Raw genomic sequence first — 144179 nt, 5'->3', positions numbered from 1 at the left:
TGGGATCTTCCCAGACCAGGGATTGAACCCCTGCATTGGCAGGTGGATTCTTAACCCCTGCGTTGGCAGGTGGATTCTTAACCACTGAGCCACCAGGGAAGTCCCTATTTTTATTATTGAGTTGTAAGAACTCTTCATATATTTTGGATACAAGTTCCTTATCAGATATGGGATTTTTGAATTTTTCTCCCATTTGGTGGGTTACCTTTTCACAATTATCTAGTTTTTTAAAAAAAAAATTTGTATTGGAGTATAGTTGATTTACAATGTTGTGTTAGTTTCAGATGTACAGCAGAGTGAATCAGTTATACATATACATGTATCCACTCTTTTTTAGATTCTTTTCCCTTAAAGGCCATGGCACGTTTTCAGTTGCCTCTCACACACTCAGCATCTCTACACTCTAATGCCAGCCCACCTCTTTCTTTTTCTGAGGGTATTTCCAGAACCCAATACCCAGCTGAACATTCTGAGATACATCAATGACCTCAAATCCTATAGGGGTCCAACAGAGATGATTATCTCTCATGCCCCAATACTGCTCTTCCTTCTTCTTCTTTAATGATTCTAAAAACCACTCCTTCGTCCCAAAGACCCAGAAACCACCCTATCTTCTTCCCTACGCTATACTTCCCCCAACATAACATCCATTGCTGTTTATTTCAGCCACTTGTTGGAGCCCCATGTCCCCCCTTATACCTTCAACCTTGTAAAACAAAAGAGAGACTGAGTTGTTTATTTTTTAATCTTTGTATCCCAGTGCCTACCAAAGTACCAAACTTAAATGTGTTTAACTAGGCATTCAATCCATCCAAAAGCCTTTATTGAGCACCTGCTCTTTTTCAGGCATTATGCGCCAGGAAATGATAAGGCAGAAAACACAACTTTTCTTCTGGAGAAGTTTGCAGTCCAGGGAGCCCTCAGATGTCAGGGTCAAGGTACAATGCTTAGTGCTCCCACCTCCTACATCTAAACCCTATTCAAGCAACTTTCCCCAGGGTCACACAGGTGGTGAGTGGCACAGCTGGGATTCAAACCTGAGAAGTTTGGTCCCCGAGCTATGCCCTGAGTCCTGAAGTTTTATGTCTTGGTTCTTTTCTTGGCAGGTGGGATCATTGTGTGGAAATAAAAGTCACCCATGTTTCTTAAGAGAAGTTAATTTTTTAAGTCTTTAAAGATAAATTTATTTTTAATTTGTATTTTAAAATTTAATACATTAATAAAAACACATAGTATTATATTACACATTTATTTTTCAGAACTATTTTGACAACCATGTCTCAGTGTAATTGGTTTCTCTTGTAATTATGTGTATTTTATTTTTTGCATTAAAAAACATTATTCTGAAAGGGATCCCTAGCTTGACCAGATTGTCTCTAGATTGCCAACAGAGTCCATGACACACACAAAAGGTTAAGAACACTGGCTTTGGAGCTTCATGTCAAAGTAGAAACTTCCAGAAGGCATAATAGGCATAAGTTCATTTATTCACTGCACAGAATTGTAAGGTCTTAAATATGGCTGGAAAGGATTTTGAATAGAACACTTACTGTACAGGAGAAGATTTTTCTAATGCGCATGGAATAACCCTGGAGAAGATGGAAGGGATCTGGTCTGCTGGTGATGGGTGGAGGCTGAATGAGTAGGAGTGACAGCCTGGCAAGGGGTAGAGAATTTCCTTCTAGGTGCTGGGGCAGGCTGTGGTCACACAAGTGAATAGATTAAAAGATACAGGAATTCATACTGCAAAGAGGTGAAATCTGCCCACACTGGAACCCATGGACCTGAGTTCTCTCACATCAAGGCTCTGGAACCCAAGGGTGTGGGGCTTGGTCAAGTCTACCTCTCTGAGCCTTGGCTTCAGCCTTGGAGGAGATACAGGGAGAAATGGAGGACCACATTAAGAAGAGACAGTCTCGGGGCTTCCCTGGTGGTGCAGTGGTTGAGAATCTGCCTGCTAATGCAGAGGACACAGGTTCGAGCCCTGGTCCAGGAAGATCCCACATGCCGCGGAGCAACTGGGCCCGTGAGCCACAACTACTGAGCCTGCGCATCTGGAGCCTGTGCTCCACAACAAGAGAGGACGCGATAGTGAGAGGCCCACGCACCGCAATGAAGAGTGGCCCCGCTCGCCGCAACTAGAGAAGAAACGAAGACCCAACACAGCCAAAAATAAATTAATTAATTAATTAATTTAAAAAAAAAAAAGAAGAGACAGTCTTTTTTTTTTTTACATCTTTATTGGAGTATAATTGCTTTACAATGGTGTGTTAATTTCTGAATCAGTTATACATATACATATGTTCCCATATCTCTTCCCTCTTGAGTCTCCCTCCCTCCCACCCTCCCTATCCCATCCGTCTAGGTGGTCACAAACCACCGAGCTGATCTCCCTGTGCTATGCAGCTGCTTCCCACTAGCTATTTATTTTACGTTTGGTAGTGTATATATGTCCATGCCACTTCTCACTTTGTCACAGCTTACCCTTCCCCCTCCCCATATCCTCAAGTCCATTCTCTAGTAGGTCTGTGTCTTTATTCCTGTCTTACCCCTAGGTTCTTCATGACATTTTTTTTTTAAGAGACAGTCTTAGTTAGCGCACAGTACCTAACATTTCGGTGCTATTATGAGGACCAATGCTCAAAGTGGATTTTGTTCTTGAACAGTGTCCCTGTAGATTTGACGACATTTATTGGCTTGGGGTTTGATGTTTTTTCTTTCCCTAATAGATTTAAGATTTCTATTTAGTGTTGAAAAACTGCACAAATTTGTATGGAACAAAGCCTAGGAAAATGAAAAATATAGATTGAATAGTAATCTAAATTAGCCCTAGAATATATGATAGAGGAGGGAATATTTTGGTGCCATAATTTCTCTCTTCATGGTGTTGGACTTAAATCAGTTGGAATGTATTTTTGTACCACAATTTAAGCATCAATAAAGGTGTGCTTAATTCATTGTCTAGTGACATTCAAAAAAGGAAAGAAGACACAGTCTTGGGGCTGATCAGAAGACCCCAGGAGGCCCTGCAGAAGTGCATGAAGGGGCTGGGCCATCTTTGCTACAGTGGCTGCACCAGCACTTTCAAGCACCTCCGACATGCTAGGTCCTTCCTTCTGAGGCTCACAGAGGTTCAATAACTTGCCCAAGGTCACAGAGCTGTAATCAGGATTCGAACCTGTGACCCTCACAGTCTAGACCAAATGCTGTTCTCCATTTTCCAAGGTTGTGCAAATGTTGACTCCAGTCTTACATCCCATCCCTACTGCCTGGCTCTCTCCACTTAAGCCACACCGACCATTTATCAGATTCTCCTGCAGTGACCTGCCTCCCACCATCTACTCTCTTTGTGTGGAGCATTCTTCCTGCCTGTGTATCTTTCAGATTCAGCCCGTGGATGATGCGACTCAGGTAGCCCCTTCCTTATCCACCCGTTGGAAACGATTCCTTAGTACTGATTCTGTCTCTTCTGTAGGTCTCAGTGCAATGCCTAACCACACACAAAGTTTGTGATGGTCTGATTATGACTTCCACCACCAGAATACAAGCTCCATGACGGCCAAACTGGGTCTGACTTATCTGACTTACTTACCCAAGCCCAACATTCCACACAGTACTTGGGCACAAAGTAGGTGCTCAATAAATATTAATTGCATATATTTGTTATGCAGTAGACACTTATGTAGCACTCACCAGGGATTAACTAAGTGCTTTAAAGATACTAACTCATTTAATACTGAAACCAATTCCATAAAGCAATTCCACAAATTCCATACTAGATCAATATGACAGCCCATAGCCCCAAGTGACCACTTGAAATGTGGCCAGTGTGACAAAAAAACAACTTTTAATTTTGCTTAATTTTAATTCATTTAGATTTAAAAACTGATCCTCAATTCAGTTATTAGAAAACTTTTAAGTTTGTTTGGGACAACTTGGGGATGGGAATCTACACTTTCAGCTATGAGATCAAGTATTTCCAACAAAAATGTGGCTAGTCCAAACTGAGATGTGTTGTAAGTATAAAATATGCACCTGATTTTCAAGACTTGGTGCCGAAAAAAGAAAACTGTAAACTGCCTCATTAATATTTTTTTAAATCTTTTTAAAATCTTTATTTATTTATTTAAGCTGCGCCAGGTCTTTAGTCTTTAGCTGAGGCATGTGGGATCTTTTAGTTGTGGCATGCATGCAGGATCTAGTTCCCTGACCAGGGATCGAACCCTGGCCCCCTGCATTGGGAGTGCAGAGTCTTACCCACTGGACCACCAGGGAAGTCCCCCTCAGGAATATTTTTTTATTACAGATTGAAATGATAATATTTTGGATAAATTTGGTTGAATAAAATATATTAAAATTAATTCTACATGAGTGTTAGTCTATTCTGGTTGCTATAAGACTGGGTGGCTTATAGACAACAGAAAATTTTTCCCCATATTTCTAGGGGTTGTAAGTCTGAGATCACAGTGCCAGCATGGCCAGGTGAGGGCCGTCTTCCAGTTCATAGATTTCTTCTTTTTTTTTTCTTTTTAAAAAATAATTTAAAAAAAATTGTTTTTGGCTGCACCTGCAGCATGTGGGATCTTAGTTCCCAGTCAGGGATCAAACCCATGCCCCCTGCATTGGAAGTGCAGAATCTTACCCACTGGACTGCCAGGGAAGTCTCGTTTTTTTCCTTTTTTTAAAAAAAAATTGAAGTATAGTTGGTTTACAATGTTAGTTTCAGGTGTACTGCAAAGTGATTCTGTTTTATTTCAGATTATTTTCCCTATTAGATTATTAGAAGATATTGACTATAGTTCCCTGTGCTATACAATGGGTCTTTGCTGGTTATCTATTTTATACTTAGTAGTGTGTATATGTTAATCCGAAACTCCTAATTTATCCCTCCCTCCCACTTTCCCCTTTTGTAGCCATAAATTTGTTTTCTCTGTCTGTGAGTCTATTTCTGTTTCCAGTTCACAGATTTCTTATATCCTCAAATGGCACAAGAGGCCAGGAAGGTCTCTGGGGTCTCTTTTATAAGAGCGTTAATCTCATTCATGAGGGCTTGGCCCTCATGATCTAATCACCTGCCAAAGGCCCCCACCTCCTAGTATGATCACGTTGGACGTTAGGATTTAGGATTTCAACATATGAATTTAAGCCTGGGTGGGTGGGGGTAGGGGGAACACAGCCATTCAGGCCATAGAACTTCTTTATTTTTACTTTAAAAAAATACGGCTATTCGAAAAATTTAAATTACACACGTGGCTCACATTATATTTCTGTTGGGCAGTGCTGTATTATAATTACCCTCATTTCTCAGAGGAGCAAATCGAGGCACAGAGAGGTTAAGTAACATGCCCAGCGTCCTCCAGCTGGTGAGTAGCAGAGTTGAGATCTGAATCAAGAACAGGTGTCTCCACTACCATATGATTCAGCAATCCCACTCCTGGGCATATATCCAGAGAAAACCGTAATTTGAAACGATGCATGCACCCCAATGCAGCACAATTTACAGTAGCCAAGACATGGAAGCAACCTAAATGTCCATCAACATGGACATGGAATGGATAAAGAAGATGTGGTACATATGTACAATGGAATACTACTCAGCCATAAAAAAGAACGAAATAATGCCATTTGCAGCCACATAGATGGACCTAGAGATTGTCATACTGAGTGAGGTAAGCCAGACAGAGAAAGGCAAATATCATGATATAGCTTATATGTGGAATCTAAAAAAAAATGGTACAAATGAACTTATTTACGAAACAGAAATAGAGTCACAGATGTAGAAAACAAATTTATGGTTACCAGTGGGGGAAGCAGCCGGGGTAAGGGGGAGGGATAAATTGGGAGATTGAGATTGACATATACACACTACTGTATATACAATAGATAACTAATAAGGACCTACTGTATAGTACAGGGAACTCTAGTCAATACTCTGTAATGACCTATATGGGAAAAGAATCTAAAAAAGTGTGGATATATGTATATGTATAACTGATTCACTTTGCTGTACAGCAGGAACTTACACAACATTGTAAATCAACTATACTCCAAAAAAAATTAAAGAAAAAAAAAAAAAGAACAGGTGGCTCCAAAGCCAGTGTACTTAGCCACTGTCATGGCCCCCAAATTCCTCATACATCAGTAGGGGAAGTCTAGGGAAGGATATCTGAGGATCAGAGACCCCAGCCCCCCACACCAGGAGGGAGCCCTTGCACCAAGGTTGTCTGCACTGGACAGAGAAAGCCAAGAGCTGAACAACACGTTTGGACTTGTCTGTCTCTCCCCGACAGATTCACATCCAGGGCGAATCTTCAGCTTCTTCCTGTGGAGCCCAGTCCCATAGCAAGAGGGAAATATCTGCCAACATCAAGTGGAAGAAAAAGTGACGTGTGGAACAAAACACAATTGTGTTTCTGGATGATTGGGTTTAAAGTAAACAAAACTCTCTCTCTCTCTCTCTCTCTCTCTCTCTCTGAATGTGGTTGGCCCTAGAGACAGAGCTAAGGGTACCACCCAGCTTCCAGGGACACCTGTTATCAGCAGAAAGGTCATCAGCTGGTCAGAGTGAATACCTTTCCTGGGACTTCAGGGGCCAGCCTCTCAGGAAAAAGATAAAGAGGAATGTTACCTCTTTGCCTTGCCTGTGGAGTCCTCCTATTTAAGGCCACACTCACCTATCACTAAAGCCAAACTGATCTGTGATCAGAGATGTTCACACCCAGACTCACTCGTCCCAAACCTGCACTACACACCTAGCTGCTCACAGGTCCTCACCCCCCACAGGTATGCTCCCTCAGGGACACGTAGACTCAGAAACATACCTCCACAGGAATTTCACACAAACCCATCCCCTTGGAAACATACTACACTGTTATTTCTCTCTACAACTGCACATTTCAAAGACGTACACAACCAGAAACAGACGGTAGGAGTCCTCTGTAATTATTAAATCTACCCTGCCAGATCACAAGTTACCCCATGTCTGTTACAGAAAACTCTAATTCAAAAAGATACATGCACCCCAATGTTCACTGCAGCACTATCTACAATAGCCAAGACATGCAAACAACCTAAATGTCCATTGACAGATGAATGGATAAAGAAGATGTGGTACATATATACAATGGAATATTACTCATTCATAAAAAAGAATGAAATAATGCCATTGGCAGCAACATGGATGGACCTAGAGATTATCATACCAAGTGAAGTAAGTTGGAAAGAGAAATACAAATACCCTATGATATCATTTTTATGTGGAATCTGAAACATGACACAAATGAACCTATCTACAAAACAGAAACAGACTCACAGACATAGAGAACAGACTTGTGGTTGCCCAGGGGAAAGGGGTGGTGGGGAAGGGGTGCATTGGCAGTTTGGGATTAGTAGCTGCAAAGTATTATATATAGAATGGATAACAACAAGGTCCTACTGTATAGCACAGGGAACTATATTCAATATGCTGTGATTAAACCCTAATGTAAAGAATATGAAAAGAATATATATATGTAAAACTGAATCACTTTGCTGTACTGTAGAAATGAACACAACACTGTAAATCAACTATTCTTCAGTAAAATAAATTTTAAAAAAGAGTCAAGAAAAAAACAACAACCAAATATGTGGACGCTGTGTTCTTGTATTCAAAGAAACCAATTGTAAAAGCAGTATCAGAGATAACAGGAGCATTCCAACATGGACTGGGTGTTTGATGATGTTTAGGAAGCATCATTAATTTTTTGATGTGTGACGATGGCAAGAGCTGCAGTGGGCGCAAGATGGCCCCAAATTCTTCCTCCCATCGAGAGGTGGGCTCAGCTGCGTGACTTGTTTTAGCCAACTCAGAACGTGGCAGAAGTGGCACCGTGAGACTTCTGAAGCTGAGCCTTAGGACATCTGTAGCTTCCATTTATGCGGGCTTGGAACGCTCCCTCTAGGAATCCATCAACCATGCTGTGAGAAGCCCAAGCCAAGTGGAGGAGAGTCAAGATGCTCTGGTCAATAGCTCCACTGACAACCAGCACCAAGCTCCCACCCACGGGAGGGAACCATCTGGAAGGTCCAGTCTAGTCAATGCTTCACATGACTGTAGCTTCAGCTAACACTTTGTGGCCAGAAGAATTTCCCGCATCAGCCCAGACAAACCATGGGACCATGAAATGTTGGATGGTGGTTGTTTCAAGCTGCCACATTTTGGAGTTTTTTGTTTGCTTGCTTGTTTTTTACATAGCAATTGACAGCAGTAATAATGTTAACAAGCAAAAATAAACAAGTTCTCCTTGGGTACTGTTGGTAGGAAGGTAAATTGGTGCAGCCACTATGGAAAACAGTATGGCGGTTTCTCAAAAAGTTAAAAATAGCACTACCATATGATCCAGCAATTCCGCTTCTGGGCATTTATCTGAAGGAAATGAAAACACTAAATCAAAAAGATATCTGCGGGACTTCCCTGGTGGTGCAGTGGTTAAGAATCCGCCTGCCAATGCAGGGGACATGGGTTCGACCCCTGGTCGGGGAGATCCCACATGCCGTGGAGCAACTAAGCCCATGCGCCACAACTACTGAGCCTGTGCTCTAGAGCCCGCAGGCCACAACTACTGAGCCCATGTGCCACAACGACTGAAGCCCACGTACCTAGAGCCCTGCTCCACAACAAAGAGAAGCCACCGCAACGAGATGCCCGTGCACTGCAACGAAGAGTAGCCCCCACTCTCCGCAACTAGAGAAAGCCCGCACAGCAACAAAGACCCACCACAGCCACACACACACACAAAATAAAATTAAATAAGTAAATAAAGTGCAAATTTTGTTTAAAAAAAAAGATATCTGCACACCCATGTTCCCTGTAGCATTATTTACAATAGCCAAGATATGGAAGCAACCTAAGTGTCCAACAATGGATGAATGGATAAAGAAAATGTGATATATATGTGTGTGTGTGTGTGTGTGTGTGTGTGTGTACGTGTACATATATATACATATATATACACATATATATATAATGGAATATTATTCAGCTGTAAAAAGAAGGAAATCTTGCCATTTGCAACAACATAGATCGATCTTGAGGGCATTATGCTAAGTGAAATAAGTCTGACAGAGAAAGACAAATATCATATGATCTCACTTGTATGTGGAATCTAAAAACAAAACAATAACTCAGAGATACAGAGAACAAATTGATAATTGCCAGAGGCAGGGGGTAAGAGATGGGCAAAATGTGTGAAGGGGATCAAAAGATACAAACTTCCAGTTTTTAAATAAACAAGTCCTGGGAATGTAAAGTGCAGCATGGTAACTATAGTTTATAATAATGGATTGTATATTTGAAAGTTGCTAAGAGACTAGATCCTAAAAGTTCTCTTCGCAAGAAAAAAAAATTGTAATTATGTGGGGTTATGGGTGTTAGCTAGGCTTACTGTGGTGATCCTTTGCAATATATACAAATATTGAACCTTTATGTTGTACACCTGAAACTAATATAACATGTTAATTATGTTGCAATTAAAACTTAAAAAAAATAAATTCTTACTCTCAAATATATTCACGGACATTCAGTCTCCTCAACCAAAACACACTTTTCTAACAGATACTCTACACAGGAACCCCCAGCTCCCTGAATGTACACCCACAAATAAGCAACACAAGGAACTGACCCCCAGATACTGAATGACCCCCAGGCAAACAGTAGCATCACTCACCCACTGATCAGCACATAGATTTAACCACAAAGAGGACAGAAGTTTGTATATTGACATATACCAATTCATGGACATGCCCACACTCCCTTAACTACCCATACATATGTACACCAAGATCTTAGTGAGGAGACAAATATACATGAGACCAAGGGCGTTGACAGACAAGCAGGGAGTGTTCTGATCCCTCTCAAACTCTAGCCAGGGACACTTCACTCATTCATTTATTTATTCTTTCAACAAATACATATTGAGTGCCTACTGTGTGCCAGGAACTGTTTTAAACATTTAGGAAACATCAACAAGCAAAACAAAGATTCCTGTCTTGGAGGGTATCAAAAGTAAAAAGTCCTGGGATATCTTGTGCCAGAAAGTAAGGAAGTGCTCATATATTAATGGGGACATGTTGATAGGACAAAGGAGGCATCCTGGAAGAGCTCCTATTGGCTAAAGCTGAGATCATTTGAGCATCAGCATAAATAATGATAGCAACCAATGATACTCCATTGAATGCACTAAGAATCAAGAGTTTATACTAACATAAATTAATAATGAATAATATTTACCTAAATGAAGGAAAAGAGAAAGCTTTCCTCACAGTAGAATGCCAGCCAATAAATGCAGAAGAAATGGTAGAGCTAGAAAACCAACATTTTGCAACCATCTGTTGAATAACAGATTCAACAAGAATCATCAATGTCTTCTGTGATGGTTAAGCATATGTGTCAGTTTGACTTAACCACAAATGCCCACATGTTTGGTCAACATGATTCTGGATATTTCTGTTAGGGTGTTTTTGGATGAGATTAACACTTGAAATGGTAGACCAAGTAAAGCAGATTGCCCTCCCTAAAGTGGGTGGGCCTCATCCAATCAGTTGAAAGACTAAAGAGATCAAAAGCCTGACCTTCCCCCAACTAAGACAGAATTCCTCCTGCCTAACTAGCTTTGGAGCGAGACATGAGCTTTTTCCAGCCTTTGCACCCAAACTGAAACATTGGTTGTTCCTGCGTCTCAAGGCTTTCTTACGGGAACCACGTCATTGGCTCTCCTGGTGCTCAGGCCTTCAGACTCAGACTGGAACTTATACCATCTGTTCTCCTGGGTCTCCAGCTTCCTGACTCACCCTACAGATTTTGGGACTTGTCAGCTTCAATAACTGTGTGAGTCAATTACTTAAAATCTCTTTCATTCTCTCTCTCTCCACTGAGCTCTATTCTCCTGTACCAGACTGCTTGACATCTCTTTGTGGATGCCTATGAGGCATCTCCAGCCCTGGATGTGTAGAACAAAGCTTCAGTTGAATGTTTGCTTCCACCTGAAATTCATATATTGAAGCTCTAACCCCCAGTGTGGTGGTATTTGGAGATGAGACCTTTGGGATCCAATTAGGATTAGATTAGGTCATGAGGGTGGGGTCCTCATGATGGGATTAATGGTCTTATAGGAAAAGATTCTCTCTTCTCCACGAAGGCACAGAGGAAAGGCCATATGACAACACAGTGAGAAGCTAAGAAGATAGCCACCTGTAACCCAAGGAGCGAGCTCTCACCAGACACCAACGCTGCTGGCACCTTGATCTTGGACTTCCAACCTCCAGAACCATTAGAAAATAAATTTTGATTGTTTAAGCTACTCAGTCCATTTTGTTCTGGCAGTCTGAGAAGACTAAGACATTCAGATTCTCCACTGCTGCTGAAAATTGTCTCTCCTCTCAGCCAAATTCATCACTATGTCCTTAGCATCTGAAGCTGTCCTGGAACACCGTGAAGCCATTCCTCCAAGGAGTGGTAATCCCAGGGCTCAGCATAAAGCGTGGCATATAGAAGGTCTTTTAGTGCTCTGAGACTCAAATTCCAATATGGTGAGGGTATGTGGGGGTTTCCTCCCACACCTACAAGCAGTTCTCAGACACCAGCAGATTTCAACTCAATTCAACTCAATTCTGACACTATCTCCCCAGGGGTAGCATCAGGTTAAGCGTTCAGTTCTACAAGACTGCCCGCCTCCCCGCCCCCACCCCCTTCAGAAGCATAGTCGTTACCTGTGCTTCCAGCCAACTGGCTATAAATCAGAGGTTCCCATGACCCCTTTTTGGGGTTTGAGTAATTTGATAGAAATGATGGCACACAAAACTCAAAGAAATAGTTTACTTACTAGATCACCAGTTTATTATAAAAAGATAAAACTTAGGAACAGCCAGATGGAAGAGATGCACAGGCCAATGTATTGCGAAAGGATGCAACTTCTACTCTCTCTCCAGGCTTGCCATTTTCCCCAAATCTCCTCTGACCCAGAAACTCTCCAAACCCTGTCCTTTTGGGTGTTTATGGACACTTCATTACATAGGCCTGACTGACTAAATCATTGGCCATTGGAGACTGAGTCAACCTCCAGCCCCTTACCTCTCCCCCTCTAATCAACAGTTAGGTGTCCTTGGCAACCAGCCCCCATCCTTAGGTGAGGACCAAAAGTCACCTCATTAACGTAACAAAAGACAACTTGATCACTTTCAACACTTCCAAGGGTTTTAGGAGCTCTGTGCCAGAAACTGGATGAAGACCTAATATATACTTCTTATTATAAATTACGATATCACAGAAGGCTAGCTGGGAGGTTGGCTGGTGACAAAGATTCTTTGCTTGACCACACTTTAATCAGACTTCAGAAACTTCTCATAGCCGCATGTGTGCACTTCCTTGGAAAATTATATTTTAGCAAGAACCTCTCCGCCCTGATCACTTTCAATATCTAATGCCTAATATAGTAATATAATATAATAATATCTATTATCTAGCTGGTTTTGCCAAAATCCTCCTTGCCCCTGATGTTTCCTCTTAGTAATTTTTTATCCATTGACCCTGCCCCACCCCCATCCTGCTCTTTAGCTATAACTTTCCACTGGCCCATGTTGTTTATGGAGTTAAGCCCAATCTCACTCCCCGAGTGGAAAATTCATTCACAGTGGGCCCTATACCTGATAGTCTTCCCCTTGTGTAAAGTCTTTTTTACCACGTTTTAAAAATGTCATTAAGTATTTTTTTTCTTTAACACTGGCAGAATATATGAAGGAAGGAAGGAAGGAATGAGCAACCTTTCAAAAATAGGTGTGCCAGCCATTACCTTTACCTAGGGATGCTAAGCAGACTGGAGAGATAGATTGATGAATGGAAAGAAGAAACTAAAGTTCATAGTCAGCAATGAAAGTAGGTCTGGGAAAATCTGCCCCAGGGTAGGAGGGGAGGATACTGCAGTGCTCTGCCTTAGAAATATGAGCCCCAAATGCCATATAGATAATTTAAAATTTTCTACTGTTAAAAGAAAAAATATTCCAACACTTGTTAAAATGGTGAGGACTACTTTATTTAATAGAAGAATTCCAGTAGGGGAGAGAGAACAGGGTTAACTCAGAATACAATAGGACAAGTGGGGATTTATAGCCAAGGAGTAGGGTCAGGGGGGTCCATGCACGGAAAAATCACTGAGGAGACTTCAAGGGGAGGGGGATTCCTCCTTAACTGGCCTACCAGGATTCTTGCTAAAGGTAGGTCAAAGATTTGTACAGCAAAGGTGAGGGATGAGGAAACTGATCAGATGTCAGGGATGATCAGATATCAAGGATGGGGGGATTCTTGATAAACTGCTTTAGCCAGATTCTTGCTAAGACTGGGCTAGGCAGCCTTGACAAGGATAGAATGGAAACAGAAAACCAAGGTCAAGGTCAACTCAAGAAGAGGACTCCGAAGAGCCTGACTAAAGTTTGATCAAGAAGAGGGTTTTTGTCACGATTATGATATTAGTTCAAATGATGTGTTTTATTGAACCTGACATTTCCAAAGTAGCATCGTTTTGACTTAATATCAATGTCAAAAAAAGTGTCAATGAGAAATTTTGCATTCCTTTACTCTGTTTAATTTTTTTAACTAAGCCTTTGTCTCACGCTCGGTTTGGACCAGCCACATATCAAGGGCTCAGTAGCCAGGGGAAGCTAGTGGCTATCTTAGTGGACTGCACAGCTCTGGCAAATGGACTCAGACTGCAGATGCAGCCTAGAAAGAACACAAGAGCCATCAGAGGGAAGCCAGGGGGAGCCAGGCAAACTGGAAAGAGAGGGAGCTGCCCCCACCAAGCTGAGAACGCTGGGCCAGGGATGGAAAGAAAGGATATTTCAACTCTAGAGACCTCAACGAAGGTACCAGGTGGAGAACAGCCCTCACCCTGAGGACCAGATCTGTTATTACCTCCCTCCAGGAGCTTGAACCCACCAACAGAAGACTTTTAGGCAGGAGATGTCAGAAATCCAATGACTCTGTGATTCTACTTCCAACACACCCGCCTCAGGTAAATTCCTGGCTGGTTTCATTCCACTTTCCTTCTGTCCCTCACTATCCCTTTAGTTCCACCTGTTGTTATATATTTGCATCTTTGTTTAATGTCCGTCCCTGCTTCCAGAATTTCAGCTCCAGGAACATGGAAGACTGTGTCTGTTTTGTTGAACCAGAAAGAGGCTATTAATTTGGGTATATTTCCTATGTGCTCTGACTCAGTTTTACTGATCTGGAAAATGGGGATGAGCATGGCTGCCACACTGGAGGGCTGTAGAGGTCATTAAATGAATTAATATCTTCTTTAAATCCCTCTGTGCAAGCCCCAACCATAATGAGCGCTGAGTAAAACGGATCTGTAGTTATCTTTCTTACTTGCCCCTTCCCCAACCTCACACATCTCAACAGATCCAGGATCTCCCAATTCTTCACCTTCCATACCTACCTGGCCCCAGAGCTTCCTCTCACAGGCCTCTTGGACCATCTGACAAGGATGGAGGACATTTCCCATCACTCAAGAGCAAAGCCACACTTTCCCTGCTTCCATGAACGTGATAAAAAGCGTATGCTTGTTCCTTTTATCTACTGAGGGTTTTCACCCCACAGACCCTTCTGAAAATACTAATTTGGGGCACTGCTTAATTTCTCTTCTCAACCACCTGAATTCCCTGCATGCACGTACCCCATTTCCAGTGACCTGTCCATCAGCAAATCCTTCAAGGTCTTTAAAATCTATTCACAAGTCGACCGCTTCTCACTACCTCCCAAGCCCAGTCATCATCCTCTTTCTCCTGGATGATCACAGTAGCCTCCTAACGGCCTCTCTGCCTTCTACCCTTGCCCCCACCAATCTATTCTCCAGGCAGCAGCCAGAAGGACATTGTTTAAAAATAAGAATCAGAGCACCATGGGCCAAGCTTTATGGCCCTGCATTTCGGTCAGTGTAAAAGCCACATCCCTTACAATGACCTATGAGGACCTATTAATTTATCTCCCCACCCCAACCCCCAGCCTGTGTCCCTCCCCTAATTCCTTCTCTCCCACTCATTCACTGTGCCTTACTCTGATCTCGTTACTGTTTCTTAAACTCAGTCCTGCCTCAGGGCCCTTGCACCTGCTGTTCCCACTGCCTGAAACATCCTTTTGCCAAATACCTACATGAGTCCATTCTCACCCCGGTCAGTCCTCAGCTCAGATGTCACCTCTTCAAGAACCATCCCTACACCCCTGTCACCCACTGTCTCTCTTCTCTTTTTCCCAAAGCATTAGTACCACCAGACATGATATATTTCCTCACTCGTTTGTCGACCCCTTCTTCTCTGGAACATCAACTCCAGGACAGCAAAGGCAATGTCCATTTTGCTCACCACTACATTCCCAGTGCAGTGCCTAGCACACAGTATGCTCGATGAATGTTTGTGGAATGAATAAATGATGGAAAAGGGCTTCTACTCAAATTCTTCTCTCCTGTCCTCTTTCTCCCCTTCACCCCAGATCTTTCTCCTCCTCTTAGCCACCCCCAAATGTCCTCCCTTACCTTTCCTCTCCTGCTGAAGACAGATGTGGACCTGGACCGACCCCACGGACCTAGACCTTCAAACTCCACCTCTGTCACCTACTGGTTATGTCTCTTGGCAAGTTGTTTAATCCTTCTGAGCCTTGGTTTCTCTGACTACCAAACATACACAAGTGAGCAGTTGCAATAATATTTCTTACCTAAATATGACTAATAATTATAAAGATATACATAATCATTAATCATAATAGTTATACCACCTCTTATATTGACCTCTGAATCTGTACTTAGCATCTTATAGATAATCAATAAACATTTATTGAATGAATGAATGAAGGAATGGTTATTGAACTTTTGTGGGGGGAGATTGTGGACCCCAGTGAGAACTAACAGATACACACATAACATTACACACAATTCAAAAGACTTCAGTTTCCTTTCATAATTCCACCCAAAACCCTTTGCCAAAGGTTTTTCCCACCATGGGGAATTGTTTCTATTTTCTCAAGCATCACAAAGATTTCTTAGGCATCAGGGTCCATTCCTCCCTCAAAAGCTGTATGTCACAGCCTCTCCGTAACTTAAGACAACGTTTACCACTCTCTCCTCATCTAATCTCCTGAAATTGGGGTTGGTCTTGTTATCTCTGTGTGGACAATGGTAATAATCCAACAGTATTATTATCATCAACAACAGATTTTATTGAGCACTTGCGATGTGATAGTCCCTGTTCTAATCATAGCAATGCATTTATACCTCGAACAAGCCCCTAAGGATTTCTCTAAGTGGATGTTCAGGAGGAGAAGGGAGGCAGAGGGAGAGAGGAGGAGCCAGTCCACTCAGGGGAGAGGGACCAGTTCACATAGGGCCATGGTCTGACTTTGGTGATGTCACACACCTTTGGAAGCTCTCAGAGGCCAAAGGCATCCTAACATCCTTGTTATACAGATTCTTCTGCAGAAAATGCATTGTTAGCACCAGAAATTGGCACCCATAGTAAGACCTTCCTTGAAGTAAGAGTTTAAGCAAGTCCCTGGCCCAACAGTGCTGCAACGAGGTCAGAAAGAAGGCACTGAGGTGCAATCCTGATTCCACCCTTGGCCAGGTGCGTGGGCTTCTCTGAGCCTCAGTTTTCTCATCTGTAAAGTGGGAATGACAATAATAAAACCTTCCTCCAAAGGTTCTCGTAAGGGCTTTGTGAGAAGGACCATGGGCATTGGTCCCAGCAAATGGTTTTTGCTCAATAGTTGTGGGCTGCTCTTTTGACTGGCATAAACCAAAGGGCAAAGGGCTTTTTAAAAAGCCAAAGGGCTTTTTAAAGAACTATATTGCTCTCTAAATGAAGCCTTCAAATCCTCAGTCTGTTGCTCAATTTGTGGCTGGTTCCAATCACTCCTTATAGCTAAACTTTTACCCCTCCCTTCGGTGCCACCCCCCCTTCACATACCCTGCATTCCAGCAAAATTGGCCAGTGCACCACAGGCCAGACACACCTGGTGATGTCTACCCCAGGACATTTGCTTAGCCTTTCACCTGAAGAGACCTCATGGTAGAGTGAATAGGCAACAGCATCAGAATTTAACAATCTTGGACTTTATCCCAGTTACACCTTGCAGATGCTGTTGATCTTTAGCAAGTGACAAAACCTCTCTGATCTTCAGTTTCTTCATATGTAAGTATAGAGTGGATAATTTACACTCTGTATGAATCTAAATTTGTAAACTTTACAGATTACGAATGAGAGTTAAAAGGGGATGGGAAACTCATCTGGACCAGGGATGTCTATTACTAATCATTATTATTAGTGTAAAATAAATAATAATATTAGATGCTAATTAGTGTTATTACATATAAGTATATAATAGATTATTATAATTATTATAGCATATAATTATACATAATATATAATAGTAAATAATTATCATAGTAAAATAAATAAAATGTTAATGTTAATAACTAGATGTTAATTAATGTTATATTGTGTTATAATATAATTATAATAGTTTATTATAATTATATATAATAATACATAATAATTATATAATTACATAACATTTATAATATATAATAATATAATATATTACATTTATTATATATACTAGGTATTTATTGTATATATTTAATTATATATTATATAATTATATAATATAAATATTACATAATATAATTACATAATTATTAAATTATATAATATATTATTATATAAATATATAATAGTATTAATAATAGATATTAATAATTATTTGTATTAATAACTTATAGATATTAAATGCTTTTACAATGTTAATAAGCATTTACCATGTGCCAGGCACTGTTCCAAAAGCTCTACATGTGTTGTCATGGAATTCTCACAACAACCCTTTGATGTCAGTACTATTGTTAAACAAAGCCATTTTACAGATGAGGAAACTAAGGCAAGGAGAGGTAGAGTACCTAGCCCAAGGTCACACAACTAGGAAGTAGCAAAGCAGGGTTTTAAACCCTGGAAGTCTCACTCCAGAGCATTGCTCTCCAATAGACCACTGGACATTTCAGCAGCAATAGACATGTTTTGTACCATCGATAAAGTAACCACCAGTCCCACACAGCTACTGAGCTCTTGAGAAGTGTCTACTATGGCTGAGGAACGTAATTTTTATTTTTATCTAATTTTTATTAATTTAAATAAAAACAGCCACATGTGACTAGAGGCTATCGTATTGAGAAGCAGACTTTTGGACCATTTCTCTGAACCACACACTTCACCTCCTGACATATAGTGTCTGTGATTGAACAAGCTGTAAGAAAAGCAAACTTTGTATAAGAAATGTGGAGGAATAAACTTGACTTCTATAAAGAAATACTTCTTGTCTTCCTGGGAATATGAAGCTCCCATTTCCCACTTGACTTGGAAATGCTAACTCTAGACAAATATTTCACCTTCTCCTAAACTTTATTCCAAAGAAGAACCAGCAGTGCAACTGTGAAGAGGAGGGAAATTGGGTCCTCCAACTCAGCATCCAGGGGGCAACAGGGAGTGGTGGGAACAGAGGCAACTTGAAAACCTCCTTCTGCTCCATCTAAAGGAACAGGTGCTGCTCTGCTTCTGCTGGGAGGTACACCTATGATGGCTGGAACTTCAAACTTTTTTTAAAAACTTGGAAACCTGGAAAGTTTATGGACTACCAGAGTTTGAAATATTGAGGAATACAAATATTTTTAAGACACTGTGCAGCGAAGCAAACACATCATCTTTAGGCCTGAATCAAGGCCTAGGCCATCATTTCAAAACTTTTGATTTTAATTCCCTGGCGGTCCCATGGTTAGGACTCCGCGCTCTCACTGCCAAGGGCCTGGGTTCAATCCCTGGTTGGGTAACTAAAATTCCACAAGCTGCGTGGCATGGCTTTTGATATTAATCAGTGGTTCTCCATCCTGGCTGTGCATTAAAATCTCCTGCGAAAGCTTTTTTAAAAGAAAAATACCAGTCTGGGGTGGAGTGCTGATGTAGAACTGTTTTCAACGCTTCCAGGCATTCAGATATGCTTGAGAGACCCTGATTTAAATGCCTCGACTCTTCATCCAATAAACATTTGTTGCATGTCCCTGTGCTGTATTTTGTGACAGGGACAAAATAGGCGCTTGATAAATGGGATAGAAATGTAGAAAATCAGGCACCTCACTTTATCTCTCTCTCCCTTCCATCTCTCTCTCTCTCTCTCCCTTTCTTTCTCCATCTCTCTCTTTTTTTTTTTTTGGCGCTACGCGGGCCTCTGACTGTTGTGGCCTCTCCCGTTGCGGAGCGCAGGCTCCAGACGCGCAGGCTCAGCGGCCATGGCTCACGGGCCCAGCCGCTTCGCGGCACGTGGGATCTTCGCGGACCGGGGCACGAACCCGTGTCCTCTGCATCGGCAGGCGGACTCTCAACCACTGCGCCACCAGGGAAGCCCCCTCTCTTCTTTTAAATTTTCCACTCCTCACGTCTGTCACCCCCAGTGGAAAGTGGGAGGAGGAAGACAAAGAGGACAAGCTCTCGTTTACTCCCATCCTTTTCTCTCTGCATTTTCACTGACATTTGAGGCCTGAAACCGCCCGGAGGCCTGGAGTATATGAATGACTTCCTGGCACGCCTTGGGAAGACTTGAGTAGTTCTGACATTCTTTAATCCTCATCAAACAGGATTGGTCAAGAGGCTTACAACACCGTAGAAAGCCTCCAGATAACTTCCTGCTGTGAGACCACAAAAGCAGCCCTGGGGACAAAACAATAAAGCAGTACGGACTGGGGTGTGGGGAGGTTCCCCCTCCTTTGCATGCAGGGAGCATTCATTTTTCTTTCAAAGACTGCAGAGGAGCAAAAAAAAAAAAAAAAAAACAAAAGAAACAACCAACCAAACAAAAAAATTGTGAGCTGAAACAAATAGAAACTTGAAGATAGAAATTTTCTGGCTTTGAGCCAAGGGCTGTGTTCCCCTCGGGCTGCTTAGAGCTGAGTCAGCTGGGGCTCCTTTGAAATGAAACTTGGTTTTAAAGATCCCAACTCTTCAAAGGCAGACATGACCACATTTACTTAGATAATTTCTCTCCCATTGGTTTTATCTGATATTTGAGCTCTGAAGTGGGAGCTTGAAGGCTGGGGGTATAAGCTAAGAAGCCCCTGGCCACCCCCAGCCAGGCTTTCTGTTTTGTTATAAGCCATGTCCAGAGCTCAGAAAGGTCTCAGTACTGCCCTTCTCTGCTCAAAAATCTGTTACCCATCTGCGTATCCATCCAATAAATATGTACTGAGTGTCTCACATAGGCTAAATTCTATGCTAGAACCTAAGGATTATATCATTATTACTATCATAACAGCAAAAACAGCAGACGCTTAAACGTATAGTCCCTATTCTGTGTCCCCTACATGTTCTAAGAGTTGTTTATTTAATCCTTATTGAAACTCTTCTATGTTCCTCTTCTTATGGAGGAAGAAACAGAGGTTCAGAGAGGCCCCGTGTCACACATCTGAGCTGGGATTCCAGTCTAGGCTGTGGGGCCTCAGATGGGTGCCACTGTCATGGAACATATAGTCTAGTGAGGGAAGCATAATCATTAAACAAACAAGGTAATTTTAAGTATTTTGGTGCTCTGAGGATTCTAAAACAGAGTATTCCTGATTTATTTTTGTAAAAGAAGCCGGTCACACCTTGGATGATGAGAAGGAGCCGGCCCTGGGGGGAGAGAGAGAACACTCAGGCAGAGCAAAACGGCAAGTGCAAAGGCCCTGGTGCCTGGCTCCAAGTTGCAAAATTACCTCCTGGCCCAGTGGTCCAAACTTCTCCAGAAACAGCAAAGGCCAGTGTAGCTGGAGGAGGGGGCTAAGAGGCGGGAGAGGGCTTCCCTGGTGGCGCAGTGGTTGAGAATCTGCCTGCCAATGCAGGGGACACGGGTTCGAGCCCTGGTCTGGGAAGATCCCACATGCCACGGAGCGACTGGGCCCGTGAGCCACAACTACTGAGCCTGCGCATCTGGAGCCTGTGCTCCGCAACGAGAGGCCACGACAGTGAGAGGCCCGCGCACGGCGATGAAGAGCGGCCCCCTCTCGCCGCCACTAGAGAAAGCCCTCGCACAGAAACGAAGACCCAACACAGCCAAAAATATAAATAAATAAATGAATGAATTTTTTTTAATTTGCTATCTTAATCATTTTTAAGTACACAGTTCAGTGGCATTAAGTACATTCACACTGTCGTGCACCCATCACCACCGTCCATCCCCAAAACGTTTTTCATCTTCCCGAACTGAAACTCTGTCCCCATTAAACACTAATTCCCCATCCCCCTCCCCCAGCCCCTGGCAACCCACCAGCCTACTTTTTGTCTCTGTGAATTCGACTCCTCTAGGCACCTCCTATAAGTGGAATTGTACAATATTTGTCCTTTTGTGTCTGGCTTATTTCACTTAGCATACTGTCCTCATGTTGAAGCAGGTGTCAGAAATTCCCTCCTTTTTCAGGACTAATATTCCATTCTGTATTTATACATTTTATATACATCCAGTCATCTCATCTGTTAACAGACATTTGGGTTGCTTTCACATTTTGCCTATTACGAATAATGCTGCTATGAACATGGGTGTACAAATATCTGTTCATGACCCTGCTTTCAATTCTTTTGGCTATATATCCAGAAGCAGAATTGCAGGATCTTACGGTAATTCTATTTTTAAATTTTTGAGGAACTGCCATACCATTTTCTGTATTTTACAACCCCACCAACAGTGCACAAAGATTCCAATTTCTCTACATCCTCATGCATACTTGTTTGGGTTTTTTTTTTTTTTTTGTATTTTATTTATGTATTTATTTTTATAGTAGGCATCTTAATGGGTATGAAGTGGGGGGGTAATTCTTTTCATATCATGTCATTTTGAATAAAGGTGCCCTGGATTCTACTGTTTGAGTCCTGTACTTGATCTTCCTTCCAACACAGACTGCTTTTTGCTCTTAGCCAATTTAGTCCAACAGTTCCCCAGAGCTGCATCTTTAAGCCTGCTTGACCTTTAGAATCCCCGGACGATGCTTCCATTATGAAACTCACAGAGTACCAGGCATTGTTCTGCCAGCCTTTCAGAGCCTTAGCTCAGTGCTTTTCTAAGTGGTCTCCGGACCATCAGCATCACTAGAGATGCTGTTAGAAATGTCAGTTCTCCAACCCCACCCCAGACCGACTGAATTAGAAACGTTGGTGGTGGGGCTCAGCCCTCTGTACTGTAAACCCCTGCCCCACAGGTGACGCAACCTACCATTTGAAATCTACTCTGTTAGTTCATCAAATCCCCCAGACAAACTCATTTTAAGGGTGAGAAAACAGAGACTTGCATGGATGGTAAAAGAACTTGCCCAAGGTTCCTTCCCTGGAAATGTTTTTTAACTGACAGATTTACTTTTTTATTTTTTTATTGAAGGGTAGTTGATGCACAACGTTGTGTTAGTTTTAGGTATGCAGCAAAGTGATTCAGTTATATGTACATATATAATATATGTATTGTTTTTCAGATTCTTTTCCCTTGTAGGTTATTACAAAATATTGAGTATAGTTCCCTGTGTTATATAGTAGGTCCTTGTTGGTTATCTGTTTTATATGTAGTTGTGTGTTTATGTTAATCCCAAACTCCTAATTTATCCCTCTCTTCTCCCTGGAAATTTGAGTTCAGCAAGTGGGAACCAAAAATCTGGATTTCAACACCTCCTTTTCCTATTCTCCACCCCCTTGTACACAGGGGTGATTCTTATGTGGGCAAGACTGGGGCCCCATGTCTCAGAGGAAAGCCTCTATGAGCTTTCTGGCTGGCACAGATTCATACAGGTATTGGTGTTCGTTTTCTCTGTGTGTGTGTGTGTGTGTGTGTGTGTGTGTGTGTGTGTGTGTGTGTGTGTGTGTGTTACGCGGGCCTCTCACTGCTGTGGCCTCTCCCGTTGTGGAGCACAGGCTCCGCACGCGCAGGCTCAGCGGCCATGGCTCACCGGCCCAGCGGCTCCGCGGCATGTGGGATCCTCCCGGACCAGGGCATGAACCCGTGTCCCCTGCATCGGCAGGCGGACTCCCAACCACTGCGCCACCAGGGAAGCCCTCATTTTCTGTTTTGTTTGCAGAGTTAAGACTGCCTCTGTTTATAAAGCAGACATGGACCCAGGCTGCAAAACAGTGATTCTTGAAGTGTGGTACCCTGGATGGGCCTGACCAGCCATATCAGCATCACCTGATAACTTGTTAGAAATGCAAATTCCTGGGCCCCATTCCAGACTTGCTCCCAGAAGCTGTGTTTTAATAAGCGCTGTAGGTGGTACTGATGTGCCCTCCATCTGAGAACCACTGGAGTGAAAGTTCCCTCTTTCTCTCACCTCACATTCCTCTGCAACGTGGGTCTTTGGGACCATGAGTGGGCAGACCCCAACCTCCCTCAGTTGTTCTTTGACTTAAACCTCACCACCTGGGGCTGGGATTCCCACCCTTTGTCTCAAGCCAAGCTAGTGCAAGACCCTCTCTGACAACAGGGCTCAACTGTAACCCCACCTTCTTGGAGAAGTTTCCCTCCCACCCCACACCCCTAGCTCAGCTACCTTTACTTTCCCAATGCCTCTGTTATGAGTTTAATTGTCTCCCCTTTGACATATGTCAATTTCATACATTGATGTCCTAACCCTTAGGACCTCTCACAACGTGACCTTGTTTGGAAATATGGTTGGTGCTGATGTAATTAGTTAAGTCACAAGGAAGTCATACTGGGGTAGGGTGGGTGTAACCGAGTAGGACCCTATGAAGCCTTCCCAGCATAGACCCCCACCCATGTCCTCCGCCTTCCTTTTTTTTTTTTAAACACTTCTTTTTTTTCAAATTTATTTTTATTTATTTATTTTTGGCTGTGTTGGGTCTTCCTTGCAGTGCGCGGGCTTCTCATTGTCGTAGCTTCTCTTGTTGCGGAGCACGGGCTCTAGGCGCACAGGCTTCAGTAGTTGTGGCTCATGGGCTCAGTAGTTGTGGCTCACGGGCTCTAGAGCTCAGGCTCAGTAGTTGTGGCGCAGGGGCTTAGTTGCTCCATGGCATGTGGAATCTTCCCGGGCCAGGGCTCGAACCCATGTCCCTTTCATTGGCAGGCGGATTCTTAACCACTGCGTCACCAGGGAAGACCCCGCCTTCCTTTTGTCTGTAGAAAATCTTTAGTCAAAGAGTAAATTAAAAAAAAGAAAAAGTAAATTTAATCAGAGAAGAGAGAAAACGCAAAAAGAAAGGAAAACTGTCAAGCAAGACAAAATAACAATATTTTAGCCATCAAACAAAGTCAAGGACCTTTATTTCCTCCTTCAGGGCTATAGATAATATTCTGTCCATATCCTTTGAGCTGTTTTGCAGATACTGAAACTCCCACCAGGTGGAAGAGGTTTACTGTATGTTGCCCACAGCACGTAGACTGGTTGCAACCAGAAGGTTGATGATGCTGACTCCCAATTACCTCACCACCAACCAATCAGAAGAATGTCCATGAGCTGACCACGCCCTGCTCCCTGAACACTATTAGACTCCTCACTACCCCCTCCAGGGTGGGACACACAGTCTTGAGGGCATTAGCCCAATGTGGCCCCCTTTGCTTGGCAAAGCAATAAAGCAATTTCTTTCTACTTCACCCAAAACCCTGTCTCCAAGATTTAATCCGGCACCGGTGTACAGAGGCCAAATTTTGGCACCGTGGGTCTCTAATCCAGCATGACTGGTGTCCTTATAGAAAAGAGAAATTTGGACACAGACAGGGACACATAGAAAACCATGTGAAGATGAAGACAGAGATGGAGTGAGGCTACCAGAAGCCAGTGAATGCCAAAGGTTGCCAGCAAATCACCAGAAGCTAAGAGAGAGGCATGGAACATTCTTCTTCAAAGCACTCAGAAGAAACCAACCTTGCAGACACCTTGCTCTCAGACTTCTGGCCTCCAGAGCTGTGAGACTACATTTCTGTCATTTAGGCCTCCAGTCAGTGGTACTTTGTTATGGCAGCCCCAGGAAAAGAATACAAACCTCTCATCTCTCTGTACTGTGCTTCTACTTTCCCTGTGCCATGGACCTGCTGTGTCCTCAAAGCCTGCAGGGGTACATGGCAGGGACTCAACAAATAAATGCCCAGTGAGTGACTGAATGACCCTCCCAGGGGAGGCAGAAAGAAGGTAGGACTGTGTTAAGGAAGAGGAATCTTGGACCTGGACCCACCTCCTCTGCTGTGTGGCTCTGGGAAAAGCCTGATCCCCTCTGAACCTCAGTTTTCTCCTCAATAAAATGGGGCCTACATGGGCTGCCTCGTGCAGCTCAATATCAAAAAAATAAATAATGACCCAATTGAAAGAAGGGCTGAAGATCTAAACAAACAGTTCTCCAAAGAAGACATACAGATGGCCGAAAACACATGAGAATGTGCTCAACATCCCTAATTACTAGAGAAATGCAAATCAGAACTACAATGAGGTATCACCTCACATCGGTCAGAATGGCCATCATCAAAAAATCTACAACAACAAAAAAAAATCATACTAAAACAAATATAGACTAGTAAAGAAGCGGGTCTTGCAAAGTAGTTTTGTTACTTGCAACAAACTCTATGCTGCTTTGCAAAAACAAACAAACAAAAAAGAAAAAATCAAAAAAAAAATTCATACTAAAACAAATATAGACTAGTAAAGAAGCGGGTCTTGCAAAGTAGTTTTGTTACTTGCAACAAACTCTATGCTGCTTTGCAAAAACAAACAAACAAAAAAGAAAAAATCAAAAAAAAAATTCATACTAAAACAAATATAGACTAGTAAAGAAGCGGGTCTTGCAAAGTAGTTTTGTTACTTGCAACAAACTCTATGCTGCTTTGCAAAAACAAACAAACAAAAAAGAAAAAATCAAAAAAAAAAAATTCATACTAAAAAATCTACAAAAACAGAGGCTTCCCTGGTGGCGCAGTGGTTGAGAATCCGCCTGTCGATGCAGGGGACACGGGTTCGTGCCCCGGTCCGGGAAGATCCCACATGCCGTGGAGCGGCTGGGCCCGTGAGCCATGGCCGCTGGGCCTGCGCGTCCGGAGCCTGTGCTCTGCAATGGGAGAGGCCACAACAGTGAGAGGCCTGCATACCGCAAAAAAAAAAAAAAAAATCTACAAAAATAAATGCTGGAGGGGGTGTGGAGAAAAGGGAACCCTCCTACACTGTTGGTGGGAATGTAAGATGGTACAGCCGCTATGGAAAACAGTATGGAGGTTCCTTAAACAACTAAAAATAGAACTACCACATGACCCAGCCATCCCACTCCTGGGCATATACCCTGAGAAAACCATAATTCAAAAAAACACATGCACCCTAATGTTCATTCCAGCATTATTCACAATAGCCAGGACATGGAAACAACCTAAGTGTCCATTGACAGAGGAATGGAAGAAGAAGATGTGGTACATATATACAATGGAATATTACTCAGCCATAAAAAAGAACGAAATAATGCCATTTGCAGCAACATGGATGGACCTAGAGATTGTCATACTGAGTGAAGTAAGTCAGACACAGAAAGACAAATATCATATGATATCAGTTATATGTGGAATCTAAAAAAAAGGGTACAAATGAACTTATTTACAAAACAGAAGTGGAGTCACGGATGTAGAAAACAAAGTTATGGTTTCCAGGGGATAAGCAGGGGAGGGATAATTTGGGAGATTGGGATTGACATATACACACTACTATATATAAAATACATAGCTAATAAGGACCTACTGTATAGCACAGGGAACTCTACTCAATACTCTGTAATGACCTATATGGGAAAAGAATCTAAAAAAGAGTGGATATATGTATATGTATAACTGATTTACTTTGCTGTATACCTGAAACTAACACAATATTGTACATCAACTATACTCCGATAAAAATTTTAAAAAAAAAAGGGTCCATCAGATAAGCTGGTATCTCTAAGCTCCCTGTGTTATCATAAATCCTACTTGCTGCCTCCCCTGAAGCCCACATGGAAAATGTGGTTTCTTCTGGGTCCCATGCAGAGATGGTCCTATCCATAACCCTCACCCCACTTGTGTGTGGCCTTTCCACTTCATAACAGTAACAGTCACTGCTCACTGACCTTTCAGCATGCCAGTCATCATCTCCATGACCCCATCAAATCCTCCCAACCTGCCCTGCAAGCCAAGTGCTGCTGTCATCATCATGTCCATTTTGCAGATTGGGAAAACCGAGCCTCAGAAGACCAAGTCAAGTGGCTTCAGGAGTCACAGTGAGTGACTGGTGAAGGTGGGATTCAACCTCCAAACTCAGGTCTTTGGTTGCTGTGTTTTCCACCCCCAGGCAGACTAGACCTAGGTTACAAGATGAATATTTATGGAGGGCCAACGGTGTGCCAAGCACTGTGACAGGCGCTGAGGACAAATCAGTGAACAGTTCAAAACAGTTCACTGTCCTCATGGGGCTCATAAGCTAGAGGGGGATATAGACAAATAAGTGAATCAATAACAGTGGAATGTAAAGTCAGGTGGAGAGAAGGAAAGTAAAGGGGAGAAGGGGAGGGAGAGTGGTCTTTGTTGGTGAGATGTTTGGAAACATGGAAGAAGGGATAGTTGGGTGGAGACCAAGCTGGAAAGGGAAATCCAGTGCATTGACACTCAAGGCCATCCCAGAATGAGCCTAGGCCTTTGGGCACCTATATCACCTCCCCCACCAGAGGACCAGCACCAAAGGCCCTTACCTATGGGCAGCAGGTATCTCAGCGCCAGCAGCACCAGGAGCCACTGCCAGCTTCCAGGGGTGCCCTGCCATGGCGCGGCCATTCAAGGCATCAGGAAGATGGGGGGGCCACTCTTGGCCCTTGGTACAGCCCCCCGGCTGAGCCCACAGACTTGTCCGGCACCTCCTCTCCAGGGCCAGGAGGCCAGGTGGCTGAGATCCGGCAGGTATCAAATGTACCCAATCATTTTAATCCCTGTGAGGCCAGGCAGGGCTGGGAAAGGCCCCCTCGCCTGTTCCCAGGCCCCGATTGTCTCCCTGGGCCCTTGGTTCAGCCTACCTGGGTTCTCAGGAAGACAGGGACTCATGCGCTTGGGGGTTGCCTGCCAGGCTTGACCATGGGTGTCAGGGAAAGACCCCCTGGCATGTAGGCGGTACTTCCTCGGCCTGTTCCCCAAACCCAGGGCCACCTCACAATTTTCATGAGCCCCAGGCACTTTTGCTGCCTTATTGAGCCCCCTCATCCATTAAAAAAAAAAATATATATATATATATATATATATATATTTACAATAGCTTTGGTATAAAGGTAAGCATAATTCACAGTGGAGTTTATTCATTTTTATCCCCTTCTGATTTTAGAAGAAATGAAACATTTTTGTGAGCCCCTGAAAGGATCATGGGCCCCAGGCACTGCATTTTCTGTCCCTAAAGGATGAGTCAGCTCTGCCCAGACCATCAGTCCTGAGAAATGCTTCCTCAGAGGAAAGAAAGGGGTTGGATGCCTTTGAGAAATCCCATGGCCTCTTCTTAGAGGCTCAGAACATACATTAACAGCTCATAAAGGAGTGGACTCCTTAAATCCAGCACTTGCCAAAACTGTTTGACCAAAGACCAGTTTTAAGAACAGAGAGGTTGAGTAAGTTGCTAAGGTCACACAGCCAGTTTGAACATAGGTCCGCTGGGTGCCGCAGAACATGTACTTCATCACTGTCCTGTGCCACTACTTTCTGGCTGGAACAGAGCAGAAGAGTGTAGGCATCCTGTGTGATCTCAGGGCCCCAGGTTTGGAAGGAGAGATCCTGGAGGCAAAAGGGGCCAATAGGGGCAGCGGGCTGCTAGAATGAGTCAGGGAAGCGCAATTTGAGTCATAGTGGTGGGGCAGAGGGACGGGAACAGCCACTTGGTGGGTGGAGCAGAGTGGGCTTGGGGAGTGAGGGATGAGTAGGAGACAGGGGTGGAGCAGGGCTCCGGGATGGGAGTTCTGTTGGGCCGATGGCTGGTGGTAGCCCCCTGCTTCTCCTGCATCCATCCCCACACAACCTTGGATCTGGTCACTTAGTCCAAGTTAAAAACTTTCAGTGATTTCTCATGACCCCAGGACAGAGTTTGATTCTTTAATTGGCAAAAAAGACCATGCAGGCATGGTTTAATGCTCTGCTGTCACTGTCTTGTAATTCTTCATCATTTTTGAATAAGGGGTCCCTGTTTTCATTTTGCACTGGGCCCTGTGTATTATGTAGCTGGTGTCTGCAAGAGGTGGTCTCTGCTACCTTGGCAGCCCAAAGTCCCCCTCCAAGCACTATTTCTCTCTCTCTCTTTTCACACACAGCTTATGTTCCTACGGTTCTGAACCTCTTGTCTTCCCCAAAGCTCAACATACTAATCCTTTCTATTCCTTCTGCCTCACATGCTGTTCCCTCCACCCACTAAGTAACTGGCTGCTTGTCCTACAAGATCCTATGATACTCCCTTGACCCTCTAAGGAAGTTGCTCAGACTGTCTCTTGTGTCAGCACCTCGCTGCTACTTCCCTCTCTGACCACCTGAGCTCATTTTTGCCACTGATGTGTTCTTAAGACTGCTCTGTTTCAAGCCTATGAGTTCCATCTACCCGTCCATCCATCCGTCCATCCATGTAACATGTAAGTATTGAGCGCCTACTGTGTGGGGGGCATTGTTCCAGGTACAAAAGACACAGCAACCAATGGACAAAACAGACAGACATCCCTGCCTCGTGGGCAAATAAATTTAAGTAAGGTCATTTCAGATATCAGTAACTCTTAGGAAGGGGGGAAAAAGGGAGAGAAGACAGTGATTAATCAAAGCAGCAGGTTGCAGAGGGGATACTTCCAGCAGGATACTTCAAAGCAGGAGGTTGCAGAGGGGATACTGAGGATGTGATGTGTACATATGACAAAGATCCAAAATGCCTGGGGAAGAGCATTGTTTGCAGCAGTAAGTGCAAAGGCCCTGCAGTGGGAATGTTCCTGAGGCCAGTGTGGGTATAGAACAGGGAGTAAGGGGGAGAGACACAGAGAAATGGATGGGGGGAGTGAGATCTAAAGGTCAAGGCTCAGTCCTATTGCTTATGTCCAGCACCTATTTATTTATTCATTTGTTTGTTTGTTTGTTTTATTGAAGTATACTTGGTTTACAGCGTTGTGTTAATTACTGCTGTACAGCAAAGTGACTCAGTTTTACATGTATATACATTTTTTTTCATATTCTTTTCCATTATGGTTTATCACGAGATATCGAATATAGTTCCCTGTGCTACACAGTAGGATCTTGTTGTTTATCCATCCTATATATGCCAGTTTGCATCTGCCAATCCCAAACTCCCAACCCGTCTCTCCCCCAACCCCCTCCCCCTTGACAACCACCAGTCTGTTCTCTATATCTGTGAGTCTGTTTCTGTTTCATAGATAGCTTGATTTATGTCATATTTTAGATTCCACATATAAGTGGTATCATATGGTATTTGTCTTTCTCTTTCTGACTTACTTCACTTAGTATGATAATCTCTAGTTGCATGCATCCATGTTGCTGCACATGGCATTATTTCATTCTTTTTTATGGCTGAGTAATATTCCATTGTATATTTGTACCACATCTTCTTTATCCATTCATCTGTTGATGGACATTTAGGTTGTTTCCGTGTCTTGGCTATTGCAGGACCTCACCTAGTAGTTTAGAATATGCTTGCTGAATGAATAAATACACGAATGAATTAATGGATAGATGGGTGAATGAATGGATGAATGAATGAAAATATTTGCTAAAAATGGAGTTGACATGAATGGCGGGAAATCAGAGAAGGCCACCCTGAGGAGGCACTTGATTCCTTTTGGCTGCAAATTGTCCCAGAGGCTCCTCTTTTCAAACACAGTACTTGGGGCAGGGGTGACTGGTGTTCCTTAACATGGATGACTTTTTTTAGCTAAAGCAGACCCAGAGCCCAGGAGGTCTGAGCAGAGGTTATGGCTCCTGGGTCCTCCAACTCCCTTGAGCCCACCAGGAAGCTGTACCTCCTTCTCCCCGCCTTGGAAATGCAGAAACCTTGCCCAGAAGTGGAATTAGTAACTGAGCTGTCCCATTGTCCTTGAAAGGCAGCTCCATTTTCTCCTCCCAGGTGACTAAGGAAAATGCCCAGGAGGATGGGGGAGGGGGCCTGACACTGCTCAGCTCCTCAAGATATAAATGCAGGATCTGGGTTTAGGTCCAAGAGAAACCAGCACCCCAAGGTCAGGCTAAGAAAGAATGGATTCCCTGGGTTTGGGTCTGTCTCCCCAAATTATGGTTTATTTGCCACACACATCAACCCCCAAATAAGCAAGTGGTTACGTGTACGGGCTCTGGAGCCTGATGCCGAAGTTCGAATTTTGACCTGTCTCCCTGCTAGCTGTGCGACTTTGTGCAAGTCACTCAACTTCTCTGAGCCTCCAGTCTCTTCACTTGTCAATGGATATAAAGAAACCACGTCCTAGGGGAGCTGTGTAAAGAGGTTAGGACTGCCTGATGCACAGTAGGCCCGCTCTGTGAGTGAGTTTTAATAAATAAAATCAGTAAATGAGAAACTTGAACCTGCCCTTCCTGTCCTTATTCCGGGGAATACAGTTTGATGCTCATCACACGCAAAGGAATTCAGGGTCTAGTGCAACCTCATTTTGCACATAAGGAAACGAATGCTCGGAGGTCATGGGCACATGGCCAGTGAATGCTGGTGCCTCACGGGGCCAGGCCGGGAGCCCAGAGGAGAACTGGGTGTATGACACTCACCCTGGTGAGTTGCTCTAGCCAAAGCACAGTGGTGTGCAGCGCCCAGGGCAACCCTCCTTTGTGACCTTGGGTAAGTCACTTAACCCCTCTGAACCCGTTTCCTGTCTGCAAGGTGGAGATAATTCCTACCCCAGAAGTCAAGACTTCAGTGAGATAAGGCACTCAGCTTAGCCTTGCGTAATGGTTCTCAATGGGGTGTATGTGACTCTTGGCAATGTCAGGAGACATTTGGCAATGTCTAGAGGGGATATTTTGCAATGTCTGTTGACATTTCTGGTTGTCACAGCTGGAGGAGAGAGTGTCACTGGCATGGGACACTGTTCAACATCCTATAGTGCACAGGATGGCCCCACAACCAAGGATGATCTGGCCTCAAATGTCAAGAGTGTTGAGGCAGAGTAATTAACGACTCAGTGCATACTCTTATTACTATTATTAATAAATAAAAATCTTTTTCCTGATGTGTAGTACATTTTATATGTTCATGACAAATTGACCCCTGTATTTCCAGAACAACAAACCTTCTTCACCAAACAGATCTGGAACGTCTGACCCAGTGTTGTCCAATAGAAATATTAATTTTTTTTTTTTTTTGACCACACAGCTTGCAGGATCTTAGTTCCCTGACCAGGGATTGAACCTGTGCCCTCGGCAGTGAAAGCATGGAGTCCTAACCACTGGACTGCCAGGGAATTCCCTTCCAGTAGAAATATAATGTGAACCATATATGTAATTTAAAACTTTCTAGTAACTACAGTTTGAAAAGTAAAAAGAAACAGGTAAAATTAATTTGGATCATGAATTTTATGGAACTCAACCTATCTAAAAATACGGTTGTGTCAACACATAATCAACAAATTATTAATGAGATATTTTACTTTTTTTTCATGCTAAGTTCTTCAAACTTCAGTGTGTATTTTACATGTTCAACACATCTTAATTAAGATGCTAGATTCTCATCAGAGTGTGAATGAAAAATATTGTCTGCCATATCAGTAATCAAAGGATGTTGTAACCATCAAGCCATCACATTACAGCTGCCCAGATGGTGAGCCCTGAGGGGACTCAGGATGGAGACAAATGCGCTGCCCACTGCCAAGCCCTCGGCCATTGCTGTCCCCCTAACTGTGTACCCTGAGGGGATTCAGGATAGAGAGAAGCAGGATACTGGCCCCAGATAGCTGAGGTGCATTTCAAAGGAATGATTTCAGTGAGCCCATACTCTTGCATGTTCCCATACATAGAAAAATGCTAAATTCCTTAACTTGAGATATCTAGTTTTCTTTAATTAGCAGTAATATTCTAATGCTCTGAATACCTGGTCTGTGTTGCAAAAAATCCTATATTTCCTGGCACTCCCTTGCCTCTTCAGAGCAGTCCCTCAGAGTTATCTGAGATGCTATGTCCCGGGCTTGAAGTCCTCAGAATGCCTGCTGAGTAAAATATAATTCTCAACTTTTAGGTTGTGCTTTTTTTTTTTTTTCAGTTGACAAGAGTCACTCGATTTGTATTTAAATTTCATAAAATTTACAGTTTAAAAATGTAGATTCCTGGGCTTCCCTGGTGGCGCAATGGTTGGGAGTCTGCCTGCCGATGCAGGGGACGCGGGTTCGTGCCCCGGTCTGGGAAGATCCCACGTGCCGCAGAGCGGCTGGGTCCGTGAGCCGTGGCCGCTGGGCCTGCGCGTCCGGAGCAACGGGAGAGGCCACAACAGTGAGAGGCCCGCGTACCGCAAAAAAAAAAAAAAAAGTAGATTCCTATACCCACGTTGTTTCCAAATGTACTTACGAGTCTTCCAATCACTGAATGGAGACTCCGTTTTCAAATTTAAGTTTAAATTAAACAAAACTATAAATTTAGTTATGCAGGCCTAGTATCCACATTTCAAGGGCCCAGTGGCCACATGTAGCTACTGGCTGCTGTCCTGGACAACAGAACTCTGATCCATTCAGGGAAGATTTTGGAAGGAGCCAATTAGAAGACAGGATAGCTCTTGATGGGCCAAGAGAACTAATTTCCAGAGTGCATTGTTGAATAAATAAGTAAAAATTTTAAATAAAAATTTAAAAATAGAATAAAAAATAAAAATAGAATTAGAAAGGGAGAGGAGATCAACATGTTTGATAAGATTCCTTTGAAACAAAAGAAAAACATCTTCCTCTGACCTTTATTTATATGTGTGTGTACAGAAAATATTCAGAAAGACACACAGAAAAGTGTGGTTACCCCAGTATATGAGGAAATAAAAGGAGGGCTTTCACATCTTCCTAAAAATACTTCAATATTGTCTGGATGCTTTCAGCAAGCATGTGCTGTTTGATAAATTAATTCATCCATTCAACAGATATTCATTGAATGTCTGCTATGAGCAAGGTCACTGCTGTGCTGCAGACGGCTCATCCCATCTCACAAGAGCCAGTTATCAAATTGTCAGGAGTTCTGTGAGCAAGTTTTTAAACATAGGCATCATTAAAAATTAAATTATATAAACTTAGGGTTAAATATATTATATTACAAACAAAGGGAATAAATAAATATGCAAAACTCATCGCTTCCCAATTATGTGCTGCATTTTACCATTATAGGGTCTTGATGTTAAGTCTATTGTATGTTCATGATGAGAATTCTGGGCTACTGCCAATCCCTTCCCAACTTCAAGCTCAACGATGTCACACTGATTCTTGAAATCAGCCAATGAGGGAAATGTTTACACCACAGGAATTGGCAAACACTACAAATCAGGATCTCCGCTGCCACCCCAAGAGCTGCTTGTTAAACATTTACCAACACACCTGGACTCGGTCCTTCTGTAGATGTTGGTGTCACAGTAGAAAACAAGACACACGAGATCCTGCCCTTGTGAAATTTGGGGAGAGTTTAAAACACACCAATAATTATATTCTTTATAAGTTTTAAGCTAAACACTTTATTTTTCTAAGAAAACTTTAAGTCATCTGCCTTGTAGACCCTGTTGGTGCTTTTAACCAACTTCCCAGACAATACAATTGTAATTTCTGGCCTCCATATGCACTTCTACCTGGAACGCTCTTTTTGCTTACCCACCCCCCACTTTACCTGGCTAACTCAGCTCAGGGGATAATCTTCCAGAAAACCTTCTCTGTTTCCCCCACCCCCACATCTGGGCTGGGTCGAGAGGCCCTACTGTGCAGGACCTGCCCTGAGCACAACTCCAATCAAGGCCTTATTCATCTTTGGCACTTTCTCTGGAACCTCAAAGATGCTCCGTAAAAGAATGAATGAGGCTTATGACAGGGAAGGCAGTTACCAGAATATACACCATACTCTCCGTTTGCTCTGGCCCAGGCAGACATCACCAATCAATCTTGCTGATTTTATTCCCACAGGAGGAGAAAATTTATTAACCACATGGTATTTGCTGGGGACTTCAGGCCTCCAAAGCCCTTTGACCCAGGGGTCCCCAGAACTGCTTCCCCCACCAGTGAGTTGTTCAGAGGTCTCCTCCTTCCCCAATAACCCCCTGCCCTGGTCCCCAAAGCCCACAGATTACCTTTCCTGCTGCCACCAAGGCTCAGACACCTGGTGTCCTTAACTTCCTGCTTTGAGACATTTAAAGCAGCACCTTTTGGATCTACCTCTGGTCTCTGTAGGAATCAGCCTTGAGACTGAAGGATGGAAAAAACATAGATTCTTAGGATTGCCTTCCCCTCCTACTTACCATCCAGCCCTGGCTGCTGAGAAATGGAATATTTCCTGCCACATCAGGAAACAAAGGATGTTGCAGTTGTCAACGAATGCAGCTACCGCAGATGGTGAGCTGGTGAGCCCTGAGGGAACTCAGGAAGGAAAGAATACCTGCCATCTACCAGCCATCAGACTGCAACCACTCCGTACAGTGAGCCCTGAGGAAACTCAGGATGTGAAAACACAGGATACTGGCCCCAGATAGCTGAGGTGCTTATCAAAGGAATGATTTCTCTAATGATTAATGTTGTTGAGCATTCTTTCATGTGTTTGTTGGCAACCTGTATATCTGCTTTGGAGAAATGTCTATTTAGGTCTTCTGCCCATTTTTGGATTGGGTTGTTTGTTTTTTCGTTATTGAGCTGCATGAGCTGCTTGTAAATTTTGGAGATTAATCCTTTGTCAGTTACTTCATTTGTAAATATTTTCTCCCATTCTGAGGGTTGTCTTTTGGTCTTGTTTATGGTTTCCTTTGCTGTGCAAAAGCTTTAAAGTTTCATTAGGTCCCATTTGTTTATTTTTGTTTTTATTTCCATTTCTCTAGGAGGTGGGTCAAAAAGGATCTTGCTGTGATTTATGTCATAGAGTGTTCTGCCTATGTTTCCCTCTAGGAGTTTGATAGTTTCTGGCCTTACATTTAGGTCTTTAATCCATTTTGAGCTTATTTTTGTGTATGGTGTTAGGGAGTGTTCTAATCTCATACTTTTGCATGTAGCTGTCCAGTTTTCCCAGCACCACTTATTGAAGAGGCTGTCTTTTCTCCACTGTATATTCTTGCCTCCTTTATCAAAGATAAGGTGACCACATGTGTGTGGGTTTATCTCTGGGCTTTCTATCCTGTTCCATTGATCTATATTTCTGTTTTTGTGCCAATACCATACTGTCTTGATTACTGTAGATTTGTAGTATAGTCTGAAGTCAGGGAGCCTGATTCATCCAGCTCCATTTTTCATTCTCAAACTACAATGAGATATCATGTCACGCCGGTCAGAATGGCCATCATCAAAAAATCTAAAAGCAATAAATGCTGGAGAGGGTGTGGAGAAAAGGGAACACTCTTGCACTGTTGGTGGGAATGTAAATTGATACAGCCACTATGGAGAACAGTATGGAGGTTCCTTAAAAAACTAAATATAGAGCTACCATACGACCCAGCATTCCCACTACTGGGCATATACCCTGAGCAAACCATTATTCAAAAAGAGTCATGGGCTTCCCTGGTGGCGCAGTTGTTGAGAGTCTGCCTGCCAATGCAGGGGACACGGGTTTGTGCCCTGGTCCGGGAAGATCCCACATGCCACGGAGCGGCTGGGCCCATGAACAATGGCCACTGAGCCTGCGTGTCCGGAGCCTGTGCTCCGCAACGGGAGAGACCACAACAGTGAGAGGTCCGCGTACCGCAAAAAAAAAAAGTCATGTACCAAAATGTTCATTGCAGCTCTATTTACAATAGCCAGGACACGGAAGCAACCTAAGTGTCCATCAACAGATGAATGGATAAAGAAGATGTGGCACATATATACAATGGACTATTACTCAGTCATAAAAAGAAACGAAATTGAGTTATTTGTAGTGAGGTGGATTGACCTAGAGTCTGTCATACAGAGTGAAGTAAGTCAGAAAGAGAAAAACAAATACTGTATGCTAACACATATATATGGAATCTAAGAAAAAAAAAAAGGTCACGAAGAACCTAGGGGTAAGACGGGAATAAAGACACAGACCTACTAGAGAATGGACTTGAGGATATGGGGTGGGGGAAGGGTAAGCCGTGACAAAGTGAGAGAGTGGCATGGACATATATACACTACCAAACATAAAATAGATAGCTAGTGGGAAGCAGCCGCATAGCACAGGGAGATCAGCTTGGTGGTTTGTGACCACCTAGAGGGGTGGGATAGGGAGGGTGGGAGAGAGGGAGACGCAAGAGGGAAGAGATATGGGAACATATGTATATGTATAACTGATTCACTTTGTTATAAAGTAGAAACTAACACACCATTGTAAAGCAATTATACTCCAATAAAGATGTTAAAAAAGAAATGACAAAGGAAAAAAAAAAAGGAATGATTTCAATGAGCCCAGACTCTTGCATCTTCCTATACACAGAAAAGTGCTAAATTCCTTAACTTGAGATATCTGGTTTTCTTTAATTGACGATAGTCGTTTGATGTTCCCAACCACCTGCTCTTTGTTACAAAACGCCTATATAACCTGGCTTACCACGCTTGCCTCCTTGGAGCAGTTCTCTCAGGATTACTTGAGATGCTGCCTCCTGGGCTTGAAGTCCTAAAAATTCCCACCAAATAAAACATAACTCTCAACTTTTAGGTTGTGAATAATTTTTTAGGTCCACACTGCAAACTTGTGCATCTTCCTCGCGACCCTAAAACAGGATATAAACAGCTCTATGTGCCCCTAGGAAACCAACAATGGGGTTCATCAGTAATAATAATAGTTATTATTTGCCGCATGTGGTCTGAAACTCTCCACCACCTTATCGTGTTTAATCATCCAATAACCTAACCAAGTGGGTATGATTATTATTTTTTTTAAAGATGTTTTTGATGTGGACCATTTTATTTTAAAGTCTTCGTTGAATTTGTAACAATACTGCTTCTGTTTTATATTTTGGTTTTTTGGCCACGAGGCATGTGGGATCTTAGCTCCCTGACCAGGGATTGAACCTGCACTCTCTGCATTGGAAGGTGACGTTTATTATTACAATTGCCCCCATTTTACAGAGAAAAAACTGAGGTATAGAGGAAATTAGGGCTTTACCTAAGCTGACCCAGCTGGCTAGCGGTAGATCCAGGATTTCAGACCAGGCAGCCTAACCCCAGAGTCTGTGCTCTGAATCACTAAAACCACTGCAATTATGGGAGTGACCACGAATGTGCATTTCTCCAGGGAGGAGGCTCCCAGCTCCTGTCTGATTCTCAGTAGGGTCTGGGACCCCCCCCCCCAAGAGGGTATGGGCACCTGCTTTAAGATGTCTTATTTCTCAAGAGGACATACCATGTCCTTCTCTCTCAAAGACTGGGGAAGGGGCTACACGTCTTACTGCTAGTCAGCTCAGCTGGCACCCTCTGCACTATGTCCTAGGGACCCCCCTTGTTAATGCAAGTTCGTGTACCCAAGGCACAGCGAGGCCAAACAAACCAAAAAGTCAGAGTTTGGAGCAGAGAAAGTTTTACTGCAGGAGCCGGCTGGCTCATGCCCCAGAAAACCCCAAGCTCCCTGAAGGGTTTCAGCAAAGCATTTTTTTAAAAAATGCTTATTTATTTGGTTGCACTGGGTCTTAGTTGTGGCAGGTGGGCTCTTCAGTTGAGAGATGCATGCAGGATCTAGTTCCCTGACCAGGGATCGAACCTGGGCCCCCTGCATTAGGAGCACAGAGTCCCAACCACTGCGCCACTAGAGAAGTCCCCAGCAAAGAATTTTTAAAAGCCAGGTGAGGACGGGGGTTCGTAGGGTCTGTGATCAGCTTGTGCACAATTCTCTGATTGGCTGATGGTGAGGTCACAGGGCGGTGTCACAGGGGTTAACATTATCGATCCTTAGGCTCCAGGAGGCCTTGGGGACTATGTGCTCTTGGTCATCAAGTAGTTAACATCTTCCACTTGGTGGGGGATTTTTACATCTGCAAAACAACTCAGGAAATGTACCTCAGATACTGTTATCCGGGTGGTTCAGAGAGGAGCTAAAGCAGAGGATATAGGGGAAGGGCCTGTCCCAGGAAGGCCCCATAGGGTCCTGCTCGGTTACACCCTCTCTATCCTAAAGGGAAATGCTTCTTCTCTTTCCCCTCACTTTTTTTTGGGTACTCCCTGGAGGAGAGTCCTTAGATCTGCTGAAACCTGATAGTTCAGACTTATTCCTGGACTCTTTGGACTCTCCCAGTTCCTTCCCTGCCCCACGGTGCTGAGAGAGAAAGCCTGTCCATGGTGAACCCTGACTGTTCTCTAGATTTTGTGGGCACTGGGAACAAAGAAATGAGCAGGACAGACTGTGGGGTTCATGTCTCAAGGATATTGGGTCTAGCAGGGAAATCTGACATCTTTCAGCAAATCCTCAGGTGGTTTGTTAATGACACCTGAGACCTGCCTTCTGCCCAGATGGGGATAGGGCATTGTCAGGGATGCAGGACTTTTCAGCTCAGGTCTGAGTTGCTACAGACTTTGAGGAGGAGGGTGGGTGGGATTCCAACTCACCAGGGGGAGTTCCAGGCCTTTGCAGCACTGGTGTCAGTTTCTAAAGCCCAGGTCTGCCCCTTTCATGGGCTCTGACCCCAGGGTAACACCTCCACCTGGCCATTTACCCTCCGATTGCTGAAGACTCACACTTCCTTCACCTCCGCCCCCTTTCATTTTTCTCCATCCCTCTGCTCTCCACACCCTCTCCTGCACTTTTTCTTCATCATCTCTGGGAACTGCTCCAATTGTCTTACAGTAACAAAAACAAAAACAACTGTTCGTGGAATAGAGACACGGACGTAGGGAATGGCCGTACGGATACAGGAGTGGGTGGGACGAATTGGGAGACTGGGATTGACATATATACACTACTATGTATAAAATAGATAACTAATGAGAACCTACTGTATAGCACAGGGAACTCTACTCGATGCTCTGTGGTGACCTAAATTGGAAGGAAATACAAAAAAGAGGGGATATATCTATACGTATAGCTGATTCACTTTGAAACTGAAACTAACACAGCATTGTAAAGCAACTATACTCCAATAAAAATTAATTTAAAAAAAAGACCAAGGAGGGCTTCCCTGGTGGCGCAGTGGTTGAGAGTCCTCCTGCCGATGCAGGGGACACGGGTTCGTGCCCCGGTCCGGGAAGATCCCACATGCCGCGGAGCGGCTGTGCCTGTGAGCCATGGCCGCTGAGCCTGCGCGTGCGGAGCCTGTGCTCCGCAACAGGAGAGGCCAAGGCAGTGAGAGGCCCGCGTACCGCAAAAAAAAAGACCAAAGACCCCTGCTCATTATTTAGCTCTATTAATATGACCCAATCTTATTCTCAGAGTGATTCCTTGTACATGCCAGTGTGCTCACTCTCACCTCAGGGCCTTTGCACTGGTTGTTCTCTGTGTCCTCTGTATCCTCCTTCACCTTTTTTAAAAAAATTAAATTAAAAAAATTTTTAAACATCTTTATTGGAGTATAATTTCTTTACAATGGTATGTTAGTTTCTGCTTTATAACAAAGTGAATCAGCTATACATATACACATATCGCCATATCTCCTCCCTCCCTCTTGCATCTCCCTCCCACCCTCCCTATCCCACCCCTCTAGGTGGTTACAAAGCACCGAGCTGATCTCCCTGTGCTAAGTGGCTGCTTCCCACTAGCTACCTATTTCACATCTGGTAGTATTATTAGTCCATGCCACTCTCTCACTTTGTCCCAACTTACACTTCTACCTCCCCATGTCCTCAAGTCCATTCTCTACATCTACATCTTTATTCCTGTCCTGCCCCTAGCTTCTTCATAACCTGATTTAATTAAAAAAATTTATTGGAGTATAGTTGAATTACAATGCTGTGTTAGTTTCTGCTGTACAGCAAAGTGAGTCAGTTATACATATACGTATATCCACTCTTTTTTAGATTCTTTTCCCATATAGGTCATTACAGAGTACTGAGTAGAGTTCCCTGTACTATATGGTAGGTCCTTACTAGTGCGGCGGGCCGTTTCCGACCAGCAGAATAACGAGCCGCCACACGCAAGATTCTTCTCGTATCACACTTTATTGGAGCACAGCTTGGTTAAAGAAAAGATGGAAGGAAGACCCCGCAATCCTATAGCAGTCTGCTTATATAGGGATTAAGAACATGTGTCGCTCTGTGATTGGCTTTCGCCGATGGTGCGATTTGTGAGCCAGCATCGGATAGGTTGCTACTTTAAAACCTCATTAGTATACTTAGCGCAAGCGCAGTGGCCACAGGAAGGATGACTCAGCTTATTTCAGCTTCCTGCCGCGTAGCAGTTAGCTGACCGCGCCCTACATACTAGTTATCTATTTTATATAGGAATGGATAAAGAAGATGTAGTACATATACACAATGGAATATTACTCAGCCATAAAAAAGAAAAGAACAAAATAATGCCATTTGCAGCAACACGGATGGACCTAGATAGAGCTTGTCATAATGAGTGAAGTGAGACACAGAAAGGCAAATATGATATTGCTTATATGTGGAATCTAAAAAAATGGTACAAATGAACTTATTTACAAAACAGAGAGTCACAGATGTAAAAAACAACCTTATGTTTACCAGGGGGGAAAGGGAGGGGGAGGGATAAATTGTGAGACTGGGATTAACATATACACCTCCTTCACTTTTTAAGGTCCTTAAACCAAATGTCCCCTTCTCAGAGAGATCTTCCCTAACTACTTAATTTAAAACTGCCGTCCTATATACAGCACAGTGACTATAGTTAATCATACGGTATTGCATATTTGAAAGTTGCTTACAAGTTCTCATCACAAGAAAAAAAATTTTGTAACTATGTATGGTGACAGATGTGAACTAGACTTACTATGATCCTTTTGCAGTATATTCAAACATTGAATCATTATGTTGTATCCTTGAAACTAATATAATGTTATAATATAGTCAATTATACCTCAATAAAGATAATAATATAAATCGAAAACCTTGTTTGTACAAAAACTTGTATGTAAATGTTCATAGCAGCATTATTCATGACATCCAGAAAGTGGAAACAATCCACATGTCCATCAACTGATGAATGGATAAACAAAACGTGGTATCTCGACACATATATCCAAAATATAATGGAGTATTATTTGGTTATATAAAGGAATGAAGTATAAACCTTGAAAACATTATGCTAGGTGAAAAAGGCCAGTCACAAAGACCATATATTGTGTATTCCACTTATGAAGAATGCCCAGAATCAGCAAATCTATAGAGACAGAAAATAGATTAGTGGTTGCCCAGGGCAGGGGGTTGTGGAGTTTGGGTGAAATCGGGTCTAAGGACTGTCATTGAGTATGGGGTTTCTTTTTGGGGTAATGGAAATGCTTTAAATTTGATTGTGGTGATGGTTGCACAGCTCTGTGAATAGATTAAAAACCATTGAATTGTATACTTTAAATGAGTGAATGTTATATGAATTATATCTCAATAAAGCTGTTAAAAAGAAAACTAGAATATATCCCTCCACCTTCATCCCTACTTTGTTCCTCAAAAGTGGGATCTTATATCTTTCTTAATTTGCTTATTGAGGGAATTCCTGATGGTCTAGTGGTTAGTACTCCGAGCTCTCACTGCTGAGGGCACTGTCGGGGAACTAAGATCCCGCGTGCCCCGCAGCGCAGCCAAAAAAGAAAAAAAAAATTTTTGCTTACTGATTATATTCATGGACTCTGACACTAGAATGTTAGCTCCTGGAGGACAGATTTTTTTGGGTTGTTTCACCCATGAGTCCATTGTATTCCCAGGCATAAGACTTAGGAACATCGTAGGCGCCCAGTGAATATCTGCTGTGGGAATGCTGAGTGTCCCAAAAGTCTAATTACTCGTCAGTCTTGTCCCTCCACCTTCACCCTGGCCTCCTTCTCCAAACCCTGCCTTGATCCCCACCGCTCAGATGAAGTGGACACGACAACCAATCTTGTTCCAAGTTGGCCTCTGGGCTCCATACACGTTTGTTGTTGTATTTTTGATCAGGATCGCAGTATCTTCCTCTCTCTCTCTCTCTGTCTCTGTCTCTGTCTCTGTCTCTCTCTGTGTGTCTCTCTCTCTGTCTCTCTGTCTCTCTCTCTACCTCAGAAAGAACAAGAACCCTCTGTGCCTTCCCTGTTTGGACCCCAGACAGTGCTGGTCCTGGGTGCGGTGGGGAAGAGGGGGCAGAGATTTGGTAAATCCTGAGGATGGGATGGCTGGGAAACTCAGAACACTTAAGGCCACTTTCCTAATGTGCCCCAATTTGGGAAGCCTTTGGGAAGCCAAGTCTGTGGCTCCCCTGTGGTGAACGGGCTGAGGTGGAGGGTGCGGTAAGGAACCAAGATCAGCAAGTCTGTGCCTGGTACCACTGAGACCCTTCCTGGAAACTTCGGTTCCAAGGACTTGAGGGGCATGAGACATCCTAGCTATGTGTTTCTGCTGTCCCCGTGTGTCTCAACTTGGAACTGCATGAATTCAGAGTGTCAATACCAGCACCTAAGCCCAGCTTTGAGAATGCCGCCCTCAATCTCCCATGACACTGAGGGTCAATCCGCCTGAAAAGATGCCTCTAGGAGGATGTCGGTGCATCAGACAGCCTCTAAGGTGGCTAAGATCCCAAAGATCGCTGCCCGCTGGTATTTACTCCGTGTGTAATGGCATCTCCTTGAATATGGGCGGGACATGTGACTTGCTTCCAACAAATGGAATACGGCAAAAATGATAAAAACTCCTTCTGATATTGGATTGTAAAGATTGTGATTTCATCCTGTTGTACCCTCCTCCTTCTCATCTTCGCTCATCCCTTCCTCCCTCCCCCTCCTCCCTTTTCCCCTCCCTCCCTACCTCTCTCTCTCTGTCTCAGTCTCTTTCCCTGTCTTTCTGCCCTATAAAAAGGTCCATATGTCCAGGAACTGTCACCAATCAGCAGAGAACTGAGATCTGAGGTTAGAAACGGATCTCCTATCGTTGGTCAAGATATTAGATGACCACAGTCTCTGCTAGCATCTTTTTTTTAAAACTTTTTATTTTATATTGGAGTATAGCCGATTAACAATGTTGTGATATTTTCAGGTGCACAGCAAAGCAACTCAGCCATACATATACATGTACCCATTCTCCCCCAAACTCCCTTCCCATCTAGGCTGTCACATAACATTGAGCAGAGTTCCCTGTGCTATACAGTAGGTCCTTGTTGGTTATCCATTTTAAATATAGCAGTGTGTACATGTCATTCCCAAACTCCCTAACTATCCCTTCCCCCCAGCCTTTCTCCCTGGTAACTATTATAAGTTTGTTCTCTAAGTCTGTGAGTCTGTTTCTGTTTGTAAATAAGTTCCTTTGTATCATTTCTTTTTAGATTCTGCATATAAGTGATATCATAGGATATTTCTCTTTCTCTGTCTGACTTACTTCACTCAATATGACAATTTTTAGGTCCATCCATGTTGCTGCAAATGGAATTATTTCATTCTTTTTAATGGCTGAGTAATAATCCATTGTATATATGCACCACATCTTTATCCATTTCTCTGTTGATGGGCATTTAGGTTGCTTCCATGTCTTGGCTATTGCAAACAGTGCTACAATGAACATTGGGGTGCATGTATCCTTTTGGACCATGTTTTTCTCTGGATATATGCCCAGGAGCGGGATTGCTGGGTCATATGGTAGCTCTATTTTTAGTTTTTTAGGGAACCTCCATACTGTTCTCCACAGTGGCTGTACCAGTTTACATTCCCACCAACAGTGTAAGAGAGTTTCCTTCTCTCCACACTGTCTCCAGCATTTGTTGTTTGTGGATTTTTTTTTTTTTTTTTTTTTTTTTTGCAGTATGCAGGCCTCTCACTGTTGTGGCCTCTCCCGTTGTGGAGCACAGGCTCCGGACGCGCAGGCTCAGAGGCCATGGCTCACGGGCCTAGCAGCTCCGTGGCATGTGGGATCTTCCCGGACCAGGGCACGAACCCGCGTCCCCTGCATCGGCAGGCGGACTCTCAACCACTGCGCCACCAGGAAAGCCCCACTATAACCACTTTTATTCAACATAGTTTTGGAAGTCCTAGCTATGGCAATCAGAGAAGAAAAAGAAATAAAGGGAATCCAAATTGTAAAAGGAGTTAAACTGTCACTGTTTGCAGATGACATGATACTATACATAGAAAATCCTAAAGATGCTACCAGAAAACTACTAGAGATCATCAATGAATTTGGTAAAGTGAGCCATGGCCTCTGAGCCTGCGCGTCCGGAGCCTGTGCTCCGCAACGGGAGAGGCCACACGGTGAGAGGCCCGCGTACCGCAAAAAAAAAAGAAAAAAAAATTTTGAAAAGAGGAACATCTATTAATTGCAGAGACCTAAATACAGGAGTGATAAGACATGACATTTAATCCTATTACCAGTTTTACAGTGCAAATATGACCAAATAATGACAAATTCATAGGAGTTAAACGAATAGAAGAACATCAAAGAAAAGGATCTGTAAAAAAAATTCAGGATTCTGTTTGTCCCTGGAGGGGAGGGGGTGATGCAAGTGGGAGAACAGTTGCATTCTATAATGTCGGCATTGCTTTAACTTCAGGATAGGTATGTGCATGTTTATTATGTTACTATTCCTGCAGAACTACACATAGGTTTTAAGCTCTCCTTTGTATATGATATTTTAACAAGTAAAATTGAGGAAAGGCCCTTCCATATTCTTAATTCTAAATATATTTCCCATGTTCTTCTAATATGGGTCATGCAGCTTAGAATTTAGAGGTCATCAGAATCTCCAAAAGTATTCATTAAGAGTTCTATAATCCCTTACATGTCTCCCCAGAGGTTCAAAGTCAGTGGTTCTTGCTGGAGGTCAGGGAAACCTCAGTATGAACGAAGGTCTCAGGTGATTCATCTCTGCAGCTGTTCTGTGGACATCAATGGAGGAAGCTCTGCACTAGAGTGAACAGGAATGCCAGGCAGGGAGCTGTTTCCCATGTTGGTGCTGAAAATAAAACCACCCCTCAACCACCAGTGAACAGAAAGTTCTTCACCCACTCTTGACTCTCCCTTGACAGCTCCACTGTTTTCACCTCACCCACAGAGATGATTCTGACTGGTGGCCTCTTGTTTCTGTGCTTCTGGGGGAAGTGATCCTGCTTATTTTGCCAGCTTCCCTTTCTCCTCTTCCTAAGGAACGGCACCAAGAAACGGGGGAGAACTTAAACAAGCTTTATTTGGGAGCGCTCCCGGGCGAGGTTCACTGGTCCGAGAGAAAGGGGCCGGAGAAGTCGCGCCCGGGCGAGGGTTTGGGCAGAATTTATAGGGGAAGAAGGGAAAGGGGTGTGGTGAATCCGGGAGGGCGCAGGGTATTCCTTATTTGGTGGTCTTTTCGGGTATCGTGGCAATATCTGGTGCCGGTCGCATCAGTCTTGGGACCGTTAGTCCCGCCCCTCGAAAGGCGGGAAGGCTGGGCCGGGTGGAAAATCCTCAGGTCAGTTCCTGGAACTGGGTGGTCCGGAAAGTCTCCAGGTCAGTTTCTGGAACTGGGTGGTCCGGAGAGTTTCGGTCTGATGCAACCTGTGAGTCTGATTGCGTTCCCCTGCCTCGGGCCAGTTGGCCTTACACTCTTGTCTTATTCTCAACATCTCCTTGTCAAAGGAAAGTAGTTCTCCATAGAATAAGACACATTTAATAATTTTCCATGAAGGCCCTAAGTCTGCACCCAATCTGCTAAGACATCAATGATACAATTAATTTTATTCAAGGATGTTTCTCTATGTGGACTCCACTAGAGATGTGTAAGAAACAAAGCAATAGGGACTTCCCTGGTGGTGCAGTGGTTAAGAATCTGCCTGCCAGTGCAGGCGACGCGGGTTCGAGCCCTGATCCGGGAAGATCGCACATGCCGTGGAGCAACTAAGCCCGTGGGCCACAACTACTGAACCTGCGCTCTAGAGCCCAGAAGCCACAACTACTGAGCCCACATGTCACAACTACTGAAGCCCACGTGCCTAGAGCCCATGCTCCACAATAAGGCAAGCCCCCGCGCTCCACAACTAGGGAAAGCCCGCACAGCAACAAAGACCCAATGCAGCCAAAAAATAAATTAATTTTTTAAAATGCTTAACTTAAATTAAAAAAAAAAGAAACAAAGCAATATAAGATGACTGAGGAGGGACTTCCCTGGTGGTGCAGTGGATAAGACTACATGCTCCCAATGCAGGGGGCCTGGGTTTGATCAGAGAACTAGATCCCATATGTGTGCCACCACTAAGGAGCCCACGTGTTGCAACTAAGACCCAGTGCAACTAAATAAATATAAAAAAAAGTTGAGGAAAAAAATATGACTAAGGAGAGAAGTAAAAGCTCAGATACAGTCTTACAAATAAGCCAATGAAGCCCATCAACAGACAAATGGATAAAGAGGATGTGGCACATATATACAATGGAATATTACTCAGCCATAAAAAGGAACGAAATTGGGTCATTTGTAGAGACTTGGATGGACCTAGAGGCTGTCATACAGAGTGAAGTAAGCCAGAAAGAGAAAAACAAATACTGTATGCTAACATATATATATGGAATCTAAAACAAAACAAAACAAAAAGGTTATGAAGAACTTAGGGGCAGGACAGGAATAAAGACACAGACGTAGAGAATGGACTTGAGGACACCGGGAGGGGGAAGGGTAAGCTGGGACAAAGTGAGAGAGTGGCATGGACTTATATATACTACCAAATGTAAAATAGATAGTGAGTGGGAAGCCACCGCATAGCACAGGGAGATCAGCTCGGTGCTTTGTGACCACCTAGAGGGGTGGGATAGGGAGTGTGGGAGGGAGATGCAAGAGGGAGGAGATATGGGGATATATGTATATGTATAGCTGATTCACTTTGTTATACAGCAGAAACTAACACACCATTGTAAAGCGATTATACTCTAATAAAGATGTTTAAAAAAAAAGAATGAGAGAAACAAATATCGTATAGTAACGTGTATATGTGGAATCTAGAAAAATGGTACAGATGAACTGGTTTGCAAGGCAGAAATAGAGACACAGATGTAGAGAACCAACATATGGACACCAAGGGGGGAAAGTGGGGGTGGTGATGGCGGTGGTGGGATGAATTGGAGATTGGGATTGACATACATACACTAATATGTATAAAATAGATAACTAATAAGAACCTGCTGTATAAAAAAGATAAAATAAAATTCAAAAAAAAAGCCAATGAGAAGATTTCAAAGGAAAAACAATGCCAGAAGATTACCAAACTTTGCCCTGCTTACCTAACAAATATTTATTTTATTATATTATTCACACCAAGGGAAAAGGCTGATAAATATAACAATAAATGAAAACAGATCTAACTGCTGAAGCAAGTGATAAAGTTATGTGAAGACAATAGGATTATAAGAGTTAAGAAGATATGCAAGATATGGAACACAGCAATACTAGTTAAATTTTATTGAAGCATTGTCCTGTTTTTGTCCAGTAATTACACTACATATGATAAGAGTAAGGTTCTCATAGTAATCATTTCCCCTATGCCAGGAATTAGATTAAGTAGGTGGCGTATGATCCTGTTCTCAGTGATAAGATTGAAGGTAATACCTTATGGATGATGCCACGGAAATATCCATTATAAATAGTCCCTCAATTAACCTCAGACCCAGGGAAGGTCAGTCAGGGTTTTTTGTTATTTGGGTTTTTTTCCTCTGGGACTCATGTCTAGATATGATACCTGCATCTGTGAAGCCACCTGGGTCCATGAGGGGAATCAGCCCTAGCACGAAGCCACTTCATGGAGGAATGAATGAATCTCTACTTTCCTGCTCCTGCGCACTTTTCTACCTCTGAGATCCTTGTAATGAAGATATCTTTATTGTTTGCACATATTAGACTCAGGATTAATTTCTCTTATTAGGAAGAAAGTCTTCCTCACTGGTCAATTTCAAACATCACACAATCATTTCAAACTACTGAGATAATCTAATCACAAAAAATTGTATACAAAATGAAGCTGAGTGTTCTGGGTGCTAATGTTGCCCCACACATGTACAATTTACCAGTGACCGGTCTCAAGGATTCCTGATCTGGGGTATGAAAGATCAACCACTACGTCCCACAGTAGGCCTAACTCTGGGGTGCCATTCACACGGTGCTACCCATAGAATCGAGCAGAATCTACTTCTGCATGACCACAGACTTCTTTAAATCATTTCCTTGACCTATCCACCTTTTCCCACTTCCCTTGTGCTCAGAACATTCCCCACAAAATTACTATACCATGAACCTCTGCCTCAAATTCAGCTTCCATAGACCTTAACTGAAGAAACTTTTCTTAGAGAATGGAAATCACAGTGCTAAAAAAAAAAAAAAAAAAAAAAAGAGCACTTCAGGTTTTAACCCTAAGTTAAAATGCACTTAGCCATCATGGTATCTATTTACCAAAGAACCTACTGATGAAAGAGTCAGGCATTCTAGCTCATCAGTATTCCTTTTACTTTGATTCATTCTAGTGAACCCATCCCAAATCGGATGACACAATCACAGAAAAGAAATACTCTACCAATAAGTTTCCTCAAAACTCCCTTCATGTCTCTGTTCCTCAGGCTGTAGATGAAGGGGTGCATCACAGGAGTGACCACAGTGTACATCAGTGAAGCCACTGCAGTCTTCCTGGAAGAGTCAGTAACTGCCGAACTAATGTACACCCCAAAAGCTGTCCCATAGAAAAAGGAAACAACTGAGAGGTGAGACCCACAGGTAGAAAAAGCTTTCTACTTTCTGCCTGATGAGGGCATTTTCAAAATGGAGGAAACAATTTGAATATAAGAGAAAATGATTCCAGAAAGAGGAACACCAGCAAATATGCCAGCTGCAAAATATACCAGGATGTTACTGATGAGGGTATCAGAACATGCAAGTTTGATGACCTGAACAACTTCACAGAAGAGGGAGATTTCCAGGTCTGTGCAAAAGGACAGTTGCAGCACCATCAGACTCTGGAGCAGGGCATCTGCAAGGCTAATGAACAAGGAGAGTAGAATCAGCTGAACACAGAGGCGGGGGTTCATGCTGACTGTGTATCTTAGTGGGTGACAAATTGCCACATAACGACCGTAGGCCATTATTACTAAAAGGAGAAAAATTTCCCAACAAACAAAAGTCGGAACAAAGCTGATCTGGGTGAGGCAGCCTCTGTAAGTGATGCTCTGATTCTGTGCTTGGATGTTCTCCAGGATCTTTGGGATCGTGGTGGTGCTGAAACAGATGTCAGTAAAGGACAGATTGGAGAGAAAGAAGTACATGGGAGTGTGGAGTTGGAAGTCAGAGATGACAGCCTAGATGATGAGAAGCTTTCCCAGGATGGTGATCACATACACGAACAGGAACAGTTTGAAGAAAGTGGTCTTCAGTTCTGGATCCTCTGTCAGTCTCACGAGAAGAAATTCTGAAACATCTGTTTGGTTTCTGGGTTCCATACTGTTGATAAACCTGATGGAAAAGATGTGGTCCCTAGTCCAGCAGCAGGAGTATCACCAGAGGCAAACACCTCTGTTTGGGAAGGGAAGTTTGGGAAGGGAAGTAATGGAATGGAGGGATGCTTTCCATATGCTTGTTATTTTGTCATTTTGAAAAAAGACCTGAAGTTAATAAAGCAGTGTGTCAACATTTGTTAATTCTCGAAAGGATCTAGGAATGGTCATTTTAAAAATTACACTATGATGTTCTGATTATTTATAACATTTGGTAACTTTATTAGGAGAAACAGGTAGTCAGGCTGATGAGTCTAACTGGATTGCCCCCTCCTTTCTCAGAGACCTCACAGCCTGGCAACAGAGATAACACAGAGCTGTGTTAAAAACACAGAACTGGAAGATACAGTAAAACTGCCCAAGCCTCCTCCCCGAAACCACTACAGAAATGAAGTTAAATGCCCGCCAAGTTGAAAACAATCACCATGTTTGTAGATGAGCGTGTTCTTTGCCATTGTGGAGAGAGAGTAGGAAACTGACAGCATGAGAGCTCTTTGAGGATTTCAGGAAAGGTACGAGGGAACATGTCAAGATGGGAGACAGGCATGAGGCAAATGAATGCCTTGGTTCTAATCATTTTATGCATGTCCTTTCCTCACAGTTTCCCCTGGATAAACTTGTGGTAAAACACCTGCCCTGATTTCCAAACATTAACAAAGGGACATTTTGCTACCTGGATGACTTCACCGTGCAATGATGGAATCTCTCCTAGAGATGCAATGATGCATCTCTGCTAGATGTTCAGTGATGGAGACTAAAGTTCTATAAGAGGAGAGGGACTGAGTGAAGCTCCAGGCTCCTGGGCAAGAAGGCTTATCTCCAGGAGGAGGTACAGGTGTGCTGTTTCTTTACCGGGGAAATGCTGTTGAGTGCGGTTTTCACAATTTGTAGTCTCTGTACCTTTGGAGGACCAATATCCAAAGCTCCTCATTAGCCAAACAATTTCATCATCACTCTGATGCCAGTGCAGTGCAAATCCTTAAAGGCCAAGAAGATATAATGGAACAATTCAGGGTGGTTGATTCCCTGATGCTATGAAGCCAGGTGTTCATCATTCACTGCTCCACCTCTTTCTGTTCACATGTATTTCACATACAATGCAAATGTGGACAAACCATTCTTCTCTAACTGGACTCTAGTCTTTTTTTAGATACAACCAATGGCATATCTATGCAATCAATGGTATCAGGAAGCCTGGTTATAACTGTAGGTTATGAAGTTATTTATTTATTCATTCATTCATTCATTTCAGCCATATAAGAAGGAATGAAATTCTGACACATTACAACATGGATAAACCCTAAAAACATTATGCTCTGCGAAATAAGCCAGACAAAAAAGGACAAATATTGTATGATTTCAGTTATAAGGTACATAGAATAGGCAACTTCATAAGGGCAGAAAGTAGACTGGGGGCTACAGGGGAGAGGGTGAGAAGGATTGATTTTTGAGAGTGCCAGAATATATTAAAAGTTGTTTATTTCCGTACTGAGTAATCAAAGCACGTTGATATTGATGGAGTGAATAAGGTCACATGTGGAGATATTTCACTGGAAGTTTATTTGCCCTGCTTTTTTCATTATATTGAAAGAACAATTCTGAATTTTCATTCTCGAAAATTCTTTGTGGCTTTTTTTTTCTGTATTAACTTTTTTATTGGTGGCTTTTTTTTTTTTTTTTTTTTGCGGTACGGGGGCCTCTCACTGTTATGGCCTCTCCCGTTGCGGAGCAACAGGCTCTGGACGCACAGGCTCAGCGGCCATGGCTCACGGGCCCGGCCGCTCCGCGGCATGTGGGATCTTCCTGGACCAGGGTACGAACCCGTGTTGCCTGCATCGGCAGGCGGACTCTCAACCACTGCGCCACCAGGGAAGCCCTAGTGGCTTATTTTTAAAGCGCTTAAATTCCTCAGTCTTTACCTTTTGGATTGTATTAGTCTCTCAGGTGCTCAACTCCTCTGAGGTCATAAAAATATCTTTGTATATTGTCTTCCAAAATATTTAATCACTTTGACTTTTGCTTAACATTGGAATGATTTTTGTTTGTTTTTGTCTAGAGAGAACGATGTTATTTATCAGTTTCAATTCCCTTTTTTTGATTTTTTTAAATTGTGGCGAAATAGATATAAAATTTATCATTTCAGCCATTTAAAGTGTTCAATTCCATGGCACTAAGAACATTCACAATGTTGTGGGACCACCACCATTAACCATCTCCTGAACTTTTTCATCACCCTGAACAGAAATCCTTTACGCATTCAACAATAACTCCGGGGAATAACCCTGGCAGTCCAGTGATTAGGACTCAGCGCTTTCACTGCCTTGGCCTGGGTTCAATCCCTGGTCACAGAATTAAAATCCCACAAGCCATGATGTGCACAGCCAAAAACAAACAAACAAACAAACAAAAACCAATAACTCCACATTTCATTCTTTTCTTAGAGCTTTCAAAAGGAGCCCAACACTTTGACTTTAGCCCAATGTAGCTGATTTCAGGCTTCTGACTTCCAGGACTGCAAGAGAATACATTTGTGTTGTTTTAGGATACTAAGCTTGTGGTAATGTGTCACAATGACAATAGGAAACTAATACAGGACATATGTCCCAAATCAGGCTGATAATAAAAACAATGTCTTTTGGGTGTCTCCTTGGAAAGATTCTTTCTGCATTGCAAAGAGACCTAAGGAGAGGCAGCCAGTTTGCTGTTTCTGGTTATTGTGTCTGTAATGTCCCTGCACAGCTATAGGCATTGATGACCATCATGGGAACAGCCTTAGGAGGAAGGTTTAGGCAGAATGAAATGCAGCCCTGTGTTTTTGTGCCTAGACCTATCTGACCTCTAAAGTCATTGTTAGAAAAGATGATAAAGTGATCGTTTATCATTTCCCTATGAGAGTCGAGACTTTTGCCTTATTATTGCTGAAAGCACGCATGTATTCTCTCTGAGAGTATCGAAGTGTCTCAAATCTTCCACAATTGTAAATATAATTATGCCAATTTTGTAGATGAGGAAACTGAGCTTAGAGGGTTCAAGTAAACTGTCAAAGGTCACATAGCTACTGTTTAGCAGAGGTAGGATTCAAATCCAGGTGGTCTGATTCCAAAATTCTCATCCCCCAGAAATATAAAAATAAAATAAAAAAGAAACACCAAAAAAATTTATTTAATTAAAAACAAATTCTCACCCTTAACCATCTGATATCTGGTCTTAAGTATTTCAAGAAGGTGGTCAGACTTGCTGGACCTCTCCTTAATTTATTTCTCTGTGTTATATTCCAGCAGTGTAAGCCTAAAGCAACTGGAAATCAATGGAAAGATGATATTCTAGAGATGAGTTTCCTCAAAGCCCCCATCATAGCCTTGCTCCTCAGATTACAGATAAAGGGGTTCATCATAGGGGTGACCACAGTGTACATCACTGATACCACTGCACTCTTCTTGGAGGAGTGAGTGGCTGCAGAACTAAAGTACACCCCAAAACCTGTCCCGTAAAACAAGGAAACAACTATTATGTGTGACCCACAGATGGAAAATGCCTTATCCTTTCCACCAGCTGACGGGATTTTCAGGACAGAGGAGACAATTCGAGTATAAGAGAAAATTATCCCAGAGAGAGGAATAACGCCCAACAGGCTGGTCACTAAATACACGAGGACGTTATTGATGAGGATATCAGAACAGGCGAGACTGAGAATATGAGCTAGTTCACAGAAAAAGAGGGGAATTTTTAGTTCTGTGCAAAAGGACAGCCGCAGTGCCATCAAAGTGTGGAGCAGGGCATCCACAACACTAACAAAGGAGGAGATCAGAACCAGCAGCCTGCAGACCTTGCGGTTCATGATGACACTGTACCTCAGTGGGTGACAGATGGCCACAAATCGATCATAGGCCATCATGGCCAGAATTCCAGTTTTCAGTCCAGCAAAAGTCAAGACAAAGCAGATTTGGGTGAGGAATCCTGTGTAACTGGCGGATTTGCTCTGTGTCTGGATGTTCACTAGCATCTTTGGGATTGTGGTGGTGGTGGTGGTGAAACAGATGTCAATGAAAGACAGATTAGAGAGGAAGAAGTACACGGGAGTGTGCAGGTGGGAGTTATAGATACTGGCTAGGATGATGAGCAAGTTACCAAGCACAGTGACCACGTATATGGACAGGAAGAGGCAGAATAGGAGGGGCTGCAGTTCTGGATCCCCTGACAGTCCCAGAAGGAGGAATTCTGCAGTATCAGAGAGGTTTCAGGGTTTCACGTTGTCAAAGGGTCTGTTAGAAAGATGGTGACAAGGAAACAAAACTTCAGAGACACTTCCTTAATCTTGTCCATATTTTGAAACCAATCAGTTACAGGTCTTTTCTCCTTCCTTCTCTCCCCTCTTCTTTCCTCTCCTTTTCTTGTTTTACATTCCCATAAAGCTTCGCCCCACACCACCCCGTCCCAAGCTTTTTTTTTTTTTTTTTTTTTTTTTGCGGTACGCGGGCCTATCACTGCTGCGGCCTCTCCCGTTGCAGAGCACAGGCTCCGGACGCGCAAGCCCAGCGGCCATGGCTCACGGGCCCAGCCGCTCCGCGGCATGTGGGATCTTCCCGGACCGGGGCACGAGCCCGTATCCCCTGCATCGGCAGGCGGACTCCCAACCACTGCGCCACCAGGGAAGCCCTGTTCCAAGCTTTTATAGTCCATCTATTCTTTGTCAAGTAGGGTTATGTACTCACAGGAAAACAGTCATGGAATGTTGTCTTCTCCCTTAAGATGCCTCCAAGCAAATAACTCCAGAATAAAATTATTAAGACTGTATTCTAGAATACAGTTTGGGAAAATGCAGTCTGTGGACAAAATTCTGCCTGCTGCTTATTTCAGTAAATAAAGGTTTACTGAAACACAGCCATTCGTTTATTTATGGTCCATGGCAGCTTCCCCGCTACAACGTCTGAGTTGCGAATACTTGTGACAGAGACCGTATAGCCCACACAACCTAAAACATTTACTATTTAGCTCTTTACTGAAAAAAATGTGCCTACTTCTAGTCTAGAATCTTGATTAAATTTAGGTTCAATTTTTGGCAAACATCCTTAAATATATTCATGAGGAAGAACATATTGCCTATTTGTCTTCTTGTAATAATGATTGCCTGGATCTATTAATTCACCAGGAGTTACAAAACACTGACATTTTAATTCTTTTTTCAGTTATTGGCTGAAATACTTCCATAAAGATGAAATTTCCCGAATTAAATAGGTGGATTTCTGGGAGCTCCCTGGTCGTCTAGTGGCTAAGACTCCACTCTCCCAACACAGGATGCCCGGGTTCAATCCCTGGTCAGGAAACTAGATCCCACATGCCACAGCTAAAGATCCCGCACTGACAATGAAGATCCCTCGTGCTGTATCTAAGACCAGGCGTAGCCAAATAACTAAATAAATATTTTGTAAAAAATAGATTTATTTCTTATAAGAAATTGAGTTCTTATAAGAAAGAATACTTCTTGATTCTTGTGTTCATCACTTTTTAAAATAATTGGTTTTCAGCATTATCCAACGATAAATGCTGTCATCATGAACTCCTGGATTTTAAATGCATTTGATATATTTCAATACACTGCAGTTGTTATTTATATTCTCAAATTGTCTTTTGGCCAGTGAAAGTCTCCTCAGCTTGCCTCTGCAGTCCTTCTGAAATGAACTCAGCAGCCTCATATCTCCCTCAACTTTGACATGAAAGCTGTTCTTTGCCCATCATCTTGCAATAGATACATATATCAAATCATTATATTGTACACCTAAAACTAATACAATGTTCTATGTCAATTACATCTCAATTTTTTAAAAAAGAAAGAAAATGTCAAGAGTAAGCTACAGGGACTTCCCTGGTGGTGCAGTGGTTAAGAATCCGCCTTCCAATGCAGGGGACAGGGGTTCGAGCCCTGGTCCGGGAAGATTCCACATGCCGCGGGAGCAACTAAGCCCGTGCACCACAACTAGTGAGCCCGCACACCGCAGCTACTGAAGTCCGCATGCCTAGAAGCCGTGCTCTGCAGCAAGAGAAGCCACCACAATAAGAAGCCTGCGCACTGCAACAAAGAGTAGCCCCCGCTAGCCACAACTAGAGAAAGCCCACGCGCAGCAAAAAAGACCCAACGCAGCCAAAAGAAATACTTGACCTACACCTACACTTCATACAACTTATAGTTGAAAAGGCAGGTTCACATGCCCATGTGCTCCAACACACATGTAAGTTTTCCTGTGACTGCACTGAGACCCTGCTTACTCTGTAAGCTTGTGGCTCTGGACTTCTGTCCTGGTGGTTTTCTTCTGAGCACCTAGCATGCCCTGTAATGATGTCTGCCTTCGTCACAATCTTTTAAAGGTGGCTGAAGCTAATATGGCAAAAGCTTGGCATTAATTCTGGAAGGTGGTTGCATGGCTGTTTATTTTACTGCTTGCTGTGCAGTTCTCATGGTTTAAAATATTTTGTAATGTTTTGTTTGGAGGTTTTCAAAGAAAGACTAAACAGTAGACTCAACGTCCTCTCTCAGAGTCCTCAGAAGCAAGAGATAAGGACAAGACTTGATTGAGTTCTCTAAAGATGAAATCTGGAATGAGGACTGGGAAAATTGAGAAGCCAAACTCACGTCACTCCAGCCCCACTCACTACCAAATGAGGGAAACCAGAGAATTGTAAAAACATCTGCCAGATTTCTGAAGAGGCTAATTCATACTCAGCTGGGGAAGGAGTCCCTTGGATTTAGAAGACAGAATAGGAGCCAGAAATGATGAAAGCTGATTGCAAATAGGATGAATGTGGAAAAGTAAATATACCAAGAACGTCAAAAACTTGTCATCTCACTTGTAATTCCACTGAACTTTATCTTACCTCTTGGATGTCCTCCAGATAGGCTGGTTAAAAAAATAAACTGTTCCATTTCTCACTGCATTTATTGGGCACTTCAGATTACCTTGGAGCCATCAAGGTACTCATTCACCTTTCCTCTGGATATTGAAGGATGGGGATGGAAAATCTGTCCCCAGGAAGGGCAGATGGACCAAGTAAGGCAACTGGATGCTGGGCAAGAGGGATCACCTCAGGAGACTACAGTATGCTCTTTCCTGACCTGAGTAGGGCTGTTGTGTAGAGTGGTCACAGACAGACTATACGCAGTCTCTGTGGCCCTGGGGGCTCAGTTTCCAAAGCTCCTCATTAGCCACATGTGTACTGTCATTACTTCCCCCAGGCAGCTTATATCCTTAAGGAACACAGATGCTAGAAGGGAGAGCTCCTGCATTGCTGACTTCCTGACCCTGAGAGGACAGACAGGTATATGCCATTTTCTTCCCACGTCTCCTCTCACATCCAGGGTATCGCATTATTGGATTCTCAGGTCTAACCTTAAGGGACCTGATGGCCTCCTCCTAAGACCAACTCCCAGCCTTCTCTGAGCCAGAGATTATCACTAAAGGACTAGGGAAGAGTGGTTTAAGTCTCCATAGGGACAGAGACTCAGGGATGCAGGGAATGTATCATGGGATCATTGTCACACTGTCACTTAAGAAAATTTTCTCCTTTCTTAATTAAAGTCCCTACATGAATGAAGTTAGTAGGAAAGAGGTAGCAAGGAAACCAATTTACTAGTTACTTGGGCAGGCTTTTCGAGGTTGCCTGAAAAATAGACATAAACCAACAAACTTAAAAAAAGCACAAAAAAGCACTAATCATAAAGGAAGTGACTGATAAACTGATTGCATTAATACTGAGAAACCCTGAGGGATATACAGCAACTCCCTATTATTGCAACTTTTCTCTAAGTGTAAAAGTAGTTCAATATAAAATTTTAAAACTCAAAATATGGCACTCCATACTCATCAAAATGCCCAAACTGAAAAGACAATGTGAAATATTGGCAAGAGACTGGGAATGTAAATTGGTGCAACTACTTTGGAAAATAGTTTGGTAGTTTTGAATAAATACGCACTCCTAAACACATACCCAACAAAATTATGTACAATTGTGAATCAAAAAACATGTACAATAATGTTTGTGGCAGAGCCATTTGTAAAATATCCCAGCTATAAACAGATAAAATGTTCAAAACAGTTGAATGATAAAGTGTGCATATTCATTCTATAGAAAACTATGCAACAATCAAAATAAACTCCTGCTAAATGCAACAGCAAAAATCAATCGTGAAAATGTAATGTTGAGCAGAAGAAGCCAGGCACAAATGATAACATACGGTATCAGGCACAGAGTGTACATAACCTTAAATACACTAAAAATCATTGAATTTTACACTTCGAATGGGTGAACTTTTGTGGTATGTGAATTATATCTCAATAAAGTTGTTTTTAAAATACAAGACTCCAGGGAATTCCCTGGCAGTCCAGTGGTTAGGACTCAGCACTCACTGCCAGGGCCCAGGTTCGATCCCTGGTCAGGGAACTAAGATTCCGCAAGCCTCGCAGCGTGGCCAAAAAAAAAAGACACAAATGAACTTATTTAGGTAACATAAACGGACTCACAGACATAGAAAGCAAACTCATGGTTACCAAAGGGAAAAGGGGTGAGGAAGGGATAAATTAGGAGTTTGGGATTAGCAGATACAAACTACTATATATAAAATAGATAAACAACAAAGTCCCACATCCTACTGTATAGCACAGGGAACTATATTCAATATCCTATAATAAACCATAATGGAAAAGAATATGAAAAAGAATATGTATATCTATAACTGAATCACTTTACTGTACACCAGAAACGAACACAACGTTGTAAATCAACTATAGTTTGACTTAAAAAATTAAAAAGACACGATTCCATAGAGTACCTACATTCTGGTGGTAGGAATCAGAGTGATTAGTAATGGCAAGAGCATTAAAGAATGATTCTCAGGTGCCTATAATATTCTATACCTTTTTTTTTTTTTTTTTTTTTTTTTTTGCTGTACACGGACCTCTCACTGTCATGGCCTCTCCCGTTGCGGAGCACAGGCTCCGGACGTGCAGGCTCAGCGGCCATGGCTCACGGGCCCAGCCGCTCCGCGGCATGTGGGATCTTCCTGGACCGGGGCACGAACCTGTGTCCCCTGCATCAGCAGGCGGACTCTCAACCACTGCACCACCAGGGAAGCCCTAATATTCTATATCTTAACCAGAGTGTACAGCAGTTAATATAGAAGTGTTCTACCTTGTAAAAATTCATGCAATTGTACATTCTTCTACATGTTAAATGTAAACAAAATGTGTTGGAAAAAGTTCAGAATTCCAAGGAGAATTTCACCATCTGCAATCTTCATGGGAAGGTTCATTACAGACTTTGTGCAGGCAATGGTAGGTTAGGACACATGAAATATAGAGGTACACAGATGATTTGTAAGCACAACCTAAGAGCTTTATCCAATAGGTAAACTTCTATTAAACATACATCCCTGTACCAAATAATTTTTCACTTTTGTTACCATATATAAAACTTTATTTTTAAAAACTGACCATCTGTGGACTCTGTTGATTAGTGACTAGTCAATTAGGAGTGAAAAAAGAAAAACAAAAAACCTCCCTACCACCACCACACACACAAAACAAAGGAACAAACACATGGAAAACATGTTGGCTTAAAACATTAGGTATTTATTTTTCTCAAGTAACAACTTTTTTTTTTTTTTTTTTTTTGCAGTACTTGGCCCGCTCACTGTTGTGGCCTCTCCCGTTGCAGAGCACAGGCTCCGGACGCGCAGGCTCAGTGGCCATGGCTCACGGGCCCAGCTGCTCTGCGGCATGTGGGATCTTCCCGGACTGGGGCACGAACCTGTGTCCCCTGCATTGGCAGGCGGACTCTCAACCACTGCGCCACCAGGGAAGCCCAAGTAACAAGTCTTGAAGATCTTAAAACATTTTCCCTTCAGCGTTATCACATATCTTCTAAGGGATAATGAATGAATAAAGGATTTCTCACAGTCATTGCATAACTTAGGTTTCTTCCATATATGCATTACTTAGAGGCTTTCTCACATTCTTCACAACCAGTTCTTTTCACTTAGCATTTGGTTGTATGCCTTAAAGATTGAGAGTTCACTGAAAGCTACTTTACATGGATATCATTAAAAGGGGATTTATCGAGCATGAATTCTCTCATGACGCCGAAGGGGAAAGGATTTACTGAAACCTTGCCCACAGACATTGCATTTGTAGGGTTTTTCTTTAGTATGTATTCTTTTGTGCACATTGAGATTACACTTTACGCTAAAGGATTTTCCGCAATGATTACACTCGTAGGGTTTCTCTCCAGTGTGAATTCTCATGTGTACTGTAAGGGACACATGCCTGCTAAAAGCTTTTCCACACTCACTGCACTTAAAAGGTTTCTTGTCCCTGGTATGGATTTTCATATGCCTCCCATAAGATAAGAGACCATGGAAGGTTTTCCCACATTCCTTACATTCATGTTTCATTTTCATGTGAATTTTCTTGTGCAAAATAAGGAAAGATTTCACTCTGAAGTCTTTTCCACATTGATTACATGTAAAGGGTTTTTCTCCAGTGTGAATTCTCACATGTTCTTTAAGACATGAACGATCCCTGAAAGCCTTCCCACAGTCATTGCACTTACAGGGTTTCTCTCCAGTATGAATTTTCTTGTGCGTGATAAGGTTGGAGCTCAGCCTAAAAGCTTTCCCACATTGATCACACTTGAAAGGTTTCTCTCCAGTATGTATCCGCAGGTGTACCTTAAGAGATGACTGACTACTCAGGGCTTTACCACAATGGCTACATTCAACGGATTTCTCTCCAGTGTGGATTCTCTCATGTCTTTTAAAATATGGGAGAATACTGAAAGTTTTCCCACAGTCATTGCACGTATAGGGTTTCTCTCCAGTGTGTGTTATCTGGTGTATGGCAAGCCTATAGCTTCTACTGAAGGTTTTGGTGCATTGATCACATTTGTAGGGTTTTTCTTCTGAATGAGTCCCTGAATGTTGTCTGAGAAGTGAGCTATCTCGGAAGGTTTTTCCACAGTCACGGCACTCATACGGCTTCTCCCCGGTATGAATTCTCTTGTGACGCGTAAGGTAAGAGCTTGAGCTGTAGGCTTTCCCACACTGATCACACTTATACGGTTTTTCTCCAGTGTGGATTCTCATGTGCAACTTAATGGATGAATGGCTCTGTAATACTTTGCCACACTCATTACACTCAAAAGGTTTCTCTCTAGAGTGAGTTTTTTCATCCTTCTTAAGGTGTGAGATTGAATTTACGACTTTCCCCAAGTCACTGCGTTCATGGGATGTCTCTTCTGTATGTTGTCTCTTGTGCCCAGCTAAGTTAGAACTCCTGAGGAAGGCATTCTCGTCCTTTTTACATTCATAAGATTTTTCCCGAGGAAGAATTCCCTCAGATGGCTTAAGACGTGAAGAATCTCTAAGGGCTTTTGCAGAGTCAAGGTATCGATGGGCTTTCTTGCTAGGGTAAATTTTATTCTGAGTAATGTTAAATTTCACACTCAAGGCTTCAACAATTTCACTGCAATGAATGGGATTGCCTCCAAGACTTTGTTCCTATTGATTAAAATATGAGTTACAATCACAGGATTTATCATGTTCATGACTGAGAATCTCCCCTGACATAAATTCTGATACATCTCATGAGCACTTTATTAGCATGAGAGTTTCACATTTTCTTAGTGAATATGCAGTTTCTGACTGAGTTTATCAGCTTGAATAAGCTGATTGCTCTACCAGATGGCTTCACTGGAGTCTCTTCAACAGATTTAAGATAAAATTGCCTTAGAGTGAGTATCTTAAACATTTAACAACTAATCCCATTATGCAATTATTTACCTTGGGGATTCTCTGTAACCATTTTTGGAAATAAGTTATGAGTTTCCTTCAAATGAATACTTAGAGAATCTTCTGCTTTCTATTGGTGAAATGAGTGTGATATCACTCATATTACCCTCTAGTCCTTTTCTATCTTATAGAATTCTGGACTTCTAATGTGAGGACAAGAAATTATCCCATGTGACTCTTACCTTCTTGCCATTGAGCGTATATTTCTCCAAAATACCTTGTTTTTGCTGTTGTTGTTTGGTTTTAAGGAGAATCAGCTCATCTGAACAAAGTGGGAAAAAGTTTTGGAAAAGACATGGTGACAATATGCTGACAAAAAGCAGGTAATGCCCCAACCCAATCTGAAACAAATGGGAAACATAACCTCAAGTTCCTAGAGTATAAAATGGTGGGATGTTTAGCACAGGGAACTGATCTTGTAGGCAAGACATTCATATATGCCTGGTGCTCACCCGAACAGGTGTCTTGGTGAATTCTTCTCTCTACTATGTCCATTTCATCTTCCTGCTCCATCTGGGTGATGAGAGGAGGCTTGCTGAGTTGATGTCCTATTATGGGGAAAGGTACATAAGAGAGGACCATGCAGTATACAACAAAAACTACCATCAAACTGTGACAACAACTTGTTCTTTGAGGTTCTGAAGACAGGCAGTTGTGACTTTATAAGCAGCAAAATGACAAAATTCTAGCAGAGAAAGCAAAAGTAAAGCATTTCAGAGATCAACTTTCCATAAATGGAAAATTGTCTTTCCAAGAGAAATTACTGAACCTTGGTAAGTGAACAGGATCTGTGACATTTTAATTTAAGAATATTCCCATCCCGGGCTTCCCTGGTGGCGCAGTGGTTGAGAGTCCGCCTGCCAATGCAGGGGACACGGGTTCGTGCCCCGGTCCGGGAAGATCCTACATGCTGCAGAGCGGCTGGGCCCGTGAGCCATGGCCGCCAAGCCTGCACGTCCGGAGCCCGCGCGTCCGGAGCCTGCGCGTCCAGAGCCTGTGCTCCGCAACGGGAGGCCACAACAGTGAGAGACCCGTGTACCGCAAAAAAAAAAAAGACGGGAAATAAGTGTTGGTAAGAATGTGGAGAATTTGGAACCTGCATACGTTGCTAAAGGGAATGTAAAATGATACAGCCAGTTTGGAAAACAGTTTGGCAGCTCCTCAAAATGTTAAGTATAAAGTTACCAAATGGCCCAACAATTTTACTCTTAGGCATATATCCAAGATAAAGGACAACATATGTCCACACAAAAACTTGTATGTGAGTGTTTGTAGCAGCACTGTTCGTAACAGCAAGTGTCAAAAGCCAAATGTCCATCAACTGATGAATGGATAAACAAAATGTTGTGTATCTATGCAAGAGAATATTATTCAGCAATGAATAGGACAGAAGTACTGACATATGCTACAACAAGGATGAACCTTGAAAACATTACACTAAGTGAAAAAATAAGTCACAAAAGACCACATTTGGTATGATTCCATTAATATGAAATGCTGAATAGGGAAACCTGTAGAAAAGGAAAGTAGATTAGTTGTTGCCAGGGGCTGCACGCAGGGAGGAATCAAACACCCTGTAGGTGGAGCAACAAAAATGTTATGGAATTAGACAGTGGTGACGGTTGCACAGCTATATGAATGTACTAGAAAAAAAAACCATTGTATTGTACACTTCAAATGAGTAAATTATGGTATGTGAATTAGGTCTCAATATGGCAATTTTTCTTAAAAGTAAAAGCCTACAAAAAAAAACTCCTATAGTCTGTATCACAAGTCGATTGGGTCTTACTCACCCAAGAAATCCATGCTCAAATTCAGTAAATAAATCAAGGGATTCTGTTAGTCTTACCCAGTGAAACCAAGTTTCTATAGTTCTCTAGCATCACATCTCTGTGCAGTTTTCTCTGAGATGAATTCAGCAATGCCCACTCCTCCTGGGTGAAGTCCACGGCCACATCCTCAAAGGTTATTGAGTTCTAAAATGACAACACATCCTGTCTCAACCAGCCACCAACCCCACCAATGTTGCTGGGGAGAGGATCATGCACCACAGCACTGGAAATGAAACACCTGTTTCACAGTAAATTCAAGATTCTGATGAGGGCTCTTCATTTAACCCAGGATTCAGTTCTCAGAATCTTTCCTTCTCTATTCCTGCTCACACCTTAAGGAATTTCAACCAGCCTCAAGAATTTAAGGCCTCTCTAACACATGATGAAATGTATCTCTCCACTCCTAGCCTGAAAGCTTTCATAATCGTACTCTCTTCTATCTGCAGGGTTAATCAGAGACCTGAACACGTTGCAAGAATGAGAGAAATACTTCCTAAATGAAAAAATTATTTCCCACAGAGTGGCCATACATTTTTGAGGCTAAGACAGTCTTATATCCTTCTTTTACTTTTTACTTCTTTTACTAACAGCACTAAGCAGGAGAGATGCCTGAAAAAAAACTGTAAGTAGTAAGGTAGTAGAAGAATTTTTTTTGGAAGTCCCTTAACCACCATCAGAAGTTTCAAAATGCAGGAGGGGTTATGAGGTTCCAGAGTACTGGAAGAAGATGCATTCACCCCAGGGGACAGGAATGTATTTTAGGAGAAAGAAAAAAAATTATGACTCACTTGTAACCCAGAGTGCAAGTTTTCCATCTCTGTGATCCTCTCATGGGCACAGGAAGGGTCTAGGACAGGCAGAGCTAGAGGAGAGGGTGACATGAGTTTCTAGGCACATACATAGTCTCAACTTTCCTAGCAAGGGAAGTTGAAAGTCAGAAAGGTTGAGTTGTTACCCTTCCCAGCTTTATAAAACAAATGGATGGGATAAGGAGATGCCACCCCGAAATTTTCTTCCCTCTCCCCACCACGCACATACGCCCTTCCTCTAGAATCCCAAAGGGCACTGAATCCGACATGAGCAAATTCTGGGGCACCAAGCGTTCACAGAGCTCCATACCCACCTCCTTTCATTTCAGCCCCTTCTTCCCAGTCCCCTGTGGCTACTCAACTCCCTTATCCTGTGCCCACTTAATCCTGGTAAAGTGAATCTACCCTAGGAACTCACCACATATAGTGGACAGATGTGGGGCTGCCATTCTGCAAGTCCGTAAGTAGTAAATATGATCAGACAGCAACCAGGAGAACAAGGATGCTCCTCTTACTGCTTCTATGATCCACTCCAGGCAGGGCTCTGAAATAAAGAAATACTAACAAGAGAATTCACAAGCTTTCTGTTTCTCCTTTGCACTTAGGACAGTTACATCACCATGCATCCAACATGTGTTCCTTTCAGATTCAAGCTGTCTGTGATCCTGGGTCATTGTTTTGCACGCCATGTACAACCTCAAAGCAATATAGTGGGTATTCTTGACCTTCTCCATTCCTAATGTACATTCTCCACATTATGAAACCACATTACCCACCACTTATCAAAAATTCCATCTCCACTGAGGCACCTCACTGGCTTCTCCCCTGAATTAGCACCAACATATAGACCTGACCCATTAAAGTCACTGTCACCTGACTCCCATTCTTCATTTTAACTCCCATCCCTGCTCGGATTGAAGATGATTCCATGTTCTTGGGCATAAACTAGCAAACGTCCATGGCTTCCACATCTCAACCAAACACCTTAAATTTATCATCACCTTGCTCTCTACGAAAGCAAAAAGTCAAACATTCCACTTTCTGAACACAGTAGGTATACTTCCATCTTGTTCACTTTTTTGCCTGTATTGCATCTGCTTTCCTACCTCATAGAAGCTTCCAAGCCATCCATACTTCCACCATATTGCTATTTATAATCCTCATTTCCTTGGCACTACATATGAAATGCCATGGCCCATCCCTTCAATAATATATTTTCTAAAACCTCAAATTCCTCTCTGAGGAATCATAACACCTGTCTTAGATAATTCCAACCATCTGTCTATCCTGCCTGGGTAATTCCTATCCAATAAGTTATACGGGAAGCACCAAAAATTTCAGTCCACATACTCTTAATGAGGCTTCAACACTAAAGGAAAAGCCCAACAGGCAATTTAAACTCCTAGTTATCCAAAGACCTTTCCACAATTCCTCCAAGATTTTGAATCTCATATGGTCTCAACCTTATCTCTTCAATAACAAATGATCTTACATCTTACTTTGCAGAGAAACTCTTAACAATGAAAGAAGGATTCCTCATTTTCTTGCCACTAGTACAAAAGTAGTTCCACAGCATCATGGTTTCTTTCACTTTGCAAACAAGATATGTCTGCCTTCTTATCTAACGTCAATATCTGCTACTTTGCTACGTCATGTTTCCCACCTTTGGCACATTTTGAGCTGGATACTTCTTTGTTATGGGGGTACCATCCTATCACTGTAGGATGCTTAGTAGCATCCGTGGACTCTATCCAGTAGTATCCCCTCTAGTTGTGAAAGGGATATTGCCAAATGCCCCCCAGAGGGCAAAATTTCCCCTTTAAGAACCACTGGTCTAATCCCTTCCTACCTTCTCAGAAAGCCTGCTTTATTAATTATTCCTTTGCTCTTTTCCATCACCATCAACTTCTACTCCACTGTACTCATACTTCTAACATTGAAACATAATCAAAGATGTCCCATCTTACAACAAAGTCCTACTGTATAGCACAGAGAACTGTATTCAATATCCTATGATAAACCCTAATGCAAAAGATTAAAAAAAAAAAGGAATGTTAAAAAAAAATGAAGAGAAAGTGCATGGGCTTGGAGACAGGTATTTTCCTTACTAATTTTTTTTCCTTTTTCCTTTGTAATTTTTCTAAAGTTTGAGAGTTATCTTAAAATAAGTGATTGCATAGTTTTACATCTTCTAAATATTGCCTTGTATTTTCTAATACATATTGCCTTGCATCTCTTCTTTGTAAATAAATGTTCTTGTTCATCTGAAAAAAATTAAAAATCTCCCCTTTTTTTTTTTTTTTTGCAGTACACGGGTCTCTCACTGCTGTGGCCTCTCCCGTTGCGGAGCACCGGCTCCGGACGCGCAGGCTCAGCGGCCATGGCTCACGGGCCCAGCCGCTCCGCGGCATGTGGGATCTTCCCGGGGCACGAACCCGTGTCCCCTGCATCGGCAGGCGGACTCTCAACCACTGCGCCACCAGAGAAGCCCAAAATCTCCCATCTTGAAACAAATTCATGCCTTTGGGTCCCCCTTAGCCCTACAGTTACTGCTCAGTCCCTCTTCCTTTTCTCCATCCAGCTTCTGGAAAGACTGGTCTACCCTCTCATTCTCCCCATTTCCTCACCTCCCTTAATTACACTCCAAACTGGTTTCTGTCTCACCACCACCTCCCTGACACTGCTCTGCCAAGACTGCCAAGGATTTAAGAGGATTAATCCAGTGAATGCCATCCTGTCTTTGACTTAGTTCGTTCATCAGAAAAATTCTATCACTATTTTCTTCTGTAAATCAGCCTCTGTTCTGGGCTTTTGTTACCATAATCTCCCGGTTGGCATCCGTAAGGCCAGCAGGTCCGGGGAAGGGCCCAGGGAGTCAGACGGATCCCCCGCCAGGGTGGTTAATGCAGCCGGACACACGAACGGCATCCGCCCACGACTTTGCACTCGGCTCTGGTCTTCCCGCTCCCCGAAGGGCGGAACCAACGGCTCTGAGGCTGATGCAACCGCCCGCTCCCCGAGGGGCGGGACCAACGGCTCTGAGGCTGATGCAACCGTCCGCTCCCCGAGGGGCGGAACCAACGGCTCTGAAGCTGATGCAACCGACATCCGACATTGCCGTAACATCCAAAAGATTACCAAAAAAGGGGGTTGCTTCACACAGCAAGCGTCTCCCCTGCGTCCACCCCTATAAATCTTGTTCGCGCCCGCACCCAGGCGCGACTTCTCTGGCCCCTTTCTCTCGGACCGGTGAACCTCGCCCGGGAGCGTTCCCAAATAAAGCTTGTTTAAGCTCTCCTCCGTTTTTGGTGCCGTTCCTTACAGCATCTTATTTCTCTGGCCACTGTCTTTCAGGATCATTGGCCAGCTCCTCTCCCACTGTTGACTGTCCTCAAGGCTCAGTCCTGGCCCTTATCTCTCACCTTATTCTGTGTATTCCACATCTATGCATTCCCTTGAAATTAAATTCCATCTCGGGACTTCCCTGGTGGCGCAGCGGAAGACTCCGCTCCCAATGCAGAGGGCCCGGGTTAGATTCCCTGGTCAGGGAACTAGATCCCACATGCATGCCACAACTAAGAGTTCGTCTGCCACACTAAGGAGCCCAGGTGCCGCAACTAAGACCCGGTGCAACCAAATAAATATTAAAAATAAATAAATTCCATCTCTATGCTCATAACACCCAAATCTCCAGTTTGAGAACTCAAATCTGAGCTTAAGACCCATGTATCCTGCTGCCTTTTCAACTATGGCCATCTAAACGTTTTGCAGGCACCTTGGATGAAGCTTATCAGACTGAACTTATCTCTTCCCCAGAACTTTTCACTTCAAGCATCTGCACTCTCAGTAAGGAGTACTAATGCTCTAGGTATTCAGAGCAGGCAGAAGGCATCACTGGTATCACACCCTTTACCCCACCCCACAGCTGTAATTAATTAAAACTGAAGATTAATTATTTGATAAGCACTTCTCCCCTCCTGTGGGCTGGACTCAACTAAAACCCACAGAATCCTTGACTCCTCTCCCCTCAGCCCACAACAGCCATTGAAATTTTAAAATATGGGCACACTTCCTCCCCCATCCCCCAAAGGCAGCAATCACCTGAAACCTAAAACTATTCCTTTGTAGACTTCACCCTACCCCACAGCAGAAACTGACAAAGACTAATGCAAGCCACACCCTCTCTCCACCCAACTCCAATCATTTCAATGGTGCTCTCTCCAGAGAAAATCTCAACTACTAAATTCTTCCCCGTTCCCTGCCACACATGGATAATTTTTCCTTTGTCATTTTTCTGTCCATTTAAATGTCATTTCCTCAGAATCACCTTTATTGTGAGCCCCATATTTAATATAAAGCCAATCTTATTGTCTGAGTCTCCCTATGTAGCCCTCAGAATTTGTAATTATATATTTAGTTCTTTGCTTACTTATATTTTCTCTTCCACTAGATTGTAACGTCCAAGAGAATGGCCTTTTCTTATTAAAACCCTATACCCAGTCACTAGCACATCACTAGCCACATCGTAAAGTGTACAGCATTCTGGGTGCAGAAATGAATGAGTATGGATTCCACCTTCAATCTATCCCCCCAGATCATCACTTTGTTCTACTTTGTAGCCACCAAGAGTCTAGATGCCCATCACTCATTCCTAAATCCTACTACTAACCCTTAATCTTTTCTCCACCAGTCAAGCTTGTCCTCTGTACTCCATCCTCACCCAGCATCCTCACGGTGCAGCTAGCTCTGCTAAACACAAATCTAATGGTTGATGCCCCGGCTCACAATGGCTTCCAACCAGCATTAAATTAAATTAAACCCTGAACTTGCTTTCCAGATTACAAGTCATGTGGCTGAGACTCTTGCAATCTAGTTCACTTTCCTCCTCTCTTGCTGCTTTTCTCAGCCATGTCCTGTCTTGCTCACATCCTGGTACAATCCAGGGATTTTAGCTGCTTCAGGGATTTTACATGTGCAGAGTCCTGCTAAAATGTTCTCCCCATTCCTGGCCCCATCACAGCCTAGCCCACTGCCTGTCTGTATCCTAGTCATTTCTAAGACTGGATTTTGGCTTCAATAAATTTTTTTTCTCCAAGAGGCTTTATGAGCCCTTAGACTGAGTCCTCCATTGACATGCTCTCATTTAAAATAACTCAGGGATTTCTCTGGTGGTCCAATGGTTAACACACTCTGCTCCCAATGCAGGGGGCATGGATTCCACCCCTGGTCAGGGAACTACAATCCCACATGCCATGGGCAGGGCCAAACAATAATTTAAAAAATAAAATAACTCAAAACCAGCTATCATTTACAAGTAGGCTTGATGGTTGGACTGTAAACTCCAGGGGACCTAATCCTTATAAATTTTATTTGCCATTGTACCCGTGGGCCTGAGCAAACAGGAACAGGCTCGATGTAGGCATGTAATAAATATTTGTGGACCACTGACAGGAGACAAAAACTCACCCGGGGAATTTTTCAGTGTGCACACACTAAATGATAAGAATAGGGGACTTCCCTGGTGGCGCAGTGGTTAAGAGTCCGCCTGCCAATGCAGGGGACACAGGTTCAAGCACTGGTCCAGGAAGATCCCACGTGCGGCAGAGCAACTAAGCCCGTGCGCCACAACTACTGAGCCTGTGCTCTAGAGAGCCCATGAGCCACAACTACTGAAGCCTGTGCACTTACAGCCCGGCTCTGCAAAAAGAGAAGCCACCACAATGAGAAGCCCACACACTGCCACGAAGACGCAACGCAGCCAAAATAATAATAATAAATAAATAATAAATTTTTTAAAATAAATAATAAATGATAATCACTAAAATATATGTAATACGTGATAAAAACAAGAAGCTTGGGCTTCCCTGGTGACGCAGTGGTTGAGAGTCCGCCTGCCGATGCAGGGGACACGGGCTCGTGCCCCGGTCCGGGAAGATCCCACATGCCGCGGAGCGGCTGGGCCCGTGAGCCATGGCTACTGAGCCTGCGCGTCCGGAGACTGCTCCACAACGGAAGAGGCCACAACAGTAAGAGGCCCGCGTACCGCAAAAAAAACAAAACAAAACAAAAAAACCAAGAAGCTTGTTAGTGAGCTTTTAAAATAATGTGAATTCTATTTAAGTAAAGGAAGCATCAAATTCTGTACGAGAATACTCTTTTATAACCAAATTACTTGCACTTAAAAGTTGATGACTAATTTGCTTTTATTATGTTTTATATGGTTTGGGGAAAAACAAATATTTAATTAACACAGCACGAGGTAAAACTCATTCCATACAAAGTCAATTGAACTCTCATTTCAGGTAGTACCTTAATGAAATTTGCATCACTTTTTAAAGAATGTCTTGACTTTCAAGCGTTGGGGGTTGTCAGGTTAGCTGAGCTCGCTTGAAAAGAACAAAGCTGACCTTAATAGTAGAACTCATAATTAAAAGGTAATAAATTGCCCATCCTGACACCCTGTGAACAAAGCCTTTGTGGATGAAAAACTGCAGTCTGCCTCTACAAGGATGAAGTAACTAGCCACTGCAGTGGCTGACCTTCAATACACCCTGAAAGGAGTTCGGGGCAGAGCTGGGGAATGAGCGCTCTGTGCTCTGGGAAAAACAGGCAGAACAGGTCTTCAGATAGTTAGATATTCTTCAGGAGAAGATTTTATGAGACCAATTCCTTGCATCTTCTTATATCTAGAAAAGGACTAAAATCATTGACAGAGACATCTGTTCCTCATGACTAGTAGCAACCCTCTGCCAACCTGTGTGCTTCATTGCACGTGTCCCCCTTCACCCAAATCACATGTATACTGACCTCCCCCTTACCTTTATGGGACCAGTTCCTCTGAGCTATCTGAGAGGCTGTCTCCTAGGCTACAGTCCTCATTTTACCCCAAATAAAACCTAACTCACAACTCGCACGTTGTGCACTTTTTTCAGTCGACGCTTACCCAACATAAATAACTGAAAAATTTCATTTCACAAGATACCTCAATCTCAAATGCACCCGGATGCCCACAGTCAAGAGAAAATGTTCTACAGGGTAAAAATTATCTTACAACGTGAAGGGCAGTGGGGAGCCCCTGCCACAAACTCTTATTCGTTACTCACCGAAAGACACAGAAATCCACAGTCAGCGAGGTAAGAGCTTGGACCAGGCTGATGTCCACATACTTCTCAGCTACAGCAAGCTTTCTGTCTGAAGAAATGCACAAGGTCACTGACTTTTATCTATGATAACTATGACAACTGAAAGGACTAAAGGCTTAAAAGACACACCCTATTCTCCCTGACTAGATTTACACAGTCATCTAGCCCAAACAGTAACAGGCTCAGTGTTACTGATTTATATAGGATTATTGTTAAACCAAAGAATACACACGCTGTTTACACTAGTTCCTTTTAATTGTACAAGTAAAGATACAAGTTCAGTCGTCCCTCAGTATCTGCGGAGGATTGGTTCCAGGACCACCGCCCCACGCATACCAAAAGCCAAAGATGTTCAAGTCCCTTATGTAACATGGTGTAGTATTACATTCTGCCCTCCCATTCAGCGGGTCCCGCATCTGCGGATTCAGCCAATCGCGGATCTACCGACCCCCAGGGTCGACTGTATTCAGTGGTATCAATAGAGTGGTTCGCTGCCTACGGAAGTCTAAATTGTTGCGTATTTTTACAGGGTAATTATTCATTCATTGAATTGATGTTTATTGAGTACTTACTGTATACCGTGCACTATTCTAAATACCAGGAATGTAAAATAAACAACACAACATATACACAGAAAAATCAAATAAGGAAGAAAGCAAATGACGGGACTTCCCTGGTGGTCCAGTGGCTAAGACTCCGCGCTTCCAATGCAGGGAGCCCAGGTTGCATCCCTGGTCAGGAAACTAGATCCCACATGCCGCGAGGAAGATCCCGCACGTGGCAACGAAGATCTGGCGCAGCCAAATAAATAAATACTAAAAACAAAAAAGAGGGCTTCCCTGGTGGCGCAGTGGTTGAGAGTCCGCCTGCCGATGCAGGGGACACGGGTTCGTGCCCCGGTCCGGGAAGATCCCACATGCCGCGGAGCGGCTGGGCCCGTGAGCCATGGCCGCTGGGCCTGCGCGTCCGGAGCCTGTGCTCCGCAACGGGAGAGGCCACAGCAGTGAGAGGCCCGCGTACCGCCAAAAAAAAAAAAAAAGAAAGAAAGAAAAAAGGAAAAAGCAAATGGCAAATGCTAGAAGAAAAGTAAATGGTAACGGGGTACCTGAATGACTAGTAGTAGTTGAACACAGGCACTCGTTGGGGAGCCGATGTTCCAGCGGAGACCTTGACAAGGCTGATTAAAACGTTGCTTGACATAACCGAGGCTGGATTGACTTAGGAGAGCGAGACCGTTTATTTGAGAGAACTTCCTGCCCTATAACTTTTTAGCTCTGCGTCAGTCCCAGATCCCCACCCCTCCTCCACGTGCCTGACAACAAACATTTCCTGCCTCCTCTTTTCCTGTTGTTGCAATTATTTAAAACACTTTGTTAAGTTTCAAGACACTTCCCCACTCCTCCACCATCCTGCACTTTACCCCCAGCCCCCGCTCACCTTCACCCCCACTATCATCCCAGCCCTGCCCACAAAGCAGTAAGTGGCATTTTTCTTTTTTTTTTTAATTTGACAATCTGAATTACAAAGGCCAACTGTAGGAAGATCTGGGAGAGGACATTTCAAAGGAGAGAAATGCCGGAAACGCTGATATAAAAGCCTTGAGGCATGAATAAAGCTTGGGGAGTTGAAGAAGAGAGAACCCCTCTCAGTGGTGCGCTGAAAGTCCACACTGCAGAGCTGATCATACAGCTCTTCCCAACTCTGCCTTCAATGACTGAGAGCTCGAATTTGTGGTGGGAGAATTTACACCTCAGAAATCGACCAGTGCTACAAATCAGATCTTTTTCCTGACTTCCCAGCAAACCATTGCCTCTAATCGTTGGTTCCCATTCTGGGTATAATAATGGCACCTAACTCATGGGTTGCCACGATTTCCTGGCTCGCATAGTAATATTTTATCAGCTCCTATTTGGGTCGGGCACTGTGTTAAGCCATGGTGAGCAAAAACTGTTCTCTTGTAGCTGCATTTTACAGGGCCTTTCATCAGATAATTTTCAGAGTCTTGGATCTCAGTACAGTCATAGGTGAGTGCCGTCAATGACTAGAGCCCCAAATTAAGAACCCTGGCAGAGGGGGAGAGTCAGAGGAGGCTACCTGAGCAGGCGCTCCTGATGCAAAAAATCTAGACGCTATAGAGATGCACTCGTTAGTGTTTCCAGAATGGGATGCAGACAGTATTTTAAAGACTGTGTATTTTAACATGTATTAGAAAATATCACCAGCACCAAAAAACAAACAAACTTTGCTGAGTTTAAAAGAAGAGCCAGGGGCTTCCCTGGTGGCGCAGTGGTTGAGAGTCCGCCTGCCGATGCAGGACACGGGTTCGTGCCCCGGTCCAGGAGGATCCCGCGTGCCGCGGAGCGGCTGAGCCGCTGGGCCTGCGCGTCCGGAGCCTGTGCTCTGCAACGGGAGAGGCCACAGCGGTGAGAGGCCCGCGTACCGCAAAAATAATAATAATAATAATAAAAGAAAAGAAGAGCCAGGGCTTCCCTGGTGGCGCATGGTTGAGAGTCCGCCTGCCGATGCAGGGGACACGGGTTCGTGCCCCGGTCCGGGAAGATCCCACATGCCGCGGAGCGGCTGGGTCCGTGAGCCATGGCCGCTGAGCCTGTTGGGCATCTTGATCATCCCAGACTGTGAGCTTTGGTACAAGAGGCAGGAGAGAGGAAAGGCCACATGCTTACCCCGGCTCAGGGGATTAGCAAGCCAGTAGTTTCCTTCCGTCTGCTGCAGGATTGGAGTGAAGATAGAACACTTTCGCTAATGAGGAGCTTTGGAGACAAGGCCCCTAGGGCCAGAGAAAAACTGTAAATATACTGAGTGTCCCCTATCAACACAATCTCACACCAACCAACCAGAAAGCTTTGCTACCTTGTTGCTTCTTAGAGAATGTGTATTGTCCAGAAACGGCACACATGACTGTCTCCTTGAAATTCTCAAGCATCCGTTTATCTTCAACATCTACATCCTGGGGAGAAACTCAGCCCCTGTGGTCTCCTGTGGGGCCATCCTGGAGACACAGAAATCCTTGTAAGTTCTAGAGGAAAGGGGGCAACATTATTATTGTTATCATTATTTTTCCTATTTGGAGGTAGTCCTAGGTTAATTAAGTAGGAAGTCTAAACCAATTGTTCTCACAATGTGTCCCTAGACCAGCAGCCAGGGCTGGGTTCATGGGTGTGCAACCAGGAGAGCCACAGAGGACCCCACTCTTGGTTGAATGCTCTGCTATCACTGTCTTGACATTTTTTCAACATGGGGTCCCACATTTTCATTTTGCACTGGGACCCAAAAAATTATGCAGCAGGTTCTACCAGTCATATCAGCATTACCTGGGGAGTTCTCTGAAATGCAATTTCTCAGACTTCATCTAGACATGCTGAAACTCTGGGGTGGTGCCCAGCAACCTGTGTTTTAAGAAACCCTTTAGGTGACTCTGACACCTGGTCAAGAGTGAGAATCACTGTCTAACTGCCCTCCCGATTTTTCTGGCCTATTTCCAAGTCCCCTGGCACTAGATTTGCAATTGCTTGTGGCTCTCCTGACCCCTTTCTCTCACCTTAAAATTGCATGGGCCAATTCACTACTCAAAGGAATCAATACTTCTCAAAATTTTCTGAGAATTCCAAGCTGCTCCAATGCATCCCTTTATGTCCCGGGAAGGGAAGGAGGAGAACTGTGCTGTTGAATCCTCACACTGCTGGTTTTGGATCCAACCCTTTAAGGAAGACACTGAGATTCAAGGAAAGGGGGTCAGTCTCCCCAGACAACTTGCTCCTTGCTGTGATTAAGGATCCTCATGGAATTTTCAAGATGGTCCTCCTTCTTCACAACTCATAAGTGTTGTCCCTGGATGTTCTCTCTCTTCTGCCTCTTCCTCTTCCTCCTTTACATTCCTGTCCTTTCCACCCTAAACCCTCCAACACACGCTGCTCAAAGGGAGGAATCAGGTCGCGATCTCCTCAAGTCCTGGTAATCGTAATATAAATAATATGAATAATTGCAGCAACAGGGATGGACCTAGAGATTATCATAATAAGTCAAGTAAGTCAGACAGAGAAAGATAAATACCATATGATATGACTCATATGTGGAATCTATTTTTTAAAAAAATGATATAAATAAATTTATTTACAAAACAGAAACAGACTCACAGATTTCAAAAACAAACCTATGGTTACCAAAGGGGAAACGTGGTGGGGAGGGATAAATTAGGAGCTTGAGATTAACATACACACAGTACTATATATAAAATAGGTAAACAACAAGGACCTACTGTATGGCACAGGGAACTCTACTCAATATGAGGTAATAACCTATATGGGTAAAGAATCTGAAAAAGAATGAATATACGTATATGTATAATTGAATCATTTTGCTGTACACCTGAAACTAAAACAACATTGTAAATCAACTATACTCCAATAAAATTTAAAAATAATAAGGATATGAACAATGAACGTGTTGGGGAGGGGAAATATCCCCTCCTCCTTTTTGAGTTCTTCTGGGCGATCTAATAATTAAATTGACACAAGACAGATTAAAAGGAGAAACAAAAATTAAGTCATACATACAGAAGTCTCATAGAAATAGGATCTAAGAAGTGACCAAGGCAGGCAGCTTTTATACTTTTTAGACAAAAGAACAATAAATTTGTGAGGAGTTGACCATACAAAGAAAAATAGGCTTGGATGGCTAATTAATGAAGAAGTAACAAGATCTGTTTATATAGCCTTCTTGGCCCTGGGCTCCCTATCTCTGGTGATAAGGATTTTTCCATCCTCCTGGTACAGGGAGGGTACCTTTTCACAGGGGAGATTTATTTTCTGCTTTCAAGGAGACAGAGGGGAGGGTCAAAGTGTCCCTCTTGCATTGGACATTTTTGTGAAGTTTTTTTTTTTTTTTGGCTGAGCTGTGTGGCTTGCAGGATCTTAGTTCCCTGACCAGGGATTGAACCCAGGCCCCCTGCATTGGGAGCGTAGACTCTTAACCACTGGACCACCAGGGAAGTCCCTAAAGTAACTTTAATTCAAAATAATCATTATGACACTTTGGCATATTTGGGGGTGGCCTGGTCTGAGCCCCAATAAATGCATACTCTGCTGTGGGCTTTATTTTTTTCCTTTTCACATGTACTCCTGAAATGTAGGGTACTCCTACATTCTCACTCCCATTATCCAGATGGGAAACAAAAGCTCAAACATGTTCAAGGATTTTCCTCCTTGGCTTTATACAGAATTTGAATCCAGATGTGGCTGATTCCACACCACGCTTTAGGAATTTCTACAGCAGTAATTCTTGAAGTGTGACCCCCTGACCAGCAGTATCAGCATCAACAGCACCTGGGGACTTGTTAGAAATGCAAATTCTTGGACTCCACCCCAGACCTAGTCAATCAGAAACTCTAGGGTAGGACCCAGAGATCTGTTTAACAAACACTTTGGGTGATTCTGATGCACACTAAAGTTTAAAAACCCTAGTGCCATCGTAAGTACTATCTTCCTTGAGAATAACCAACTTATCAGTGTCCTTATTTTGTCCCCTGGTAGGTGGAGCATGGAGGCTGGGTGTTGAAAGCTCTGTAATTCTCATTATCCCTTTAGCTTCTGATCCCTGGGGACTCATTATGGATGGCTCCTTCCCCCTCATTCCTAAGAACAATTGGTAGACACTTGGAGAACCGCCTAGTCAGTCCTTTCTTGCCTCTTTGGAACGGTCCAAAGATCCTGAAGTAGACTGAGGGGACAGAGTTGGTAAGGATCTAAGTCTGTCTCCTGCCGTGGATTCTTCCAGGAGACAGCACTCACCCAGTTACTTCTAAGCCGGACTTGGATGTGATCCTACCAAGAACAGGAGGAGGTAAGATCTGAGTCTCCATGAATGGTGTTAAGTATTCCCTGATCTGCAGGATTCTCTGGCTGAGGGAGAAGCATAAAACAGAAGCGAGGGTGGGGTTTTGTTCCCTAAGAACATCTATGAAGTTCGAGAAATGAGGGGCAACTGATTTCTCGCAGCACAGTGGGCCGGAGCATGAGTAAAGCAAACCAGAAAGAGTTCCTTCGGGATTTTTTATTAATTCATTTACTTTTTTAACCATGACAAAATATATCAAATAAAATGTACCCTTTAAGCTATTTTAAGTATGCAGTTCAGTAGCATTAAGTTCAATCCCATTGTTGTGCAACCATCACCACCATCCATCCCCAGAACAGTTTTCATGTTGCAAAACTGAAACTCTGTCCTCATGAAACGCTACCCCTCCCCATTCTGCCATCCCCCCAGCCCCTGGCAACCACCCTTCTGCCTTCTACTCTCTGTATGAATTTGACTACTCTAAGTACTTCATATAAGTGGACTCTTACCGCATTTTTCTTTTTGTGACTGGTTTTTTTCACTTAGCATTATGTCCTCAAGGTTCATCCATGCTGTAGCATGTGTCAGAATGCCCTTCCTTTTTAAGGCTGAATAATATTTAATATTCCACTGTATGTATATTCCACATTTTGCTTATTCATTCATCTGTCACTGGAGACATGGGCTGCTTCCACCTTTCAGTTATTGTAAATAATGCTGCTAAGAACATGGGTGTATAAATAGCTCTTGGAGATCCTACTATCAGATCTTTTGGATGCAGACCCAGAAGTGGAATTGCTGGATCATATGGTAATTCTATTTTTAATTTTTTGAGAAGGTCTTCAACATTTTCTTTAAGAAAAACAGAAAACAACAAGGTCCTACTGTATAGCACAGAGAACTATATTCAATATCCTATGATAAACCATAATGGAAAAGAATATGAAAAAGAGTATATATATATATTATATATATAATATATAACATATATATTATATATATTATATATAACGGTGACTTTGCTGTTCAGCAGACATTGGCACAACATTGTAAATCAACTATACTTCAATAAAAAATTAAATTAAATTAAAAAACATAAATAATCAATAACAGAAAGGAAACCTAAATACACTGAAAAAATATGAAAAGGATTATGCCAATATATGTGTTATGGTCTAAAAGTTTGTGTACCCCCAGAATATATGTGCGGAAATCCTAACCCCCACATATGATGGTATTATGAAGTGGGGCCTTTGGGAGGTGCTTAAGTCATGAAGGTAGAGCCTCATGAATGGGATTAGTGTCTTATAAAAGAGATCCCTCACCCCTTCTGCCAGGTAAGGATGTAAGAAGTCTCTAGCCTCCAGGCCGAACCTCTCTCCATCACTCAACATGCTGGCACCCTGATCTCAGACTTTCATTCCAGCCTCCAGAATTATGAGAAATAAACTCCTATTGTTTATAAGCTAAAAAAAAAAAAAGAACGAAAAAGAAAAACAGAAAAATTACAAAATCTCTTTCTTGCCTTTTTAAACTTTCCAAATATTGAAATTTCATTCATGTTTCTGGAATTGTGACAGTTAAACAGATCAGTCTGTGCATCAGAAAATTAAGCGGAAGAGGAGCATCCTTAAGTAAGCTCAATATTTTCTCTTCCATAAAGACTAATATAACAATAACTATTCTGTTATTAATAAAAAACAATAATGGCAATGAGAGCCAATATTTCTGGAGTATTCCCTATGTCCCTAGTACTCAGAACGTTTCCTATCTAATGCATATGTCTTATTAATTTGAAGGACACAAATGTCCTTTGAACTTTGTTCAACTTCTTTTCCTTTGTGACTAGACACCTGACCTTCCTCCTTTGCTTCATAAACCATTGCCTGGGTTCTGATCCTGTCAAGGGGTCTGGATGTTAGCATTGGCTAGTTCATGAGTTCCCTCCCACATGCCAGCCAGTGTGAAGGCAGAGCTTAAAAATGCTCACTTGTTTCCTTTGCTCTCTCAAGACTCTATGCATTCCATCCTCCCTTCACTTCTGTTACAAATATGTGTCCTTCCAAAGCTCGTATTCTGAGATGAATAATTTGCTTTTGATTAGAGCAGGAAATGACACATCTTCATCAGTTATGTGTCCTGCTGGTATTTGCACACCAGCTCCTAGAATTATTCACTCTTGAAGCTTTCTCAATGAAACCACATGGAGTGTCAGTTTTACAAGGTAAGTTCATTGCTGAGAGTACCTTGCCCCATGTGTAATTATTACAGGGCCCAGATGTTGGAAGAACTTGAATGCCAAAGTGAAGACTTGGGGGTTTATTGGGTAGAATGCCATTGAAGTGTTCCAGAAGGATGTGCTGGACCTTCCCTGGCACGCTTGGGAAGAAGATTGCTCTGCAAAAATGCACAGGGTTAAATGCATTCAAGAGTACTTGGAGGGGCTTCCCTGGTGGCGCAGTGGTTAAGAATCCGCCTGCCAATGCAGGTAACACGAGTTCGAGCCCTGGTCCAGAAAGTTACCACACGCCACGGAGCAACTAAGCCCATGCACCACAACTACTGAGACTGAGCTCTAGAGCTCACGAGCCACAACTACTGAGCCCACGTGCCACAACTACTGAAGCCCGTGCGCCTAGAGCCCGTGCTCCGCAATGAGAAGTCACTGCAATGAGAAGCTCGCGCCCCGCAACGAAGAGTAGCCGCCACTCGCCGCAGCTAGAGAAAGCCTGCAAGCAGAAACGAAGACCCAACGCAGTCAAAAATAAATAAATAAATTTTTAAAAGAAAGAGTACTTGGAGGGTAGGGGATAATTACAAAGCCATTGCCATATAGACATGTCCAAAAAGGTAGCTACCAAGGAACAACTAGTTGAAATATGCTATAAAATGACTCTGAGTTTCTAGACTTGCAGGATCTCAGTTCCCTGACCAGGGACTGAACCTGGGGCCACGGCAGTGAAAGCTCCGAGTCCTAACTACTGGACTGCCAGGGAACTCCCTAAATCAGTTTTTCAGAAAAAGCATTAGCTATTCTTGTTTTAAGGGCCAGACAGGAGGAATTTCCCCTACAGGTATGACACTTCCACAATAGACAAGATGTAGAATCATTTAACCTTTTCTTATAAATGTCCCTCACTGTAGGCTGATGGCAAATGACAGATTGCAGCAAAACAATTCTTTCTATATAGACAGGTTCCAATAGAGTGGTTTGATCCAATTTGTAAAAAGTAGAATATTTAAAGGAATGGATTAATGATATTATTTCTCACATTGAGACAGTAAAGAATTTGAGCTTATAATTTCCAGCAATACCTGAGATTTGCCATTCTGAGCAGACTCAGTATAAAGTTAACTACAGAGTTAAAATTCTCTGAGAAAGTGCAGTCATCCAACCAGGTTTGACCCTATGTGAAGAAACGATGAGAATTTAATCACAGATTTTATTTATTTATTTAATAAATTTATTTTATTTATTTATTTTTGGCTGTGTTGGGTCTTCACTGCTGTGCATGGGATTTCTCTAGTTGCAGTGAGCGGGGGCTACTCTTTCTTGCAGTGCACAGACTTCTCATTGCAGTGGCTTCTCTTGTTGCAGGACACAGGCTCTAGGTGCACGGGCTTCAGTAGTTGTGGCTTGCAGGCCCATTAGTTGTGGCTCTCAGGCTCTAGAGCACAGGCTCAGTAGTTGTGGCACACAGGCTTAGTCACTCCGGGGCATGTGGGATCTTCACGGACCAGGGCTTGAACCCATGTCCCCTGCGTTGGCAGGTGATTCTTAACCACTGCACCACCAGGGAAGCCCTAATCATAGATTTTAAAATGCCATGCAGGCATGATAGTTCTTAAAAAAATAAAATATTTTAATTTTTAATAAAATGTTTTAATTTTTAGTATTAGAACAAAATGTATGGTACTTAGAAGTCATTAAAATATTACTTGGTGAAGGAAGAAATGAGTAGAGCAGCCAGAAGGGAATAATTGTTTAAATGACTTCTCTCAAACAAGTGATGTCTGTGTGTCTGTTTCATGGTAATTCATGTCTCTATTTTCCAGTAGACTCATCAACAACATGGAATCAGAAAACCAGACTGGTGTCTCAGAATTCCTCCTCCTGGGCCTCTCAGAGGATCCAGAACTGCAGCCCCTTCTCTTTGGGCTCTTCCTGTCCATGAACCTGATCACTGTGCTGGGGAATCTGCTCATCATCCTGGCCATCAGCTCAGACTCCCACCTCCACACCCCCATGCACTTCTTCCTCTCCCACCTGTCCTTTGTTGACATCTGTTTCACCTCCACTATAGTCCCCAAGATGTTGGTGAACATCCAGACAGGGAACAAAGTCATCACCGATGCAGGCTGCCTCATTCAGGTGTATTTTTTCATGGTTTTCATATGTATGGACAATTTGCTCCTGACCATCATGGCTTATGACCGCTACATGGCCATCTGCCACCCTCTGTATTATGCAGTCATCATGAACCCCCGTCTCTGTGGTCTGACGATTCTTTGCTCCTTGTTCATTAGCGTTATGAACACCTTGCTCCACAGTCTGATGGTGTTGCATCTGTCCTGCACAGACTTGAAAATCCCCCACTTCTTCTATGAACTTGCTCAGATCCTCAGACTCGCCTGTTCTGATACTCTTATCAATGACATCCTGATGCATCTAGTGACTAGCCTGTTAGGTGTCGGTCCCCTCTCAGGGATAATTTTCTCTTACACTCACATTGTCTTGTCCATCCTGAGGATCCCATCAATTGGTGGGAAGTATAAAGCTTTTTCCACCTTTGGGTCTCACCTGTCTGTCGTTTTCTTATTCTGTAGGACCTGTGTTGGAGTTTACCTTAGTTCTGCAGCTACTCTCTCCCCCAGGAGGAGGGCAGTGGCCTCAGTGATGAATACTGTGGTCAGCCCTATGGTGAACCCCTCCATCTACAGCCTGAGGAACAGAGCCATAAAGGGAGACTTGAGGACACTGATCTCTGGAACATTTTCTTTTTCATGATTCTGTCATCTGCCTTGGGTGTGGGCTTCTAGAAAGAGTCAAAGGGAATGAAATACTGGGTATGCCAGAATTCCCGACTCTTCCAAAATTCAGTTCTCCTCGCAAAGTGATTAATCATGGGTTTTCAAATCAGATATCTTTGTATTAAATCCTTCTATCCTGGGAATTCCCCGGAGGTCCAGTGGTTAGGACTCTGAGCTTCCACTGCAGGGAACACGGGTTCAATCCCTGGTCGGGGAACTAAGATCCCGCAGGCTGCAATGCAGCAGCAGCAGCAAAAAAAAAAAAAATCCTTCTATCCTGTGTTTCACTACCTGTCATTTATCAGCTAACTTAACTCTCTGAGTTCAGTTGACATCTATAAATTGGCAAAATATTACATATTTAATAGTGATATAGGGAATATATCTCATATATGGGAATATATGAGATAGTTTAATATATGTGTACAGAAATTTGTCTATATTAAGCACTAGTAAAATCAAATGTGTAATTATCCGGTGTTAACCAAAGTCAATTAATCTCAATAAAGCTGGAGGAAAAAATTATTATCAGATGTGCAGGCCATGTGTTTGTAAACTTGTAGTGAACACTCATTTGCTTTCACATTATACTTAGATAAACCAGTTCTCGTTTCATCTCTCCCTTTTGAGTCATCCTCATTTTCCTCATTTCTGCTGCAATCTATGCAGAGAAATTGACTTGAATAAAGTCAATTGAGAGTTTTTATTTAATCCATGAGTTATATAGAAGTGCGTTTTTTAGTATCCAATTATATGGAGGACCTCTTTTCCTTCTTTTGTTATTGGTTTTTAGTATCATTGCATTGTGGCTAAAGAACATACTCTGTATAATTTTAATTCTTTGAAATTTATTGAGATTTGCTCTCATGCACTTGTGGTTAAACTTAGTAGGTGAACTGTTTACGCTGAAAGATCAATGTGGACGATTGAGTGCATTTTCTATATATGCCCAATAGGTCAAGTTGGTTAATCACGTTGAAATCTTATTTTTACTGATTTTTTTTTTTTCGGTATGCGGGCCTCTCACTGTTGTGGCCTCTCCCGTTGCGGAGCACAGGCTCCGGACGCGCAGGCTCACCGGCCATGGCTCACGGGCCCAGCCGCTCCGCGGCATGTGGGATCTTCCCGGACCGGGGCACGAACCCGTGTCCCCTGCATCAGCAGGCGGACTCTCAACAACTGCGCCACCAGGGAAGCCCTACTGATTTTTTTTTTGGTCTCCTTATTGTATCAATTATGGAGTGATATATGCTAAAATCACCCAGTGTGATATAGAATTTGACTATCTCTGCTTGCAGTTCAATCAATAGACTATTGAGGGGCTTCCCTGGTGGTGCAGTGGTTAAGAATCCACCTGCCAATGCTGGGGACACGGGTTCGAGCCCTGGTCTGGGAAGATCCCACATGCCGTGGAACAGCGAAGCCCGCGAGCCACAACTACGGAAGCCTGCACACCTAGAGCCTGTGCTCCGCCGCAACAAGAGAAACCACTGCAACAAGAAGCCCACGTAGCACAACGAAGGGTATCCCCCGCTCACCACAACTAGAGAAAGCCCACGTGCAGCAATGAAGACCCAACGCAGCCAAAAATAAAATAAATAAAGTTATATATATATAAAAAATCAATAGACTATTGAATACAAATTCAGAATTATTATGTTTTCATGGTGGACCCAAGCTTCTATCTTTATGAAGTTACCTTTGTTATCTCTGGGTGTAACAAACGTTTTTGCATTAAAATCTACTTTGTCTGATAGTAATGCACTGTAGTTACACAAGCTTTTTCTGGCATCTACCAGGTGATGGGAAACCTGGCTGCAGTCCGTACTGGTTTGCTTCCACTTCCCCTCTATTCCCCAGAGACATTCCTTTGGGAAGCCAGCCCAAAGAGGGGAGACCCTTACTCTCACTCTTTATCCCTGGTCTTGTAGAGACCTAAAGCTCACTTGGTCCCTTAGCTCTTCTTGTAGACCACCTCAAGGGTAAAACCAGCCCCAGTGTCTGCCTCACCTCTCTGGAACCCTGTCCTCTCCTAGTCTCCATGCAGTGATTTCTTTTCTGTATAAGTTTAAGGTGTACAATGTACTGATTTGTAAAATGCTTATACTTTGAAAAATGCTTACCACCATAGTGTTAGCTACCCCCTCTATCACATAATTACCCTTTGTTTTTTGTAGTAAGAACGCTTGATTTATTTTCTTAGCAACTTTCAAGTATACAATACAGTATTGTTAACCAGAGTCACCATGCTGTGCATTAGATCCCCAGAACTTATTCATCTGATAACTGGAAGTTTGTACCTTTTAACCAACATCTCTCAATTCCCACCCCCTCCTCCCAGAGCGCCTGGCAAGCACATTCTATTCTCTATTTTAATGGGTTCGGCTTTTTAAGATTCCACTGCAGTGATTTCTTACTAGTATTTAGATCTTTGTTGCTTTTTAGATTTTTTTTTTTAATGTACACTACATGCATACTTTTCATTGTCTTCAGTTGGAGAGTTGGTCTAAATTTCCCAGCCTTCAATTACCAGCAGCAGAAGTCCTGTATACAGATTATTAAATCAATACTATCTTAGGTTTGAAGCTAAATTTCTGTACTAGCTAAATCAGACTTATGGAGGATACAGTCTTCTAAAGCAGAAGTACCTTTTTTTTTTTGGCCTGCGCCTGCCAGTACTTGGAATCTTAGTTCCCTGACCAGGATTGAACCCATGACCCCTACGGTGGAAGCACAGAGTCCTAACCACTGGACCCCCAGGGAATTCCCCATAAGTACCTATTTTCTGAGGTGAGTTCTGTGTACTTTCTGAGAGTGGGGTAGGGGGGACGCTTGTATGAATGGAGGGCTGGTATTTGTCCCTATGATGACTAACAGAAATAAAAAATATTTGGTCATTGTTCCCAGTTTCTGACACAGACTCCTAAAACCCTTGGAACCTCCTGAGTGAAAAGAGTGTCTTTGGTATGTTAATGAGATAACTCTGGGCTAAGCGGCTTCTAGAGAGCTTCAGGGCTTGTTGCCAGAAAGACTGAACTTTGATTAGAGGGTTGGAACTTTTCAGCCTCAAACCCCCACCTGTGGAGGTATTGAAGGTTGAACCAATCACCAATGACCAATGATTTAATCCACCTTGTCTATGTAATGAAGCCAACATGAAAACCTAAAATGACAGAGTTCAGAGAGTTTCCAGGTTGGTGAGCCAGAACGCATCTATAGGGAATTCCCTGGCACTCCAGTGGTTAAGAGTCCTCGCTTTCACTGCCAAGGGCTCTGGTTTGATCCTTGGTTGGGGAACTAAGATCCTGCAAGCCCGCGTGACACAGCCAAAAAGAAAAGAAAAGAAAAGAAAAAGTTTGCTCCCTACCCTATCCTTGCTCTTAGCTAAAATCTGAGACTCTTCCATGAATTTTTATAAGTAAAGTTTTACAAACTTCATATAAAAATTATACAAGTTGAGCTGCAGTGTTTCAAAAAAAAGGTAACAGACAGATGAATAATGATCAACAACTCCAAGGGAAATTCAAGATGCATTTGAAAATCCTTTGAGCCTGCTTGTTTTCTGCATCTCAGGAGGAATTTAGTTTTTCAGACGTTTTTGCCCGGCCTCTAAAGCCCTGGTTCCCAAAGGGAAGTATTGAGCAATTTTACCAGTACTCCCCTAAATCCCCCAACCCTCCCACCCCGCCTCCAACCTCAGCACTATTCTCCTTTGGAGCCAAATAAGTCTGTTTTGGGAGGCCATCCTGTGCATTTTGAGGTGTTTAGCTGCATCCCCTGCTTCCACCACTAGATGCCAGTAGCACCCCACCCAAACCAAGTTGTGCTACCCAGCACTAATCTCCAAGCGTTGCCCAATCATTCCCCATTGTGAACCATCGCTAGGGGGGAAAAATAGTTTAATTGAAGACAGGTAAGTTCTCTTAGCATAAAGTAGGCATTTATATGCATGGTTCAATTATTAATATATAAAGGTGAGCGACAATATTGAGCTTTACCTGTGCTGCTGGAAAACCCAGACAGTTAATCCCCCCACCTCCCGCAATTTTGTGTTCTAGAAACCAGTACTGCAAAGAACCTCTCTTCCCCATAGGAGGATAGGACTCTCTAGTGACCTCCTTGTTTCCTATGACAGGGCCAGACACACACTCTCCAATTCCCATTCTTTTGTCTCATAAATGAGTAGGTGGACTGTTTGTCCCCCTCCCTGACAAACTTAGCTAGACATAGAGATTAAGCATTTCTTGCTCAACTAACAGAGTCCCCTGGTTACAATAACAATCCCAAGTGTAAAATCCCTCCACCTATAATTTGCTTATTCCTCCCTATGAAAGTCTAAGGCAAAACCATTCTGCAGAGACACTCTGATGTTTGGATTGGGGGTGTTTTCCTTATTGCGTTAGCCTGAATAAAACCAATCTCCCTGCTAGCTCACTTTTTATTGTTTGCCTTTGACAAAAAATAGCAAAAAAAAAAAAAAAAATGAGGTGGAAGAATGAGTGAACTTGATTGGAAAAGGGCACAAACTTCCAGTTATAAGATTAACAAGGTTGGGGATCCGAGGTGGAGCACAGGTGATTATAGCTAATAATGCTGTATCCTATACTCGGATGTTGCTAAGAGAGTAGATCGCTTATGTTCTTGCAGCAAAAAAAGGAATGGCCACTATGTGATGGGATGGAGGTGGTAGCTAACACTCTGGTGGTAACCGGTTTGCAATTTACAAATGTATCAAAGCAACACATTGTACACCTGAAACTTACACAATGTTATTTGTCAATTATAGCTCAATAAAGTTGGAAAAAGGAAAGCAAAAGAAAAGAAAAGATTTGGGAACCTCAGCAGAGCACTAATGAAAAGCTCACCCTCCCGGTATTGACCAGGGGACTTTCAGATAACTCTGCACTCTTTAAGAGGTACAAAGGTGGAAGCAAAACATGGTAAAGGAAAAAAAAAAAAAAAAGCTGGGAACGAAGAGGTTCCTGTTGGCTCAGCCCACTACCAGCATCATTCTAACTGCTGATCCCATGTAGAAAAACTATGACATTGATAATTCATTTAAAAGAATCATTTTTATCCATTTGCAGCAACATGGATGGACCTAGAGCATATTATACTAAGTGAAGTAAGCCAGACAGAGAAAGACAAATATAAGATATTGCTTATATGTGGAATCTTAAAAAAAAAAAAAAGATACAAATGAACCTGTATACAAAACAGAAATAGACCCACAGACATAGAAAACAAACTTATGGTTACCAAAGGGGAAAGGGGGGGGATAAATTAAGAGTTTGGGATTAACATATACACATTACTATGTATAAAATAGATAACCATCAAGGACCTACTGTACAGCACTGGGAACTATACCTAATATTTTGTAATAACCTATAAAGGAAAATAATTTGAAAAAACATATATATGTATGTATAACTGAGTCGCTTTGCTGTACACATGAAACTAACACAATATTGTAAATCAACTACACTTTAATAAAAAATAAATTAAAAAAAATTTTTTTAAAGAATCATTCTTGTCAGTAAAGTGCCAAACACATGAAAACCATAAGAAAACTTTATTTTCCTGAAACCAGTTATTTTAGAAAGACTAACAGAAATCCAACCTGGCACACCAGAGTTTTAGATAAACAGAGCTGGCTGGGGAATGTAGTCCTAAACTTTAACTGTGGCGCTAGTATCAATTTATTTAAAGTAGTATTTGAAGGGGTGGGATAGGGAGGGTGGGAGGGAGACTCAAGAGGGAGGAGATATGGGGATATATGTATGTGTATAGCTGATTCACTTTGTTATAAAGCAGAAACTAACACACCGTTGTAAAGCAATTATACTCCAATAAAGATGTGAAAAAAAATAAAGTAATATTTGAAATCAATATGTTCTCCTCAGGTCTCTCTATATAGAACAGGCAGGATCTGAAGTTTTACATGAATGGCACTTGTGGAAGTTGCAAAAGTGTGGGCCCTGGAGATAGAGCTATATTTCTAGAGAAAAAGGAGAGAATTTCTACAGTCACAGACTGGGGGGCGGGGGGGATGAGGAAGCTGTAGCACCACAGAGCATAGTTCAGACCCTTTTTATATACAGTTAGTAGGAATTTATAAAATAAATAAATGCTCCATTGACAATTTTTAGAGGCTTCGATTTCTTTTTCTTTTTTATTTTATTTTTTTCTCAGTGCAGAAGGAATTCAGCAAGAGGCAAAGTGATAGGTAAGAAGTAGATTTACTGAGAGAGATATACACTCCAGAGACAGTGTGGGCCATCTCAGAAGGCAACCAAGGCTTCAATGTTTTTTTTGGGTTTTTTTGCCTTGCCACGTGGCTTGTGGGATCTCAGTTCCCTGACCAGGGATTGAACCCGGGCCACAGCAGAGAAAGCCATGAATCCTAACCACTAGGCCACCAGGGAACTCCCTTCAATTTCTAATGTTACAGTTTATAAAACATTTTTGTTGAATTCTGCTACTCTACTCAGAAGTTTCAAGCAGTTCTTCTTTCATTGGAGATAACTTTCCATGTGTGGTCTCAACTGTATATTCACAGATTTTCATTTCTCTCTTTGCCTGTGCCTCTCTCAAGGGATATCCTTAAGAAGCAGGGAACTCTACAAACTTTATAATCATTATTGTCACAGCAGTGAAGTAGGTGTCACACCACTTAATTTCCCAATTTTTTTTTTTTTGGCTGTGCCATGAAGCTTGGGGGATCTTATTTCCCTGAGCAAGGATTGAACCTTGGCCTTTTTCATAGCCATTCTGTTAGTTAAGTAGTGGTATCTCATTGCGGTTTAAATTAATGAGCCTTTCCTTAATAAAGTTGAGCACTTTTTCATATATTTATTGGCCATTTGAATATCTTGTTTTGTGATATGACCAGATTTATTTTTGGTCTATTTTTAAATTGAGTTGTCTATTTCTTATTGAGTGAGAAAATTTCTTTACATATTCTGCACGTGAATTATTATTTTTTTTTAATTTTATTGGAGTATAGTTGATTTACAATGTGTGTTAGTTTCAGGTATACAGTAAAGTAGTTCAGTTATACATATACATGTATATGTATATTTATTCCTTTTCAGATTCTTTTCTCATATAGGTTATCACAGAATATTGAGTGGATTTCCCTGTGCTATACAGTAGGTCCTTGTCAGTTATCTATCTATCTTATATATGTCTATCTTATATATAGTAGATATATACACATATACATAAAGATGTATATGTTTTTCTTCTGCTTTGTGGGTTACTTTTTCACCATCAGTGGTGTTTTTTGATGAGCAGTTCTTAATTTGGTCACACTATGTGGCTTGCAGGATCTTAGTTCCCCAACCAGGGACTGAACCTGGGGCCACAGTGAAAGCACTGAGTGTTAACCACTGGACCGCCAGGGAATTCCCAAGCAGTTCTTAATTTTAATGTATTCCAGCTTATCAAATCTTTTTTTTCCCCCTTTTGTCTCCTATTTAAGAAATTTCTGCCTACTCCAAGCCATAAAATCATGGGTTTTTTTGTTTGTTTTTTTGTGGTACGTGGGCCTCTCACTGTTGTGGCCTCTCCCGTTGTGGAACACAGGCTCCGGACACGCAGGCTCAGCGGCCATGGCTCACGGGCCCAGCCGCTCCGCGGCATGTGGGATCTTCCCGGACCGGGGCACGAACCCACGTCCCCTGCATCGGCAGGCGGACTCTCAACCACTGCGCCACCAGGGAAGCCCCAATCATGTTTTTCTCTATAATTTTGTTTTACCTTTCACATTTAGTTCTGCCATCATTTTGGAATCATGGGGATCAATTTTCATTTTTTTCCATGTGAATATCCAATGGACCCAGCTTTATTGGAAAGACTGTCCTTGTCCCACTGTAGTCATTGCTGTCATACTAGGTGGTCCTGTGTGTGTGGTTCTGTCCTCTTGCACTGGTCAGTTTTCTACTCTTTTTTTTTTAATAAATTAATTTATTTATTTTTGGCTGCTTTGGGTCTTTGTTGCTGGGCACGGGCTTTCTCTAGTTGCGGCGAGCAGGGGCTACTCTTCGTTGTGGTGCTTGGGCCTCTCATTGCAGTGGTTTCTCTTGTTGTGGTGCATGGGCTCCAGGCATGTGGGCTTCAGCAGTTGTGGCTCATGGGCTTAGTTGCTCCGTGGCATGCAGGATCTTCCCGGACCAGGGCTCGAACCCGTGTCCCCCGCATTGGCAGGCAGATTCTTAACCACTGTGCCACCAGGCAAGTCCCAAATTTTCTACTCTTGCACCAATCCCAAAGGAGAGAGGCTTGATTCTACTTACATAAAGTTCAAGAAACAGGCAAAACTCTTCTATGATGTGTAAGGGAGGAAAAATCCCAAAACTTTTCTTCTACATTTATAGGTTCTTGGCTGGGGCTCTGTAGCAAAAGTAACGAGAGAAAAGCATACAAATCTGTTTTACATGACCCTAAAACCTTCATAAGGAAATGAAGACACACAAAAAAGTGGTTAAGTCTGAGCACTTTTTTATGCTAGGTTTGATGCAGACTGGAAAGCCATAGAAAAATGTGATTGAACAAAAGGATATGAGCTAAGGGTAGTAAACTGAAGGAAATTTAGCAGTCTTGTACAGTTGGATTCCTTTATGTGTCCCTCCATCTTCAGAGATAAGGACACTCCTTTCCTCTGGTGTAGGAAGGACAGCTATCACAGGAGGGTCCTATGACCTGCTTCAGGGGAAGGTCAAAGAATCCTCCCTGAGTCATTTCTCTGATTCCCTCAACTTAAAATATTTGATATGCTAAGGCGCCATATTTTAGGGTAGTTGTGTCCTGAACCATGTCAGATGTTATTGTTTTTAAAATTTTTTGGCTGTGCCACGCGGCATGCAGGATCTTAGTTCCGCAACCAGGGATCAAACCCATGCCTCCTGCATTGGAAGTGCAGAGTCCTAACCACTGGACGGTCAGGGAATTCCCTTTTATTTAAAATTTTATTTTATTTTATTTTTTGGCCACAGATATTATAATAAGTTAAAATGATCTCAGTGGCCTTGGCTTGCAGTGGCTTGAAGCAGGATTTTGGTTCCCTGGCAAGAGATTGAAGTCAGGTTGTGTCAGTGAGAGCCCTGAATCCTAACTGCTAGACCATGAGGGACAGTGACAAGGCCCTGGCCTGTTGGCTTTGTAGAAATGAATTTCCACTGAGAGATGGAAAGTAGTGAAACAAGTAAAGTGTTTATTAGAAGGAAAAAGAGTATGTGTGAATAGACTCACATGGGCGAACTCAGAGAGAGAGTCACATCCTGCTGGTAGTTTGAATCACTTTTATAGGGCATTTGTCCCAGGTTTCCTTTGGCAAGTCACCTGGCTTAACCTGGTTCTGAGTCCATATTTGGTTTATCTCAGGGTCCTCCGCTGTGTGCGTGTGCATGTCTTAGCCAAGATGGATTCTAGCAAAGAGGCCTATGGGTAGGTTGACATCACCTACTATGGGGTGACGCCCCCTCCCTTTTTGACCCCCAAGGAGCCTTTCTGTGCATGTATAGTTGGGAAGGTCTCCTTGACCTGGAGAATGAGAAATATATGGTTTCTTTATCTTTTATCTGGGCAGGACTCTGCTCCTCTCTGACCCTGCTATTATCTTTGTCTTGGAGTATCTGTCCACAGGGGACAAACTCCAGCTGCTCAGCCTGGAGGCCATCTATCTTCTGTCTCAATAATAGGGTTTCCCTTGGAGGATGAGGAATTGTACTGACCAGGAGGGCCATGAAGGGAGCTTCTGTGTTATTGGTAATTTTCTTTTTGAAAAACCTGGGTAGTATGTGCATAGGTGTGTGCATTTTGTGGACATTTTTTAATAATTTGCGCATAGGTATGTTCTCTTTAAAAATTTATTTGTAGACTTTCTGTATGTTTGTTGTAAAACAAAGAATGTTTCTCTCCATCCAAGTGCTACAAAGATTAAGTCATTAGCCACTGCAGTTGCTGATGGACAGTAGTGCCTCCTGAGAGGAATTCAGGATGAAAAACAAGATGAGGCACTCTGTGCTTTAGGAAAACAGGCCCTTTATTTTATTTGTTTAAATTTATTTATTTATTTATTTAATTTATTTATTTTTGGCTGCGTTGGGTCTTTGTTGCGCACAGGCTTTCTCTAGTTGCAGCAAGCGGGGGGCTACTCTCTGTTGCGGTGCGCAGGCTTCTCATTGCGGTGGCTTCTCTTGTTGCAGAGCATGGGCTCTAGCACACAGGCTTCAGTAGTTGTGGCTTGTGGGCTCTAGAGCGCAGACTCAGTAGTTGTGGTGCACAGGCTTAGCTGCTCTGCGACATGTGGGGTCTTCCTGAACCAGGGCTCGAACCTGTGTCTCCTGCATTGGCAGGCAGATTCTTAACCACTGCGCCACCAGGGAAGCCTGAAAACAGGCCCTTTAGATAGTATATTTCAAGAAGAAATTTAATGAACCCAGATTCTTGGATCTTCCCATACATAGAAAAGCACTAAAATCATTAACTGAGATATCTGTTCCTTGTGAGTAGTAATAATCTTTTACCGAGATATGTGCTTAACTGCATGTATTCCCTAGCCAAAAATCATATATATACTGGCTTCTCCCCCTACCTCTTTGAAGCAGTCCCTTCAGAGCTACTGAAAGGCTCTTGTTGCTGAACACAAGTTCTTGTGCCTGAAGCACAGTGAGGCCAAACAAACCAAAACATTGGAGTTTGGAGCAGAGGCAGGTTTATTGCAGGGCCAAGCAAGGAGAATGGGTGGTTTATGCTTGAAAAGTCTGAACTCTCTGGTGGTTTCCTGGGAGAAGTTTTTACAGGCAAAATTTGGGGGTGAGGGCTGCAGGGTTTTTGACTTTCTTCTGATTGGTTGATGGTGAGGTAACAGGGCGGTGTTAAAGGAATCTTGTGCTCAGTCAGAAGTTACCATCGTCCACTTGGGTGGGGGCCTTATTGGGGACCTTAGTTCGTTCAAAAGAACTCAAAGATATTGTTATGTATATCCCTTGAGGAGGATCAGGATCTTGCTTTAATCACTGCACTATAGTTTCTTGACTATTCCTCCATTGTTTCTGCATTCCCTGTTTCCCTGATTAGCAGCTGTTTGAATCTGCCATTTGGAACTCAGGGAAAGTCTAGGAGGCTGAAGCCTTCATCCTACAAATAAGAAATGGGGGACCCAGAAAGGGTGTTTTGCCCAGGAGGGCCAGTTTCAAGTCCTGCTGTGACCTTTCATGACTCAGAAACAAGAAAAACATTTCTGGCAAAGCAATCAGATTCTGGATTGATGGTCAAGGTAGAGCTGAGCGTTGCCTGTTGGATCAATGGGACAAAGAAGGGTCCATGATGTTGCCAAGGTTTACAATGGACATGTGAAAGATGGGGTTGCTATTATTTGAAGTTGATAAGGTGGAGTCAGGAGTTTGATTTGTGGACTTTAAATGTGTCTCTAAAATACCCAAGTGGAGAGAGAATATCTCATTCTGTCTGGCATTCAGGGCAGAGGTGTGGGATGGAATTTTGACTCTTGAGTGTATACACAGTACTTAAAGAGGTAAGATTCAGTGCTACCACAGGGATTATAAGACGAAAAGAGGCCTGAGAACTGAGTCCCGAGGCACTTGAACAATTAGAAGTTGGGGGGAAATTAGCGCCATCCGCAGTTTCCACCGAGGTACCCCCGCCATGCCCGTCTAAACTCCAGAACTACATTTCCCAGAGTCCTTTCCGTCTGTGCTTCCTGGTTAGAGGCCGGTAATGAAGTCCCGCGACACTTAGAAGGCGGAAGTGAAGCGGAAGCCATTACTCTCCGGAGGCGATTGCTGCTGTACACATGGGCAGAGGAGCGGTCCACCGCGGCTACTTCCGAGCTGTTGGTCCCCGCGACAGACCGGACCTTTCAATGAGTTTCTCGTCCCTTACGGCAGCAGCTTCCGTGACCTCTGCTCCCCGTGATTCTACCCTCCGTGATGTAAGACCCGCTTTCCTCACTTAACCCTTTACTCCCCGCTTTCCTGAGGACAAGAGAGGCCATAAGGCAGGGAGGGGTATCGGGGGATAGGGACCTGGGACCGGGAAGCCAGGCAGCCAGGAAGAGTGTGTTTTAGATCCTGTGATAAGAGGTATGAAACGCTAGTGATGAAGTTTAGGACCACTGTATTTAGCGACAAAGGGGAGGCACTGGTGATCTGGTCCAAAAAAAACTGACATCTTGGGATGGGGACAGAAAAGCCCGGCCGAAGTGAATTCAGGACATTATTTTGTGTGTGTGTGTGTGTGTGTGTGTGTGTGTGTATGTGTGTGTGTGTCAGGAATTGGAGACCGCAAGGATAAACTACCTACCTTTTGCTTTGTGGTCAGCTTTGTCTAACATTAATAGGAGCACACTGGTTTTCTTTCTGTTACCATTTATCTTGAATAATTTTTACACTTAAACATTTCAGTTATTTATCTTTATTTACTTTAGTTGACTCTCGTGTAAATAGCTTATAACTAGATTTTAAAATGCACTTCAACATTGTTGTTTAATTTGAGAATTAGTCCATTAATATTTCTTGTGGTTACTAATATTTTGCGTTGATCTTTACCACCTTATTTGGTACTTCCTGTTTATTTTTTTCCCTTCAAATAATTCTTTTATCAGAATATAGGACATATATGTCCCACAAAAATATGAAAACACAGAAAATTAAAAGAAAAATAAAGTGAATCTGCAAACCAGGCCAAGAAAAATAAGTATTTGAAACCTCGGAAACCTGTATTCTCTTAAACTGCGTCTTTCTCTTTCCCCATGATTTTCTTCCTGGATTTTACTGCTTATATGTTTTCTCAAAAATGTATTTACTAATTTTGGTAATTACTTGTAGGTGGACTTACACTAAAGTATTTTCAGAGACACCCTCTTTCCATATTGATGGAAGTACCCATTTTAATTTAGATATTTCCAAATATCTTGTAGAAGATTATATGCACCTACCTACCCATTCTTTTTCAGGTATTTTGTGACTCAAATTTTAGTCAGTTTACGAAGTTCCACATACCGGGGTTTTGTTTTCAAGTTGTGTTGAATATATATATGGATTTTGAGAATATTGGCATCATTATGCCATTGAATTTTACAATTAATTAGTTATCTCTTTCTTTAAATAAATTTATTTTTGGCTGCGCTGGGTCTTTGTTGCTGCGTGCCGGCTTTCTCTAGTTGCTGCGAGTGGGGGCTACTCTTCATTGTGGTGCACGAGCTTCTCAATGTGATGGCTTCTCTTGTTGCGGAGCTCGGGCTCTAAGCCAGCGGGCTTCAGTAGTTGTGGCACGCGGGCTCAGTAGTTGTGGCTCGCGGGCTTAGTTGCTCCATGGCACGTGGGATCTTTCCAGACCAGGGCTCGAACCTGTGTCCCCTGCATTGACAGGCAGATTCTCGACCACTGTGCCACCAGGGAAGTCCCAGTTATATCTTGTATAATGCCTTTCAATAAAGTTTTATGAGGATCAGCAAAAACGATTTAAGGGTTTGGTTTGTTGTTAGATTTATTCCTAGGAAAGTGTATACTTTCCTTTTGCATCACACACATTTTTTAACATTTACTTTCTTTGCTAGACAGGCTGAGGACTTTGAGTAGCATTGAATGGAGTTGGATAGCAATCTTGAAGCAGTCCTGTTTTCTTTCTGACTTTAAGGGAAGTTAACTTGAAAGTTTGCTGGAGGCTTTTTTTTTTTTTTTTTTTTGAAAAGCGTTTATTAGGTAAAAGAAGTCTCCTATTTCCTAATTTAAGAGTTTTTGTCATGGACAGCTGTAAGCTTTTAACAAGTGATTTCCGCCCCCCCCCCCCCAGCAACTTCTTTGATGTGTTGATGGATTTCAATCACCCTTTGAAAACTATGATAGGTCTGTGATAGGTTCTAGTTCTGTTTGTGCTTTGAATGAATAAGTGAAAACTAAGACTCATTTACCTGATAATGTGGTGAATTAAACCAATTGATTTTCTAATGTTACATTAAATTTGCTTTGGTAAAATAACTAAATTGGAAAGGATATGTACTATTTTACCATTTTTGGTTTCTGGTTGCTAGTATTTATTTTTTATTTTTTATCTTTTTATGATTTGCATCTATGTTTGAGTGAAATTGGCTTGTAATTTTCCTTTTCTGTTTCAGGTTTATTCCAGCCTCATAAAGTGGGGTGGGAGTGTTCCCTTTTTTTTTTTCTAAACTCTGGAATATTTTGCCTAAGAGTAGAATAACTTGTTCCTTAAAAGGGAGTTTTACCAGGAAAAACCATTGGGGTCTGAATTTTCTTTGTGGAAAATTTTAAAGCTATTGTTTCAGTTCTATGAGAGTCATAGGGCATCCAAGTTCTCTATTTCATTATGGTAAGTAAAATTTCTTTAGGAATTTATTCATTCCATCTAAGGCTAAACTGTATAGTCAAAGTTGTTAATAATGTGCTTTTATTATATTTTTAATGCTGCTGCAAGTGTAGTGTTTTCTAGGTTTTCATTCTTGTATTTATATATTCTTTTTTTAAAAAAAATACATCCTGCCACAATTCTGTCAATTTTGTTTTTCATGAAGAACCACTTTATAATGTATACGTTTTCTATTTCATAACTTTCTGTTCTTTATAATTGTCTTCCTTTTACCTTTTTGGCATGTTTCTTTACAGTTTCTTACATTGGAACGTGCACATCCGAAAGGATTACAGTGGTAGTATTTTATTTTACTTCAGTTCTAAATATTATCAAATATTATGACTTCTTTGGCATGTGAATTATTTAGGCCTTTTAATTTCCATTTCTGTGATGTTTTTCGGGTTATCTTTTGGTTTTGTTTGCTAACTTGCTTGCACTATAGTCAGAGATTGATGACGTTTTCTGAGACACACATTGTGCCCCATGTGTGGTTGGAGTTTATAGTTAGGAAATACTGTTTCATCTTGTGCAATCTGCATATAGTTATTGAATTGTCTGCTTGAACATATTATTGAGAGCTCTGGTAGTGGCTTTGTCCATCTCCTTAGAGTTCTGCCCCCCACCCCTGATATATATATATTTTTTAATAAACTTATTTATTTAACTTTGGCTGCGTTGGGTCTTCCTTGCTGCACGCAGGCTTTCTCTAGTTGCAGTGGGGGGGGGGGAGGCTACTCTTTGTTGTGGTGCGCGGGCTTCTCATTGAGGTGGTTTCTCTTGTTGAGGAGCATGGGCCCTAGGCGTGCGGGCTTCAGTAGCTGTGGCTCGCGGGATCTAGAGTGCAGGCTCAGTAGTTGTGGCGCACAGGCTTAGTTGCTCCGCGGCACGTGGGATCTTCCCAGACCAGGGCTTGAACCCGTGTCTCCTGCATTGGCAGGCGGATTCTTAACCACTGCACCACCAGGGAAGTCCTACCACGGATATATTTTTGAGGCTATATTATGAAATATATGTAGCTTTTTCTTGGATTGTACCTCTTCTTTTTGTAATTCCTCAGTTTTCTCTATTAGCCTTTTTGCCTTAGTTCATTCTGATATTAATATATTTAAACCAGGTTTTTTTTAAAAAGTATTTGCCTTGTATATCTTTTTAAAATTTCCATTCTTGCTATATCCTTTCTCTTGTAAACAACATATAACTGGATTGTTTTTACTCCATTTTGAGAATATACATATTTTAGTTGAAGCATTTTGTCCCTTAACATCCTTTTTTCTTTCCTCTATCTTCCTTTGATTTGAGTACTTTTTTCATTCCACATTTTTCTCTGCATATTTTGAATTTATCTACATGTTTATATGCATATTGAATTTATTTATGTCTATTATTTTAGTGGTTATTTTGGAGTATTCTTATTCATGCTCGTTCATGAAATTTAGATTTTTTAATTATTTATTCATGGCTGTGTTTTGTCTTCGTTGCAGTACGTGGGCTTCTCATTGCAGTAGCTTCTCTTGTTGCAGAGCACGGGCTCTAGGTGCACATGTTTCAGTAGTTGTGGCACGTGGGCTCAGTAGTTGTGGCTCACGGGCTCTAGAGCACAGGCTCTGTAGTTGTGGCACACGGGCTTAGTTGCTCTGCAGTATGTGGGATCTTCCCGGGCCAGGGCTCGTACCCATGTCCCCTGAATTGGCAGGCGTATTCTTAACCACTGTGCCACCAGGGAAGTCCCTAGATTTTTGATATGTTATCACTCTCCTGATTTACATGGTTTTGTGATCATACATTTTAATTCTATCTATTTTTAAACCTCAGAAGAGATTTTCATTGTATACAGTCATTTTTAGTTTCATTTTACCCACACATTTTCCATTTTGTATGCTTACTTTGATTCTTGGACTCTTCGATATAAGTTCTTAACACTCTTTACTTTGGTTCCTTGATTTTTTTATTTCTCTCTAAAATAACGTATTTTAGAATTTCTCTTTTCTCTGAACGGCAAGCCCCAATATACCTTTATTTTGCCATCTTAGTAGGCATTTTGGTTGCTAAAGGACTGTATATTTTATTCCAGAGCCATGAAGATGTTCCATTATCTTTTGGCTTCCATTGTTGCTGGCGAGGAGTCAGGTGTCAGGCTAATGTTTATTTCTTTAAAGCAGTGATTCTTAAAGTGTACTCTTCAGACGTACAACATCAGCATCACCTGGGAACTTATTAGAAATGCATATTCTTGCATCCCCAGTTTCTGATGAATCAGAAACTGGGGATGCGGCCTAGCAATGTGAGTTTTTTGGTTTGTTTTTATAAAATATGTTTTCAGTGTTTTGTTTGTTTGTTTTTGCTGTACACGGGCCTCTCACTGTTGTGGCCTCTCCCGTTGCGGAGCACAGGCTCCGGACACGCAGGCTCAGCAGCCATGGCTCACGGGCCTAGCCGCTCCGCGGCATGTGGGATCTTCCCAGACCGGAGCACGAACCTGTGTCCCCTGCATCGGCAAGCGGACTCTCAACCACTGCGCCACCAGGGAAGCCCTTCAGTGTGTTTTAACAAGCCCTCCAGGTGATTCAGATGCATCTTGAAGTTTGGGAATCATTGCTTTAAAGATAACCTATGCTTTTTCCCCGGCTGCTGTTAAAATATTCTTTTTGCCATTGCTGTTTCTCTGGTTCAGTGTTGTTGTATCTGTGATCTGTTTTTATCTTCAGTCTCTTTATATCTGCTTTTTGAAATGAGAAATCCACAGCTACTATATTTTGCAATAACTGCCTGTGCTCCTTCTCTCTCCCTTTGGAATTCTATTTAGAATCAGTTCAGCCCTTTTCCCTCTGTCCCCCATGGCTCTTTATACTTATCATCGTTTTATCTGTGTGCCCTCATGTTTATTTTCTAGAAGTGGTTTTTAAATTTAAGCCTGCATAGAAGTCACCTATAATGCTTGTTAAAACAGATTCATCAGTCTACTCCAAAGAGTCTCATTCAGTTGGACTTGGATATGAACTGGGCATCAGAATTATTAAAGCTCTCTAGATGATGTTTATGCAGCTGGCTGGGGGAACCACACTTTGTGTGATACTCTAGAAAACAATTTTTTGGGGGCTGTGTGTAATCTGATAAAACTGTTTACCTAGTCCCTGCCATTTTACCTTTATTTCAGCAATTGTAATTGTCGTCTTAGAAATTACACATTTTTAAATTTCTGAGTATTTATCGCCAGCTTGTGAATGATTTTGAAAGATATCTGTCTTTTTTTAAAAATTAATTAATTAATTAAATTTATTTTTTGGCTGTGTTGGGTCTTCATTGCTGCACCCGGGCTTTCTCTAGTTGCGGTGAGCAGAGGCTACTCTTTGTTGCGGTGCGCAGGCTTCTCATTGAGATGGCTTCTCTTGTTGCGGAGCACGGACTCTAGGCGCACAGGCTTCAGTAGTTGTGGAACGTGGGCTCAGTAGTTGTGGCTCGTGGGCTCTAGACTGCAGGCTCAGTAGTTGTGGCGCACAGGCTTAGTTGCTCGGCGGCATGTGGGATCTTCCCGGACTGGGGCTCGAACCCGTGTCCGCTGCATTGGCAGGCGGATTCTTAACCACTGCACCACCAGGGAAGCCCTCTGTCTGTATTTTGTGTTGCACTTAAAATAGTTTTGAGTGGAAGGTTTAATCAGTATACCTAGATTGCCTGTTAACCTGCCCTTTTACCCCTGGTACATTTCATCTGGTTGAAAGCTTACAGATAGTGAAGTACATAGAGATATTAATTTACAAATGTAACACATTTCTGGAATGAGAAAAGTGGCATGCAGTGTTCTCACTACTATTGTTACTTTGTCTATGTGTACAAGAGTAACACTGTTAGAAACAGTTCTAGCAGAGGCAGAAATATCACTCCATAAAAGTAACAAAAGAATCATTCTGTCTTTAGTATTTACATCTGCAAATTCTGAATATCTTGGGGCAGTATTATAAAATTGAATGTGGGGATTTTAAATCAAATATTGGAAGAATTATGACCACAAAAGGAGAAGTCACAATAGAACAATTTTAAAGGGTAAAATGTGTTTTGGACCAAAAAACTGATGTAGGAGGCAGATCTTCTGTAATTGTGGGGAGCAGGGGTGAGATTAGGGTGAGGTATGTGGGCGGAGGCATTAACCCTGCACTTGTATGATGCTGAAAGCACCTGTTTGAATTTTGTACTCCAGCAACCTGTCTTACCTCACCCTCGTGCTGATCCTGGCACAGAGAAAAACAGATCCCAATGAGAATGGGCTAAGATGTATTGAAATAGAAAAAGGGAACTGTTTTCACTGTGTTATAAAGGAAATTAAAAGAGAAATTAAACAATCTCAGTACCTCTTTGAAAATTCTCTCTCTATCGCATTTATCTGTGCTGATATCAGTCTGATCATCGTGGTTTTGTTTCATGTATTGTGTAGAAACAGGAGTCAAAACTTCTTTAATAGATCCCATAACTGTTCCTAGACTCCCCTGCTCCACTTCCAGTCACTTAGATGCTGAGGTAGTCCTGTTGCATCTGTATTCAGGGTCACTGAGTGTAGCTCAACAAGTGGTATAATTGCTCAGATGAGAAACACTCCAGAACCTTGCTCTGGCCTCTAGTTTGCATTACCATGAGACTTTGAAAATATCCCCCAGGTTTGAAATTGATGTGAGTGCACTCTCTATCCAGGCTTGAACCGTTTTGTTTACCTTGCCCCACATTGTGGGCAGTTCAGGAGCCAAGGTGTAGCTAAGCTTTATGGCTGTGTCCTAGCAGCTGGGTCAACATACATCTCATAGGACCTGAAGGGGAGCCCCCCACACACATACACCAAGATCCATAGACCCCCTCCTTTGTGATCTTCCCAAGACCCCCAGGTTCGGGAGGGCCTTCTCAATATGAAGAGAAATGTAGATCAGCTTATTTGTCATCCATTCATTCTTTTGCTCACTATTATCCTGTTTGTCATCTGAGGTAACTGTTCCAGACACCTCAACAGTGAAAGAAACAAAGAAGTGGAAAATCTATCTGCCTGGAGCTTATTGTCTGACTGGGCATAAGGGAAGAAAACTAAACAAGTAAAATACATAGTATGTGTGGGAGAGACAGTAATGCTTACTAGGTATTCTGTGTGCTGTCCTACACTTCCCAGGATCCCTGGAACTAGCAGGGGCATGTGACTAGTTCTGGGCAATGAGCTATGAGCACTTCAGGGCCAGAGCGTGTGTGTCAAGGTGCACAGTTCTCTAGGCACACCCTTCTAATCATCCTTGGACAGAATGACCACGGGTTTCAGTTGGCTCAGATACAAGAGGCATGCCCCCGTGTAACTGGTAAAGTTTCACCACCAGCCCAGGTTGAACAAGTAACATGAGCCAGACATAAACTTCCGTTTCATCGAGTCATTGAGATTTGAAGTCTGTTTTTGCAGTAAAATAGAGCCTACCCTGACTTAACACGGTATATATTAAGTGGAGGTTAGTGCTTTGAAGAAAAATAGAAGGAGTGGGGTTTAGGGATAGACAAGCAGAGGTTTGCATTTTGATTAGAGTGGCCGGTAAATGCCATGTCGAGACACTTAAAGTTGACTAAAGATCCGAAGCAGGAGAGGGAGCAGGTACACTTGAATGCGGAGAAGCACATTTCCGTGTAGAGAACAGCAAGTGCAAAGATCCCAAGGCGGGAACATGCCTAGCACAGGCATAAGGCCCAGTGAGGAGGATAGTGTGAGCAGGGCCACAGGGGCCGGGAGCCAGGAGGGGTTGTGGATGAGGCAGCAGGAATGTAGGGCTTTGGCTGAGTGAGATGGGATGCCAGCAGGTTTTGAGCAACAGAGTGATGTTGCAGACCTACATTTTACTGGCAAAGTTCTACTTGCCGTATAAACTAAAGGACAGAAACAGGGATACTTTAGGAAGCTATTGGAATGATCTAGGAGAGAGGTGGTGCCTTGCACCAAGGCAGTATTAGAGTAGGTGGTGAGGAGTGGCCAGATTTTGGGTAAGCTTTCAAGGTAAAGCCTGTGGGATTTGCTGGTGATTTGGATCTAAAGTGTGAAAAAGGAGAATCCAGGATGACTTCAAGGCTTTTTGCCTGGAGCTCCTGGAAGCATGGAGTTGCCATTGAGATGGGGAGGCTGGCAGGAGCTCAGTGTTAGGTGTTTACCTTGAGGTCTTATTAGATATTGCAGGGGAAATGTTCACGTAGTGCTCATCTACCCATTTCTCTGGCTCATGCTGCCTGGGGCAAGTACCAAGTAGTGGAGAGTGGCATCCACTGTAAATTAACAGTTTACAGTTTAAATCGCCAACGGCCATTTTGTTTCATGATAAAAATAATAGTGTTTTAGAGTGAACATTTATTGAGCACATACAGTCCCATAATCCAGTGTTATAACCTCCAGTTTCCAGTGAGGAAACAAGTTTAGTGAACCCATTCTTTTTTTTTTTTTTTTGCGGTACGTGGGCCTCTCACTGTTGTGGCCTCTCCCGTTGTGGAGCACAGGCTCCGGACACGCAGGATCAGCGGCCATGGCTCACGGGCCCAGCGGCTCCTCAGCATGTGGGATCTTCCCGGACCGGGGCACGAACCCGTGTTGCCTGCATCGGCAGGCGGACTCTCAACCACTGCGCCACCAGGGGAAGCCCCCATTCTTTTTTAAAAAATAAATTTATTTATTTATTTATTTATGGCTGCGTTGTGTCTTCGTTGCTGCGCATGCAGGCTTTCTCTAGTTGCAGCGAGCGGGGGCTACTCCTTGTTGTGGTGTGCTTGCTTCTCATTGCCTTGGCTTCTCTTGTTGCGGAGCACGGGCTCTAGGTGCTTGGGCTCAGTAATTGTGGTTTGTGGGCTCTAAAGCGCAGGCTCAGTAGTTGTAGCGCATGGGCTTAGTTGCTCCACGGCATGTGGGATCTTCCCAGACCAGGCCTCGAACCCGTGTCCCCTGCATTGGCAGGTGGATTCTTAACCACTGTGCCACCAGGGAAGTCCGTGAGCCCATTCTTGGATGGAGCCCCCATGGGCAAGAAATCTGGGCTTGCAGCACGGTGGGGTCACCTGAGGTCTCAAGGACAGACAGACAACAACCTTCATGGATGTGTAATCAGAACCTGTATGTCAGTACCCAAGGGAGGAGGGATTTCAGAGTGTGAACATGTGTGGGATGAGGGAGAGGAAGGCTCAGGAGAACCTTGGCCCTTAGGGATCCTGGCAAAGGAGGAAGGACCACGAGCAGGAGTCTCAAAAAGAGCGTTGCCATTGAGATGGGAGAGATGGAGGAGGACAACCTTGGGATATGATGCACAGTGGCCAAGAGCAGAGGTTCCCCGGGAAGAGGGAGAGAGGGGAGGTTGGTAGTGGGCAGGATCATGTACTGAGATCAAGACAAGAATCAGGAAAAAGCTGTTTTCCTGATTTGGTGTCAGGGGGTTCACATGCAGAGGTCACCGTGAGAGGGGACATGTGTGGCTCTGGAATCAGGTTCATTAGCCCCTGTTTGACCTTCGTCACATGACCTAACCCTTCAGTACATGCCCTACTTTTTCCTCAGGATACTGCTTACCTCCTGGGGAACTTGTGAGTATTAAATGAGAGTCCCTGGAAAGACTCAGGAGATACTTTGTACATAGTAAGCATGCTTATGTTGTTATTTGTAGCATTGGTATTGATGTTGGCAAGAAAAGTTGGGGGACAGAAACTTGAGCAGAAATTTGTAAATTGAGAATAGAGGAATAAGTGGGAGGTGAGGGTGGAAACCTTGTTTTTCAGTGACTCTGAACCTCTTTTTTTAACTTATCGAGTCTCTCCTTAGTAATCTGATGTTGGAACCCAAATCCTCTACTTGAGAAAGGCAAAGGTTTGTTCCAAGTGTGACCTCAGAAGGCTTGCAATACCTCTTTATACCCAGAAGGTGGCAGCACCTGATCTCATTTGGAGACAGGTACCATGGTATCTAGAAATGAATGAAAGATGGTTAACATTTGTTTATTTCCTCACTGCAAAAGGGGAAAGAGAAGGGAGCTAATATTTGTTGAGAATCTACTACATCAGCTGATGTAGTATTCTTGAATCTCTGAGAACCCTCTCTGTTCTCACACAGGTGGTACTTATCAAATAAAACCATGCCGCCACTGCCACCTCCAAAGGGAGGAATGAACTCAGGCTTTGCAGTTAAAGAAATTAGGACCCAGGTCTCACCCCTGCCACCTGCTATGCAATTTTCTGGCAGTTACTTAAACTCTCTGAGCCTGTTTGCGCACCTCTGATGGTGCTGTAAGGCCCATCTGATTGGTTTTCTGTGGGGTTCAGGTAAACCCAACACTGGATCGTGCTTAACATGAGGTGGGACCTGGGTTCCCACCAGTGCAGTGCTGTTCACTCTCTTTGTAAACCTTTCAAAGAGAAATGCAACTACTTTTATTATTATTCCTTCACCCAGTTTCATAAGTTGTTCCCAAGAGTATTACATTTTTCTATTTGTGTTTTATTACATCTGGTTTGTTCACATTTCTAGAAAATAGGTAAGACTGGTGCTTGGTAACATTTAATTACAGCTCAAGGAATTAAACAGCTTGCTCCTTATTTTCCAGTTGACAAGCTATAAAATTGTGTGCTACAGTATTTTACATCCCTACTCAGTTTTTAATTTGAAAACAACATAATTCATCACCTTGGCAGACAAGTGTTTTTTTTCTAATGTATGATAAATATGTGTAGCTAAAGAGACTGCAGATAAAGCAGTTTTGGGAGCATTTTGGCAACACTTACTAAATGTTTAGTCATAAATGTTGACTAAACATTTCACTATCTAGAAATTCGTTCTAAGGAAAAACTTGAAAAAACCTGCAAAAATTTAGCTGCAAATATTTCTTCCAAGTGTTGTTTTTCTACTTGTGAAAAATTGGAAATATTCTAAACATTTTAACGTAAGATCATTTCAATAAATTGATGTGCCTATTTAGAAACACTTAGAAAATGAAGACCTTAAAATATCAAAACATTAATGAAAATGAAAATACATTATACCAGTAGTACAGCTGATTCTAAATTTCATCTGCAAAAGAAAATATTCGAGAATATCCAATATTTTTGACAAAGGAAAACTGATGAGTGACACGTTTTCCTAGATACCGGAAGATACTAAAGTAATGTGATTTTTTTTTTTTAACTTTTATCATTTGAACTTGATTTTACTATTCATGTATCCTTTTCTTCATTCAATATTTTAAAAGTAATTTCTACGTGCGAGGTACTGTGCTTGGCAAATGTATAACCGAATCACTTTGCTGTATGTCAGAAATTGCTGATATGTATAACAAATCAGCATGAATTCAGATGAGATTTGATAATCACCTATATGAAAAAACAAAACAAAACTGCTAAAGGATTAATTCAGCCAAACAATAAATGACTGGGGTAACTATGACATATGGATTAGCAGTGATGGAGGTCAGGGCAAGATGCCCCAAAATATGCCACTTTGGCATATTGATTATTTTGAATTAAAGTTATGTAAGAAAACAGTTGGTGTGAGAAGGACACTCTGACCCTTTTTTGCTACCCTGAAAGTAGGAAATAAATCTCCCGTGTGAAAGGCACCTAAGGCACCTTCCCTGTACCAGAAGGCAAAGAGACATCCTTATCTCCAGAGATAAATATGAAGTTCAGGGCTGAGAAGGCTGTATAAACAAAATTTATTACTTCTTTACCAATTTACTACCTTAGGCCCAAACTTTGTCGTGTCAGTTCTTCACAAATTTATTGTTTCCTTGTCTGAAAGGTATAAAAGCTGCCTGCTTTGTTCACTTCTTTGAGTCTCATAGAGAATAATGTGACATTGACTGAGAACCAGACAACCTATCAGCGACATAGAGTCTAAACACCACCCCAGGCTTAACATGTATACAGGTAGCTTGGTCTGCAGGTAGCTTGGTCTCTTTAGGAGTCCAGAGGTGTTTGAGATTGTCTTGGTTTTGGTATCAGGGTAATGCTGGCCGTAAGGATTTTGTTAGAAAAATATTACCTCTTCTATTTTTGGAAAAGTTTGAATAGGATTGGTGTTAATTCTTCTTTTAAGTGTTCGGTAGAATTCACCAGTGAAGTCATCTGGTCCTGGACTTCTCCTTGTTGGGAGAATTTGATGACTGATTGCGCCTGTTTATTTGTTATGGGTCTGTTGATTTTCTATTTCTTCTCTAGTCCATTTTGGAAAAGTGTATGTTTCTGGGAATTTGTCCATTTTATCTAGATTACCTAATTTGTCGGTGTACAGTTGTTCATGGTATTCTCTTTATTTTTATTTTTTAAAATACCTTTTCTATTTCTATAATGTGGATTTTTTTTTTTTTTTTTTGGCAATACCTCACGGCTTGCAGGATGTTCGATGACTAGGGATTGAACCCGGCCCTGGCAGTGAAAGCCTGGCGTCCTAACCACTAGGCCACTAGGGAACACCCTTTTAGAGTGTTTTTAATTTCTGTAAGGTTGGTAGTAATGTCCCCATTTTTACTTCTGATTTTAGTTATCTTGTTGATCTTTTGAAAGAACCAACTTTTGTTGATTCTAGTTTTTCTGCTCTCCATTTCATTTATCTCTGTTCTAATTCTTTTGCTGCCTTTAGGTTTAGTTTGTGCTTATCTTGTGGCTTAAGGTGTAAAGTTAGGTTGTTTGAGATCTTCTTTAATGTAGATATTAACTGCTGTAAATTTTCCTCTGAGCACTGCTTTCATTGCATCCCATCAATTTTGCTGTGTTACATTTCCGTTTTCATTTGTCTGAAAGTTTTTTCTAATTTCCCCAGTGATTTCTTCTTTGTCCTGTTGGTTGTGTGAGAATGTGTTGTTTCATTTCCATGTATTTGTAAATTTTCCAGCTTTCCCTCTATCATTGTTTTTTAGGTTCATTCCATTGTGGTTGGAGAATATATTTTGCTATTATTTGTCTTAAAATTGGTTGAGAATTGTGTTTGGCCTAATTTATGGCTTATTCTGGAAAACCCTAATTTTCTTTTTTTTCGTAAGTGTAGTTCATTGATTTTCACTGAGCTTGTCCACTTTTTAATGTAGACATTTAACTGTATACATTTCATTCTGAGAATGATTTTAACCTCATTTCACAAGTTTTTATTTGTTGTATTTTCATGTAGTATAAAATATTTATTAAATTTCCTTTGTTTTATCCTCTACATAAAATTATTTGTCTTTAACTTCCAAATATTTGAGTATTTTCTAGATATCTTACTGTTATTAATTTCAAATCTAGTACATTTGCTGTCTTTTTAAATTTGAGACTTTTTTATGGTCCAGCATATATGATCCAGACTCTATTGCTGGGTGTTGAATTGGAGAAAGTTAAATGATTTGGAGACATGTGGTGTAAGAGGTAGAATTCATTGACTTTTTTTCAAGAGTTTTAAAACATCTACTTAATTTTATTATTGAAGTATAATTAATTTATCATTTTGTGTTTATTACTGCTGTACAGCAAAGTGATTCAGTTATACATGTATATACTTTATCATTCTTTTCCATTATGGTTTATCATAGGGTATTGAATATAGTTCTCTGTGCTATACAGTGGAACCTTGTTGTTTATCCATTCTGTATATAAAAGGTTACATTTGCTAACCCCAAACTCCCACTCTATCCCTCCCCCAAACCCCTCCCCCTTGGCAACCACCAGTCTGTTCTCTATTCATTGACCTTTTCTGCCCCCACCCCCCTTCATTTTCTATTTAATATCGGGTAGTGGATTAGGACCTGAGTACAGTGGTGCACTCTTCTAGTTTCCTATATAGTTTAGGAAACAGAGTATAAAACAAGGAAATAAAAACAAGGGAGTAAAAACATAAAAATACATTGTGACAGGTTTTGTAGGAGAAAGAGAGTCAGCTAACAGAGAAAGCCAAGTTTTTTCATATGAAAATAATAACTTAAATTTTTAATGTGAAGAAGGTTGTGTGGATTTTTCTTTAGTTTGTAAGTGATTAGAGCCATGGAATGGAGCAGTTAAGTTGTAGCTTTTTTTCCCCCCTCATCTTTATTGGAGTATAATTGCTTTACAATGTTGTGTTGGTTTTTTGCTGTATAACAAAGTGAATCGGCTATATGCATACATATATTCCCATACCTCACCTCCCTCTTGTGAGCGGCCAGAGGGCTGGCTACTGATTCTCTTCGTTGAGCCCAGAAACACAGGCTCAACAGGCTTTTGTATGAGATGTTCTTTGGTGGCTGTTAGTAGGCAGTGAGAATATGATTTTGAATTCATATTGGACCTTGAGTGTTAGAGATGAAAATTAAGGGACATTAAGGGAAGCCTTGGCAAAGCACAGAGTATGAAGAGCAATAGGGTAAGGGCTGATTCTTGAGCAAATCCAGCCTTTAATGGTAGAAGGAGACCTTCTGAAAAAACCTTGACAGAGTATCAAGAGAAGTAGAGAGAGAACTAGGGAGAGAGTTATATAGAAGCCTAGAAAGAGAATGATTCTCGAAGAAAATAGACATCAAATTTTGCTGAGGATCTAAGACTGAAATGCACTTACTGGATTCCACTGACACAGGACACAGGAGTAATTGTATTTTCTGTGAAGATGGAGATGATGGTAATTGACATTAGGTACACTGTATTAGGGAGATAGTGTGGACTGTCTTTATAAGCTTTTGCTCTGGAGGGAGGACTAAGTGTAGCTGAGGCAGATCTGAAGAGGTTGGCTTTAGAAGGGAGGGAGGGCAGACATCTTACTGGTAATAGGAGTCGTAGGTCAGTTGTGGGAGGAATTTTTGTGTAACTGGAGACATGAAAGTAAGAAAGACTCCACTTAACTTTTTTAAAGTAGAGTATAATTTACATTCAAGAAAATGCACATATCTCAGATGATCAGTTTGATGAATTTTTTGACACGGTGTACATTGTATAGCCACTAACTGAAAAAAATAATAAAATATTTCAGTTGCCCCAGAAAGTTCCCTCTTGCTTCTCATTCTACCACCATATCATATTCCTGCAAGGAGGCGACCAACTTTTTTCCTTTTATTGACTTAAATAAACACATTTTGCTATTGACCTTAATAAATTTCACCTATTTGTGGAATAGGAGTTATAGAGCTTTTTTTTGGTCTCGCTTCTGTTGGTCAGCATTATAGAAGTTCATCCATGTTGTGTGTCTCAGTAGTTTCTTTTCATTGATGAGTAGTATTCCACTCTACATACCACAGTTTGCTTATTCATTCTTTTGTTGATGGATATTTAGATTGCTTACACTTTGGGGCTATTAAGAATCAGATTGCTATGACCATTTTTATATGAATCTTTGTGGACATGTTATAAAATTTTTCTCTTGGGTAAATATCTAGGAGTGGAATTGCTGAGTCAAGTGATAGGTATACTTTTTAAGAAACTGGCTCATTGTTTTCCAAAGTGATTGAACCATTTCACACCCCCACCTTTAGTATGTGAGAGTTTTGGGTATGCTGTATCCTTGCCACCATTTAGTGTTTATAGTCTTAATTTTGGCTGCTCTGGTGGGTTAAAATGTTATACCATTAGTTTTAATTTGCATCCATCTGATGACTAATGATTTTGAGTAACTTGTCATGCTTATTGTTCCTCACTTATTTAATTTTGTGAAGTGTCTAAGTGTAGCCCTTGTTGAGTTTTTTTAAATTTTTTATTATTATTGTTTTGTAGGAGTTCTTTATGTAGTCTGAATGTGAATTCTTTGTCAGGTGTACGTACTGCAAATATCTTTTTTCCTCAATCTGTGGCTTGCCTATTTATTTTCTTTCTTTTTTTAAAAAAATAAACTTATTTATTTATTTATTTTTGGCTGTTTTGGGTCTTCGTTGCCATGCGCGGGCTTTCTCTAGTTGCGGTGGTGGTGCCCAGGCTTCTCATTGTCGTGGCTTCTCTTGTTGCAGAGCATGGGCTCTAGGTATGTAGGCTTCAGTAGTTGTGGCACGTGGGCTCAGTAGTGTGGCTTGCGGGCTGTAGAGCTCAGGCTCAGTAGTTGTGGCACACGGGCTTAGTTGCTCCGCAGCATGTGGGATCTTCCTGGACTAGGGCTAAAACCCATGTTCCCTGCATTGGCAGGCGGATTCTTAACCACTGTGCCACCAGGGAAGCCCCTATTTTCTTAATAATGTCATTTGATGACTAAAAATTTTTAATTTTGGTAAAGTCTAATTATTGATTTTTTTTAATGTTTAGTTCCATTTGTGTCTAGTCTAAAATGTTGTGTAACTCAATGTTGTTAAAGTGTTCTCTGGATTTTACTTTTTCATGTCTGAGTTATCTCAAAAAGGTTTTTTTTAATTCAAATTTTTGTGTATTCAGTGATAATGGAGGTCAAAGTTCCTTTTTGTCCATTAAGTTCTTGCAGCACCTTGTTTTTTTCCTAATTTGAAGATCTAATTGGCTTTCTTAGGCGATTTATGAATTGGGCAGCATCCCATCTATCAACTATAGAAGGGTGCTGTCTCAGCACTATTTATTAAAAAGACCACTTTCCCTAATGAATTTCTTTATTCCCTTATTGAAAATCATTTGACTATGCACATGTAGGTCTATTTCTGTTTTGTTCCATTGACCTTTTTGTCTATACTTATTCCAACAGCTCTTCATTACTGTAGTAAAGTTAGTAATAGGAATCTTCCAAGTTTATTTTTCTTTCTTAACATTGTTCTGGCTCTTCTAGATCTTCTGCATTTTGGTACCCATTTTAGATTTTGTTTGTCAATGTCTAGAATATAACCTGCTGAGATTTTGGTGATGACTGCGTTGTATCTGCAGATGAATTTGGGGAGAGTGAATACCTTAACAATATTGACTCTTGCAGCCCATGAAAGTGATATAGCTCCTCACTTATTTAGGTTTTTTATTTCTTCCAGCATGGTCTCACAGCTTTTATTTGTTTATTCCTATGTGCCTTATATGTTTTATGCTATTATAAATGAAAGTATTTTTTAAGTTTCATTTTCCAGTTCTTTGCTGAGTTATGTTTTTTTTGTTGTGATTACTGTGAAATGAAATGCAAGATTATTTGCTGAAAGCAAGGGTCATGTAAGACAGTTTGGGGTTTAGAAAAACTGGTGAGATTTTTACATGGTTTTGGGGAGATTGGGTTACCACTTATGCTTTTCTTTAGTATAGATGCTCCTTCAAGGTTAGTGACTGTTTTGAAAGCTGCTAGTGTGACTGGGTGTGTGCGGACTGGTGTTTCCAGGTACCTTCAGGGAGGAAACAGATGGTTGGAATCATCCCAGACTGGTCTTTTGCTCATTGAGGGTATACTAGGTAGAGGATTAAAGGAATTTGGACAAAAATTTGTAGAAGTGATGGAACATGATGGATCTCTCAGCTGAATAGGTGGGGCAGTGAAGAAGAATTTGCTGTTAGGGAGCAAGGTGGTAGAAGCCTGGGTGGCCTGGAATCCCCTCTAAGTGGTAGAGTTTAAGTGAGAAGCATGTTGTGTAGGAGGTTTTGTCCAGAGGGCAAATTTCTGAATCATTGTTTGTGAAGTGAATCTGCTTCTGGTGATGACAAGGCCTGGGCTGTGGCCCACAGGTGTGTATGTTGTTGTGGAGTGGGGGGCCAAAAGGCATTGGTGATCAGAACACATGGTCCAGATGGACCAGTCCTCATGGAAGCTGGAGCCATCCTAAGCCAGGAGGACTGTGCCTTGAAGTTGAAGAAGTCTGGGGCCCAAGTGTTCAATGAGTGACAGAGTTTAACAGAATTGTAACTGGGAACAAATTACTTGAGAGAGTGAATCTGAATCTTACTTGAGGTAGGTCAGGGACCTCCGCCACATTGCCTGGAGGTTTTACCTAAGCAGGGTTAAGGCCCAAGCTGAGACAGGCTGCTCCAAAGAGGAAACACTGAAAAACAAAAGTCAGAATTGTCCTGTTAGTGGGAGAGACAGAAAGCCTTTGGCTACACCTAGTAGTCTTTTTCTCATTTACTACAGATGCCTGCTCCAAGAGTCCCATGAGAGCGAGAGAGTAGCTTTCTGGTGCCAGTGCCCTGCTTTCATTCAGGCAAATTTACTATCATTCTCGGAGGATGGCAGCTCTTGGTCTGTCTCCCACATGTGGTAAGTTCTTCGGGTGATGAATCCCCTCAGAAATCAAGCTTCAGTGGCCAGTGGCCCCTGCCCCTCCACTGAGGGCAAGGATGTGCACAGCTAGTGGGAGGGCTGCCAGGTTAGAAGTGGAGGAGGATACATGAACTGAACGGGGGTGGGAGTGAGTGAAGTCCTGAGAGCTCCCCAGGTGACTGTGTCTGATTCAGGGTCTTTGTGAGTTTGGGTGAGGCAGGGAGTGTTTGTAGTTGCTGTGTAAGGAGGGATACTGGTCATTGGTAACCCTGCGGCATCCCATTTATTATTTTGATAAGTCTGGATGAAGTAACAGCTCTATCTCAGAGCTTCTATTTCTTTACCCATAAATTGAGAATATATATCATTATCTTTATGGCTATGTAGGCCCACCACCCTTTTTCCTGTCCTTGAGTAGAGCAGGGCTTTTCTGGCTTGTTGCACAACAGTGTGTGTGAGTGAGTGTGTGAGGGAATGTGAGATTGGGGCATGTGCACTGCACACATATCGTTAGTGTGAGACTGTTTCCTGATCTGCGAATGTCAGGTGGGCTTTAATCCTCATGGGTCCTCTTTTCTCTAGCTATGTCCAACCAGGAGCCTGCCTATGTCCATGAGTCAGAAATTCCTCTTTCTTCAAAAGACCATTCCTGTCCCCAGGATGTGGAGCTGTTTGCATGCAATGGCCTGGAGCCTCATACATCAACCAGTGTTGGTTCCCAGGTACACCAAGATCTTAAGGCCCCTGAGGGTGGAGGAGGCACTTCCCTAGGATGCCCACAACATCACATGTTAGGATTCTTTTAGATCTTTATCCAGGCTGATCAATGCATGATCAGGGTGCAAGAGGAAGAGCAGGAGAAGTTGGTGAGGCTGTCCTGGTATCAGGGATGTTAGGGGAAATGACTTATATAACAGGTGTTTCTCTCATAGTATAGCTCAAAGCTCTCAGGCCAGGTTTGGAGTGGAAGTAGGTTTGATCCCATGTCAGAGTTGCGTTTGAAGCAATGAGATTATCTCATGAGATTTCTCATTGGAAGAGAAGACATCTGAGTGACTTCTAGAGTAAATGTTTAGACCCCAGATCCCCATATTGAAAATCCTGTGTTTAGAGTCTCTCCTGTGTAATCTTTAGCCTCAGCCATCTTGGAACACATACAGGCTGGGTTCTCACCGACCCCAAATGTGTGTGGTGTTACAGAAATCAGTGACTTTCCAGGATGTTGCCGTGGACTTCACTGAGAAGGAGTGGCCCTTGCTGGATTCTTCTCAGAGAAAACTGTACAAAGATGTGATGCTGGAGAACTATAGCAACCTTGCCTCAGTGGGTAAGACTGGCAGCATTTCTTCATTTATTCGTTCATGAATGAAATGTTTTTGTTGTAAGTACTTGCTGTGACCCAGGAACTGTGTGGGGATTCGGAACACAGTTATGAACAAGCCGACCTGGTGCCTGCCTTGATGGTACCTTGGCTATTGAGACCTGTCCATTGTATTGCCCTTGGAGGTTGTCAAGTGTGTCTGAGCTTGGTCATAGCTTTCTGAGTTAAGACGTCCTCAACCCTGGCAGTCCAGTGGTTAGAACTCTGAGCTTTCACTGCCAAGGGCACGGGTTCAACCCCTGGTCGGAGAAGTAAGATCCTACAAGCCATGCGCCACGGCCAAAAAGAAAAACAAAATCCTCATTCTTTTGAAGGGCAAAATGTGTGGGTATTTGTGGTTTTGTGTTTTATGAAAGCCTTTCACTGTGTTCCTTAGAAATGTGGCACCATCATTTTGCTGCTCCTAAGTCAGACTTGTCCATCTTCAGAGCACTGAAGACCAAAACACTGACCCCAGACTAATGGAAGGGGTTGTCCTCTGCACGATCCTCCCTCAACATGTGTCTTTCCCCGTGAGTAGGGTGTCAGGTGAGCAAACCCAGCCTCATCTCCCACTTGGAGCAAGAAGAGGAGCTGAGGACAGAGGAGCAGGAACTTCACCAAGGCCCTTGTCCCGGTAAGCACCAGGCAGACACAAGTGCTTTTGAGAATCTGCTCTTTCCAGTGATTGGGATGACAGAGATCCATGAGGAAACGTCACCCAGGGAAATCTGAAAATGCTCTTTCTCTTTCACTGTCCCTCCATCCTCTCACAATTCTTTTGGTCTCCATGTCCCTTCTTCTTTAAATTCGACATGTGTCCAAATGGGTTCTTCGTCCCATTCTTTCCTACTCAACATTCCTGATCTCACTCTTAATGTCATTATCAATGTCATTCTTTGAAGAGGTGCTTCTTAGTGAGTCAGCTTAAATTTCTACCCTTGTCATTGCCAAATATCTCACATAACCAGATTTTTCAGTCATTTTTACTCATGTGTGTTCTCCCCTTTCATATTCCCTTTCCTTCTTTAGGGTTAATATTTGCAAAGAAAGCCACCTCTGTTTTTGTCACCATCATCCCACCATTTTCTTCCTCCAGCAAGTTAATATTTTCCCAATTTGTTTCAGATTGGGAGACTCCATCTAAAACCAAATGGTCAATTCTTATGGAAGATATTTTTGGGAAGGAAACATCTCATGGTGTGACAATGGTAAGATTTCCTTGGGATAATTCTGGATCTTCCATATTGGGAGAGGACAGGGGCAGCCTGAGTTAGAAAAGCAGTTCAAAACCAGGCAGGTCCCCAAGAGGAAACAGTGTCAGAGACACTGAATATTACCGATTTGGGGAAAACCCTAAAACCTGACCCCAAACCTCTTCACTTAAAGTTCCAGTGAGTAAATATTTCTATAACTGTGTCTCAGATGTTGAGTGTTGGGGCTTAATTGAGTTTTAAACAGTTAACAAAGTATATGTAAAAATCGTTGTGAAAGTTATACACATGGAGCCTCAGAGCATAGCATTCACTTGTTTTCTTTGATGGAGTCCAAATAAGGCAGGAGCAGTACTTTTGCACTGCAAATTATGACATCATTAGTCATAATGATGCGCTTCTATTTATGCCAGTTTATGTAGGGGTAGTCTAAGGAATTTAATGAATATGGGAAATGCCTGAGTCAACCCTCTCTCTTCATCAACAGGAAAGCAGTCGGCTTGGAGAGAAATCCAGTGAATATGCTAACCTGTTTGACGTCTTCAGCATGGGTGCTCACCTTACTCAGCAAATGGGAAGGCACACTAGCAAGAGGCCTTATCACCGCCGGGACTGTGGGGTGACTTTCAAGAATAGATCTCATGTAACCCAACATGTGAACATTTACAATGGGAGGAAAATGCATGAATGTCATCAGTGCCAAAAAGCCTTCACCACGAGTGCTTCCCTTACACGGCACAGGAGAATACACACTGGGGAGAAACCCTATGAGTGCAATGCCTGTGGGAAAGCTTTCAATGACCCCTCAGCTCTTAGGAGTCATGCAAGAACTCACCTCACAGAGAAGCCGTTTGACTGCAGTCAGTGTGGAAATGCATTCCGAACCCTCTCCTCACTGAAGATACACATGAGAGTTCACACTGGGGAGAGACCTTATAAGTGTGATGAATGTGGGAAGGCATATGGCAGGAGCTGCCATCTCATTGCACACAGAAGAACACACACTGGAGAGAGACCCTACGAATGTCACGACTGTGGGAAAGCTTTCCAGCATCCCTCACATCTCAAAGAGCACGTCAGGAACCACACTGGAGAGAAACCCTACGAATGCACACAGTGTGGAAAAGCCTTCCGATGGAAGTCCAACTTTAACTTGCACAAGAAGAACCACATGGTAGAGAAAACATACGAGTGTAAAGAGTGCGGGAAATCCTTTGGGGACCTCCTCTCACGGAGAAAACACATGAGAATTCACATTGTAAAGAAACCTGTTGAATGTAGACAGTGTGGGAAAGCCTTCAGAAACCAGTCCATCCTTAAGACACACATGAATTCCCACACTGGAGAGAAACCGTATGGGTGCGATCTCTGTGGGAAAGCCTTCAGTGCAAGCTCCAACCTAACTGCGCACAGAAAAATACACACTCAAGAGAGGCGCTACGAGTGTGCCACCTGCGGTAAGGTCTTTGGTGATTATTTATCGCGGAGGAGGCACATGAGCATTCATCTCGTAAAGAAGCATGTTGAATGCAGACAGTGTGGGAGGGCCTTCAGAAACCAGTCGACCCTTAAGACACACATGAGGAGTCACACAGGAGAGAAGCCTTATGAGTGTGATCACTGTGGGAAAGCCTTTAGCATCTGCTCAAACCTTAATGTGCACCGGAGGATACACACTGGGGAGAAGCCCTACGAGTGCCTGGTCTGCGGGAAAGCCTTCAGTGATCACTCATCCCTCAGGAGTCACGTGAAGACACACCGAGGAGAGAAGCTCTTCACATCATCAGTGTGGAAAAGGCTCCAGTAACACATCTCTTTAAAGAGAAACATGAGAGCGCAGACCTGGCAGGTGTAAGGAAGGCAGGAAGCCTTGATGAACTCATCTCACTGGGCACAAAAGAATATGTGTTAACTTGGGAGAAATCCAATTTGTGTAATAACTGTGGAAAGACTTGGGTTTTTCCACATCACTTTGGAGATAGTGTGAGAACTCAAGATAGTTGAGAAAACATGTGTTTGTGGTGTGAAGAAGCCGTCAGTGTACGTTTAGCTCTCAACAAACGAGAACTTAGGGGGAGAAACCCTAGTCTGATATTTAATGTCAAAATGACTTTAGCATCACCTTGTACCTCCTTGGCACAAGAGTAAGCCCACCAGGGAGGATCTCTGTAAATTCCAAGACTGGACAGACCTTTCCTGGTCTCACTGTATTCCTCATGAGAGAAATCACTGAAGAGAAAAACCTATGAAATAAGGAACATGGGAAAGTCGGTAATGGGTGGGCAAACTATGGCCAGCTGTCTGTTTTTGTACAGCTGGCAAGCTGAGAATATTTGTTGCATTTTTAAGAAGAAAAATATGTGCCAGAGATCATGTGTGCTCGACAAAGTTTAAAATACTGTCTGGCCCTTTACAGAAAAAAATTGCCTGTCCTTGGTCTACAGCAGTGGTTCTCAACTGGGGCTAACTTTGCTCCCTGGGAGACACTTGGCAATGTCTGGAGACATTTTTGGTTGTCAAAGCTGGGAAGGTGCCACTGGCATGTTTTGGGAAACATCAGGGATGCTGTTAAATATCCTGCAGTGGACAGGAGGCTTCCCCCAAGAGAGAGAAATTATGTGCCCCAAAATGTCAGTATTGTTGAGGTTGAGAAACCTTAGCCAACAATCCCTCCATTTTTTATGAAACGCGTGGGTACTCACACTAGGAGAAATTTCTATTTAAAACTTCAAAATTATAATCTGTGTAATTCTTTCAGGAAACACATGAGAACCCACACTGCAGACAATCCCTATGTGGAGATAATTTCATCCACAGCCCTGTCACTTGTGCATATGAGAATTCACTCCCCAGTGGGATTTCTTAGTAAATGTGGAATTGCACTTATCAGTCTTTCATCATGAAAGTGGACCCCAGCTCATGAATTTTTAAATCTTTAATTTTAAGATTATGCTCTTCCAAATAACCCTTATGCCCCATCACAGAAGGTTTGTATATAGTATTTTTACTAGAATTTCATTCTCGATATGTCTTCATTTCCTTTTGGACAACTTACTTGACCGATGGAATTTTTTAGAATAGTGTTATATGCTGTGTAACATGTGGGTATTTTTAGTACCTGTTTGTTACAAGTATCTAATTCAAATACAGTTGTGATCAGAGCAGGATGTCTTCATCAGATTGATCCTTTGGAATGTTTTTGGCCTCCCATCCAGCCAAGAGTAACATATAGTTGCTCCTTCAGTATCTCATATTCTTTTATATCAAGAAAGTCCAAGTTTTGTCTGATTAGTAAGGTGTGCTATTTTTAAAAATCTCTTACAGGTTTTCCTGAAGCTAGTACAGTCCATGTCCACAGCCTGGCCATTGACAAATAAGCACATATCACTGTATGGGCTGTAAAAAAGCTTTTGAAAAAGAGTCATTCTTGCCTAGATTCTTCTCTACATTTTTTTTTCCTTGCTCTTCTCATTACTTCTTACCTTGAAAAGAGATTCAGTATCTTGTGTTAAAGGTGCATCTTATGACCGTGAGGATGCAAGCCACAGGCTGAAGGGGGAGATAACCGCAGAAAAATCACAATGATCCTGGCTTCCCCCGTGGCTTCTTTGAGTGTCTGCAATAGTCCTGGATTTGTTGTTTCCAGACTTCCTATTACATGAGAAAAAAGAAAACTGATTATTGGTTTAAGCTATTTTGGATATTTGATTGTTTAATCTATTTAATAATTGTTTTATTGGTGGCAGGAGGGTTCCACTGTACCCAGCTGGATGCTATCTGTAACCCATACATCTGGTCATTAGTGAGGTTGGAGAGCTGCTATATGTGTGGGTATAATCTACTTATACTTTTAATTGTTGGATATGGGTTTTAAAAATCCTTAAACCATGTTTTTAAGTTGTATTTCAAATCCCTGATGTACTTAAACATTACTTCTTGACTTGTGTTGAAATAAGTGTATTAGTTTTCACAAAAGCTCTAAGAAGTAGGTACCACCAGTAACTCCCTTTTGCATATGGGCAGTCTGAGGCAAGGAAGTTTAAGGGTGCTTGTGTGAGGTCAGCTCAATAACGAGTAGTAGTGTCTGTGTTTTAAGTCCATACTCTCTTATGTCAGGCCCTGTTTTGTGCCCTGAATCTATAGCAGTGAGTCAGGATTTTTGCCTTCATGGTGATCACATTCTACTTGGGATTAAGGCACGTGATAAACAAATGAGTAAATATATTGTATATCAGGTGGTGGTCAGTTCAGTGCTGGGAAACTTAAGCATGGTGATGATGAGAGGGATGCGGGGGTTCAGTGGAACTATTGGATGGATAGTGAAAGCCTTTCTTTTAAGGGGACATTTGAGTAGAGATGTAAATTCACTGCCAGTGTGCACCATGTTGTAATGTGGGGAAGAGCACCCTCGGCAGTTCAAAGGTCATGAAAAAGAATTTTGCTTGGGACAGAGGGGCCAGTGTGACTGGAGTCAGGCAAGCTTGGGAGTTGCAGAAGTTGTTGAGGTCAGAGCTGGATTGAGGTCCTGTTCACTGCAGCATCTTGTGGGTTAACTGGAAGGACTTTGCCTTTCTTTCTCAGTGTGGAAAGTCAGTGGAGGATTTTGGACAGAGAAGTGACAGCCATTCAATTTCTGTTTTTAGAGGAACATAGTGGCTTATGGGTTGATAGGCTAAATAGAGGGACAAGATGCAAACAGGAACCTGTTAGAAGGTCATTGCAAAGTTCAAGTTAAATGTAACAGAGTCCAGATTATTAGTAGTAGGGGTGTTTTTAGAGTCACGTTGAATGTGGCTGTAGTTTCTTTTGTATTTTCATCCCACAATTTGTTTAACTAGTGCTGATGTACAGTTAGTTGCCTGGACTATTTCCACTTTTCCCAGTTAGGAACAATGCTGCTTTAAGAAATTGTGTACATGCCTTCTGGAGCGTTGCTGAGTTATTCCAGGAGTGTGAAATTGCTGGGTTGTAAAGTCTGCATGTTCATTTTATCTTAATGCCACAGTTGTTTCTGCAGTGTTTGTGTAATGATACCTGTGTGGTAACATTTAAAACAGGTTTTACTGAAATGCAGAAAAGTGCTTAACTCATACAGCTAAATTATCACATGAACACATCCGTGTAAACAGGCAAGAAAAATGTTTTACTCTCATTTCTGATAACCCCTTCTCGCTTTGTCCACATAACAAACCTTTCCTTACCCCTCACAAGTGACTTATATTCTAACTCTGACAACATGGCTTGGATTTTTGTTTTTGAACCCTATGCAAATGGAGCCAAACAGTATACGTTCTTTAGTGTTTGTCTTAATTTGCCCAGTATTTTTGTGAGGACCTCTAGATAGTAATACATTTTATTGGGTTCCATTGTTTGAATATTCCATTTATTTAAGCAGTTTGTGTTGATGGACATTTGTCTTTTCAGCTTGGGGCTATTGTAAATAATGCTGCTGTGAGCATATTTTAGTATTTCTGATAGTGCATAAGTGCATATATTTCTCTTGGGTGTATACCCTGGACTGAAATCACTGGATCACATGGGATGCATATTTCATAGATGATGCCAATTTTCCAAAGTGGTTGTACAAATTTGTTTTTCAACAGGCTATTTTATGGAGTTGGATCAGATGATACTAAAGTTGCCTGCCTTTTTCTTACTGATTTATATATTCCAGATGTGGGCCCTATGGCTGGATACGTTTTGCAAGTAATTTTTCCCACTCTGGCTTATCTCTTCAGTGTTTTAATTGGTGTCTTCTGATTAAATGAGTTCTTGATTTTAATGTCACCTAATTTTTTTTTTTTGGCAACACAGGACTGAAAAGCCATTTTATTTCCACAGTTACAGTCTTAGGATTAATAAAATTATTTTTGGAATTGATCTTGGAGGTAGGGGACCATAATATTAATAATACCCTACCATTTCCCACACAGACACAAAGCAAATGCACAACACAACACCAGACATACCGAATGTCATCTAATCTTTATGGGCATCATTCTTCTGTTCCTGTGTAAGAAACATTTACCTACCCTGAAGGCAAGAAGATGTTTCACATTTTTTTCTATAGGTTTTATTGTTTTAGTATACACATTTAGATCTACCCCTTGGAATTGATTTTTTGTGTTATTGTGTGAGGGAGGATTAAGGTTTTTTTTTTCCATATTAACTCAGCATCATTTATTTTAAAAGTACATCTTTACCCTAGGGATTTTTCACCTTTGTCATATACTGAATTCCATATGTCTTGGGTCTAAATTTGGACTTTATTCTATTCTATTGGTCTGTTTGTTCACACACCATGCCACAGTGTTTAAATTATAAATCAGAGGCTTTATAATAAGTTTCAATGTCTGGATGGACTAGTTCCCCCTCATGGTTTTTCTTTTTAAGTGTTTTTCTAGGTATTCTTGTATGCATGTGTGTGTGCGGGGAGGGAGGTATATGTACTTGTCTATTATCTTGTCCAACTCCATAAAATTAGCTTGTTGGTATTTTTATTGGCTTTGCCTTGAATTTATAACTTATAAATTAACTTGGGGGAATTAATATCTCTATAATGTTGTCATCTTATCCAAGAACAGGGGATGTCTTCCGATTAGTTCAAGTCTACTTTAGTGTATGTCAGGAATGTTTAAGAATTTGCTTTGTAAAAGTTTTCTACATTCTTGTTAGGTTTTCCCTAAGTATTTAATATTACATTGTAAATTAAATTTTCTCTACCATTATGTTTTCTCTTCACAGTTTCTGTATATGAGAGCTATTAATTTTGTATCTTGATTTTATAATTTGATACTTCACTGAATTCTTTCATTTTTTGAGTTCATTTTATTATTTATTTTCTGGGATTTTCCAGGTATACTATCGTATCATCTGCAAACTGAGTGAGCTTTGCTTGTTTATCAACTCTTATGCCTCTTATTGTTTTTGATTGTCTGATTGCATTGGCTAGTACCTCTAGTATGATAATAGAGGGCATTCTTGCCTTGTTCTAGAGGTAATGCCCCTATTGTTTTTCCATTCATTAAGATAAATGTTCTTTAGAACTAAGGTGTACAGTTGACCCTTGAACAACGTGGGGGTTAGGGACACCGACCCTCCACACAGAAAATCCATGTATAACTTTACTGTTTGCCCTCCATATCCATGGTTCCACATCCAAGGATTCAGTTGCAGATTATATAGTATGGTAGTACATAATTTTTGAGAAAAAAAAAATCCATGTATAAGTGGACCCATGCAGTTCAAACCTATGTTGTTCAGGGGTCAACTGTATATTTTATCATATTGAGAAGGTATCCTGTGTTCTTGAATGTTTTACTATGAATGGGTATTGTATTTTGTGCAAGTTTTTCTGAAGATCAATGAGGAGGATTGTGATTCTCTTCCTCTGATTTATCAATATAGTATATGATATTAATAAATTTCTCAATACTCAACAGATTTTGTGTCCCTAGAATGAATTTTATTGGCCATGGTATATTATTTTCTTAATGTGTTGTTGGATTCTGTTTGCTAGTATTTTGTTTAGAATTTTGCATTGGTATTCATGAATAATTGATGTGTGGTTTCTTAGTACTGTCTGTCTGGTTTGGGTATTAGTATTATGGCTGCTTCATGAGAGGAATTAGGAATTTTTGCCTCCTTTTCAATGCTCTGGAATAATTTGTACAGCATTAAGACTATGTGGTTTTTAGAAGATTTGGTAGAATTCTTTGTGAAACCATCGGGGTGGAGTGCTTTTTAGTGGTTTGTTTTCTTAGGAACTTTATTTCTTTAATGGAAATTAGTCTGTTTTAAGCTTTCTAACCTGAATGGAGTCAGCACTGGTAATCTGTATTTTCCTAGGAAATTGTTCATTTAACATAGAGGTCAGCAAAGTGGTTATATGATTTTAAAAATATTTTTTGATTCAGTGGTCATCACCTCTTATTTTTTCTATATTTGCTTTCTCATTTCGTGCATCAAATAAGCTAGTGGTTTATTTGTTTTTTTGAAAAAAATGGAATTAATTTCTTCTTATTACTTATTTATTTAGGCTGTACCGGGTCTTAGTTGCAGCATGCAGGATCTTTAGTTGTGACATGCAGACTTCTTAGTTGCGGCATGCAGGTGAGATCTTAGTTCCCCGACCAGGGATCAAACCTGGGCCCCCTGCAATGGGAGTGTGGAATCTTACCCACTGGACCACCAGGGAAGTCTCTTCCTCATTAATTTCTGCTTTTATCTCCACTACTTCCTTATGCTTTCTTTTGGTTTATTTTTCTTTTTCTAGGTTTTTTTTTTCTTAATAGTAATTAATTTATTCTTAATCTTTCATTTCGTTCACAAGTGTTTTGTGCAGTGAATTTTCCTCTGCTCACTGATTTGAATGCATCCCATAGATTCTAATATGTAGTTTTGATTATCATCATTTCTTTACAGTTCTGTAATTTCAGTTTGTATTTTTACTTTCACTTAGGAGTTAATAAGGTTTTTAAATATCCAGGTACAGGGCTTCTCTGGTGGCGCAGTGGTTGAGAGTCCGCCTGCCGATGCAGGGGACACGGGTTCGTGCCCTGGTCCGGGAGGATCCCACGTGCCGCAGAGTGACTGGGCCTGTGAGCCATGGCCGCTGAGCCGGCGTGTCCAGAGCCTGTGCTCCGCAACGGGAGAGGCCACAGCAGTGAGAGGCCCGCGTACCACAAAAAAAAAAAAAAGTATCCAGGTACAAGAACCCTTTTTGTTTTTGTTAGTAAAGTCTAGGTTTATTTTATGTTGGTTATTCTGCAATTTGAATATAATATGCCTAGATCTAGGCTTTTTTTTTCCTTTTTTCTATTGATCCCGTTTGTATTGATGATCTCTTAGTTTCCTGTATCTGTGGTGGTTTGCTATCTGTCATTAATTTTGGAAAATTCTCATCCGTTATTACTTCAAATATTCTGTTCTTTTCTCTCATTCTTCTCCTTCTGGTATTCCCATTATATGCATTTACACCTTTTGTAAATTGTCCTGCAGTTCTTGGATATTGTTTTTCTTTTCATATTTTTCTTTGCATTTCAGTTTTGAAAGTTTCACTGCTGTATCTTCAAGCTCACTGATCATTCTTTCTTCAGCCACATCCAGTCTATTGAGCCCATCCTTTGATAGCATTCTTCATTTCTGATATAGTGTTTTTTATTTTTAGCATTTCCTTTGATTCTTTCTTTTTTTTAATTTAAATTTAAATTTTTTTATTTTTGGCTGCGTTGGGTCTTCGTTGCTGTGCGCGGGCTTTCTCTAGTTGCGGCGAGCGGGGGCTACTCTTCGTTGCAGTGCACGGGCTTCTCATTGCGGTGGCTTCTCTTGCTGCGGAGCACGGGCTCTAGGTGCGCGGGCTTCAGTAGTTGTGGCACGCAGGCTCAGTAGTTGCACAGGCTCTAGAGTGCAGGCTCAGTAGTTGTGGAGCATGGGCTTAGCTATTCCACGGCATGTGGGATCTTCCCGGACCAGGGCTTGCACCCGTGTCCCCTGCATTGGCAGGCAGATTCTTAACCACTGAGCCACCAGGGAAGTCCTTGATTCTTTCTTAAAATTTCCATTTCTCTGCTTACATTACCCATTTGTTCTTACATATTCCCTTTATCCATTAGAACCCATACCATATTAACCACAGTTAATTAAAATTCCCAGTCTGGTAATTCCAAAATCTCTGCCATAACTGAGTCTGGTTCTGATGCTTGCTTTCTTGTTTTAGACTGTTTCTTTTCTTTTTTCCTTGCCTTTTAATACGGCTTGCAGTTTTTTTGTTGAAATCTTGACATGATGTGTTGGGTAAAGTGAACCGCAGTAGATAGTCCTTTAATGTGCTTAATGTTTTTCTAGCTAGAAGTTAGCCTGTGTTTGCTGATTGTGTAGCTATTGTGTCAGAGGCTAAAGTATCCTCCAGTGTCCTTATTTTTATCTTCCCTGTTCTTGGGTTCTTCTAGAGACTGTTTTTTAAATTTTATTTATTTACTTATTTTTGCAGCCTTTCAAATTTATTTGGGTTTGTTTAACTTTAATTTTTATCTTTTGGCCATGCTGTGCGGCTTGTGGGATCTCAGTTCCCTGACCGGGGATTGAACCCCGGACTGCAGGAGTGAAAGCCTGGAATCCTAACCACTAGGCCACCAGGGAACTCCCTAGAGACTCTTTAAATAGGAGCTTAAGACTAGCAATTCTTTAAACTGTAGTCCTTTGTTCTACACGAGCCCAGGAAAATCCTTTCCCTTCAGTTTAAACTACGTGCGTTCCTTTATATTTGTCTTTAGCCCACTGCTACTTTTATGAATTCAGAATAAAAGCTGATTTTTTTTAAAAGTACTCAGTTACGCCTTGAGAATCTAAGTAGATAAATAAATCTGCTTCCTAAAGACAAGTTCCAGCCTCAGGCCTTTGACAATCGTTCTGACTTAATATTTGTGATATCTAAAAAAGTTTCTCTACCTTACCCAAGAAGAAGGCAGATTTGAATACTGTAACATAGATCAACTGCCGTCTTCTACACACCACTGTAAGTTAGTCATTCACCTGAGAAGACACAGGTGAAATAAGTCAACTTATCAGCTGGAAACTGGGACCATTTATTGAGTGCTGTCTGTTCAGCCTCACTTCATCTGTCAACTGCAGTACCTTTCATGCTGGTACCACCTGATAGATCAGTTGGGCTTATAGTGCATTATGTCAGGGGGGCAGGTCACAGGGCTTCCATCTTCCGTTTGTCTTCCTGAAGTCCCTGCACCCTGTCCACTTGCAGTGCTCCATGCAGGTCTTTGGGTGCTTGGTGGGGGGCAGTTGCACATCTGTGAGTGAAGGTGGTGAGTGTTCTGCAGATCAAAAGTTTTCCTCAGCTCATTAGTGAAGAAATAGCAATTATTGACTGGCTCTTGCCTACATTTGAAAAAAAAAATGTACCCTAGAGGCCAAGCCCAAGGGGAGAAGAGCACTTTCTCTCAGCATTGAGTAAAATATGACTCTTTCTTTAATTAGGAGCCCTGGGAACCCAGCACAGCTACTCCCTCAACCCAGTTCCTCCATCATGTCAAGTAACAGGGCAGAAGGAAATTGAATTCCCATCGCCACCTAAGCGGCTCAGAGCTCTTGCATCTCATTGCACTGTTCTGCCAGTTCTTGGGACAGACGTGATACCTTACACAGTCTCTCTGGAGAGAACTTGTAATTATACTCCTACCCGGTCTTCTTGTCTCACTGTGGCTTTCAGTTGTTGGGGCCTCTCCAGCAGGAAGCAGCTCTGTCTTATGTAATGTTTGGGTAACTCCACTCCACTCAGGAGTGTTTCCTCTCTAGGGAACCAGTGAATATCAGTTAAGTGCCTTACACTGGACTAGGCTTTGGGAAGAAAGACATGGTACTGTCCTTAAAGGAGTAAAGGTCTAGGAGGAGAGACAGATATAAACAACAAATGAGATAGTTAGTGTGGCCTGGTAATCCATTAACGAGGCCCCAAGGAGGGATGCTGAACTTTGGAAGTTCAGGGAAAGCCATATTGAAGAGATGATGCAAGCTACGTGTAGAAGGCTTATTTATAGTGTTCAGGATCAGATTTGAATCAGCATGTCAATCCTGAGTGCAAAGGCACAGAAAAACACATATAACATTCTCTGACATGTAAAAGGACAATCTTTGAAGTAGGAGGTAAAGCTGAAGAGATAACATGGGACATTATATAACACACATGTACATCAGGACTTTATCAATCTCAATTTAAATGTTAGTTGAAGTTGATGGAAATCCATTGGCATTTGATGCGATTTGCTGCGTAGGAAGAACGGTAGCCTGTGCGTGCTCCTTAGTAGAATGGAATGAAGGGGGCCTGTTCATATTTGCTGCATAATAAACTACCTCAAACACCGTGGTTTAAAACAACCACCATTTACTTTGTTTACAATTCTGTTGCTTGACAATTTGGGCTGTTCTTAGCTGGGCTTACCATGTGCTTGCAGTTGGCTGCTGGTTTGGTTACTTGCCCTTCACTCCGGTCTCATCCCCTGGTAGTCTAGATGGGGCCTGTACACATGATGCCAGAGGGTTCCAGAAGAGCGCAAGCTCCACTCTGCAGGGTGCTTTTCAAGCCCCTGCATGTGTCATGTTTGCCTGCACCCCATTGCCCAGTGCAGTCACATGAGTCAGCCCAGTGTGGAAGGGTCCTCAGAATTACACAGAAGGGACATGGGTACAGGAAAGGGAAGAAATGGTACCTATTTTTACAGTTGCCACAAGGCAACTGTATTTGTTTTATTTTGTTTATATTTTGTTTTATTTTGTTTATATTTGTTTATATTGCAAGAATTTCAAATGAGGGAGAATAGCTTTATATAGATACAATTGACATATAAGAAGCTGCACATTCTTAAAATATACAATTTGATAAGTTTTGACCTATATGTACACTTGTGAAACCATTGTCACAGTCAAGGTGGTGATCCCCCAAAAGTTTCCTCATGTCCCTTTGTAATCCTTCCCCATCATTACCCAGGCAACCAATGAACAGATAAGATTCTTGTTCTCTGGCGCTTCGGTCACTAAGATTTGTTCATCTGTTTATTCAACAAATGTCCGTTGATGGTCTGTTCCAGTCCTATGGCCTCCTTCTCCATGCAAGGACTCTTCTGTCTAGAGACCAGTATTTTAGGTCCGTTCTCTTTTGGGCCTTAGGAAAACTAGGGTCTAACCCTTTTTTTTTCCCTTCATTTTCCTTTCATTGATTGTTCTGAGCCGTGGTAAATCAGTGGTTCTCATTCAAGAGTGATTTTGTCCCTAAGGGATATTTGGCAATATTTGGAGTTGTTTTTTTTTTTTTTTTCTTGGCTGTGCTGCACAGTTTTCAGGATCTTAGTTCCTTGACTAGGGTCTAGTCCTAACCACTGGACCGCCAGGGAATTCCCTATTATTTTGCTTTTTTTTTCTTAATTTATTTATTTTTGGCTGCGTTGGGTCTTTGTTGCTGCACACAACGAGAGAAATCTAGTTGTGGTGAGCAGGGGCTACTCTTCGTTGTGGTGCACAGGCTTCTCACTGCGGTGGCTTCTCTTGTTGCAGAGCACAGGCTCTAGGCGTGCGGGCTTCAGTAGTTGTGGCATGCAGGCTCTAGAGCGCAGGCTCAGTAGTTTTGGCACACCAGCTTAGTTGCTCCGCGGCATGTGGGATCTTCCCGGGCCAGGGTTCGTACCCTTGTCCCCTGCATTGGCAGGCGGATTCTTAACCACTGCACCACAAGAGAAGACCTTTTTACTTTTTTGAATGGGATGTAAGAGTGGCGGAAGCTGCTGGCACGTGGTGGATAAGGCCACAGATGCTGCTAAACATCCTACAATGCGTAGGGCAGACCCGTCCCCCTCCTCCAAGAATTATGTGGCCCCAAATTTTAACAGTACCGAGGTTGAAAATCCCTGTGGTAGAATAATAATTTCTATACCTGCAACTAATTGAAAGATGGAGGACAGTCAGACACTGTTCAGGCTTATTAGGATGGTCCTATCTTGGCTTCATCTTACTCCAGTGCCCCAGGTCACCAGGGCCAGAGGTCCCATAGAATGGTTGGAAGCTAAGACATTGCACTGAATAAAGTGATTTTTTTTTTTCCAGTAGCAATCAGTTTTTTTTTTTTTTTTTTTTTTTTTTTTTGCGGTACGCGGGCCTCTCACTGTTGTGGCTTCTCCCATCGCGGAGCACAGGCTCCGGATGTGCAGGCTCAGCAGCCATGGCTCACAGGCCCAGCCGCTCCACGGCATGTGGGATCTTCCCGGACCAGGGCACGAACCCATGTCCCCTGCATCGGCAGGCGGACTCTCAACTACTGCGCCACCAGGGAAGCCCAGCAATCAGTTCTTATCTCACACTCAGACCTCTCCTGGAGAAGAATGCAGCTGGGCAGAGCTTTGTGGGGTGCAGGATCCTGCCAATAGATATACCTCTTTTTGGCACAAGATGGGGGCACAAATATTGTGTTCATGAATATGGTATCCACTGCTTTTTCAAAATGTGTACATTTGATACTTAACATTGATTTTCTATAATCACCCCAGCAATTATTTACAAATGAAGAATCTGAGGCTGCTTAGAGACAGAGAGTAAATAATAAAGTCAGGATTCAAACATTGGAATCTGCCTGCGTCCAAATCTTGTATTCAACAAGAGGGTTCCTTGTTCCTCAAGTCAACCCAAGACAGGTTTTAATTCTTTGCTCTCATTTCAAGAGAATCTCCCCATGGAGCTGAACCAGTATAAAGGATGCTCTGCCCTCCCAGTTCCCTGTTGTAGGGAGTCCTTGTTTGGGGCCATTTCCTGGTCCAATCCTTAGTCTCTAGATCCAGGAAAGTTCTCTCCTGGACTCTACAGATCTGATTTCCAGCACATGGTGCTCCTGGGGCGATTCAGAGGGCTGAGCCTTGCACAGGGCCCCTTCCTACATGACGTCCTCAGTGCCCTAAGTCAGAGCTCTGGGGATTCATTCAGCGTCATCTAAATCCATAGCCTGATCAACCCTCTCTAGTCAGCTTTTCTACCTGTTCTGCTGATAATGGATCCCTTTGTACCTTCACGTGGTGAACATGGACCCAGGCGGCTCTCATGGATCTTGTGATGGATAACAATTATTGAGTGCTTGGGCTTCCCTGGTGGCGCAGTGGTTGAGAGTCCGCCTGCTGATGCAGGGGACACGGTTTCGTGCCCCGGTCCGGGAAGATCCCACATGCCGCGGAGCCTGCGCGTCTGGAACCTGTGCTCCGCAACGGGAGAGTCCACAACAGTGAGAGGCCCGCATACCGCAAAACAAACAAACAAACAAACAAAAACAATTATTGAGTGCTTATACCAGACACTGTTCTGGGCTCTCTTATGTGTACCATTTAATCCCCACCAGAACTCTTCAGGGAATGTATTATGGGGCATAGAGGCACAGAGAAGTTAAATAACTTGCATGAGGTTGCACTCGTAGTGAATGACGGCAATATTAACCCAGGGCCCTCTTAGCCTCTATGTTCTGCCACCCCTCAAAATATGATAAGTGCTATGGAAACGAATGAATAGGAGGATGGTGGTCAGGGTGGGGCTCTCGGAAGAGCTGACAGTTTTGATTTGAAGCCCAACTTGTGAAAAGGAAACAGGTGTGTGAAGATTTGGGGAAGCATGGGCCAGCCAAGGAAGACAGCGAGTAGATTGCTGTGGACCTTTATTCCAGATCAAATGGATTGACAAAGACCAGAATTTCCCTTCTCTTAAAGTAGACACTACAATGATTTTCCTAAAGAAGTTTCTTATTAAGTTTCTTATTATCCTCAGTATAAGTCAGTAGCCAACACCAAAGCAAGAATCAGTAAGTAAAATCTTATGGAGTGAAGGAGGTTGGTATGAGATAGTCCAAGTAATGGTTTTCAGACCAAGACCAGGGAAGAACATGGTCCAGTAGGCATGGTGCTAGCATAACCCGAGAGGGTTAAAAGATGAGCCAGTGTATAAACTTTTGTTGTCACTCTTGTCCTCTTCTCCCCATCTGCATTCCTTGACTTGATTTCTCCTCCCATGATGCTTGTAGGACTCTATATCCTTGAAATAGTTTGTTTTCATGAGAAGTTTTGTTATTGGTTGGCCATTTTTTTAAAAACTTTTTATTGGAATATAGTTGATTTACAATGTTGTGTTGGTTTCAGGTGTACAGCAAAGTGAATTAGTTATACATATATCCACTCTTTTTTAGATTTTTTTCCTATATAGAGTTGGCCATTCTTTCTTGGTGGACAGTGAACATTCTGGTGTGCTGCTTCAAGTTTGTCTTTGGCTCAGGAATGTTTTCTTCTAGTATATCATAAATGGTATTTCTTTTCTATGTCTTCAGGTAACATATTCAGGAACACCAGTTATCAGCACTTGGGATTCTCTGTTGCCTGCCCTTAACTTCCATTATCTCACTGAGAGTATGTTCCTCTAGTGAAAAGTCTCCTCAGAGCCCCCTTCAGTTCCTCAGACTATAGATGAAGGGATTCAGCATGGGGGTGACTACCGTGTACATCCCCGAGGCTACTGAACCCTTTCTGGAGGGATGGGCTGTTCCAGAAGTGAGGGAGACCCCAAGGCCTGCACCGTAGAACAAGGAGATGACTGAGAGGTGAGACCCACAGGTGGAAAAGACTGTATACTTCCCACCAGTAGATGAAATGCCCATTATGGAGGAGATAAAAATAAGAGAAAAGGATCCCAGTCAGGGAAATAACACCCAGCAGGCCAGTTACAAAATACAGCAGGATATCATTAACAAGGGCGTCAGAGCAGGTGAGCTTGAGAATCTGAGCAAGTTCACAGAAAAAGTGGGGGATTTCTGTCTCTTTGCAGAAGGACACCCTCAAAACCAAGCTTTGCAACAAAGAATATGTCAGGCAGATCAACCAAGAAAGCAAAAGCAGGAGACCACAAAGGCGAGGGTTCATGATGACCATGTAGTATAGAGGGTGACAGATGGCCACGAACCGGTCATAGGCCATCACTGTCAGTGGCAAATTATCTAGCCCAGCAAAGATCATGAAAAAATCTGGGTAAGGCAGCCTTCATATGTGATGCCTTTGTTCTGCGTTTGGATGTTCACTAACATCTTGGGGACTGTGGTGGTGCTGAAATAGATGTCAGTGAAGGACAGGTTGGAGAGGAAGAAGTACATAAGGGAGTAGAGATGGGAGTCTGAGATGATGGCCAGGATGGTGAGCAGGTTCCCTTATAACACAGACCAGGTACATGGACAGGAACAGTCCAAAGAGATGGGGCTGCAGGTCCATATCTTCCGAAGGGCTCAGAAGGATGAATTTTGAAATAGCTGTTTGGTTCCCTGTTTCCATATAACTTATGGAAATTGCCTGGAAAGAGGCAAGAATAATGTTCAAACAATGACAAAACAGGAATGTGCCATACATTTGAAACTCATTCACTTATGAAGTCTTATGTTTTATCTAGCATTTTCTAGACCAAGATCTCCTCAATAATACCCTCCCTTCCCTGCTTCGACCACTACTACCAGGGACACCTCTTTAAAAATGAATGTCCCACACCATGCAGGGGTGTCTTGCATCTTCCCTGACTCATGACTATTCCTTTGCTGTATAATTCCTGCGAAAGTACCAGCCTCGGTAACAACTCCTTTCTGCCTTGCCATTGTGGTCTCTTCAAGTTCCAGGGAAACGTAGAGAGAAAGAGATCATTGGGAGTTGCAGAATTTAATGATGTTTTATTACCCTCATGCCATTTGCCTTGAAATAATATCTTGAAGCAGACCATTCTCTGTCTCAGGTTTGACTCGGAGAAGGATATCGTGCGAAGATTTTATAGATAATTCCTCCATTATCATATAGTAACTTCTCCATTACTCTCCCAATTTGTCCCTCTGTCGTTGTCGTAATGATCAGTGTAGCATAATACACCCCAATTCCAAAGACCAAATCAGAACTCCCACCATACATTCTAATGGTGCCCTGCATGCTCGTGTTGCAGTTCTTTAAATTTCTTTAGGTTGAGAGGACTATGCCTTTTCTGTTTCATGTTAATTTTGTAACCTAAGCACTTAGTACAGTACTTGGTATATAATAGGTGCTCTATAAATATTTGTTGAATGAATGACAGAAATTGTCAGGGTTTGTAGAGGCAATTCCCTATCATAAAATCTTTTTTTTTAATTAATTAATTTTTGGCTGCATTGGGTCTTCGTTTCTGCACACGGGCTTTCTCTAGTTGCAGCAAGCGAGGGCTGCTCTTCGTTGTGGTGCGTGTTCTTCTCATTGCGGTGGCTTCTCGTTGCAGAGCACAGGCTCTAGGCACGCAGGCTTCAGTAGTTGTGGCACGTGGGCTCAGTAGTTATGGCTCATGGGCTTAGTTGCTCCACGGCATGTGGGATCTTCCCAGACCAGGGATCGAACCATGTCCCCTGCATTGGCAAGCGGATTCTTAACCACTGCACCACCAGGGAAGTCCCTATCATAAAACCTTTTAACCAAGAACAAAGACCACTTACCATGAAGCCTTTTCAATTGAAAATAAAGAGAATGAGAGCCTTCTACCTTTTATGTCCCTCCTTAAAATTTAAAAAAAAGTCTTAATTTCTGTTTGAATATTACGTCTCTACCACAGGAGGGAATTTCTAAACTAAGAGACAGTTATCCTCAATTTCATATACATTTAAGAAAAAGTTCCTTCCTTTGAGTTGAAATGTGTCTTTTTATAACTTACATGGTTTTAGTTCCTCTCTCTGAAGATCATTTCTCTTTGTCATTATAATATTTAGATATTTGTAGACATCTAAATGATTCTCTGCATCTCCTCATCTTCTATTTATTCCACAATTATTTGAGTGCCTACTGTATGCCAGGCAGTGGGTTAGAACTAAGTATAGAAAGGTCAGAGGCATGGGCTCTGCTTTCCTGTAGCGTTGAGTGTTATGGTAATGTTGCTGCCTTTGACTCCTCTGAGGTAATTATTCTGATTAAGACTCTTATGATCCATCCACTCAAGGAAAGTGATTAGTAGTATTACCTGGTCATACTTAAGGAATATTAACTTAGTTGAAAATTCAAGAAAGTTTGTAAAAGGAGATGAATGAGGACAGGCAACTTTTAAAACAGTGCAATGGACATAAATACAGAAATATCAGTGGGACAGACTGGACAGTCAAACAGATATTAGCCAATATGAGAATTTAGTTTGTAATATAGATATATCACAACCCATAAAAGATAAATGATATAATAAATGGTGTTTAGAAAACTAGAAAACATTTGAAAAATACCTCAAAATAAATACCTAATAGAAAAGAGAGTGGCAAAACTGAAATCAGAACACTATTAGAAGTGAATACAAATAATGTATTTATATGACTTCATGAAGTGTTCAAGCTTCCTAAGTAGAAGAGCAGTGAAAGGAATCACAAAGGATTAGATGAGTAGTTTAAAAAACATTCAGTAGGGACTTCCCTGGTGGTCCAGAGGTTAAGAATCCACCTTCCAATGCAGGGGACACGGGTTTGATCCCTGGTCTGGGAACTAAGATCCCGCATGCCATGGGGCAACTAAGCCTGCGTGCCACAACTAGAGGGTAGCCTGCACACTGCAACGAAAGATCCCGAATGCTGCAATGAAGATCACGCATGCTGCAACTAAGACCCAACGCAGCCAAATAAATAAATAAATACATTCAATAAATCATGTGTTTATCAATAATACCAAATGACATGAGGTAGGGAGGATTTACAAGAAAATATAAAAGTGCAATAACAACATATTAGAAAGCTCGTAAAAACAGTAAGAAAAAAAGTAGAAAAAAATAAAAGGCTAAATACAAGTGTATAAAAACATGAAAAAATGCTCAAGTTCCATAAATATATCAATGAAAACCAAAGTAAAGGAACAATTAGATGCTATTTTTGTAGACTTTAGTTTTAGAATAGTTTTGGTTTACAGAAAAATTGAGCAGAAAGTGGAGTTTCCATTTATTACCGCTCTCCCTGCTGGACCTTGGTTTTACCTATTATTAACATTTTGCATTGTTGTGATACATTTGTTATCATTAATGAACCATTATTCATACATTATTATTAACTAAAGTCCATAGTTTACTTCAGAGTTAACTCTTGGTGTTGTACTGTTTTATGGGTTTTGTCAAATGCATAATATTATTTAGCCACCATTATAGTATCATACAGAGTACCCTAAAAATCCCCTGTGCTCCATGTAATCTTTCCCCTCTCCAACCACCGGCAACCACTGATCTTACTGTCTCTATAGTTTTGCCTTTTCTAGGATGGCATATGGTTTGAATCGTGTAACCTTTTAAGACTGATTTCTTTTACTTACATATGCATTTACAGTTCTTCCATGTCCTTTGATGGCTTGATAGCTCACTCCCTACTATTCCTAAATAATATTTAATTGTTTGGATATAACCACAGTTTGTTTACTGAAGAACATCTTGGTTCCTTCCAATTTTGGTCACTTATGAATAAAGCTACATAAAATTTGTGTAAGTTTTTGTGTGGACATAAGTTTACAACTCACTTGGGTCAATACTAGGAACACAACTTCCGGGTAATATGGCAAGACTATGTTTCCATTTAAAGAAATAGCAAACAAAACAAAACAAAACCAGCACCAGATTTAATGAGACTATCAAATGTTGGTCATAATAAGTGAAATGGCATGACTGTGTTTGAAAAGACACCTTTCGGCTAAGCTATTCTAGAGATCAAGTTAGTAAGTATTTGGAACCCTGCAAATGTATATATACACTGGGAGCCCTCTATTTTAATTCTAAGAAAATAGGTTATTAGATTGGTCCCAAAAGATTTAGGTATGAGACTGTTGCAACATTACTTCTTATGTTATGGTACTTTTATTTTATTGAACCGAATGGATGAATGAATGATTTTCTTTTTGGCCATGCCGTGTGGCCTGTGGGATCTTAGTTCCCCAACCAGGAATCGAACCCATGCCCCCTGCATTGGGAGTGTGGAGTCTTAACCACTAGACCACCAGGGAAATCCATTATGGTATTTTAGAATGTACTGTGGAGTATTGCTGTTACAGTACAGGCATACCTCATTTTATTGTGCTTCACAGATACTGCATTTTTTACAAATTGTTAACTAAGTCTATTGACGCCGTATTACCAACAACATTTGCTCACTTCATGTCTCTGTTACATTTTGATAATTCTCACAATGTCTCAAACTTTTCCTTATTATACTTGTTATATTATACTTACATTATACTTGGTTATTATCAGTGATCTTTGATGTTACTATTATTCACTGAAGGCTCAGATGACGGTTAGCATTTTTTAGCAATAAAGTATTTTTAATTAAGGTTATACACATTGTTATTTTAGACATAATGCTATTGCACACTTAATAGACTACAGTCTAATGTAAACATAACTTTTATACGCACGGGGAAACCAAAAAAATTCGTGCGACTCACTATTGTGCTATTCGCTTTGTTGTGGTGGTCTGGAACCAAACTCGCAATATCTCAGGGGTCGGCCTTGTATAATGTTTATAGAACATTACTATTGGAGTACAGATCTTTCTTGACTTATAAAGGGGTTATGTCCTGATAAACCCATTGTAAATTGAAAATATCATTAAGTTGAAACCGCATTTAATACACCTAACCTACCCAACATCATAGCTTAGCCTAGCCTACCTTAAACGTGCTCGGAACACTTACATTAGCCTACAGTTGGGCAAAATCATCTAACACAAAACCCATTTTTAAATTGAAGTATAGTTAATTTACAATGTTGTGTTAGTTTCAAGTGTACAGCAAAGTGATTCAGTTATATCTATATGTAAAGAATATATTCTTTTCCATTAGAGGATATTACAAGATATTGAGTATAGTTCCCACAAAGCCTGTTTTATAATAAAATGTTGACTCACTCATGCAATTTATGGAATACTGTACTGGAAGTGAACAACAGAATGGTCGTATGGGTACAGAATGGTTGTAAGTGCATCATCGGTTGTTTCCTCTCCTGATTGCTCTGGCTGACTGGGAGCTGCGGTGGCTGCCACTGTCCAGCATCATGAGACTACTGAATGCTAATCGCTTTCACTTCATTATAAAGTCAAAAATAGTAAAGTTAAACCACTGTAAGTCAGGGACTATCTGAATACTGTTTGGAGTATTGCTGTTAGCGTATAATGTTTATAGAGTGGAGATTTTTGAACAAACAAAATGGGACGGTTGAGAACACTAACATGACAAAGAGTCCATGTTATAATCGTAAGTGGGGAGAATAGGACAGAAAGCCATTCATTTAGAACAATAGCAATTTGAAGATGAACTCTGTGACTAGAAAGAAATTCACCAGAACGTCCACGTTGATTATATCTATGGGATTATGGGTGCCTACTTTCTTTGGATTTTGTTTCTTCCTATTCTACATTTTTTAAAAATTATTTTATTTTTTGGCTGCCCCACATGGCATGCCGGATCTTAGTTCTGCAACCAGGGATTGAACCCACGCTCGCTGCAGTGGAAGCACAGTCTTAACCACTGGACCATCAGGGAAGTCCCTACATTTTCTTAATTTTCCACAATGAGAATATATTATTGATACTTTGTGATCAGAAAAAGTTATTTATAGAGAACTATGTTCATATCTTGGAACAAATTTCAGGATGGCCTTTCCATTCTCCCTGTTCCCATGGGGTAGGTCAGGTATAGCCCCCTCAACAAAAGATAATTTATCATGAGCCATTATTCTAGGCTGAGAGGGAATAGTGGTTGGAAGAGGAAAGGAAAGGGAAAGCAGGAGTAAAATAAAAATATAAAGATGAAAATAAGGTGAAGGGACTTCCCTGGTGGCACAATGGTTAAAAATCTGCCTGCCAACGCAGGGGACACGGGTTTGTGCCCTGGTCCGGGAAGATCCCACATGCCATGAAGCAGCTAAGCTCGTACACAGCAACTACTGAGCCTGCGCTCTAGAGCTTGCAAGCCACAACTACTGAGCCCACGTGCCACAGCTACTGAAGGCTGCATGCCCAGAGCCCGTGTTCTGCAACAAGAGAAGCCACTGCAATGAGAAGTCCATACAACACAACGAAGAGTAGCCCGGGCTTGCCGCAACTAGAGAAAGCCCGTGCACAGCAACGAAGACCCAACGCAGCCAAAAATAAATAAATGTTTTTAAAAAAAGAAAAGATGAAGAAACTGTGTAATAAGTCAGGATTCTCCAGAGAAACAGAACCAGCAGGGGATCTGTGTGTGTGTGTAAAAAGATTATTATAAGGAATTAACTCACACAATTATGGAGGCTGACAAGTCCCAAGGTCTGCAGTTGGCAGGCTAGAGACCCAGGAGAACTAAGGTATAGTTGTCTGAGCTCAAAGGCCTAGGAACCAGGAGAGCTGATGGTATAGTTCCAGTCTGAAAGCTGGCAGCTTTGAGACCCAGGAAGGTATTTTAGTTCCAGCCTGAAAGCTGGAAAAAAAAAAAAAAAAAAAAAAAAAAGTTACAGTCTGAAGGCCGTCAGGGAGAAGGAATTCTCTCTTACTCAGCCTTTTTGTTCTATTCATGCCTTCAACTGATCAGATGAGGCCCACCCACATTAGGGAGGGCAATCTGCTTTCCTCAGTTGACAGATTCAAATGTAAATGTAAATATAAATGTGTCCAGAAACATCATGGACACACCCTGAATAATATTTGACCAAATATTTACCATCACAGAATTGTATAGGTTATAATTGGTGTGTTCATTTCAAAGGTAACAGCCTGCAGAACTAAAAGATCTCCACCTGGCTGCAATGATAATGAGGGATTGCAAACTGGGTAACATCCAGTAATGGGAGGCAGACATTGCTGATGACTCTAGCAGAGAATTGGAGATATTTGCTTTGATTTTGAATACTTGGTGATGGTGGTAGTGGTATGTATACAGCATACAGAATAAAAGATCTGTATGGGAGGGATATAATCAGACTATGTGACAGATGCAGGTTTATTGCTTCAGGACTCCATGGATCATAGGCAGACAAGCGAGAGGAACTTTGTCAGTGGGAACATCTGAGACTCAGACATGCAGTAGGATATGAAGCCAGGACTGAGTGAGGAAAGCTATTGCTACAATACCGATTAATAAAGCACATGGACATACGAAGATTGCTGTTTAGGGAGAGTCTGACTGCCTTTGGTATCCAGATGTCAACAGAAACGGCCACTGGACACTTTGTTCACTCACCAATGCTGCTTTAATTCAGGTCCGCATAACCTCTCCACTGGGCTGCAGACTGGCATCCTTCTAAGTTCATCCTGCAGGGGATGTCAGAATAGTTCAGTGTCATCATTGTATGCATTTAAAAAATCATTCAGTGGCTCTATATCCTCCAGGAGAAAGCCCAAATCCCAATGTCCTCCATGATCTGGTCCCTGTTTTATTACTCCAGGTTTGTCTCCCACACTCCCACCCTCATCATGTATTCCAATGCATCCTTTGAATTAAGGGGAAAATTACCCAAAACTTTTCAATAAGGCAAAAGGATGCCTACATTTCTTTTCAATATCATGCTGAAGTATTGTCTGATAGGCCTGCCTACTTCTCTCATTTTGGGGGCAAGTGTTCCTTTGTTCCGTACCTAGACTCTGTGAAGTTAGTGTTAGCTCATAGGAGATTAATAAATTGCAAGCAGTTTCTGTCCAGTGGAATGCAAATTATTTCTGTTCATCTAAAAATATTACCCCAAAGGTTATGTTTTATTGCCCTGTGAGACTTCTCTATCTGATAGAAAAGATAACTCCAAGGGCTAAGGTTTTATTTTTCTGTATTTTTGTATCTAACTTGAAAAACTAAATCCATCATTCCTGACAAAATAAATCCCTGTTCCTCAAATGCTCTGCAAACTAGCTTTACTCACCTGGCTCCCTCATTAATAAATGTCCTTGACATGCGCTCACTATATATTTGTAGGACAGTCACATTTTTATCTATTGGAATATAATACTTTGACAATGGATACTCAACTACTCGACATCTTATGATTCTAGGAACATCCTGTACAATTTCATAGCTCTGGACCTTTGCACTTACCAGCCGCTCTCACTGGATGAGTCCTCTCTCACCTGGAAAAGTCCTATGCTCCCTTCCGTACTCGGTCCTGAAATCTTCATTGGCATCCCCAGGCAGTGATGAACACACTCCCTTTGGACCTCCCCGTACCTTGTGGAAACTGGACCACACCTGGGACAAGCTATCACACTGCATGCACGTGTTTCATTTCTTGGTTTTGCATCCTCCCAGGAGAGCAATACATTATACTTCCCTCTTTATGTGCAGTACCTAGCTCAGTGTTAGGCGTAGGGGAGAAGCTCTGTAGATGGAGAAATGTCCCCCTGAAGAAAAAAATGGGGGGAAGGATATTCAAGTGGGTGTGGAGTGGGTTATGAGGGGGAAGCCCAGAATTGAGGGACAACGAAAGGAGAGCTGACCTAGAGATAGAGGTAAAAGAACATAAGAGTGTAGACTGGGGCTTGGAGAGCCCTTTCCAGGGCTGGGGACTTTTTCTTGGTTTTGGTGGGCTTTTCTTCCCCCTACATCCCTGCCTTTATGCCAGGAAAGCATGCAAGGAAAAGATTTGCCTCCTTCTTACCTCTTTGCCACAGCAGTTTCTAAGCAACACGAGGTCCTCACAATGGAATTTCTGAAGGTCTGGGCTCTATGATCTTTGCTTCTCCCGATGGAGGACAAATGACAGAGATCAGAGACAAAGAGCTGAGTCTGGGACTCAGGGCCAGACTGATACCTGGTGTGGCACAAGGGCGTTTCCTCCTGGTATGGGATAGGTGAGCCAGAGGAGAAGAAAATAAGAGGATTATCTGGGGCTGAATCCCCTCACTTCCCATTAAATAATTTGCTGCTTTGACTGTTTCTAGAGAGTTTCCCCCTCGAGGGTCAGGGGAGTGATCTGCTCTGCCACGTCTACCCACTGGGAGCAGCGTTGGAGCCACCTGTGGGATCTGCCCTCACCTCATCTCCACATCCTCCAGCCCCACACCTCAGCCCTCATTACACCCTTTTCTTCCTAAACCACTTCTTCTCCTCTTGGTTGTGGCCTCCAGGGTACCCAACTTCCCTTAGGGAACATCTGACTGCATCTCCATTTTTTTTACAAGTCTAGATTAAGAAATATCTTTGGTCAAGTCTTGCTCTAGATCCCTGGGACACCTGTGGACCTTGCTTTGGAACAAATATCAAAGCAGTGGAGAGGAGGGCAAGCTTTCCAAAGAGTCACCTGAGTGACAAGGCAATGCCCAGGCCCTAATGGGCATGAGGTACCTTGACCGTGAGTGTTGGAATGAGCCTGAGGTCAGGAGTACCTGAATGATGGGGATGTCAGGACCTTCACAGAGCCCTTTGCTAATCTGCTTTGCAGTCAGCCTAGCAGATGTCCCCTTGTTCATTCAACATGTAAGCCCTTTTTAAGTACCTTACATTTTTGATCGAGTGATAAACAGGTCAGATAAGGACCCTCCCCTCATGGGGTTTCCTTCTAGTTGTGGGTGAGGTTATGCAAAGGGACAAAGGATAAATAAACAGGTAAAGATAATGATGCATATTAAAATAAAATAGGGCTATGTGCTGGAGCAAGCCTGGGGGCTTCTCAGAGGAGGTGACATTTGGATATAAGACGGAAATGTTGAGAAAAGGCCAACCAAGCAGAAGGGGAGTGGAAAAGTATAACTGGCACTCGTGGGAGAGGAAATCACGCGTGCAAAGGCCCTGAAGCAGGAACTGGTTTGACATATTTGAATCACAGGCCTGTGTTTCAGAAGGCAACGTGGAAAATAGTGTGAGATGGGTGTGGTCAAAAGTCAGGGTCCTGGTCATTCAGGGCTTCATAGACCCATGTGAGGAATTAGGGTTTTAATGTAAGAGAGATGGGAAGCCACTGGAAGGCTTTGTAGCAAAAATGATGTGATGTGATGTCCTTTTCTGATTTCTAAGTTTGCTCTAGCTGCTGTGTTGAGATTGGGCTGTAAGCGGGCCAGACTGTAGAAGCCATGGTGGGCTTCTAGGTCCATTCCTAGATGCGGCCGGAGTGGGAGAACGGGAACAGCTCCCTGGCCTTAAAATGATCTTTTCATTGCTGATTCCTGACTTAATGGCATTGTGATTAGAAAATGTTCCTTATGATACTGCTGCTTTTTTCTTTTTCTTTTGATTTTTTATTTTTGGCTGTGTTGCGTCTTTGTTGCTGCGCACAGGCTTTCTCTAGTTGTGGCAAGCAGGGGCTATACTTCATTGTGGTGTGCTGGCTTCTTGCTGTGGCTTCTCTTGGTGTGGAGTCCAGTCTCTAGGGGTGGGGGCTTCATTAGTTGTGGCGCACAGGCTCGGTAGTTGTGGCGCACAAGATTCATTGCTCCGCGGCATGTGGGATCTTCCCGGACCAGGGCTTGAAACCATGTCCCCTGCATTGGCAGGCGGATTCTTAACCAATGCGCCACTAGGGAAGTCCCAGTACAGCTTCTTTGGTACTTGTTGAGATTTGCTTTCTCCCTGGTATATGATCAGTCTTCCTACCTTTGCACGTACGCTCCAGAAGCACAGGCAGGCCCCTAGTTCCATGTGTGTCCCCTTGACCAAGCCCAGCAGCTGTTCCTCGAGGCTTCTGTGAATTTGCTCATCTCTATAAGACTCGTTGGTTACGACACGCAGGACATTCAGGCATCTTGTCCCTCTCAGGTTCCATCAGTTTTCGTGTCTGTCTTTTGAGGCTGTGAGAGGATCACAGTCTGGGTCCTGTCCCTTCCCCTGGAACCGCGTCTCCAGACAGCGTGTCCCTGATGCTGTCAGCCCCCAAGACTGCCTGCCCCCAGATTCCGCACCAGCACAGCCTCCTCCAGCCCTACCACACTCCCGTCCTCACACTTAGGGGTGTTGCTCATAACTGCTTTTAGAGAGAACTTATTTCATTTCACTTACAATCATTGCATGGTGTTCACCTTGCTTTTCCTTTTCTTTGCAATATGAACACATGAGCTCTACCTTTGGAACATTTGAAGTACACAGCGCAGTGTTGTTAACCACAGGTGCCTCTAGAACTGATGTTTTCCAGTCATACACACATCTTTATTTTTAGTTTGAACTTTCTTTTTTATTAATGTATAGTTGATTCACAATATTATATTCATTTCAGGTGTACAGCATAGCGATTCACAATTTTTAAAAGTTACCTGTCACGCATTTTTTTTTTTTTTTTTTGCGGTACGCGGGCCTCTCACTGTTGTGGCCTCTCCCGCTGCGGAGCACAGGCTTCGGACGCGCAGGCCCAGCGGCCATGGCTCACGGGCCCAGCCGCTCC

At 42.3% G+C, this 144179-nt stretch overlaps 6 protein-coding genes across 12 annotated transcripts; 2 read left to right on the top strand and 4 right to left on the bottom strand.

Moving 5' to 3' along the window:
* Positions 1 to 49602: 49602 nt before the first annotated feature.
* On the bottom strand, positions 49603 to 50733 carry LOC307183238 (olfactory receptor 7G1-like). The gene is given in 3 exon segments (XM_079915461.1): positions 49603 to 50004; positions 50008 to 50568; positions 50572 to 50733. Coding segments are annotated over 3 exon segments (969 nt in total). The 5' UTR covers positions 50710 to 50733; the 3' UTR covers positions 49603 to 49734.
* Positions 50734 to 53787: 3054 nt separating this feature from the next.
* LOC307183239 (olfactory receptor 7G3-like) lies at positions 53788 to 54994 on the bottom strand (the record flags this gene model as incomplete). Its single annotated transcript, XM_079915462.1, has 1 exon — positions 53788 to 54994. A coding segment is annotated over one exon (927 nt), but the record flags the coding sequence as incomplete, so codon positions are not given.
* A 5130-nt stretch (positions 54995 to 60124) lies between these two features.
* On the bottom strand, positions 60125 to 73693 carry LOC307183229 (uncharacterized protein). Of its 6 annotated transcripts, none has more exons than XM_079915451.1 (8): positions 73488 to 73693; positions 72344 to 72431; positions 65659 to 65800; positions 65220 to 65293; positions 64449 to 64575; positions 63052 to 63147; positions 62782 to 62861; positions 60125 to 62308 (listed from the first exon to the last, which is right to left on the bottom strand). In XM_079915451.1, the coding sequence occupies exons 3-8, from the start codon at positions 65687 to 65689 to the stop codon at positions 60866 to 60868; spliced, it is 1851 nt and encodes a 616-aa protein (XP_079771577.1). In that variant the 5' UTR covers positions 65690 to 65800; positions 72344 to 72431; positions 73488 to 73693; the 3' UTR covers positions 60125 to 60865. The 6 variants fall into 6 exon arrangements, with proteins under 6 accessions (XP_079771577.1, XP_079771574.1, XP_079771575.1 ...); XM_079915448.1 differs by having other exon boundaries at positions 65659 to 65784; XM_079915449.1 differs by having other exon boundaries at positions 65659 to 65784; positions 72344 to 72427.
* An 8581-nt stretch (positions 73694 to 82274) lies between these two features.
* On the top strand, positions 82275 to 83243 carry LOC307183233 (olfactory receptor 7A10-like; the record flags this gene model as incomplete). Its single annotated transcript, XM_079915457.1, has 1 exon — positions 82275 to 83243. One exon carries the CDS (start codon positions 82275 to 82277, stop codon positions 83241 to 83243), a length of 969 nt encoding a protein of 322 aa, XP_079771583.1.
* Positions 83244 to 94952: 11709 nt separating this feature from the next.
* On the top strand, positions 94953 to 124933 carry ZNF317 (zinc finger protein 317). 2 transcript variants are annotated; one of them, XM_079915453.1, is made up of 7 exons: positions 94955 to 95225; positions 113622 to 113747; positions 114333 to 114472; positions 114951 to 115077; positions 115652 to 115747; positions 116239 to 116321; positions 116812 to 124933. In XM_079915453.1, exons 2-7 carry the CDS (start codon positions 113717 to 113719, stop codon positions 118129 to 118131), a joined length of 1797 nt encoding a protein of 598 aa, XP_079771579.1. In that variant the 5' UTR covers positions 94955 to 95225; positions 113622 to 113716; the 3' UTR covers positions 118132 to 124933. The 2 variants fall into 2 exon arrangements, with proteins under 2 accessions (XP_079771580.1, XP_079771579.1); XM_079915454.1 differs by lacking the exon at positions 113622 to 113747 and having other exon boundaries at positions 94953 to 95225.
* A 7340-nt stretch (positions 124934 to 132273) lies between these two features.
* On the bottom strand, positions 132274 to 133171 carry LOC307183234 (olfactory receptor 7D2-like; the record flags this gene model as incomplete). The annotated part of the gene is given in 4 exon segments (XM_079915458.1): positions 132274 to 132523; positions 132525 to 132864; positions 132867 to 133050; positions 133052 to 133171. Coding segments are annotated over 4 exon segments (870 nt in total). The 3' UTR covers positions 132274 to 132297.
* Between the last annotated feature and the right edge of the window lie 11008 nt (positions 133172 to 144179).

Source organism: Stenella coeruleoalba (genome assembly GCF_951394435.1).
Source record: "Stenella coeruleoalba genome assembly, chromosome: 3".
NCBI classification, from domain to species: Eukaryota; Metazoa; Chordata; class Mammalia; order Artiodactyla; family Delphinidae; genus Stenella; species Stenella coeruleoalba.
This window is presented reverse-complemented; position numbering and strand designations above follow the sequence as displayed.

Coding starts and splice junctions, on each gene's coding strand:
- LOC307183229 (XM_079915451.1), bottom strand. CDS start 65,689: ATGGCAGCCCCACATCTGTCCACTATATGTG. Junction 65,294..65,658: donor ACATCTGTCCACTATATGTG/GTGAGTTCCTAG, acceptor CCTCTCCTCTAG/CTCTGCCTGTCCTAGACCCT. Junction 64,576..65,219: donor ACTTGCACTCTGGGTTACAA/GTGAGTCATAAT, acceptor TTGTCATTTTAG/AACTCAATAACCTTTGAGGA.
- ZNF317 (XM_079915453.1), top strand. CDS start 113,717: ATGGCAGCTCTTGGTCTGTCTCCCACATGTG. Junction 115,078..115,651: donor TAGCAACCTTGCCTCAGTGG/GTAAGACTGGCA, acceptor CCCCGTGAGTAG/GGTGTCAGGTGAGCAAACCC. Junction 115,748..116,238: donor TCACCAAGGCCCTTGTCCCG/GTAAGCACCAGG, acceptor AATTTGTTTCAG/ATTGGGAGACTCCATCTAAA.